Source organism: Erythrolamprus reginae, chromosome 1 (assembly GCF_031021105.1).
Source record: "Erythrolamprus reginae isolate rEryReg1 chromosome 1, rEryReg1.hap1, whole genome shotgun sequence".
NCBI classification, from domain to species: domain Eukaryota; kingdom Metazoa; phylum Chordata; class Lepidosauria; order Squamata; family Dipsadidae; genus Erythrolamprus; species Erythrolamprus reginae.
Genome location: NC_091950.1, coordinates 401,795,327 through 401,939,505, shown reverse-complemented (window position 1 = coordinate 401,939,505; position 144,179 = coordinate 401,795,327). Strand labels below are relative to the sequence as shown.

The 144,179-nt window shown below is 40.6% G+C and overlaps 2 protein-coding genes across 2 annotated transcripts in view; both read right to left on the bottom strand.

The window, feature by feature from the left end:
• HSPB1 (heat shock protein family B (small) member 1) overlaps positions 1-11,134 on the bottom strand; it is a 20,682-nt gene extending 9,548 nt beyond the window's left edge. Inside the window, 2 exon segments of the mRNA XM_070742363.1 lie at positions 9,359-10,069; positions 11,003-11,134. Of these exon segments, the coding sequence (XP_070598464.1) occupies positions 9,359-9,740 (382 nt within the window). The 5' untranslated portion in view covers positions 9,741-10,069; positions 11,003-11,134.
• Positions 11,135-50,103: 38,969 nt separating this feature from the next.
• On the bottom strand, positions 50,104-136,727 carry SRRM3 (serine/arginine repetitive matrix 3). The gene is made up of 14 exons (XM_070742349.1): positions 136,504-136,727; positions 105,362-105,463; positions 98,622-98,756; positions 92,388-92,468; positions 85,871-85,900; positions 84,166-84,234; positions 82,869-82,904; positions 81,214-81,264; positions 76,117-76,221; positions 74,856-75,033; positions 59,341-59,687; positions 55,180-55,395; positions 53,715-53,852; positions 50,104-50,537 (listed from the first exon to the last, which is right to left on the bottom strand). The coding sequence occupies exons 1-14, from the start codon at positions 136,725-136,727 to the stop codon at positions 50,342-50,344; spliced, it is 1,908 nt and encodes a 635-aa protein (XP_070598450.1). The 3' UTR covers positions 50,104-50,341.
• Positions 136,728-144,179: the final 7,452 nt, after the last annotated feature.

Here is a 144,179-nt window from a genome sequence, read left to right as displayed (position 1 = left end):
GAAAAAGGAGGAGGAGGAGAAGAAGAAGGAGGAGGAGGAGGAGGAGAAGAAGAAGAAGAAGAAGAAGAAGAAGAAGAAAAAGGAGGAGGAGGAGGAGGAGAAGAAGAAGAAAAAGGAGGAGGAGGAGGAGGAGGAGGAGAAGAAGTAGTAGTAGTAGTAGTAGTAGTAATAGTAGTAATAGTAGTAGTAGTAGTAGTAGTAGTAGTAGTAGTAGTAGTAGTATATCAGGTCTCTTGCTTGCGTCCCAGCTTGATTTTCCTTTATGAGGGGATGTGCACATGTGTGAAATTTCAGTGATTTTTTTTGCTTCTAAAACAAAAAAATACACCAAAATCTCATGTGCACATGTGTGTGATATTTTGCTTCCTGTGCATGCTCAAAAGCAAAAACATGCTAGGATGCACGCATGCAAGAGACCTGAAACTGCGTGTGCAGCGCAGCAATTGCTACCAGTGTGGCATCCTTTACTGCAGTGTTTCCCAATCTTTTTTGAGCCGCGGCACATTATTCATATTTTCAAAATTCTGGGGAACACTGAACGGGGGGGGGGGGGGGGGGGCTAAAGAAAAGTTTGGACAAAAAAAATATCTCTTCCTCCATTTCACTCTATTTCTCCCTCCCTCTTTCTCTCTCTTCCTTCCTTCCCTTCTTTCTCTTTCTCCATTCCTCTTTCTTTCTTCCTCTCTTTTTTGCTCTCTTTCTCTCTCCCTCCTTCCCTCCCTCTATGTCTTTCCCTCTCCCTCCTTCCCCCCTCTCTTTCTCTCTCTTGCTTTCTTTCCCTCTCTTTCTCTTGCTTTCTTTCTCTCTCATTCATTCTCTCTCCCCTTCTTTTTCTCTCTCTCTCTTTCTCTCTCGTTCACCATGCCAGCAACAGAGAGAAAAAGAAAGAGAGAGAGAGAGCCGGAGAGAGAATTGAGGGCGCCGTTGTCTTCGCCTCCGCCCGCCGGCTCTGCAACTAAGAGGCAGCAGCCATCAGCCCCTCGCCCTCCCAGACGTCCCCAGCGCCGGAGAAGCGAGCGATCCGGGAGTCCGGGACTGTGTGGCTTTGCGCCATGAAGAGAAAACGGCAGCAGGGAAAAGTCGGCCGGGCTAACGGGAGGCGGCGTGTGGCTGGGCGCTGGGGACGTCTGGGAGGGCGAGGGGGTTGATGGTTGCTGCCTCTTAGTTGCAGAGCCGGCGGGCGGAGGCGAAGACAACGGCGCCCTCCATTCTCTCTCCGGCGGCGGAGAGGGGGCAGATCGCGCCCCAAGACAGAAGGCGGCGGCGGCGAGTGGGCGGATTGGGTGGGCAATGGGGCAGGGCAGAGAAGCCAGGGGCGCGTTTGGCCGGAGGCACCGTGGGGAGGCAGGGGCGGCCGCAGCTCCCTTTACTCCTACTGCCACACCTCCCCGCCCCTGCCTCCTTTTTCCCGCCTTCCTTCTTTGGGGCCCAGCAGGAGAGCGCCGGAAACAGCTGCATCGGGCAGCAGCCGGGGGACAGCTGCGAGTGGGAGCTCCAGGTCGGAGGCACTGGCGGTCCGGCACTGGCAGCGCCCCGCCCAGCTGGAGCTTCCAAAGACTTCGCGGCACACCTGGCCGTGTCTCACGGCACACTAGTGTGCCGCGGCACACTGGTTGGGAAACGCTGCTTTACTGTATTGTAGCAACCCACGACTGGTTTGAATGTCAGGGTTCCCAGTAACACCCCAAACAAAAGAAAACTCTCAGGCTTGAGTTTCCTCAAAGTCCCATTTTATTCGAGATGTCATATTGGCCCACCGGAGGAAACCCCGAATCTGAAAGCCCCTGGGTTTTCCACACCCAAAAGAAAATCCCTGCCCAGCACCCACATGTTCATCACATGATCAAATCAAAGCACCATCCCAACTGGAGATGTCTTCCAGTCACACCACTCAAGGAGCAGGGCAAAGTGGCCTTGACTCTTGGAGAAACAAAACCTTAAAATGTTACTGTGCTCCTCAGCAAATAATGCTGTCTATCATTTGTCCTTTTTGTGGCTATTCAAATAGTGTGACTTAATCAACTGAAAAAGAGTCCAAGCACCTATTTGAAAACTTATCTTGGTCGGTAAGCCACTCCCACCCGGTCACATGAGCTTTAAGCAGTGGTGGGCTATTGCCTGGACAGAGGGGAACACAGTGGGGTAGCGAAAATGGAGCTCCACCCCAGAGCACCCAATTTGCACTGAAAGATGTTGAAAGAAAATGCAGGGCGTCCTGCATAAGCCACGCCCACAGTGTGATAGTAAAAATTTTGGTAGCCCTTTACTGCCTTTAAGCCACCCACAGTCACATGATTGTCAAGCCACTCCCACCCGGTCACATGACCATCAAGCCACATCCACACAATAAGCATGTTGGTAACATTTTTTGCACACATGTACATGTGTTCTGGTTTGGGTACTCGGTGCCAAAAAAGTTGGCCATCACTTCCTCAGTAGTTTATTAAATGTCTGCCGCACGAATCCCAGTGGCCAGTTAGGTCCCACAGAGTTGGCCTTGTCCGGGTCCCGTCAACGAAACAATGTCGTCTGGTGGGCCCTAGGGGAAGAGCCTTCTCTGGGGCGGCCCCGATCCTCTGGAACCAGCTCCCTCCAGGGATCAGGACTGCCCCCACCCTCCTTGCCTTTCGTAAACTTCTTAAAACCCACCTCTGCCGTCAGGCATGGGGGAACTGAGACATCCCCCCTTGCCTATGTAGCTGTATGTATGATATGTTTGTGTGTATGCTTTTTTATATACCGTACTGGGGTTTTTAGGCTTTTTAATGTAAAATTGTTATTTTAAACTTTAATATTAGATTTGTTACTGTATATTGTTTTTATCATTGCTGTGAGCTGCCCCGAGTCTGCGGAGAAGGGCGGCATATAAATCTAAATAATAATAATAATAATAATAATAATAATAATAATAATAATAATAAATGTGGCCTCCATGGGGACTCTCCCTGAAAATCCCTGCCAGAAGTTATCTTTAAAAAAAAAAAAAATTATTGGTTTTTTTATAATATAAACACACACACAACATAAAACAAACAATTCAATTCCTGCCAGAAGTTATCCAACATTTCTCTTCTCTTTCCTATATCTAAATACACCTTTAGTTGGGCATTTGCAAGGTAGGATTGTTGCTACAGTTAGTCCTTGATTTACCACAATTCCTTTAGTGACCATTCAAATCCACAACAGCACTGAAAAAAGGGACTTTTGACTGTTTTTTACACATAGAACCATTTCATTATCTCCATGTCACATGATCAAAATTCAGATGCTGGGCCACTGACTCCTATTTATGATGGTTGCGGTGTCTCGGAGTCACGTGGTCAACTTTTGAGATTTTCTTCTGGTTCCCTGATGGTGAGCCTATGGAACCTTTGCCACAGGTTCCACACGAAGCCATAGTGGAAGGCTGGCAAAACTTTGCTCTGTGTCAACTCCAGCTTACATGCGCATGTGATTTTCGGCCTTGGGAAAGGCTGTTTCCTGCTCCAGATGCTTTAGGGAAGCTTTCCTGAAGCCCCAGAAGCAAAAAAAAGAGAAAGCCCAATGGTGTTGTGGTTGACTCGGCCCAGCTCCTGCCCCAGGGAATGGGGAGGTGGATGCAGGGGAAAATTTAACATGTCACAGGCCTGTGTTATTGCCGACAGAATCAGTTCAGAGTTTAGTTTCCTCGGACGAAGAAGAAGGTGGGAGTGACTCGGCAGAGGAGGGCTTGGCACACAACCCAGGCAGTCAATCTCCCTTATCTTCCTTTGATTCAGATGATGACATATTGGACAGAATTATGCGTAGAAGAGACCAAGTAAGAACATATTACAGGAAATAAGGGAGGCCACCTGTGTTTGGGTGGGACTCCAGTAATGAGGGCTGCTGCTATAAATAGCAGCATGTGGGTTTGGCCATTGTGGAAGAATATCTGTTGCAGTTTCGTCAGGAATCTTGTGTGCTGGACTTTGTTGCTTTTTCACGCTTTTGAAACCAAAGCAGAGCAATGTGTGTGTGTGTCTCCCTTCGTTGAAAGAAGAAGGGGTGTGAAGTTTCTCCACAGCTGCTGGCTAAGTACTTAATCACTGCTTAAGGGAAATTGTACAGACTACCCGATTGTTTTGGGAAGAGTGCTCTTTGCTACACAAAAAGAGTGCTTAGTTTATTTTGACTTTTGTGATAAAGAACATTGTTTTGAATTTTCAAACGTGGGTGTGTCTGAAATTTGTACCCTTGAATTTTCGGGAGGCTCCTATCAGAGAGCCTGGCAGAACAAATGGACAAACCGGAAGTTCAGAAAAATGCACTTCCGGTTTGCCGTTGTGCTGTTTTTTTGCACTCTGGAAGGTTCAGGGAAGTTTCCTGAAGCTCCGGAATGCAAACAGCAGCACAACAACAAACCGTAAGTGCGTTTTTCCAAACTCCTGGTTTGCCCGTTTGGGCATTTTTTCCACCTATCAGGCTTATTTATTTATTTATTTATTTATTCATTTCGACTTCTACACTGCTATCATGACACCTGCCAGTCGCCCCTAGTCCTGGAATGTCCGAAGGTGGCTGAAGAAACAGTCTGAAGCAGCCGGGGGGAGAGAAGCAGCTTAACCTGCATCAGGGAATCACCCTTACCAGAAGTCCTCCATTTACGGCCATTCATTTAGCAACGATTCAAAGTTACGACGGCACTGGGAAGAAAGCGAATTACGACTAGTCCTCACACTTATGAAAGCAGCAGCGATCCAGATGCTTGGAAACGGCTCGGCTTGTACTTAAACAAGGGTTGCAACAAAGTCCTATAATCACATGATCACCTTTCGCGACCTTCCCAGCTAGCTTCTGCCAATCAAAAGTAAATGGGGAAGCTGACAAAGAAGGTTGAAAGTTGCAGTCACATGATGTCTCACTTAATTTATTATTATTTATTAATTAGATTTATAGGTCGCCCTTCTCCTCACAAACTCGGGGCGGTTTACAAAAATGAAATACAATATAACAATAAAGAAGTTTAGTATGAGCAATTGAAAAGAGTTAAGAACTCTTTTCTTTTCTCTCTTTTTGTCTCTCTGTCCATCTTTCTTGTTTCTCTTTCTTTGCTTTCACTAGGTTTTCCTTTTTTTTCTCTTCTCCCTACCATTTCTTTTCTTTCTCTTAATTACATGTTTGTAATAGTCGTTTATTATTCTTTTTGAATTGTATTGTTTTTCTATTTGTGAATAAAAACTTATTTAAAAAAAGAGTTAAGAACAATAAAAAACCCAATATAAAACAGTCAATTAAACAATCCTGGGCCTAGAAAGCCTAGAACTACGGCGCCTAAAACACGATCTGAGTATTGCCCACAAGATCATATGCTGCAACGTCCTACCGGTCAATGACTACTTCAGCTTCAACCGCAATAACACAAGAGCACGCAACAGATTCAAACTTAATACGAACCGCTCCAAACTTGACTGTAAAAAATATGATTTCAACAATCGAGTTATCTAAGTGTGGAACTCATTACCGGACTCAATTGTGTCAACCCCTAACCCCCAACACTTCTCTCTGAGACTCTCCACGATTGACCTCTCCAGGTTCCTAAGAGGCCAGTAAGGGGCATACATATGTGCACTGGTGTGCCTTTCATCCCCTGTCCAATTGTCTTTCCTTTCTTTCACCTATCTTATATATTCTCTTCCTTTCATATATCCTCTCCTCTAAGTTCACTTTCACCCTCTTTTATATTATCACATGTCTATCTTTCTTCCTATGTATTTGTGTATTGGACAAATGAATAAATAAAATAAATAAATAAACAGGCTCGCTGGCACAGGTGTGTTTCAATGCCTTTCGAAAGGCAAGGAGAGTGGGGGTGGTACGAATCTCTGGGGGGAGTTGGTTCTAGAGGACTGGGGCCACAACAGAGAAGGCCCTTCCCCACAGACCTGCCAGTCAGCCTTGTTTGGCTGACGGGACCCAGAGAAGGTCGACTCTGTGCCACCTAACCGGTCACTGGGATAATGGCTGCAATGAAACAGGCCATAAAATAAGTTATGGGCACATGACACTCATGTTTTTCAATGAAATAATGCATTAAAATTAACACGCCACCTTTTCCACAGGACAAGAACCCCTTGGAGCCAAAGAACAGTGTGTCTTTATGATGTCCTGTTAAAAGCACGCTGAGCACTCAAAGAGCCTTCTGTACAATCCAGTAATAAGCCTCTTGTAACCAGGGTAGTAAGAGCTGTTGACGAGGCTTTCTAAGGAAAAGGCTGCTGGTTTTAATTGACTAAAGCCTTAGACGAGTCCTCAAAAAAAGGCTCCCTGATTGATTGATTGATTGATTGATTCACTTATGGCTCATTTTTTCCCTGCTTGAAATGCATAGTCTGAAAACACATTTCTTTTGGCTTGGAGACTACCATGCTATTTCAAATATTAAAGATTTTTTTTTTGGATATATATATTTCGTGCAATTTTAGCATCCTGTATACTGATGGTCGAACTGAACCCGCACAATTCAGGTCCGTACCGAATTTTGTGGTGTTCGGTATGCCAAACCCAAACCCGAACTTTTTCCAAACTTCGGGCAAAGTTCGGGGTCGTGTTCGGCGTTTGGAGCTTTGAGGTCACCGGCAGGAATGCAGGAAATGATCACCTTGGCGTCCTTAGCAACCTGCCAGTGACGTCAAAGCTCTGCCCCTGGAATCTCTTTGTGGGAGGGATTCCCCGTTCGGGTTCGAGTTTGGGTTCGGTTCGGATTTGGCTGAATTTTGTGTAAAATTTGGCCAAACTTGCCGAACCCGAACACCGTTGGGTTCACCCATCACTATTCCTGTATTATTTTAAAAATAACACATCTTATTTCTCCAGGATGGGTCCCTACAAAGTCCTCTGATAAAGTTTATAAAGGGGGAAAAAAGCTAAGAGGAAGCGAAAACTTTAAAAGGATCGGATTAAATAAGTAATCAGGGGAAAGGAGTAACCCGTGCATGGTGTAAGGCAGCTGTATTCCTTCAGATTTCTTTCAGTATAAATTCAATAAGTAAAAAAAATAAACATATTGTCTTTAAGCACTTAATCCATTCCTTTAAAAAATATTTCTCCTTTGGTAGTGTGGGTATTAAAACCTCAATTATAAACACTAGTACATAACGGGGAATATTTGTAGCTCAGGAATGACAAGAGGGGTCCTTGGAACGTCAAATCTTTATGTATTGGTGTTTATAATTGAGATTTTAACAACCACACTATCAAAGGAGAAACATGGAATGGATTAAGTGCTTCAAGACAGATGATTAATCAGCCCGACATCTTCTCAGAGTTGACAATCCTTACAAACAAGGGGAACCTCCACTATGTCCGAGTCTGTGGAGGGGGGGCGGCATACAAATCTAATAAATAAATAAATATTGGGAGGCTGCAAATCTCAGCAATCATTTATGCAGCGTTTAATCTCTGAGCAGTCCTCCTTACCTACACCAAAGCATTGCAGCAACCATTAATGACCTTAGTGTTTGGGTCGAAGTCACTGGTCTTTGCCGCGAGAGCGGTTGAAGAACTAATTTGGAAATGAGAGATGTTTGAGAATAGAACAGTACACCCGGTTTTGGTCACCGCACTATAAACAAAAATGTGGAGACTCTAGAAAACGTTCAGAGAAGAGCAATCAGGATGATGAGGGGACTGGAGACTAAAACAAATCTATATTTTATTTTATGTACACTGAGAGCATACGCACCAAGACAAATTCCTTGTGTGTCCAATCACACTTGGCCAATAAAGAATTCTATTCTATTCTGTTCTATTCTATTCTATGGTGCAGAAAAGAGCAACCGAAACGATTAGGGGACTAGAAACCAAGACTTATGAAGAGAGATTGCTGGAACTGGGCATGGATAGCCTAGAGAAAAGAAGAGCCAGAGGGAACATGATAGCAGTCTACAGGTTCTTGAGGGGTTGCCACAGAGAAGAGGGGGTCACGCTGTTTTCCAGGGCACCAGAGGGCCAGACAAGGAACAACGGTTGGAAGCTGACCAAGGAGAGATTCAACCTGGAGATAAGGAAGAACTTCCTGATGGTCAGAGTGATCAACCAGTGGAACAGCCTGACAGCAGAGGTTGTGAACTCCCCAACTTTGGACATTTTCAAGACTGCCATTTGGCCAGAGTGCTGTAGGATTTCCTGCTTAAGCAGGGGGTTGGACTTGATGACCTGCAAGGGGCGAGAGAGAGGGCAAGGGGCGGAGAGGGGCGGCATACAAATCTAAGTAATAATAAATAAATAAATAAATAAATAAAGGTCCCTTTCAACTCTAATAATAAACAAACAAACAAACAATAAATAAATAAAATGAAGGAATAAATAATATTCTATTCTATTCTATTCTATTCTATTCTATTCTAATCTACTCTACTCTACTCTACTCTACTCTATTCTATTCTATATGAAGAATGGTTATAGGAACTGGACATGACTAGTCTAGAGAAGTGTAGAGAAGGACCAGGGGAGACATGAGAGCAGTCCTCCAATATTTGAGAGGCTGCCACAGAGAGGAAGGGGTCAAGCTATTTTTCCAAGGCAGCTGAAGTCCAGACAAAGAATAATGAATGGAAACTGATCAGGGAGAAATTCAACCTAGAAATAAGGAGGAACTTTCTGACAACCAAGAGAATTGGTTCCATTCAACCCATGCAACCGCTTGCCTTCGAAAATTGTGGGCGCTTCATCGCTGGAGGCTTTTAAGAAGATAGTAGACTGCCATCTGTCATAAATAGTATTGGGTCTCCTGCTTGGACAGGGGGTTTATTTATTTATTTATTTGTTAGATTTGTATGCCGCCCCTCTCCGGAGACTTGGGGTGGCTCACAGCAACAATAAAACAATGTACAACAAGTCTAATAATTTAAAAACACTAAAAAACCCATTATTAAAAGCAAACATACACACAAACATACCATGTATAAACTGTATAGGCCCGGGGGGAGGTCTCAATTCCCCCCATGCCTGATGGCAGAGGTGGGTTTTAAGGAGTTTACAAAAGGCAAGGAGGGTGGGGGCAATTCTAATCTCTGGGGGGAGCTGGTTCCAGAAGGTCGGGGCCACCACAGAGAAGGCTCTTCCCCATGGTCCCCCCAAACGACATTGTTTAGTCAACGGGACCCGGAGAAGGCCAACTCTGTGGGACCTAACCGGTCACTGGGATTTGTGCGGCAGAAGGTGGTCCCGGAGATATTCTGGTCCGATGCCATGAAGGGCTTTATAGGTCATAACCAACACTTTAAAATTGTGACCGGAAACTGATCGGCAACCAATGCAGGGTTGGATTAGATGACCTACAAGATCCCTTCCAACTCTGTTAATCTTAATCTGAGAGACCCCAAGAGAAGCTACTCACCAGTGATTTCTACTATGCCGTCCTTTGTCTTCACCACCAACTCTTCTGGTGAAAAGTGGTTGACATCCAACGCCACTTTCCAACTATCTGAAGTCTGCCGGATCTCCGAGACGCCGCTGCTCAACTGGCGGTTCAAAGCCCGGTTGAAGGCAGGGTTGGGCCCCGGCGCACTGACGACGGGGCTAGCGACCACTGGCTCTGGACTTGAGCTGACCAGGGGTCGTACGTAACCTGGCCAGCTGGTGGTCCCTGCAGGCCACTTGTACCAGTCCTCGGGAATCATCGGCATACCGAAGGACTGGTCCAAGAGCCTGCTGCCGCCCCGGTACCAGTCCCAGCTGGGGCTGCGTAGAAAAGTGAAGGGCACTTGGCGTTCTGACATTGTCTTGTTCCAGAGCCTCCTCAAAACTCTCTGCCCCGACCAGGAGTGTGTGTGAAGATCTACTCCCTCTAACTGGCCCTTATCAACACAACAGCTGGCTATTTTAGGACAAGAATCCCAGCTCTCTCTATTAATGGAAATTACGTTTGGCTAGAGGAAGTTGATGAATATTACACAGGTCTCAATGACATTCCCCCTGTGCATTTGTCATCCTCTGCTTTCTTTGCTGGGGAGGGGAGGGCAAGGAGGGAGAGGGAGGAGGAGAACAATCCCCCTTGCAGAACTTCAGGGCCCCAAATTCCTAATTGTGAGTTTTTGACCTCGGCAGCCTGAAAATAAAGTAAGACAAACTGAAAGGGTTTTTGAAGTACAGCAAAAATCACCCCATCTTTCTTGCAACACCAGAACTTTCATGACAGAGTGACACGGGTTGTTTATTTTCGCCCAGTCTTTCTTGGCTCCTGTTCTCCGTTTTAGTATAGGGTTGGGGTTTTTTTGTAAGCACATAAAATAAATCTCTGAGAGATGTGCATGCTAAAATGTGCATAAAACCAATCAAATGAATTCCCCCCCACACAATTTCAAAAAACTGAAAATCATTAGGGATAATTTTAGGGAAAGGGAAGGAGAGGAGAGGAGAGTAGAGGGGAGAGGAGGGGAGGAATGGTGGAAGGAAAGAAAGAGAAAGAAAGAAAGAAAGAAAGAGAAAGAAAGAAAGAAAGAAAGAAAGAGAAAGAAAGAAAGAAAGAAAGAAAGAAGGAAGGAAGGAAGGAGGAAGGAAGGAAAAAGGAAGGAAAAGAAAGGGGGAAGGAAAGGGAAAAAGAAAAAAGAAAAGAAAGAAAGAGAAAGAAAGAAAGAAAGAAGGAAGGAAGGAAGGAGGAAGGAAGGAAGGAAAAGAAAGGGGGAAGGAAAGAGAAAAAGAAAAAAGAAAAAAGAAAGGAAAAGAAAAGAAGAAAAGAAGGAAGGAAAGTAAGAAAGAAGAAAGGAAGGAAGGAAAGGAAAGGAGAAAGGAGAGGAGAGGAAAGGAAAGGAAAGGAGGAAAGGAAAGAAGGAAAGGAAAGGAAACATTTACATTAACAGGCTGGGACAATCACCAGAATGGCATTGGTTTACTTTTCATGACCAAACAAGCTTCCATTTAATATATAAATCTATAGTAGGAGATCTTTAGCTCCAGGAAAAGTGACCCGAGAGGATAGCCCATCCCCAGCAAGCTAAAAGCAGCAACTTTTAAAACTGTGTTAGTAAAGATTCATGCATACCCATTAGCTCCTAAATTTTGTTACTGAGTGCTTGGGCTTGTCTTTTCCTCCTGTTTTACATCTGTTGTTTGTCGGTCAGGCTTGTTTCCTTCTAATACAAGAGAGAGGTTAAAACATAACAGTAGATATTTCCCCACATTACTTAACATTCATTCTTCCAAGCCCTGCTGGTTCTGTGAACAACCCAGCATAACTTGGGACAGAATTCAATTCTCAGTTATTAACTCCTAGTTGATGGTCAGTGGTGCTCATGAATTATGACCTGGCTGAACATATTTTGGCACCTGGATTAGAACAGTCTGAATGTCACCCTCTTTTGATCTAATTAAAATTTGGGACATAATCCAGCAAATCTCTTCTACAAGCATCAAGGAAATGAATGGGAATCAGGGCCAGCCTTAACATTTGGCTGAAGAGAGCAACCTACACTGGGCCAGAAGGTCTTATGTGACTCACTAATTTATTATTGGGTTCTCTTTTTTTTAAAGCCAAAGTGCTCAGGGGGTCTTGTGGGATCTTGTGCTTCATGTACCCAAATGACTTGCTTGATTCTAGGTCAGGGATGGCGAACCTATGGCCATATCGGAAGGCACGTGAGGCATTGCCCTATGTCAGCTCCAGTGTTTCCCCAAACTTCTGCTTTGCCTGTTGTGCTGTTTTTCTCACTCACTGAAGCCTCTGGAGTGCAAAAAACAGCACAATGGGCAAACCGGAAGTCTGTTTTTCTGAATTTCCGGTTTGCTCGTTGTTGTGGTTAGCTCTGGCCCAGCTCCTGCCCCAAGGACTGTGGATGTGGGGGAGACAGCAACATGTTGCAGGCCTGTTTTGCCCCCGGTGGAATCTGATGATGAAGGCTCCTCTGACCAAGAAGAGATGAGTGACCGGGAGGAGGAGAGTGTGGCAGACAGCTCAGAAGGAGATCAATTATCTAGCTCCTCCTTGGATTCGGAACAAGAGTTAATGATACAGCCACGCATGCCGAGAGCAATGCATAGGCAACAACAACTGAGAGATTATTATCAAAGAAAATGAGGCCACCTGTGGTTGGGTGGGGCTGTGGTAATTAATGAGGCTGCTATAAAGAGCAGCCTGTGGGTTTGGTCATTGTGGAGGATTATCTGATCGTTGTGTTTCGTGACTGCTTTGCTGACTTTGAGCTTTTGTGTGCTGATTTTTCCCTGATTTGAAACTAAACCAGGGCAAAGTGTGTTTCACTTTGTGAAAGAAGAAGGACTGTGAATTGCCTCACAGCTGCAAGCTAAGTATCACAGAACTGATAAGGGACTTGTACAAATTACCAGTTTGTTTGGAGACCAGTGCTCTTGGCTATAATAAAAGAGGGCTTAGTTTAAGTGAATTTTCATTATAAAGAACATTGTTTTGAATTTTCAAACGTGTGTGTGTCCGAAATTTGTACCTGTGAATTTTTGGGAGGATTCTACCAGAGAGCCCGACAGAACACTCGTTGGGCAGTTTTTCACACATTTATTTTATATATTTATTTACTGTACTATTGTTGTTCGACTTCTTTTTATCATTGTATTATTGCATTGTTTTTTTATTGTTGTAAGCTGCCCCGAGTCCTACGGGATTGGGCGGCATAGAAGTCGAATACATGAAATTAAATAATTAAATTAAATTAAATTAAATTAAATTAAATTAAATTAAATTAAATTAAATTAAATTAAATTAAATTAAATTAAATTAAATTAAATTAAATTAAATTAAATTAAATTAAATTAAATTAAATTAAATTAAATTAAATTAAATTAAATTAAATTAAATTAAATTAAATTAAATTAAATTAAATTAAATTAAATTACCCTACCATTGGGAGCCAGTCTCTTATTGCTTGTCGCATTTGACCCATGACTTTAAAAAGCATCCCAACTGATAGCCCAATAATTCATTTCTTTCACATTGTGCCCTCTCTGCTATTTTTCATCAGGTTCCAAGCACACCATTTCAAGGATGTTCTTCAATACATTCATGAAGCATTGATAGATGCTAGGTAGAGTCAGATTTAAGTGAAGAGCGAATGACTGTTGAAGATGGGGCTGGCCTTTTGTAAGTAGCACAAAGCAGCTGTCTCAAGTAGCAGATACTCTGCTGGGATGTGAGATTTATTTATTTACTTATTATTAGAGTTGGAAGGGGCCTTGCAGGTCATCTAGTCCAATCTCCTGCTGGTGCAGGAGACCCTACATCACGCTAGTCCAATAGCAGTCCAGTCTTTTCTTGAAGGTCACTAGTGTTGGAGCGTTCACCACCTCTGCGGGCAAGCTGTCCCACTGGTTGATTGCTCTCACAGTCAGAAAGTTCCTCCTTATTTCCAGGTTGAATCTCTCCTTGAACAGCTTCCAACCGTTGCTCCTTGTCTGGCTCTCTGGTGCTTTGGAAAATAATGTGTTCCCCTCCTCCCTGTGGCAGCCTCTCAAGTATTTGTAGACTGCTATCATGTCCACCCTTTGCTAAACTATCCATGCCCAGTTCCTGCAATCTTTCCTCGTAGATATTTGACAATTGAGCTGGGGTGCCTAATAATAATAATAATAATAATAATAATAATAATAATAATAATAATAATAATAATAACAACAACAACAGCAACAGCAACAACAACAACTATTATTATTTATTTATTTATTTATTATTTAGATTTGTAATTGTAATAATGTATTATTGTAATAATAATAATAACAACAACAACAACAACAACAGCAATAATAATAATAATTTATTAGATTTGTATGCCGCCCCTCTCCAAAGACTCGGGGCGGCTCACAACAATAATAAAAACAATGTTACAGTGGAACAAATCTAATATTAAAAGGGAAAAAACATATAAAACCCCATCATTTTAAACCAAACAACACATACATACCAAACATAAAATATAAAAGCCTGGGGGAGATGTCTCAGTTCCCCCATGCCTGGCAATACAGGTGGGTCTTGAGTAATTTACAAAAGACAAGGAAGGTGGGGGCAGTTCTAATCTCCGGGGGGAGTTAATTCCAGAGGGCCGGGGCCGCCACAGAGAAGACTCTTCCCCTGGGGCCCGCCAAACGACATTGTTTAGTCGAAGGGACCTGGAGAAGGCCAACTCTGTGGGACCTTATCAGTCACTGGGATTTGTGTGGTAGCAGGCAGTTCCAGAGGCACTCTGGTCCAATGCCATGTAGGGCTTTAAAGGTCATAACCGACATTTTGAATTGTGACCGGAAACTGATCGGCAGCCAGAGCAGGCCACAGAGTGTTGTAGTAATGTGGGCAAATCTGGGAAGCCCCACGATAATATTATTATTATTATTTATTAGATTTGTATGCCGCCCCTCTTCGAAGACTTGAGGCGACTCACAGCAACAATAAACAATGTACAACAAATCCAATAATTAAAACTATGGCTTTATATAATTAAAAGATGACCCTGAATCTGCAGCTGGTCCACGTCTGGTCCTATTTAGTCAACATCTCTCCTGGTCAGATGTTGGACTACAGCAAGGGTCAACAACCTGCAGCTCTGGAGGCATCTGTGGCTCTTTCATCCTTCTGCTGTGGATCCCTGTCGCCAGTCTGCTCCACAATTGATAGAGCTTTCAGTCACGATAGGTAGAGGAAAAAGGACTCTGTCCTAGGAGGAGACTCTATGGTGGGGAAAACTGGGCTTCCGGTTGGCTCCAGAATTGAACAGGAGGCTTCCGGTTAGGGCCTTTGTGATTCTTTAGGTGTTTAAGGTTGCTGAACCTTGGACTAAGGAGTCAAGGGTGACGACTTGTCTTTCCCTGAGCAGTAAAAGTGTCAGGCCGAAGCCATCGTTTGATTTGGAGAGTCTGGCCTGCCACATATTAGAATGTAGAATGTGTTAGTGCTGTGGGAATTTGGGAGGGGCTGTTGCATGAGGGTGTAGAGTTGTAGCCATAACAAACATCATAACTCATGCTCTCATCACCTTGAGGATCGATTACTGCAATGCCCTCTACAGGGGGCTACTTTTAAAGAAGGTTCGGAGACTGCAGTTGGTGCAAAATATAGCCACGCAATCAATTGCGGGCCTTCCTAGGAGTGACGCACATTTCGCCATCACTCCGTGAGCTGCATTGGTTGCCTGTTGGTCTCCAGATGCAATTTAAAGTGTTGGTTATGACCTATAAAGCCCTACATGGCTTAGGACCAGGTTTCTTATGGGACCATTTTCCGCCTCATGAATCCCAGTGACCTGTCAGGTCCCACAGAGTTGGCCTTCTCCAGGTCCCAGCTTGGCAATGATGCATGGTGGGATCTAGGGGTAGAGCCTTCTCTGTGGCAGCCCCGGCCCTGTGGAATCAACTCCCCACCAGAGATTCGCACCGCCCCCACCTCCTGGCCTTCCGTAAGTCCTTAAAAACTCATCTTTGGCAGCAGGCCTGAGGCCGTTGAGTACTGGTACTCTGCTTCGGCCACATATATATGAATGTAAATGGAATGAATGTGAGTGATTGTTTTTTTAAATAATTATGGTTCTTAGATAAAATTTAAATTAGTTTTAATGAATTGGGTTTCTTATATGTTCTTTGTATTGCTCCCATTTTTTAAGCCACACTGAGTCTACGGAGAAGGGTGGCATATATATATAATAAATATTTATTTATTCATTCATTCATTCATTTATTTATATTTATATTTATATTTATATAAAGGCCAATATATATATGTCACGTGTTTTTGCTGAATTTGAAAATTAAGAGAGACTAGGATAGATCTATTTCGGCCTTATTTTGGCCTTTATATAAATATAAATATAAATATAAATAAATAAATAAATAAAAATTAAAATAAATACAGAAAGAAAGAAAGAAAGAAAGAAAGAAAGAAAGAAAGAAAGAAAGAAAGAAAGACCCTCTAGATTCTCAAGGTTATCCTTTGTTCAGCACCTGCCTGGAAGTTGATGGGAGGACCAGACACGTTGGCAGAACCAGACTGGGCCATGTGATGAACTTGTGGGTGTGGGGACAAGGGAATGGACTTTAAACTGGGTGAAGAAACCCTGGTAGTCTTAGTTTCAGCTTGTGCCAACATGGCTCTGCTAATAAATTGGAACTTTGAGGAACGCTATGCCTCAGACTCTGATTTAGTTTTGTATGTTATTTGGAACCCTGACGAAAAGGTCTTCAGGGGCCTGGAGGGAGCTGAAGATCCTTCACACCTTCCTAGTGGCCATGAGTCATCAAATGGAAAGCAGCCACCTCAGAAGGAAGAAGAGGACCTCTGAAGTCATCTGCCTCATCTAGCCAAGATGGATCCCTAGAGGATACAACGGCCTTTCTGGCACATTCTATAAGTTTGACTGCAAAGTAGGACTTAGCCTGGTAGCTAATAATATAGCCCATTTCCTCCAAAGGCTTAAAGGGAAGGACTTTCTACAGAAATAGACTTATTTTGAGATTGGGCGAGTGGGGGGGAGGGGTGTTGTAATTGAAGTAATTAGTATTTTATTGCAAGGAGGGAACAAAATACCGTGTGTGTGTGTGTTTCATCTGCCTTCAGATCAGAAATATCATAGCTGGCTACCTTTGGTGAGACAGAGAAGGCAGATAAAAATGTTGGGGCAACCCAACAATAATGGAATGTGCAGAACTATCCAAAATGATGATGGAACTACAAGACAAAAACGACTCAGAGTTCTACAAGGCCTGGGAGAAGTGGTACCGATGGTTATACAAAATTAACAACAACAAAATAAAAAATAATGGTCAAACTACTCACTCCTCATACAACACCTGACAACAAAATCCTAATCCTAAAATACACATCAAAAGAGAAAATCAATAATATTATTATACAATCGAAAATATTGAGATACACGCAGTGTCTGATTTCAATCCTGCTGATACTCATTCACAAATGCTAACCATTTAACTTCCACTTACCTCTAACTTATACACTCACCACACACGACAAAACAACGGATCGTCAAACAAACAATGCCTGCTAATTTGCAGGTATATTTATTGAATTTGTGTGCTATCTCCCCATCCCCCACCTGTCCCTTCCCATACACAAATCTCGTTCTATCTCTTCACTTATCTACCAAACAATATAGTACTCTACCAATTCTAATTGTAAATTAATATATGTATCAGATAAAAATATATAAACCTTAAATGTTGATAGCAATGTGATGAAGTATGATTTACTACTTTGAATAGACAATATTAAGTAATATACATTGTATATTATTGTTCTGTCGGGCTCTCTGGTAGAATCCTCCCCAAAATTCACAGGTACAAATTTCAAACACACACACGTTTGAAAATTCAAAACAATGTTCTTTATAATGAAAATTCACTTAAACTAAGCCCTCTTTTGGTATAGCAAAGAGCACTCTTCTCCAAACAAACTGGTAATTTATACAAGTCCCTTATCAGTTCTGTGATACTTAGCTTGCAGCTGTGAGGCAATTCACAGTCCTTCTTCTTTCACAAAGTGAAACACACTTTGCTCTGGTTTAGTTTCAAAGCGGGGAAAAATCAGTACGCAAAAGTCAGTAAAGCAGTCACGAAACACAATGATCAGATAATCCTCCACAATGGCCAAACCCACAGGCTGCTATTTATAGCAGCCTCACTAATTATCACAGCCCCACCCAACCACAGGTGGCCTCATTTTCTTTGATAATAATCTCTCAGTTGTTGTTGCCCATGCATCGCTCTCGGCATGCGTGGCTGTATCATTAACTCTTGTTCTGAATCCAAGGAGGAACTAGATCTTCTACTGAGCTCTCCTCCTCCCTGTCACTCATGTCTTCTTGGTCAGAGGAGCCTTCATCAGCAGATTCCACCGGGGGCAAAACAGGCCTGCAGCATGTGGATGTCTCCCCCACATCCACAGTCCTTGGGGCAGGAGCTGGGCCAGAGCTAACCACAACAATTATAGACATTGATTTTATATGGATATACAGTATGTCTTTTCTCAACATAATCGCAAATTTTGAATGTGATAGAATTATGTCTAATCCAATATCACGAACTGATATGTAACAAGTTCTACATGTTACAGATGCTAACAGGATTTGTGTACTCCTTTTTTTGTTTGTCCCTTTTAATACCCTTCTTATCTTTCTGTACCCCCTGTTCCATCTCCCCTTTTCAATAAATTAATAAACTGTTTATTTTTAAATGTTGGGACAACCCATTTCTAACCTCTACTGCCATGCTGGAACAAGGTTATGTGATTTTTTTTGTTTTTTAAAAAAGTGATTTGTTAGATTTATATTTGGTCTAGAACAGTGATGGAGAACCTATGGCACAGGAACCACAGGTGGCATGCGGAGCCATATCTGCTGGCACGTGAGCCATTGTCCTAGATCAGCTCCAACATGCAGGTCTGTTGACCAGCTGATTTTTGGCTCTCACAGAGGCTTTCGGAGGGCATTTTTGGCTTCCAGGGAGCCTCCAGGGGGATGGGAGAGGGCGTTTTTACTCTTTCCTGGCTCCAGGGAAGCCTTTGGCCACCTTTAAGCCAGTCACATGACCTTTAAACCAACCTCGGCCACATGATTGTCAAGCCACTCCCACCTGGTCACATGGCAGGTGTTCTGTCTGGGTGTCACTCCGGAAGCCAAGACCAACCCAAAAGAGTAGCCAGACACACCGGTAAAAGGCAAAGGCAGTTTATAAAATTCAAGAAAAACACAGGTAACAGAAAATGTCCTTACAAACAGGAAAACGCTGTATCTTCAGATATATCCACGAAGGCAAAAGTCCATGCAGCAATACAGAATTCTTGCTGCCAAGACGAGGCTGTAGATAGCAGACCTACCAATCCCACCGGTCTTCCAAACTGCTGGGCCACAAGCCAGGAACAGAGACGCCGAGAACAAAGCAGGACACCAGGACACCGTAACTCCAATTGATAACACTCCACATGGCTTCAAGGGCTTGCCTGCCTTTTAAACCCTGCTAAAGAGGATCACACCCAAGCCCAGCTGTTCCTAATTCAGTGCTGATAATACTTCTTTAATTGCTCCTTTCTCTGATCTGAACATCTCTGTCGCATGTCAATGACGGCTTGTGCGTCATCACCTAATGACTCCAAGCTACTAGCTGGGGAGAGCCCCCCCCCCCAGGGGCTCTCATGCTGTTCTCCTTCGTCCCATTCCTGACTTTCCTCTCCCCTGTCTGACTGTTCAGCCCCCTCCTCTTCGCTGTCATCCTCCTCCGGGCATGGAGCCAGCAGAGACACAGCCGGTCCCTGAGCAGCCTCAGGCTGAACCACAACAGCAGGCAAGCCACGTCCACTATGGGGTAGTAAAAATTTTTGCAGCCCTTCACTGCCCGTACAGGTAGCAACCCGCTATTGTATAGGCTGAGATTTTTCAGGGCTTCCCTACTTAAAAGTGTGCGATTTCTGTGGAAGTTAGTTTGACTCTCCTTCCCAGAGTATATTCCCACAACATCCATCCATTCAGACATCAGGAAGGAGGAGGAAGCATTATGCTGAGTTTGGGGGGATAACTCTTCTGCCATTCTACGTTGTTAGATTTGCTGCCCTAAATGGGGAAAAGAAATTAATTCAATGTTAAGGCTCAGGAGGTCAAGGGTCACCTTACAAGGCCATAATTGCTTAATTCCCATTGACAGCAGTTGCCTTTTTGTATCCTGTTCTCCCACCCCAGCTTCCCTTCCCCAACAATATTGCCTTGTGCAATTGCATAATTGCAACTTAAGCCCATCTAAATCCCTCATCCTACTTTTCCTTTATGCTCTTTTGGCAGGGCAGGGCAGGGCAAAAGAGCTTTTAAAGAGCTCATGTTTAATTAAGGATTGGTTACCTAGGATGTATAACCATCTAGCAACTTTATCTTTTTATCTACCCATCTTGATGCATTTATCTCTCCGTCTATCTATTTGGAAGCTGCATTAACATAATTCTAAAATATGCATCCATATATGCAAAAAAAGGAAATATATAAAATACAGAAAAAAATATGTGATATTGTAATGGGGAAAAATAAACTATAAACATTTTCTCCCTCCCTCCCTCCTTTCTTTCTTTCTCTCTCTCTCTCTCTTTCTTTCTTTTCCATCCTCCCTCCCTTCTTTCTTTCTTTCCCATCCTCCCTCCCTCCTTCGTTCCTTCGTTCCTTCGTTCCTTCCTTTCTCTCTTTGCTTTTCTCCCTCCCTCCCTATCTCTCTCTCTCTTTCCTTTCTTTCTTTCTTTCTTTCTTTCCCTCCCATCCTCCCTCCCTCCCTTCTTTCTTTCTTTCTCTCTTTGCTTTTCTCCCTCCCTCCCTCTCTGTCTCTTTCCTTTCTTTCTTTCTTTTCTTTTTTATTAGTAGCATGTATATGCCGCCCAGTTCCAAATGGACTCTGGGCAGCTAACAATAATAATAATTTCTTTTTCCTTCCTTCCTTTCTTCCTTCCTTCCTTCCTTCCTTCCTTCCTTCCTTCCTTCCTTCCTTATTATTTTATTATTTATTATTTAGATTTGTATGCCGCCCGTCTCCGAGGACTCCTTCCTTCCTTCCTCTTTCTTTCTTTCTCTCCCCTTTCCTTTTCTCCCTCCCCCTCCCTCCTTTCCTTTTCCCTCCCTCCCTCCCTCTCTTTCTCCTTCCCTCTTTTTTTCTTTCCCCTGCATGATGAAGGCTTGTGAGATGAGTCCTCTTGCATTAGAGATTATCCTGCAGCTGGATTGAACTGTGAGTCACTAGTGGACAGGCAGCCAATTTTCCGTGCTTGGTTGCTGATGGTGTTAATATATTCTGTGGAGCAGCTGCTGATGGGCATGCAAATGACATACTGATTTATAAATTCATTTTCCCTAAGCCGCTTTTTTGTTTGTTGAAAAAAAGTGGGCATGCTTGATCCCTCCAGGCCTAATGCAAAAATCAAATAGCCAGTTCCCAAGCAACTTTTTACAGATTATGATGGGACTAGTTGCCACAAAATATAACAAACGGTGGGTTTTTCTGTGGCCAGTTGAGACTTCTAATTAATTAAGTAGAGAGTTTGTTTCCTGGGTTCTCTAATCTTTCTGTTTCTTTTTCATGCAACAATCAGTATTTTCCATCCCATGAAAAATGTGTGTGCGTGCATCCGCGCATGCACACACACCAATGCAGATAACATGGGTAATTTGCATGTTTCCTTCTACAAATGACGTACAGTGATGCCTCATCTTACGAACTTAATTGGTTCCGGGACAAGGTTCGTAAGGTGAAAGATTTGTAAGACGAAACAATATTTCCCATAGGAATCAATGGAAAAGTGATTAATATGTGCAAGCCCAAAACTCACCCCTTTTGCCAGCCGAAGCGCCCGCTTTTGTGCTGTTGGGATTCCTCTGAGGCTCCCCTCCATGGGAAATCCCATGGGAATCCCAGCAGGGGAATCCCAGCAGTGCAAAAACGGGTGCTTCTCTGGCAACGGAAGTCCGGAGGTGGGGTTTCCCAGCGAGGGGAACCTCAGCAAAATTGCAGCATGTCCTTGAACCACTCGACAGAATGCTTTGTGGCTGCATCTGTTCCCTCATGAAAATCACCCCTCCCAGGTTCCCATAAACATCAGGCCTTCTACAGATAGTGTGGCAAGCCATTATTTTATCGCCAACTTCTGCATCAGTTTGACAGCTATTCAGTGAATTTTTTGAAGTCATATCACACCACTAACTCCCCTTCAGTTTGCCACCAATATTCCAAGGTGCTTTTCTACCATTATCATTACCAAACCCATTATTACTGATTCTATATTTATTTTATTTTATTTATTTATTTTGTCCAATACACAATGAGGGTTTTAGTGGATATATATCTATACACATAGTAAAATACATGATGAAGGTTATAGAGGAGATACTCATAGTAAAATATATCTATGAAATAATAGAAAAGAAGGTATAGTAATAGAACATATCAATGGAAGAATAGAAGAAGAGATATAGGAATAGAGGAAAGGTATAGGAGATATAGGAGAGCAATAGGACAGGGGACGGAAGGCACTCTAGTGCACTTGTACTTGCCCCTTACTGACCTCTTAGGAATCTGGATAACCGTAGATAATCAACCGTAGATAATCTAAGGGTAAAGTGTTGGGGGTTTGGGGATGACACTATGGAGTCCGGTAATGAGTTCCACGCTTCGACAACTCGGTTACTGAAGTCATATTTTTTACAGTCAAGTTTGGAGCGGTTAATATTAAGTTTAAATCTGTTGTGTGCTCTTGTGTTGTTGTGGTTATCTGTGCCTTTTGTTTTTCTTTTCTAAAGGTGGTGAACTTTGCATTTTACCCTGTTAAATTTCATTGTGTTATGCTGAGTCCATTTCTCTGGCATATTGATTGGCTTGAATTTTATTTCTGTCTTCTAAAATATGAGTTTTCCTTCCCCGTTTTGTGTTGTCTGCAGAATCGATTTGTATTCCTGCTGTTTCTTCATCCAAGTCAATTAATGACAACATTGAAGACTGCAGAAATTAAGCCCTAACCTTCTAGCACTCCAATCATTCTAGTTTGATGAGAAACCATTAATTAGCACTCACTGAATAGGATTCTCAAATCAGCTGTGTTTCCACTTAATTGTCATGCCATTCAGCTTATACATAACTAGCTTACTAAACAAAATGCTACAGGGCATTTTATCAAATATTTCGCTGAAATTGCATACCTTTTCCTAGTTATATTAAATCACAGGGAAGCAGGCCCTGATAATGTTTCCTGCTGTGCACCCATGTTGTTTTCACCCCATAAATGAGATAGTCTTAAGTGATCCAGTCCTGTGTTAAAATCCTTTATTTCCCTCCTTATTCCAGCATTGTCCAAAGACAGGCTTGAGGTGTGGAAATGCTGTTAAGGTTTGTCACCTGTAGAGATGGGCAAACCCAATGGTGTTCGGGTTTGGCATGTTTGGATGAACTTTACGCAAAATTCGGCCGAACCGAACTTGAACTCGAACCCGAATGGGGAATACCTCCCACGAAGAGATTCCGGGGGCGGAGCTTTGACGTCATGTATACTGGCAGGTTGCTAAGGACACCAAGATGATCACTTCCTGGATTCCATGGAATCCAGGAAGTGATCACCTTGGCGTCCTTAGCAACCTGCCGGTGACGTCAAAGCTCCGAACGCCGAACACAACCTCGAACTTTGCCCAAAGTTTGAAAAAAAATTGTGTTCGTGTTCGGCATACCAAACACTGCAAAATTCGGTATGGACCCGAATTGTGCGGGTTCGGTTCACCTATCACTAGTCACCTGTTACCTAAAAAGGTCAGAATGAATTCCCACACAATAAGTGAAAAAGAAGATAGTACTTCTGACCATTATAAAAATAGTGGATGTCTGGAGACAGACAGGTCAACTCAGAAGCAGAAACCAAATAGTCTTCTTCAGAAGTGTCAAACTCAAGACCTATGGGCCGGATCTGGCTTGTGTGGTGCTTAAATCTGGCCTGTAGGGTTAACCTAGAAATAGGAAAGGACCAGCCTGGTCTCTGGCAGCCAAAATGGTGTGTGTGTCTATGTATGCCTGGACAGCCTCCTTCAGCACTCTGCCAGCCAAAATGGGGTGCAGGGGGCCCTAAAGGCTGTGTCTGTGCAATAGCATGCCCATTTTTGCACTGGGATTCTCCTGAGGCTCCCCTCCATGGGAAACACCACCTCTGGACTTCCGTGTTTTTGTGATGCTGTTTATTTTTATGTGAAAGGACCGCCCTTTGCTTGCAGTGCCGCTGTGGCCTCCTTTTTCATAAAAATAACAATGTTTATTTTTACGTGAAGAACTCCCTTTGAAGCAGCTGGGGAATCCCTCCCATGAAGAGATTCCAGGGGTGGAGCTTTGATGTCACTGGCAGGTTGCTAAGGATGCCAAGGTGATTACTTCCTGGATTCCATGGAATCCAGGAAGCGATCACCTTGGTGTCCTTAGCAACCTGCTGGTGACGTCAAAGCTCCAAACGCTGAACACGATCCCGAACTTTGCCCGAAGTTTGAAAAAATTTCGGGTTCGTGTTTGGCATACCGAACACCGCAAAATTTGGTACGGACCCAAATTGTGCAGGTTCAGTTCCCCCATCACTACTAGTCACGTATCTCTGTGTCTAGCCAGGAGCTTTCAAACACAACTCGGACACAGACAACTGGCTGTCCAATCTCTTGTTAAAGATGTCTAGTGTTGGAACAACTTTGTTATTGAAATAATTCACTGATTATTTGCATTGTCCTAGGTTAAATCATATGGTTAATTGAATCTGGCTTCCCCCATTGACTTAGCTTGTTGGAAGCCAGTTGGAAAGGTCACATATGATGATATGACCCTGAAACCATGATAAATACATGCCAGCTGCCGAATGCCTGAATTAAGAACACATGACTGTGGGAGGTATCAAGAGGGCTGTAAACTTGGGGACTGATTGTAAGTACTTTTCATTTCATTTCATTTATTAGATTTGTATGCCGCCCCTCTCCATAGACTCGGGGCGGCTCACAACAACAATAAAACAATTCATGACTAATCTAATAATTTAAAAACATTAAAGCCCCATTATTAAAGCAGACATACATAGAAACATATAAACATAGAAGTCTGATGGCAGAAAAAGACCTCATGGTCCATCTAGTCTGCCCTTATACTATTTTCTGTATTTTATCTTAGGATGGATATATGTTTATCCCAGGCATGTTTAAATTCAGTTACTGCGGATTTATCTACCACGTCTGCTGGAAGTTTGTTCCAAGGATCTACTACTCTTTCAGTAAAATAATATTTTCTCATGTTGCTTTTGATCTTTCCCCCAACTAACTTCAGATTGTGTCCCCTTGTTCTTGTGTTCACTTTCCTATTAAAAACACTTCCCTCCTGGACCTTATTTAACCCTTTAATATATTTAAATGTTTCGATCATGTCCCCCCTTTTCCTTCTGTCCTCCAGACTATACAGATTGAGTTCATTGTCTTTCCTGATACGTTTTATGCTTAAGACCTTCACAAACATACACACAAACATACCATACATAAATTGCATAGGTCTGGGGGAGATGTCTCAATTCCCCCATGCCTGACGGCAGAGGTGGGTTTTAAGGAGTTTATGAAAGGCAAGGAGGGTGGGGGCAGTTCTAATCTCCGAGGGGAGCTGGTTCCAGAGAGTCGGGGCCACCACAGAGAAGGCTCTTCCCCTGGGACCCGCCAAATGACATTGTTTAGTTGACGGGACCCGGAGAAGGCCAACTCCGTGGGACCTAATCGGTCGCTGGGATTCGTGCAGCAGAAGGCGGTCCTGGAGATATTCTGGTCCGATGCCAAGAAGGGCTTTATAGGTCATAACCAACACTTTGAATTGTGACCGGAAATTGATCGGCAACCAATGCAGACTGCGGAGTGTTGGTGTAACATGGGCATACCCCATGTGCTGTTGTAGCTTCGAATAATTACTAAACTGAATTGAGAATGGAATCAAAGGCAATTAAACAAGGCTGTGATCCTAGGCAGCCCGTGTTCTTTAGCCTGAAGAAAGTGGACTTCAACTTGTAGAGCAATGCTAAGTTCAAAGCATCTTTGAAGATGGCAAATAGCATCCCTCTGATCTCACTAGGCAGATCCTATCTTCCATGCAGCACCATCTGATTCCCACTAGGCTTTAAAGCAGATTAGAAAGTCGATTGTGTCATGCACAGGCTAAGAGAAAGGAGAATGGTTTGAGGGAGAGGAAAATTAGATGCAGCAGCAACAACAGCTGCTTACATACAAAACAACTTCCAGCACATATGTGGAAAGCATAGACTTCATCTCCTCCTGCTGGCCAGATGTGCACACAGCAACAGAGTCGTATTTTTCAAAAGCCGATTGTCTATCCACAGGTCGGCAACCTTAAACACTCAGAGCCATTTGGACCCATTTCAGACAGAAAAAAAAAACACCTGGAGCCGCGAAAACTTTTTGACATCTAAAATGAAGATAAAATTGCATATATCATTTTTTACCTTTATGCTATGTATAAAAAAACCTGTAGTATGGTGCATTTAGAGTGTATGTAGAATTTATACATGGTATGCTTGTATGTATGAGTGGTTCTTTAAATTGGGGGTTTTTAGATTATTTTTAATATTAGATTTGTTTACATTGTCTTTTTATATTGTTGTTAGCCGCCCCGAGTTTTCGGAGAGGGACAGCATACAAATCAAATCAAATCAAATCAAATCAAATCAAATCAAATCAAATCAAATCAAATCAAATCAAATCAAATCAAATCAAATCAAATCAAATCAAATCAAATCAAATCAAATCAAATCAAATCAATAAAACCAATGGTGCATTTACAGTGTATGTAAGTGTATGTATGGTGTGTGTAATCAATGAACTGCTACATAGAGAACAAATTTTTATTTCTGCATGCAACAAAAACATTTTGAACTCTGAAAAAAAAGATGGGGTACTGTGTACAGTTCTGGTCACCGCTCCTCAAGAAGAATAAAATGGAACTGGAAAAGGTGTAAAAAAGGGCAACAAGAATGATCAAGGAAATGGAGCACCTCCCTTATGAAACCAGGTTGCAACGCCTTGGTCTCCTCAGCCTTGGAAGATGGCGTTTAAGGGGTGACTTGATCAAAGTGTATAAAATCATGCATGGGATAGAAAAGGTAGATAGAGAAAAATTATTTTCTCTATCACACAATGCTAGGATGCGGGGGCACTCCCTAAAGCTCATAGATAAGAAAGTGAGGACAAATAAATGGAAATATTTCTTTACCCAGAGGGTCGTTGGTTTATGGAATTCACTTCCAGAAGAGGTTGTGACAGCTGTCAGGCTGGATAGCTTCAAGGCAGGATTAGACAGATTCATGGATGCCAAGTGTATCGGTGATTATTAAAACGGATGTCCATGTGTCGCCTCTATGTTGGTTGAGGCAGGCAGGATTGTCTTGAGTACCATTTATTGGGGGTCAGGGGAAAGGGAGGGTTTTGCCTTCTCTTTCTGCTCAAGAAAAAAGAGAGGAAGGAAAAGAGAAAGAAAAAGAATGGGAATAAGGAAGAGAGAAAGAAAATCAAAATCTAGTTTGAAACTAGCTCAACTATTTAAGTGGCATTTTGATATTGATAGAGTTGCCCTATTATGAGCTCACTGTTATAGACACAGTACAGTATTTTATTTTGAAATTCTCTGAGGCAAAACAGGGTGGGTTTTTGGTTTGCTGGTTTGTTTGTTTGTTTGTTTGTTTGTTTGTTTGTTTATTTATTATTTCTGTGCCGCCCAGTCCCAAAGGGACTGCCGCTCAGACACTATACTTTTCCGCCCCCCCCCCCCAAAAAAAAATTAGAGGGAACACTGGTCCTCTGCACACTTTTTAAAAATTAAGGCCCCTAATATCAGACCAACTGCCCATTTAGTGCAACATTTTCTGTCAGTCAAGAATCAGCTGGTACAGCATATCCAAGAAACATCTCTGCAAGATGGGCAGGAGTACAATGTTTCTAATTTTTAAAAAAATCTTGCCCTAGTAGAAAAGTGACAAAGTAGTAATGACGTCACCACAGGCATGGGAGATATTTAGCCAAAACTATATTTAAAGATGTGTATGACCTATTGCAAAGTTATTTGATTTCCTTCTTGGCGACCAAATACAGTGTAAAAGTCCTTTTAAGATTTCAATCAACTTTGATTAAATCATCTCTCATTTATTTTATTATGCTTCCAACACTGATGTGCCAAAAACTCTCTTTTCTATGTGAATGAAATACTGTAGGAAATGTCATTTCAAGCCAGAACTCAATAGCAAATTGAGGACAGTTGGAAGAAAAGAATTTTCCATCCAATCCCACAATATATCAAACTAAGGGGCTACCTCTGAAGAGCGTTTGGAAACTGCAAATTGTGCAGAATGTAGCCGCGCGAGCAGTCATGTGCATATCTCTCCAACACTCCGCAGTCTGCATTGGTTGCCAATTGGTTTCAAGAGACAATTCAAAGTGTTAGTTATGACCTATAAAGCCCTACATGGCATCAGGCCAGAAGACCTACAGGACCACCTTCTGCCGCATGAATCCCAGCGAGTTGGCCATCTCCAGGTCCCATCAACTAGACAATGTCAGTTGGCGGGCCCTAGGGGAAGAGCCTTTGCTGTGTGGGCCCCGGCCCTCTGAAATCAGCTCCCCCGGGAGATTCGTACTGTCCCCACCCTCCTTGCCTTCTGCAAGAGTCTTAACACTCATTTATGCCACCAGGCACGGAGCTATTATATTCTTGCTCCCTGACCAATGAATGTGCTAAGAGAAAGTTGATTGAATGGGAATGACTGCTTTTTATGGCTTGGGTTTCTAGATTTTATATTTAATTAATTGGATCCAAAATGTTGTACATTGTTTTATTATATGTTGTAAGCCACCCCGAGTCCTCGGAGAGGGATGGCATAAAAGTCCAATCAATCAATCAATCAATCAATCAATCAATCAATAAATCAATAACAGCTGTAAGATGTATCAAGTATTGTATTAGTTAACTTTGAAATAGTAGTAGATAAATCAATAAAAGGTATTTGACAATTAGTGGCTATTTTCTATGTTGACCGAACCTTCTGCTGTGCTGTGCAAGTATGTTTGGGCTTCAAATGCTCCAACCCATTAGGCCTTCTCTGGCATCTTCAAAAACATCAGAATTGGCCACTGGACTCAGACCGAAGTGGACTTTTGCTCTGGTTTTATAGGAGCCTCTGTTCTTGTCCTGACCCTCTAGAATCAGCTAGCTCCAGAGATTAGAACTGCCCCCACCCTCCGTGCCTTTCGTAAACTCCTTAAAACCCACCTCTGTCGTCAAGCGTGGGGGAACTGAGACATGTCCCCCTGCCTATGTAGTTTTTGTGCATGATATGACTGTATGTATGTTTTTTATATTAGGGTTCCTTACTTTTTGATTTTTTAAATGTACAATTGTTATTTTAGATTTTAAATTATTAGATTTGTCATTATATATTGTTTTTATCACTGCTGTAAGCTGCCCCGAGTCTACGGAGAGGGGTGGCATACAAATCTAATAAATAATAATAATAATAATAATAATAATAATAATAATAATAAACACAGTGGAACTTCTGTCTTCCAGAAAGCATGTCACTGATGATCTCCTTGAAGACAACTGAATTGGTGGATATTTAAGGGGATTCATAAAGTTTTTTTCTTCACATTTTTGACACGGATACAGTGGTGCCTCTACTTAAGAACGTAATTCATTCCGTGACCAGGTTCTTAAGTAGAAACGTTCATAAGAAGAAGCAATTTTTCCCATAGGAATCAATGTAAAAGCAAATAATGCATGCAAAACCATTAGGAAAGAAATAAAAGCTCAGAATTTGGGTGGGGGGAGGAGGAGGAAGAAGAGGAGGAGGACAGTCGCTGCCGAAGGAAGAAAGTGAGGTGAGGGGAATCAAAAAAATCCAAAACTTTAAGGCTTTAAGAAAAAAAAGAGGGACTCTGAAACGGCGAGGAGGAGCACGCGCCTCCAATACGGGTCCCAGGGGAAGAGACTTCTCTGTGTCGGCCCCGACCCTCTGGAACCAGCCCCCCCGAGATTAGAACTGCCCCCACCTTCCTTGCCTTTCGTAAACTCCTTAAAACTCACCTCTGTCGTCAGGCATGGGGGAACTGATATAACTTCTCCAGGTCTATATTGTTTATGTATGGTATGTTGTGTGCATGTTTTTTAAATTATGGGTTTTTAGTTTTAATTATTAGATTTGTATTCTACATTGTTTTTTTTCTATTACTGTTGTGAGCCGCCCCGAGTCTACGGAGAGGGGCGGCATACAAATTAAACAAACAAACAAACAAATAAAATAAAATAAAATAAAATAAAATAATGAAATGAAATGAAATGAAATAAAATAAAATAAAATAAAATAATAAAATAAAATAAAATAAAATAAAATAAAATAAAATAAAATAAAATAAAATAAAATAAAATAAATAAAATAAAATAAAATAAAATAAAATAAAATAAAATAAAATAAAATAAAATAAAATAATAAATAAAAAAAATACATACACCCAGTGGGAGGCTGCCTCCCATACACTGGCTGCTCTCACTCGCTTTGTAGCTGGCACCTTTCCTTCGCTGTGGTGACTCCTCGGCTGCCCAGAGTGAAGGGAGCGTTTCTTTTCTGTGGACTCTGGCAGAGGTTTACTCCCTATCCAAGCACCCAGAGAAAGGAAAATGCGTTGTTCGCTCTGGACTACCAAAGCCTCCTTAAGCACCACCGAAAGGCTCCTCTGGCAGTCTAGAAAAGACCGAGATGGCCAGGATAAAAGGGGGAATGGCAGGAAACTGGCCAGGCCTTCATGCCGCTCTCAAATTTCCTGGGACATTTTTCCAGGCTTGGGTTCTTTAGTAGAAAATGGTTCTTAAGAAGAAGTAAAAAAATCTTGAACAGCCGGTTCTTATCTAGAAAAGTTCTTAAGTAGAGGTGTTCTTAAGTAGAGGTACCATTGTATAGCCAAATTCCTCTTTTGTGAAAAGAAGTGAAGTAGGATGATACATTCTTATGTGATTAGGTCTCCTTTTTCACTCTCTTTCCCTGAGTGAGGGCATAAAAGTAGAAGTCTTCTTTTAAAAAGCTTGTGGATTGCTCAGCAATGCCGCTGGCGACTCACCGCTGGCGAGGGTTGCGGCGTGGGCCGGGGAAGGAGGCTGCCATGTTGGGGTGGAGCCTGCGGCCCCCACGTCATCCCCGGGGGCCGCAGCGCGTCGTTTGGGTGTGTGGTCACCCAGTGATCCGGGCGGGAGGGAGGCAGCCCTATAAAGGGGGCTGCCTCGTGTCGTTGCGCCTCTTGCCCGCCGGCGTTGGACACCTTGTCTCCCGAGCTCGCGGCAGGCCGGATCAGCGTGGAAGGAGCAGCGCGCGTTTCTCCCCGTTGGGAGGACTGGAGCACGGTTTCTGAGGCCCCTGGGATCGAGGACGATCGCCAGGGGCAGCTCGGGTTACGGGAGGCAGGGGGCGGCGGCATCCAGCGCCCGTGCACAGGCCGTTGCCGGGCGCCTGTCTGGCTGGCGAGGTTGCTTCTCCTGCTGCGTTGCCGGCAGCGCGCAGGACGGCGCCGGCGGGGGGAAAATTACGGGATTCGCCCGTTTGCTTGCTGGGGAAAGGGAGGAGGGGGTCAGATGGCTACCGTGCCGGCGCCCCCCCCCCCACCTTAGCCTCAGGCATATGGCGGCAGGGCGCACGGGGCTTCAGCGGCTTGCCGGCCGGTTGAGGTTTCCGGGCCATGTGCTTCGCAGGGCGTTGGAGCAAGGGCTCTTACAGCCCTGCAGTTTTTTCGCGCCGGGAGCGCTGCGGTTCGGGGAGGCCCGGGCGAGCGCGAGGGAGTGGGACGACGGCAGCGGGGAGGCCGTTCGCCCTTCCTCCACGTGGTTTTGGTTTCCTTTTTGCCGCTGATGTTGCGGGGTCAGGACTCTGCGCGGCGGGGGGGGGGTTTCTGGCCTCCCGGCGGCCCCTCCCCCATTGGCACTACCCAGGCGGTCCCTGCTTGGGGCCCCCGTTTCCCCTGGCAGGGGAGGGATTTACATGTAGGTTGCCCATTGCTAGTGTACATTAGTACACAGCGTTGCTGTGAGCCGCCCCGAGTCTTGGAGAGGGGCGGCATACAAATCTAAAAAATTGAATTGAATTGAATTTACTAATAGAAGAATGTCTACATATCGATATCTGCATATCCACACTAATTCAAAATACAATCGCCTGACTTGGTTAATGATTTAGATTTCATTTTAGATCGAGTTATGATCCGTGAACTCAGTAAAGAATGACTAAACGAAAGTTGCATTGATATGATGTACAGACCAGTCTCAGAATAAAATAAAATGATGTATAGAAATAGTCCTACAGAATGAAGCACATTTATAGCAAAATAACCTGGAAAAAAGAAAATGTCTCATCTAAACTTTGATCAGTTTTTATCCAATAGTCACCTATAGTCAGATAATGGACCTCGGTGAAAACATGTTCTCATGCAATAAAAGCACCTTCTCAGGATGGTCCAGGTATAAAGTTAGTTGATCAAATATAAATATTGGCCATTCGACCCATAATTTTGTGAATCTGAGGAGAACAAAAAAGAATAGGAATTTTGCACATATATATTATACGAGTCAATAACACATCTAAAGCACATGTCTATTATGCAGATCAATAGCACATATTCATACTGCATATCCCCCATTTTCACTATTCTGAGACATTCATTGAATCTGGACGTTTTGAAGAAGTGGCAAAATACGTTGCGATATAAATTCCATCCTTAATTCCTGCTTGCCTTCTCATCGGTGTGCCCATAATTCACACTTGAAGACAATGCTAGTAGATTGGATTCAAAGTTTACCAATGTCACTGAAGTAGTTGGGTGAATTGAACCACTGGGTTCAGTGTTATTTGATATTATTAATTTATTCTATTAGTTTAATGCTAATAGTGGGTATAGGGTATACAAACTGAGAGAAACAAGGCCCGTGTATGCAAGCTAACGGTCTGGGATAGGCCAATGGCCGGGTTTTTTAGCTTGCTGGATGCATAAAGAGTTAAGCACTGCTACAAGGATATCTATATTGTCGGTAGAGGAGGGAGACATGCAAAACTAATGAATTGTTATTGTGGTTATTATTACTGTTATTATAAAGGGTATATTTTAATTTTATTTTATGATTTATGAGCTAGCCGCCAGTATTTTAGCTGGACAAGCAGCATTACTATGCCCTCATTGCGCGGAGGGGGATTGCCCACATGGCGGCACCCACCTTTCCCCAGTTAGGGCAAGGCCTGGGACACACACATACACGCTCTGGCAGTAAGCAGGACAGGCGCTGTCGCTCACCGTAAAGGATTACGTCTCTGGCAGATTGGAGGGTATCTGTGAGCACCGTCTGCTTGGGTACCTCGTGTGTTGTCGTTGTCATTGTTATTTATTAATTTATGGTTTTATTGCAGGAGTGGTTGATCCTTGGGACAAACTTACAGCGGACAGGGGCAGTGGATCTGCAGTAGCTGAATTTAAACATGCCTGGGATAACCATATCCATTGTACGGTAACGTACGGGAAAGAGTGTGGGAGCAGACTGGATAGACCATGAGGTCTTTTTTCCAGCCATCAATCCTCTATGTTTCTCTCATTGGCCACTTTGGCCAGGGCACATGGTCCATACGAGGTACCTGTTGACCTTATGACATGGCGAGAGAGTACAATTGGCAATGGCCGTGTAGGCGATGGGGGGCAAATAATTTAGGATACTCTGAACCTGTAGTATGCTATGGCAGTTCCATTTGGGACACGAACCATAAGGAGAACCAGACATTGGTAAGAGGGACATTACCCCAGTGTAGCATTTCTGCCTTTATAGGATGTTTGGGGGTTAAGGCACTAGTACTGCCCTCGACACAGGGGGGTGGGACTTTATCACCATGGGCCTGACTGTTGGTCGCTCCTCACTATTAATGTTCTGAGTTTTGTTACATTTCTAATGTCAATTTGTACTGGGGGCTATAATAGTACCGGTACAGTTGGTAGCAGGCCTTTTTCAGTACCAACAAATCGGAGAGATATTTAATATCATAACTACAGCCCGCAGATACCCAGGTCATTGCCATAGCGAAGTTTGGCAATTTCCTAATCCCTGGTTAATCCGCTTGGGAGCAAGCAAGGGGGAACCAGATTGTGGGGGCAATGGCCTGGCTCTGCTGGAAGAGTGCGGCGGCTGACATGTTGTGAGCCGCCATGGGTCTAGGGAAAAGGGCGGCATGATAATTGCATAGATGAATAAATATATGAATTAGTCTGTTTATCGCAGCCCCTTTAGTGGGTCAGTGAAGTGGTGTAGTCATTTCCTGGCATAAGGGGGGCTTGCACGAACGCTAAGTTTCGGTCATCGGAATTAAATTCACGATTAAGTTGATTTTCACTTGGGGTGAGTTATTAAGCTTTATATTAATGGTTTCAGGGACAAACAAGTTATAACATGTTATTATCGTCAGCTATATCGAAGTGGGGGTGTCAGGGGTTAACAATTTAGATTATGGTATATTGATTAAGTCATGTTAGTCAAGCTACTTCATGCGCTAACGGTACAGACGGCAGTTGCAGGGGCCTTTGCTTAGTCGCATAAACTTCTCGCAACCATTTTACCCCCTGGGGGAGCGAGCAGGGCCATGGTGTATTGGCTCGTCTCCCAGGCATTTTGAGGTGGGAGGTAGAGTATTGTGACGGCCCGAGAGGCGTACAGGAACATGGGGCTGCGACTGTGGCACGGCTGTTTCAGCGGCGGATCAGACACAGATGGGGGAGATATTGGTAAGCCGCTATATATTACCCAGTTTCAGGGGCAGCGGGCATTGTATGGGACCCAGCTCCTCACCCAACGAGGCAAGGCCGTTTCACTCGACAGCTAATAAAAAATAAAATAAAATAAAAAATATGGCCTTTGGGACATGGTAGGGATGCGAGGTGCTGTCATGGTCGCATAGTAGGGGATCATGTACGGTTCCCTGGGCCAGGAAACCGATGTTAAACCGGGGGGCTGCGGCAGCAGTGTTGGTTGTGCTCCGAGTCTCCAGTAACGCAGATGGTGGATTGATCACCGGCCAGGCGAATCAAACTGGATATAAGCCTGGGTGTGATGGACTCAGTCCAGATGCAGCGAGGAAGCCAGGGACTGGTCCACTTTGGACCATAAGACAGGCCTCCACCGAGCAAATAACAGTTAGGAGCCATTACAGGAGCATTGGCAGGATATAGGGTGGTATTCCCTCAGCGACACTGATTGCGGTTTTCAGCAAGTTCTCCGCAAAGTAAGGAATACGGTGGCGGACCGAAGTCAGTGGGTTTTCGGGGCGTTGATTCAGGCACCTGAGTACAAGCAATTTTGGGAGCGGGTGGATAACACTGTTTTGTTATTCTTATCGTTTCTTTAGGTCCTGGCCCTGCTCCACCGGTTATGCGCGAAGTGCCGAGGAGCTGCCCTTCTTTCGCCCACAGTAGCAAACTGCGGCCACAGCGTGGCATGTCGGCTGGTGGTACAGCGGCAACATTATCTTCAGGAATGTGGAGGTTGCTGAGTCACTGGGGCTTCGTGGAAAGGGCTGAGCTCGGAGGTCCCCGTTTGAGACGGGCCTCTCCCATTGGGAAAGTTGGGGAGCACTGAGGGGCTGGACCCAGATTGTTTGGTGTGGCACACTGGTGGCAACCACCTGTTGCTGGTGAAGTTGGAAAGGTGGCCTGACACACGCGTTTTGTGGTACCATATGTTACCACGGAGGTGCTGGAGGCATGGCATGCCAGGAACCCAGGGCAGTGGAGGACGACAGGTAGAGGGTCAACAGAGTAGTGAAGGAAGGGGTACTCCAGACAGGGGGTGGAGGGATAGATCACCCCAACATCTGAGCATCCCAATTAGCTTTATTCAGAGGGGTCGGGGTACATTTGATAGACAAGGGCACGGACAAATTCATAGCGGACCTGCAGAGGTGCCTGCACATTCATGTGCAGGGGGGGGAGCAGGGGGAATAAATTTATAATTTCACCCCCTGCTGTGGCCGAAAGGGGGCGGAAATGGGCGGAAGCAGCAACTGTGTGATCTCCTTTAGGGGCACCTCTACTGAGGTGAGGGGCGATCTCCTTCTCGGATTACAGGGCTCGACCGGCTTGGGTTCGGGGAGGGGGTCGCTCCTGTGGCTCGCTGCCTGTGGCGTATCAGAGACCAGTGGCGAGCCATCCCACACGCCGAGGGGGCGTGGCATTGGGCAGGGGGCAGGTGTAATTTTACCTGACCCTGCACCCGGGCAAGGAGCTTTCGCCCTAGAGTTGCTCAGTTGAGTTTGTTGGAAAGTTAACTCCGCCCCCATTTGATTTATGCACCTTTGCAGGTCACGTGGTTTAATTGGCTAAATAGTTAATTTGAATTTTGTTTAATAAAAGTGACCCTATTTATACCCACACCTGTGTGTCCGACTGTTACTCCGCCTGCGCCGCAATAGCGTGATTGCCTCTATTTCCAGCTAAACTCAGTATCTTTAATTTTGAGCTTGAGTATAAAGTATTGTCTACTTCTAAACTATTCTTAAAAAAAACAAAAACGGCTATTTTGTAATTCTTATTCTTGGTTTTTTTTTTTTAATTTGTTCAGGTTCCTTGAATGTAATCAATTTCCTCCTGGGTTTTTTTTTTTACAGTCATTCTGAAGAAAAGCAATTGCTTTCAATTATTATTGTTATTTTTTACCAAGGAGAAAGTATTAAAGAAATTTTTATGGACAGGATGTTACTTTTTGTACTTATTGTATAAGAATGAAACTCTCTGTAATTGCAAAATTATTGTTATCTTTGTGATGTGTCTCCTTCCTGTTTATGAAAAGCTCACTTGAGGCTTTTAAAATCAGATTAAGGCGGGTGTTTGGGAGACTTTGAAACAGCACCGATAGGGTCACTGAAAACAAATTTTCTGCTTTTACCTATTCCAATATAACTCAATAAAACAAGTTTTTAAAAAGAGGAAAGAAAAGTTTGGGAAGCAAAGAAGAATTTTTGGTATCGTTGCCATGAATATATTTAATAATTCCACCAATATTCAAAGCGGGGCCAGAAATATGTATTCAGAGCTGTATGAATTTAATGCAAACTGGGCTGATGGCTAGACAAGATATCACGCTATCAGGGGTTCAATTAGAAAAGAATAGTTATCTATGTGTTCCTTTGCCCAAAGAAGTATAATTTATCTGAAGAAGCTTTCCTTTAAAAGTGGAGGTATCATCACCATCTGAATTCATTTTGGAGTTGAAGCAGATATGTGGTATCTTAAAACTTTAGGGACTGAATCACACAAAATTATTCAACTTAAACATTCTGATAAATAATGTGCCAGAGATGTTGAAACAATGTTGGAAAATGTTCAAATGGAATGGCTTATTTATAGGTTCTGTTGTAGATATAATTTATATGTTTAAAGATTTCTTATAATCTGGGCGAATCGCAGTCTTTAAAGAGAAATATTTATGCAAAATATTTTAAAATAATTATACAGTAAGACCTCATCTTACGAACTTAATCGGTTCCGGAAGGAGGTTCGTAAGGCGAAAAGTTCGTAACACGAAACAATGTTTCCCATTGGAAACAATGTAAAAGCAATTAATTCGTGCAAGGGGGGAGGAAAATCCCAAAATGGTGCTCCACTGGGCGCCGCCACACAGCTGTCACCTTTTAAAACAGCCGGGGGGCTTCTCGGCATTCTCCCGAACCCAAAATTTTCGGGTTTGGGTTCGGGAGGCTGCCGAGAAGCGCCACCGCCCACCTGTCACCTTCTTAAACAGCAGGGGGCTTCTCGGCATTCTCCTGAACCCGAACCCGGAAGTTCGGGTTCGGGTTCGGGTTCCGGAGGCCGCCAAGAAGCGCCCGGCTGTTTCAGAAGGTTACAGCCGGACGCCGCCACTTGGCAGAGCGCTGTTTTTGCGATCGGTGGCGTTTTCGGGCGATCTGGAGGCCGGAAAGGAGGTGGGGAATCCCAATAGGGAATTCCATGGGCGGAGCTTTGACATCACGAAGATGTCCTTCCTGGTCGGCCGAAACATTCAGGTTCGGGAGAACGCCAAGAATCCCCCCGGCTGTTTTAAAAGGTGACAGCCGGGCAGCGGAGCCCAGCAGAGCGACATTTTGCGATCTGTGGTGGGTTCGTAAGGCGAAAAAAGTTTGTAAGAAGAGGCAAAAATTTTCTGAACACCGGGTTCGTATCTTGAAGTGTTCGTATCACGAGGGATTCGTATCACGAGGTACCACTGTAGTGGAAATGAAAATTTCTCATTATGGAGATTTCCTTTTTCATTCGGGATAATTCCCAAGTCCTATTGTAAAATGTTTAAAGTAGCCTACCTCTGCTCCATTCCTAAGAGGTCTGGAAGGAATGTGCAAAATTATAGTGCCTACCGTCCCTGTCCTATTGTCCAAATTTACCTTTATCTACTTTGCTGTTGTTTATGTTTATACTGTTGTGGTTAGCTCTGCCCCAGCTCCTGCCCCAAGGAATGTGGAGGTGGATGTGGGGGAAACATTCACATGCCACAGGCCTGTTATGCTTCCGATAGAATCTGCCAACGAAGTCTCCTCTGACCAAGGAAGCGTGAGTGACAGGGAAGAGGGGAGTTTGGCAGACAGCCCAGGGGGAGATCAATCTTCCTTATCATCCCTGGATTCTGAACAAGAACTTATGACAGACACACGCATGTGGAGAGTGATGCATAGAAGAGAACAACTGAAGGATTATTACAGGAGATAAATGAGGCCACCTGTGGTTGGGTGGGGCTACTGTACAAGTACAAGTCCCCTGTCATATTGCTCTCCTATATCTCCTATACCTTCTGGACTAATTACCCTGTAATTACGGGCGGTTGGGACACGCCGGCAGAACATATACCATACCTGTTATCTTGTACATGTTTTGACAAACAAACAAACAAACAATTAAAACCTTTATTTACATTTTTAAATGATGTTTTTATCTATCCTAGAACTCTGATGTAAACATTTTTTTAATGCAGAGGCTCCCGAGCAATTTATTAATTGGTTATTATTTGAAATGAAAAGCAGCATGCTTTTCCAATATTTAATCCCCCCCCCTACTTTTTAGAAATTCACTATCTGCTCGAGGTGTTTTAATTTTGATTATTGAATTTTCAAAATGTATAATGGAACAGAAATACAGTAAGTGATCCAGATGGAATTTTTTTTATTACTGGTAACTAATTTAATAGCTATACTGCTTTTATTAATTACTATGGTCCTATGTTGTGTACACGCTAGATGTTCCTGATGTTCTACATTGATTTTTTAAATATGTTTTTTAATTTAGCTGTGAATCAGAGATTTTAGAGATTTTGTTAGATTGTAATTCTATTCAAGCTAAATTTAATTCATGTATATACAGTGGGGGGGGAAGGTATTTAGTCAGACACCAGTTGTGCAAGTTCTCCCACTTAAAAAGATGAGAGAGGTCTGTAATTGACCTCATAAGTAGACCACAATCATGAGAGACAACATGAGAAAACACATCCAGAAAATTACATTGTCTAATTTTAACGAATTTATTTGCAAATTATGGTGGAAAATAAGTACTGTATTTGGTGAATAACAAAAGTTCATCTCATTTTGTTATACAGTGATCCCTCGAGTTTCGCGAGGGTTCCGTTCCAAGACCCCTCGCGAAACTCGATTTTTCGCGATATAGCGGTGCGGAAGTAAAAACACCATCTGCGCATGCGCGCCCTTTTTTTCATGGCCGCACATGCGCGGATGGTGGAGTTTGCGTGTGGGTGGCGGGGAAGACCCAGGGAAGGTTCCTTCGGCCGCCCAACAGCTGATCTGCTCCGCAGCGCGGCAGCAGCGAGGAGCCGAAGATGGGGTTTCCCCGTTGCCCAGGCAACCGGGAAACCCCATCTTCGGCTCCTCGCTGCTGCCGCGCTGCGGAGCAGATCAGCTGTTGGGCGGCCGAAGGAACCTTCCCTGGGTCTTCCCGCCGCCCAGGCAAAGGGGAAACCCCAAGATCGCTTGCCGCTTGCCCGTCACCCGGCCGCCCGGCCGCTCCGCTTGCCGCTGCCGCTTGCCTGTCACCCGGCCGCCCGGCCGCTCCGCTTGCCGCTGCCTCTTGCCCGTCACCCGCCCGCCCGGCCGCTCCGCTTGCCCGTTCGCCCGCCCGGCTGCTCGCTTGCCGCTTGCTCGTCACCCGCCCGGCCGACCGCTCCGCTTGCCGCTGCCGCTTGCCCGTCACCCGCCCGCCCGGCTTCCGCTTGCCGCTTGCCCGTTCACCCGCCCGCCCGGCTGCTCACTTGCCGCTCGAGAGCAAGAGGGGGAGAGATAGAGAAAGAGAGAGAAGGAAAGAAAGAGATGAGAGAGGGAGGAAGCGAGTGTGAGAGAGGAAGAAGCAAGATAGAGAAAGAGAGAGAGAAAGAAAGATGAGAAAGGAAGGAAGAGAGTGACGTCATCGGGTGGAAAAATCGCGATATAGCGTTTCGCAAAGATCGAGATCGCGAAACTCGAGGGATCACTGTATATCCTTTGTTGGCAATGTTTTAGTCTTTTTAGAATTGTTTTTTTTAGATTAGCTGTTTATATTAATTGGATTAGATATGTTATTGTATATTGTTTTTTATTGATATGTTGTGAGCTGCCCCGACTCCACGGAGAGGGGCTGAATACAAATCCAATAAATAAATAAATATTATCATCGTCTGTGATCTTGCCATCATTACAATAGAAATTTTTGTTCCAAATATGATGGTAAGTTGTTTATGGGTCACAGTTGTTTTATGTTCATTTTTATAATTAGTTTTATTTTAATGGTGTGATTTTTCCTATGATGACATACATAAAGTCTAGTTACATGGACTATAAGTAAATAAATATTTTACTTTGATTGGAAGTAAATATAAAAATGAATTTTGAATAATAATGAAAATAAATTTTGAATATTTTTTCCTAGCTTCTTCTAACAAGGTCTATGCAATTGGAATTTGATTGCAATTTCTTTGTTAAATACATTTTGCCAAAGTTTTTATTCTGAACCCAAACTACAGACAAAATTATCTTTGTTCAATATAATTTCATAAAATTCTAACACAACTCAAATAGAGCAATAGATATTTTAGATATATTTTATACTATATACATTATATTTTAGATATACTGTACTTTAGTTATACTTAAAAAATGGAATCTATAGTTAGTAGTCTAGTTGGACGTAACAAAAGTTATTTGATATTGTGCAGTGGAAATTTTTGCAGCTGATTTTGGCCCAATATGTATTTATTTATAAACATTATCAATTAAAAAGGGCATCAGTTATTAAAATAGCAAACAAGTGAAAGCTTTTCTTCCTTCACAAAATGGGGTTCAAGAAAGAATGAGAGGTAACCAACAAGCATTTTGTGTTTGAAAATTGCTTTTTATTGGTCTCTCATTTGAAAGTATAGTACTTGTTGGAGTTCCTATGTTGGAACTTTAATTTTCCTTCTAAAAACATGTATTTCATGTTCCAGTTTTTCAAAGCAGTCAGCTCTCAACTCTCTTGACAGTTCCTTCCATTGTAAAATATATGCGAGAATCATAAAAAGGTTTTACCACCAACTTGGATATATAGAGAAGTATCATTTGCAAGTAAAGTAGCTCTCATAGGAATTTGTGTGTTGTAAACTCAACCAATAAACATTAATAACCAAAGGGTAGGGGATTTCCTCTTTGGAGTAACTGGTTATTGCCTAGACTCCGGGCAATAATGTTAATTTTTTAAAAATAGGTTTTTTTAATTGTTATGTCTATTTCAGACTGCAATGAAGATGTCCTTTTTAAAATATAATGTGGTATTCCAATCCTTCATCCAGGATTATCACAAACAGAATTTTCCTCATTTTTTGTGTTTTGTTCTAATCTCATCAAGGATCAGAGGCATCCAAGAACTGGGGGAAAATGATGTAATGACTATTGTGATTCAAGCTTTGGTCCTTTTGTAAAAGCATGGTGACATCATACATAAATAAAATATGAGCAGATGTTGAATTATGATAGTGCAACACGCCATTCATCATTTTGATAAAAGAATTGGAACCTGCAATAAAGGATATACTTTTATTGAGGATGTGCCTTATCTCTATCTTCTTATATTTGATGTTGAGACTATTGTTCAGGCCATAGAAAAAAAGCCCTGGCAAAAAACCAGCTGAAATTAAACACCAATTATTACTCCATGCGGATATCTTATTATTATGAAAGTTGTGTAGTAGCATTCATTAATGCAGTTAAAAAGTTTGGAAAGTTAAGAAGTTACTCATTTAGCTGAATTAAGTATCATACATTTCCTGTAAATTCAAAGATATTTATGGAAATTTTACTTGGTGTTTGAACATGCTTAAATATTCAACAGATTAATATTGATGTAAAAAATTGGTGAAAATAAGCAAACATACCACCCTCACTGAATTTACCGGATGCTAAAATTGGGCAGCTGACAGACTCATTTGTCCAGTAGTAGATGGGATATTTCTGCACAAACACATACATATCTCATTGGCCATTAATGAATGCTAGATATTACTCAAGGTTGACTCAGCCTTCCATCCTCCCAAGGTCAGTAAAATGGGGACTCAGAATGTTAGGGGCAATATGCTGACTCTGGAAACCTCTTAGACGGGGTTGTAAAGCACTATGAAGTAGTCTGCGGAGAGGGGCGGCATACAAATCTAAATAATAAATATATGTCTAAGTGCTACTGCTATTACCACCTGTCACTTTTAGACATCATCCTCCCACTTAGGACTGTATGACTGTAACTTGTTGCTTGTATCCTAAGATTTTTATTAATATTGATTGTTTCTTCATTGCTTATTTGACCCCTATGACAATCATTAAGTGTTGTACCACATGATTCTTGACAAATGTATCTTTTTCTTTTATGTACGCTGAGAGCATATGCACCAAGACAAATTCCTTGTGTGTCCAATCACACTTGGCCAATAAAATTCTATTCTATTCTATTCTATTCTATTCTATTATCTACTAAGAAAGACTTGTGATGACTGCAAAGGACTTCTGGTTGCAAGTTCTCAGGTTCCACTCCAAATTCTTTATCTTTATGGATGCCCCCCAGGGTTTTTGAGAGGAATTCTTTGCATACGTATCTGGATATACATTCTAGTATACCTTTAAAATACTCTTTGGCAATGAGTCAGGCTATCAAATGTGGTTTTAACTATAGCAACTAGCAGCAGTTCTTCAATTTCAGATCAGATTTTCCCCCCTCTTTCTCCACCCATTGGTATTGAACCTTGGACTTTTTCATACAAAGCATGGTTTCTGCCACTGACTTATGCCTTTTCATTGACATTGTCCCATCCCCGAGCAAGGACTCTATTTCATCATGAAGATTCCATTACAATATAGATATTGTACATTTTATTATAATTGAACCAGATCATTGAATCTACAGCTTAACTCACAATCTAGAAAGAGAGAGAGAGAGAGAGAAAAGATTTTCTACAACATATTTTGTTCCTGTTTGCTATCTCTTGCAGAGACGCCCAATGAATGCTAGGAAGACTGAACATTTTCCCTGATAAACCATCTTTTTTTGTTCATTACTACTGGCTGGGTTTTGCTGTTACAGAAACTAGAAAGCCAGAGAGAATGCACTAGACCAATGGAGAGGATCTCTGTGGTTGCAGTCCTTGTTAACTTGGTTTGGAAACTGCTGGCCATTAATCAATGTTTAATATTGTTAAATTGACGATAGAAGGCCAATCCACACAAAGGCTGGGTGTGATTTAATGGGAGACGTTTTGACCAAACTCATTGCCTGCCCTCCTTCCCAAGCACTTAGAAAAACATTAAGAATATAAATTGTTGAATGCTAGACAGGGAATTGTTCTGCAAACAGAGAAACCTGAAGCCATATTTTTTTTAAAATGGAGCCTGTTATTCCTTTCATCTTGTCAACCAACCAGACTTTCTTTTAACTTATAATTGTGCCTGGTAGTGCTTGATCTCCACAATCCCAGAGGTACTTGGTGTGCCACTTAAAAACAAAGATAAACAGAAGTCTTTTTCCTTCAAAACATTTTCAGACTCAGACTAACTAAATAAGTTCAAAATGATAAAGGTTTCAGTGCCATTGGAAGAATGATTTGGTCAAAATATATTGTCCACTGTCAATCCATTAACTATACCTCATCCCTCAATATTTCTAAACTCAATTTCAAAATACTATTTTGGAGTCTAAAATTTGGCTATTAAAATTTGAGAACTCAGATTTGGTGACTGAGCCTTAAAAGCCTGGAGAATGGTAACATAATCATACATTTGTATGACAATTTTTTTTTCAAAATGTCTACCTTATTTTGGCTTTGGAATGGCTATAGGCCAGAATTAATTGTCCCAGTTTCTACAGGAACGATTTCTGCAGAGAAAGCTTAAAACTAAATGGGATGATTTGTAGATTTCATATCTATGGAATAAAGAAAACCTAACCAATACAGAAGTGTTGTAACTTTAAACTTTAAAGTGTATGGGCTTCAACTCCCTGAATTTCCAGCAGATTGGTTGGGGAATTCTGGGAGTCAAAGTTCACATATTTCAAAGTTTCTAGAGATTGAGAAGTGCTGCAATTTAAAAAGTGCTTCCAGAGATGTGATAGACACTTCATTTATTTTTATTATGCTAATATTTCTTTTCCTCTATCCTGCATGTCTTCAACTATTTTAATATTCAATTTGTCAGATTACTAGTCCCCATTATGTCTTGTTTTTTTATAAATATCCTTTGACTTTATTGAAAGGTTCTTAATAGACTTTAAAGGGTTGCCAAGGAAATCCTATAGATACATGTATAAAATATATAGGAAATGCTATAGATGCATGTTTCTTCCCTGCCCCCAGGGTAACTAATGCCCTACAGTATGGGCCCCCAACCTTTGGGCCTTTGCAACCAGGCCACTGAAACAGTGGGTGTGTATGTACGCTCCATTTCCATAAGTGGCAGGGGCGTGTGCACGCTGCTAGTGCAAATGGAGCTGCACACATGTATCCGCTTGCCGCTCATTTGTCTGGAACTATCCCCTACCCCCATATCTCATCTGGTCCACAAGGCTGGAAAGGTTGGGGAATTCTGTCCTACAGCTTGACATGATCAGGGACAGATTACCATATTTTTTGGTGTATAAGACGCACTTTTTTCCTCCCTAAGAGGCTGATAATTAGGGTGCATCTAATACTCTGAATGTAGCTTCCCCCCCCCCTCAGCCCTAACTAGCTGCTAACAATCTTCCCAGTTCTTACCTTGCAGACTTCTTTCATTGTTTCTCTCTGCGAAGAATGTTTTCCAGGCCCTAAATCTTTGCAGGGTTTTTTTCATTACTCTAACTTGCTCTGAGTAAGTTTCTTTCCAGCCCTAACCAAGTGCTAATGATGTTCCCATCTCTTATTGGCTTGCAAACTCTTTCATTGTTACTCTCTGCCGAGAATGTATTCCAAAGCCTGTCTTTGATTTTTTTTTTTTCATTATCTATTTGCTCCAAATGTTTCTAACCAGATGCTAGCAGTGTTCCCAGCTTTTACCGGTTTGCAAGCTCTTTCATTGTTATTCTCTGTCAAGAATGTATTCCAAACCTGTCTTTGTAGGGTTGTTTTGCTTTACTTGCTCCAGATATTTCTTTCCAGCCCTAGTCAGGTGCTATTAATGTATCCAAGCTCCTTCATTGTTTCTCTCTGTGAAAAATGTTTTCCAAGTCCTAAGTCTTTGCAAGTTCTTTTCCCCATTGGTCTAACTTGCTCCAAATGTTTCTTTCCAGCCCTAACCAGATGCTAACAATGTTCCCAGCTCTTACTGGCTCACAAGCTCTTTCATTGTTACTTTCTGCAAAGAAGAATGTTTTCCAAGCCCCAAGTCTTTGCAAGGTTTTTTCCATTGCTCTACTTGCTCAGACTGTTTCTTTCCAGGTGCTAATGTTCCCAGCTCTTACTGGCTTGCAAGCTCTTTCGTTGTTACTCTCTCAGAATATTTTTTAAGCCCTTAACCAGGGGATAACTTAATGTGCTGAAGCTGACCAGACTAAGGACGCTAGCCAGATGAATACCTGATAAGCAGATTCTTTTCTCTATTTTCCTCCCCAAAAACTAAGGTGCATCTTATACTCCGGTGTGTCTTATACTCCGAAAAATACAGTAATCATTTGGGAAGGCTGCACTTTATTTGGGCATTTAAAGCTATTATTTGTATACTGTAAACTTTATTGAGTTTTGACATGGTTTGCAAGGAAGATACCTGATTGTGCTCTAGATTACATCAGAGCCAATTTCAGACAGCTCACTTGTACGACTAGCAACTCTCAATCTCTCCCTCTCTCTTCTGGCTTTGTTTAGTTGATTGAAGAACTTGTCATTCAAGTTCAACAGCTCGAGGTGTGTAGATTAATATTCATACAAAGTGCATTTTTTATACTACATCATGCTGACAGTCCACCATTTCTAACAACCTTTGGGCTCTTCATCCAGCCTGCTGTCATGGGGCAGAGGATAGTATCACCTGTCAGTCCAGACTATTTGTCCAGCTAGCTCTTCATTGTTTGCTCTCAGCTGCAGTTCTCCAAAGTATTAGGAAGGGGGGGAAATCATGAAGTATCACTTGCACCTCTTCAACAAATACACCAATTGAAATCAAATTGGTTTCTGCAGGTGGCAGCATCTACCAGGAAGTGCTTGGCATCTGTTATTGGTGACCATATTCAATAATCTCAGGGTGTAGCAATTAGGCTGTGGCTAGTTTTAGGCCCACTCTTTTAAAAGATGAAAATCCAGTATTCACTTCTGCATACTTTTGAAGCCTTCCTTCCTTCCTTCCTTCCTTCCTTCCTTCCTTCCTTCCTTCCTTCCTTCCTTCCTTCTCCATACATCCATCTCAATTTTTGACAGCTATCAGAGCTTTTTCTCCCCTATGAACATGACAGAGTTTTGCCCATTCCCACCCATTTCCTTTCTGTCCAAATAAATTAAACCCCAAACTTCATTTGGTACCAAAATTGAAATAAATATCTGCAAGAAATAAATTAAAAAGTCAACCCCAAGGAAGAGTCTTCTGTGGCCTGTTTGATAAGAAAACAAAAACAAGAAATCCCCCACCCCTTTCTTCCTTTTCCGGCATCCAAAGTTCTTTGCTGGAATTGAAATTTGTTCATTTGTTCTACTTATTTTATGGAATCATAGGTGCATTATTCCCCCAGAGAATTCTTTCTACCTTTTATTGGTAGAAATTAAAGAATGAAATGACAGCAATGTGCCTCTCCTCCATGTAAGCAGCCATATATTTGAGTCCTCGCTGGGAAAGACTTGAGTCACACCAAAATGTCACATCCTGTTTTTCATCTTCTCTGCTGAGCTCATTTTCAAAGGTAGCTTCATGGTTTTCCCTGGAGCACATGAGTCCCACTTACAGAATTTCTGACTCCCAACTTAAGGTTTGGGCCCAAATTCATAAAGCCCTTGCCCACGGGACACATCTAGCATCTCCAGGAATGCCTGGATGAATCCCTGAAGGGACCAGAGAAATGACAGAGGCAAGCCCTGTTGGAGGAATTAAGTTGGGCCATGCCTGGAAAAAGGGGATGGAGACAAGGTTGGAGAGAAAGCTGGACCAGCTCATTCCTCAAAGTGGCTGGCAGGGGTTGCTCAAAATCCAGTACTCTCAGAACTGCTTCGGCTGTTGTAGCTTGGACTGCGGCTCTGGGTGCGAGTCCGGCTCCTGCTGCTGCTGTAGCTGTCATAGCTGCGACTGCGGCTGCGACTGTAGGAATAGCTGGTAAGTGAACTGGAAGAGGAAGGGCTGGGTCGATAGTAGGGGATTGGACGCTTCCGAGCACTGGGGGAAGAAAAAGAAAGCGTCTCATACCGTGGCAATAAAAATAATAATAATATAAATTGAATGGAACTGACAGGGGAGGGGGCGTCGGCTTTAGCACAGAGGACAGCTTTAAAAACTTGGAACAGGGGACAGCCTTGATGATCATGAATGTCACCATAGTAACTTTGAATTCTTAGAAATGTTTTGTCAAGTCTGCTCACTTCCCGTTCATTTTTTAAACTGAAATTTCTTTCCTAAAATAAAGTCAGGTGGAATATGCAGCTAATAAATATGATAATATGTAGAAGTCTTCTAAATGGTGTTTCAAATGTTCAGTTCTTAGTTTACTTATTTTTTAAATGCAAACAATGGAGAATAGAATTTGCAATTATTAAGATTTAACTACAAAGTTTCCAGATTTGCTCCTTTTTATGTAGTATGCTCAGACTAAGTGGACTTGTAACTCCTCCTCTTATTAAACTGGACTCTTCAGTGCTAGAGCTGCTGCCCCACCAGTAGTTAGTCCTGGATTAGCCAGCTAAAACAACCAAATGTGAAAGAATTAATGTTTGTGATTTGCTGGAGACACTGGAGGATTAAAGCTGTAAAAAACAGAGGTTAGATGTTAGTTAGAAGCAGACTTTCCTGGAAGCAGCACTGTTTCACTCTAAAGAAGCGTTATTTCCTGGCCAAAAGCTTCCCCATAATTGTCCAAAGAATTAAAGTTCCAGCAGATACAGTAGACTAACTGTATGCATTAACTACAGTCCCAAATCAGGATATACAGTATATAATTTAAGTATTATAATTTCAAGCCTATTAAATTGGCTGAAAGAATCACTGATCTAAATCACAGGATCTTGAATAAAGGCTCAGTACAAAGGCACAGTGGAAATATCCTGGATCAGGCATACCTTGATTGTATTGAATAAAGCAATTAAATGAATGAATAGACTATATACTGAATATACTGGGGATGGCATGAAATCAGTTAGATTGGTGGTGTGTATTTACACTTGCAACCCTTCTCTGGATATTGGTATGTGTAAAACTGCCCTCAGTAACTCCAGTTGCAGTCAGGCTTCCCATATACCTCAGCCCATTTGTTCTGCAGCCGGCAAGGCTTTCCTAAAGTAAAGTGACCATATTATAACCTCGGTAAGCAGGACACCATTGCGGGGGGGGGGGGGGACGGGACCCATGGACAGATGACTTATTTGTGTGTGTGTGAAGAAGCCTGCCAGCTATTTCCAGGGGGAAGAAATATAAGAAGGGACCGTTACAGCAGAAGCCACCTTGGGAACCCAGAAGCGCAGCGGAAGGAAAGGTCCAAAACAAACCAAAGAGAAAACCGAAGAAACAGGTTAAGGGGCATTTTGAAATCTGTAGGATTGCTTATCTTTTTAAACAACCCCAAAGTGAAGCCACTCCCAACTGCTGGAGCAGATGTGGGAAGGTGACTGCGGGGGAAGGGGGGACAAAAAAGAGGGACGGGCAATGACGTGGGTCACAGCGGTTACCATAGAAACTCACCAACGGGTGTGTTGACTTTGGCCACCATTTTGTCCACCCTGCCACGATCCCTGAAAGGGAGGTGGGAGGGAGTGACATCTGGGTAGTCTTCAAAGGATTCCAGTGCTTGCCTCTGAAGGGGCTGGGTCTACAAATCCCAGAATTCCTTGCTGAAGATGCTGAGGGGCCTCTTTGGGAAGCATAGATGTGGCCGGCACTGAGCTGGCAAGTAAGGTGACCAGACATCCTGTTTCTAAAAAATTGGGACTTTTTAAAAACGCTGCAGGATGCGAGACAAATTGCTCAAAAGCGGGACTGTCCCACCAAAAACAGGCTGAGATATGCAAGGCCTGGTTGCAACTATCTGAAGGTAAATACTGTAATAAGGCAGGTCCACTTCCGTTTTGTTTATGAATTTCCGATAGGCCCGTTGGGCCATTTTTCACTATCCCCAGGCTTCCGGAGGCTTTCCTAAACTCTGGGGAGAGTGAAAAACAGCCCAATGGGCCTACTGGAAGCTTCAGTGAGTCCTATGCACATGCATGTGGTGGGGGGAGCAGATGGGGAAGAGCATTGCATTATGGGCGTGGGCACACTATTGCGGGTGCGTGCTCCCAAGTCAAAAAAGGTTCGCCATCACTGACCTAGTACATGCACCTCAGACTCATTCTTAACTTTTTAGATTCCACTTGAGTTTCCATTACTTTTTTACATTGCAGGCCAGTTTAGAGATCTCTAAAGATGGTATACAAATAATATCTTTATTCTGAATGTATCAAAGATTTCCACTAAAGCTAGGCTTACAGTACTGTTATGATCCACAATGTTGAGAAATAATCTCTCTCTGTTGGGCTGGATCCAAATTAATGGCTAATCAATACTGCAAGGTGTGCCCAAATTGCTTAGACAGTCTGGACCTATATTAAATTGCCCCCAATTGCAGGGTGATGGGAAGTCGATTTAGTTGTTTTGCTCAACATAGATTTAAGCCTAAGGAACTCATTTAATGCTTTGAGAGTGTTTGGTATACAATAACGATTAAAGTATCTGTCTAGAAACCAGGAGACTGTGAGTTCTAGTCCCGCCTTAAACACAAAGCCAGGTGGGTGACTTTAGGCCAGTGATATCCTCCCAGCCCTGGGAAGAATGGCAAGCAACTTCTGAAATCTTTTCAAGAAAACTTCAGAAACATCCAGGCAGTCGCTTAATGTCAATACTGACTCAAAGGCGTCACTTTCAGAAATAGAGAGTTAGAGAGTAATTTTCGTATTAAAAAGGAGTGGAAGAGAAAATAATTCTTTATACCACTTCAAAACTTACCTCTGTTTGCAATGTTTTGCCCTTACTAACCATGAAAATAAATCAGTCAGAGATCATGGAATCGGCATTATGTCATAGTGGCAGATTTAATTTCGCATGTGATAAAATCACACAGGAGGACCACGTTTCCTGTTTTTTGAAATTCAAAACATTTCACCCTTTTGACAAATTGTCACTAAAGCATGGAGACAGAGAAATTTCCCAGGGGGCAGTTTTTAAAATATGTGAAAAAGGTAGCCCTCTTTTCATCCAGTCCTCTAATCTTAGAGGACAAGAAAAAGTCCCATTCTTCCCATCTGCAGCCAGATAAACTTCTCCTGAGGTCGAAACGTGAAGTTGAAGCAATACCCTGTGGAGAACATGAAATGTGTGAGGAAGATAGGAGAGTTTAGAAGGAAACCAACTTGTTTCATCAACACCAAACCCATCTTTAATTTTCTCAGCCATTAGATACCAATCAAAGCAACACTTGAACTATTAGATGTACTAATCTTCCTAGCTTCATTATTAATGAGACAAGAGAGAGAGAAACAGAAGTGGTAAAGCATAGCACTATAAAGCTTCACAAAGTGATGGATTCAAGGACACACAGCAGGTTTCTGATGGAAGGGAATGTTACCATGGTAACCCAGCCCTGCAGCTATGGGCTTCACTTGAAGTTTCTTCAGGAAGAACCTTGAAAGAGGAAGGGAAAGGAGAGATTTGCATCTTTAACCATTTGGGGAGCAAAGCAGAAGGCAGCAAAAAAAAAAGTGGGAAACTGGTAGGTGAAGGGAGTTACATTTGCATAAGAATAATGGACACAATAGAGCTCAGTTATCTTTTAGATTTGACTAAAGGTTTTTTTCATCAATCTATGAAATCGAACTTCTTCCAATAATGAGTTTGAGGGAGTAGTGATTATTAAGGAAATAACAAGGAAGCGGCTTTTAAAATATTTTGCATTGTAGGTGTCGTGTATGCAGTAAACTTGTGAAACAAAATATTTCATTTACTTATGTATAAGCTATATGTCACCCATCTGCCCAATAAGTGGCTTATATTATAGTATTTGATTAGAAAAACTCCCAAATTCCTTGATAATAACCTATGTGTTTATAAAGTGCTGGTGGCAACTTGAGAGAAAGAAGAGGCAGAGGGGAGTGAAGTTAATTTTAAGGCACACTTCTCCAGTCTGATTTCCTCCAACTATGCTGAAGCAAAAAATCCCATTTATCCTAGTCACTCTGACGGGTTAGTAGGATTTTCAGTTGGAGAGATGTGGAGTAGTCCAAGTTTGGAAAGGCAATTAAAAGAATTATAACACACCTCCCATTGTGAGTGAATGAATTAGCTTTACATTTAACTTTAGTTTGACTCATGATTTGCTTCTGGGTAACTTGGGGGGCAGGAACCTAGAAAGAAGAAGGAAAAGCAGACAGAATGACTCTCTGTAATAACCATCTCGGAAATTTGGGCCCCTGAATATGTTTCCTGTGTATATTCTATAGAGAAACACAACTGACAGGTTAATGCAAAAAATCAAGGTCTATTAGACATTTCAGACAGAAGCTTTTAAGACAGGGTTTTTCAACCTTAGATACTTGAAGATATGTGTACTTTTTCTTTTTCTTTTAAGGAATAGAGAACTTAGTACATTGCAGGTAGTCTTCAATTTACAATCAGGCATTTAGCCACTGTTCAAAGTTACAACAGCACTGAGAAAAGTAACATACAACTCATTCTCTCACTTATGATCATTACAGCATCCCCAAAATTACATCATCCAAATTCAGGTGCTTGGTGGCTATTATTTACAAGGGTTACAAGAGTTGTAGTGTGTTGGGGTCATATGATCACAATTTGTGACCTTACCAGCCAACTTCCAACAAGCAAAGTCAATGGGGGGAGCTGGATTTGCTTAACAACGGTGAGATTCTCTTAGCTGATGTGATTCACTTAACAGCTCTTGTAGAAAAGATCATATAATTGGGCATAATTAGGGGTGGGCGACTGCCCGGACAGGAGAAAACACAATGGGATAGTGAAAATGAACTTCTACCCCCATCGGTGGGCTATGAGACGGAACGCTAAATTGTGCTTGCCGCTGCGGCTTGTAAGTTCTTGCGGGAGCATCGTGATTTTACCCACTGTGGAGGTAGCAAAATCGGGCACGGAGCCGCAGGTAAAACCTTGCTGAAACACAGGCACAATTTTACTATCTCCATAGGTGCAGCAGCAAAATTGTGCTGGTCCCGCAAGAACTTCCAAGCTGCAGCGGCAAGCGCAGTTTAGTGTTCCGGCTTGTAGCCCACTGCTGCCCACCCCAGAGCACCCAGTTTGAAAGATGTGGAAAGAAAATGCAGGGAGTCCTGCATAAGCCATGCCCACAGTGTGGTAGTAAAACTTTTGGTAGCCCTTCACTGGGCATAACCCACTTAGCAACTGTCCTGTTTAACAAAAAAAAAAAAAAGTGGTTCCAATTGTGGTTATAAGTCGAAAACTATCTGTATGCCAGGCAAAGCAAAAGCTTTTCTAGGCAAAAAACTCAATAGACATGCAGGAACAACCCTTGGACTCAAATACACATACAAACTGTGAACATAACCAGGTTTGGGGCTGACTGCTCTATGGAGTTAGACAGTATACCAGAGGCAAGTTCTAGATAAAAGTGAAAAAAGATAAAACCTTTAGTTATCTCTTCTGCTGGAAACTCTAATCTCCTTTACCCCAATAGATGTCTGAATGTGTCTCAAGTCCCCAATGCCTCTTCTTCCCCTGTAGATGCCTATGTTTCCATGCTATCTTTCAGAGATGAAATTTTTTAAAATGCTAAATAATTTAAATAAAAATGTTTCCATCAATGCCAATATTATATGTAAGTGCAATACATTATGAAAATGTTATACAAATTTCTGAAATTATAAGATGGTAACATTCATTTCACAGGACTTCATCTTTACTTGTTTAGTCTCAATACTAGTTGAACTTTAATTCTGAAACCGCTCATAATGTTTATTTTCGGAACTCTTTCTATTTTATTTTATTTTATTATGTTATTATTTTATCAAATTTCTAAACGGCCCATCTCACCTAAGTGATTAGGCAGTTTTCAAACAATATTTTATTAATGCTGAGATAATGTTATCAATCTTTTAGAATATTTTTCCCTATGAAGCAGGTATGTAAATCTGTTTCCAGTGAAATCTGTGAGTGTTAGGCATATGTTGCATTATTACCTCTGGGAAGATAGATGTTTGGATAATACAGATCAAGACATTTTAAAATCGTTAGATAGGACCAGATTTCTGAAAATTTCAGAGAATGCCTTAATTTTTCTGAAATCAGTTTGCATTTGTACATTTTGCAAGTTCTCAGATCAGCAATTATCTGCCACGAACTCTACAAGCATTTTATTTTATTTTTCATTTTTTAAAATTCTACATTCTGTTTAAAAAAGAATTCTATGAAACCCAAAATTAACAAATTTTGGCCCACATGTTCAAGGGCTTGTCTGAGAATCTAATATGGAAAATCTAATATTTACCTAGTGATTCTTCTAGGCTCCATGAAACTTGGAGAATCACGCCTTCTCTTTCTGATGGGGGAGTAGCTGCGGGAACGTCGTCGGGCACGGTTTGGTTCTGTGTCACTATGACGTGTTCGTGGCTCATTGTCCTTCTCTCTAATTGTTAAAAAAAACAACCACATTTAAATGCTACTTCCATACAAAATTAAGATACTCTGTACTTGAGGAGTTCAGATTATGAGATTATGGTCATCCTGGGCTATGTGTTGAAGTAAAACAATCAAGTTCCCATCAGGCCTAGAAACGAACCCACACTGTAACCCACATATAATATTTATTTTACATACTTATGTATGGTCTGTGTCTAAATATCTCTCCTTGCTTATAAAATATTAATGTTAAAACTGCACTGCAGAAGGCAGATATTCTTCTATTACCTGAATTGAAAAAGCAATTTATTTCTGAAAAAAACAAAAAGAAAACCAATCTACCAACCTACCAATATCTTTAAAAAGCAGCATTTTAATAGATTTTAATCTTAAATAGACCCAATGAAAATGGTACAAGAGTGTGTAAATCAAGAACTCTTTCAACTCTTTACAGGTTCTGCAATGGCAGACTGCAGAAATAAAGAAACTGAGCAGATGCTTTGGTGTCGTAATAAAGTTTAATTTAATTATTGAATTTCATTAGATAAAAATTCATTGAGTTTTGGTAGACCACAATGTATTGAACTCGTCTCTAATTCACTCTAGAACCATTGTTCCCTTCCCCTGCATTGTGATGGAAAGTAATGGCCCAGTTCCCCAGGAAGGTCGGGGTGCATTCCAGAGGAATAAGACATAACTCAGTTAAGATAGCTTGTATGAGAGAAAAGGGGAATTAATTATTATTATTAGCTCCTTCCTAATAGTTTTCAGAGTATATGTGTGATGTAGACAGTAGGGTACTTCAGTTAGGCAAGATTTTGTGTATAGATATGGAACAATAACGAAATCTGTTCGGAAGAACCACCACATAACTTCCTTGGTTTTGAGGCCTGACACAGCTCTTAATTTACACCAGAACAGCAATAGGGTGTCTTCTTAATGGACCATAACCCACCGCAGATGAGAATGAAACTCACCGGAAGGGCTCTGTTAAAAACTGCAATTACCATTGTTTTTGCCATTCTGCAAATTGAGAGGAACAGAACAGAGTAGACCAGAATATTTATATTTTGAACCAAGTAATATGTGTACATGTATTAACCATGGCTTGGAAGAAGCATCATAAAGAGTCCTACATTTGTTCCTCAGTTTGTTGCATACACAAAATGCACAATTGTTAAAAGCAATGGTGACTTCCTCATCATTTTATATACTTTAAATCAAGAAATTTTAAAATCAATGAAAAGATATGTATTATAAATGTCCCTAAATTTCTCAGGCAAGAACTATCACTTTCCCCACCTTGCTAGAAGTAGGGACTGCAGCCCCCATACCTGCTGCCTGTTGTTTTTTTCTGTGATCCTGATCGAGTCCTGCTGCGTCCAGCTCTCTTCTCCCGAGATCGGGATCGGGATTTTGATGGAGACCGGCTGGAGCTCCAGGAACTACTTCGAGACAGACTCCTCTTTCGTTCAGAGTTGTGTCTGGAGTGTTTGGTTGAAGTCGGAGAACAACTATGTGGTCTTCCCCGGTGATGCCTCTCTTTTGCCCTAAAATATACAGTGGATTAAAATTTAAATGGCCTCAAGATCAGATCCATGCAAAGATGGACACAAAATATGCCAACTTTTAAGGACCTAGGAAAAGCTTGCTGGATTAGAATGCAGATCTATCTAATTCAGCTCCTACTTCCTGTAGTTGCCACAGCAGTTCTCCTGATTTGCAACCTTATAAGTTTTCATTTATTGAATCTGGAAGTTCAATTTTGTGATGGTCAAAAGCAGCTGATAATCTAAATTAGTTATTCCTTATATTACTCCAGCTCAATTACTCTTGCATATTTTCTCAGATGCTGAATGTGTCAGCAAAAAAGAGATTGCTCTTTAGATTTATCTATCCTCATCTGATGGTTTCATATATGTTGCGATGCAAATTTAAAATATTGGTTGTTGGAGCCTCAACACAACCTGGAAAGTACCAATGTGGAAAGTTTGCATTGGATTTGTTTTAGAAGAGATAAAAATTCAAGTACAGTAGTACCTCGTGATACGAACCCCTCGTCATACGAACTTTTCGAGATATGAACCTGGGGTTCGGAATATTTTTGCCTCTTCTTACAAACTTTTTTTGCCTTACGAACCCGCCATGGCGAATGCCGAACCTGGAAGTTCGGCAAAAGTTCGGGTTCGGGTTCAGGTTCAGGTTCGGGAGGCCGCTGAGAAGCGCCGCCGCCCAGCTGTCACCTTTTTAAACAGCTGGAGGACTTCTCGGCGTTCTCCTGAATGCCGAACCCAAATGCCCTGGAGCTGTCAGCCAGTCAGGAGGCTCAAACGGAGGTGGGGAATCCCAATAGGGAATTACAGGGGTGGAGCTTTGATGTTATGAAGATGTCCTTCCTGGCTGGCTGAAACGTGGACTCCAGGTAGGACGTCTTCGTGACGTCAAAGCTCCGCCCCTGGAATTTCCTATTGGGATTCCCCACCTCCATTTGAGCCTCCCGATTTTTTTGCCGATTTTTTTTTTGCTTGCACACATTAATCGGCTTTACATTGTTTCCTATGGGAAACATTGTTTCGGCTTACAAACTTTTCACCTTACGAACCTCCTCCCAGAACCAATTAAGTTCGTAAGACGAGGTATCACTGTACAGATATCTTATTATCTGTATATGCCGCTTGTTTCACTCATACTAAATGCTTTCCAAGGAACTTATATGAATTCTACTAACTTTGTGAACAAAATTGGACATCTTATTTAAATAAATCCTTAGGGTATTTATATGGTCATTAGAATGGTCACCCAATGGCCACTGAATTCCCATGAAAGGAAAAGCCAGTTGTGGCATTCTCTATTGATCTCTTCCATAGAAAGACATGGGTCATCGTGTCAGAACAGGTATGGAAAGAAGGTGGTCAACAGGACCTGTGAACAGCTATTTCCTCTTTCGATTCTGCCTGTTTCTTTGATTTATAGGTCTTTTGAATCTGATCAATGACCAAAGTAAAGCACATTGGTTTTGAATAGGCATCCTACAGATGGCTATAACGACTGTGGAAAAATTAATGGAAAAGAGACTTGTAGAAATCCTTTGCAGTGTTCTCAGGATGGAAGTGTCTGTAGGATATACTGTAAGCTATTGGTCATACAGTCAGACAACGGTTCAGACTGGATTTGACACTTTTGTCCACCTACTGAGTCCTTCCAAGAACTTGGTATAAGCAGATGTTGTTTGATGATGATGTAAATATTCTTAAAGGATGTAAACTTATTATTATTAATATTATTATTGATCATCACAGAGTCAGCCAAATGTTCAGTCTGGGTTTAGCATTTTTGTTACCTATCGAGTCCTTACGAAGGATCTGGGATAGGCAGATCTGGATGTTTGATGGTGTTACAGATATTGTGGCAGGATGGAAGCTGTTCCCAGCATTTGCAAATGACTGGTGGCAAATTTGTCAAGTTGTTTTGGGATTGTACCCAAGATGTCTCTTAGTATTGGTACTACCCTTGCTTGCCTTTGCCATAGTCATTCTATTTCTATTTTAGGTCTTTGTATTTTGTTAACTTCTTCACTTCTTTCTTGTCTACTTTTACTATTACTATTACTATTGCTATTAGTAGTAGTAGTAGTAGTAGTAGTAGTAGTAGTAGTAGTAGATTGAATGTTCAATTTGATTCACAGTCTGAGACTAGTAAATAACCAGATTCCTAAACAATGACCTAAGAGCTTATTATTATTATTTCAGAGAAGATGAGCCAATGAACATGTTGGATAGAGAGGATGGAGACAGTGAAGAAGCCTGTATCTTGTTTGTGGTCTTGATGGGAATTTCTCACTGGCAGCTGAAAACATAGGACAGTCAAAAATGTCAGCAGGTATGATAGCCACATACGTATCACCAAACAGGGAGACAAAGAACATACATATTTATATAAAAGTGCAAATGCTAATTTTTATGAATAGATTCAAATGTGGAAAGAATGAAGTCTGTCACACCATCACCCATTCCATTGTGCTACTGGAAAAGCCAAGTCACATCTCTCCATTGATCTCATGAATGTCTCTTTATAAAGGTATTTTATCGATGATGGGTTGCTACCAGTACGGGCCACACCATAGCTCCGGTAGTGAAAATGGAGCTGTACACGCAGCTCTTGGTGGCCGGCGGGCACAAATGCATGTGCAAGTGAGATTTTGTTTCTGCATATGCATAGGAAGCAAAATCTCGTGAGGGGACACGACGTACGTGAGATTTCTGTGATTTTTTGCTTCCACACATGTGTGGAAACAAACAAAGTTGCTAAAATCGTTCTCTTGTCCACGTCCCCTTGTGAGATTTTGCTTCCTGCACATGCACAGAAGCAAAATCTCACTCGGACACGCACGTCCACCGGCCACCCAGAGCTGCATGCAGAGCGCACCGGTTGCGGTGGTAAGTAGGAACCCCCGCCTGTATTTTATCATAGTGCCAGAATTAGGGAGAGATGGAACTAAAAGTCAAGAGAGCTCTAAAACGAATACTATGTAAGGACAACCAAAAAAAGCATACCTAATAAAAAACAGAGTGAGGAAAAGGCAGTCAAGCAATCTAACTTTGTATTGATAATTAAGCTGTTAACACATTTTCTAAATTTATGTTCAGCTTTCAAGTTGAAATTAAATTCTTAGAAAAATGGAAAATTCCTTTATAAAGCTATTCAAATTCAATGTTTGAGTGGATAGAGCTGTTTCCATCAGCAGGATGTGGAGCAGAATTTTATCATCTGGTTTGTGAAGAACAGGAAGAAAACACAATATTTCAGGATTTACAGGATACCTACTATGCTTTCTGGGGAACTTTTATCTTAGGATGGCTGAGATATATCCCAGTGTAGATGCAGGATATTATCCTGCAAGTGGTAGTACACAATTTTTATCTTTATAATAATATAAATTATTATAATTTAAATTTAAACCTATCTTACTGTGGTGATTGATCACGTGACCCATATATCTTGAAAATCTGCTGTCCAAAATGTCATTGTGGGAGGGACACTGAAAATCTCATCTCAGTTTCTATTATTCTTTATCTTTGAACCAAGCTTGTTCTGGCCATTGCTCCAAATAATCTGGTGGCTTTAAAACAGGATAGATGGTACTTTACATAAATTCCTTTCAAAGGGAATTTTTAAAAGTTTAAGAATTGTAATCAATCCTCACATTTTTTCAAAACAGATGGGTTTTTTATTTTTGGGGTCTAGATTACATCACATCTATTCTTTTGCAAATTTGTACTGAATCCAGGAATGTGACTTATGCAACAAACATTTGCTCAACTCAAAATATTGGCTGTCAAAAGCTACCCATTAGCTACTGAGATACAGCTAAACTCAATCCCAGATAGAATCTAATCCAAGGAAAGTATTTCTGACTACAGAGTTGGATGCTTGAATTCAACTATTCATTCATGCACTGAACTAGTCATACATGCACCACAATCTTTGGCTCTTACGTTTTCAGATGTACCCTGTGGTTCTTTTCTGCCCCGGTTGTTGCGTGGTATTGATGTGAATAGGTAGACCCTTCTGAGTCACTGCTATATCCTGTATGGCTGACCGACCAGGATGATTCCTTGCTTGCGGAGGTTTTGGCCCTGCGACGCCCTTTGCGCTTGTGTTTTGATGTGGATCTGGTGTGGCGCCTGTGGGAGGGTTTGTCTCCTCCAGAGCATCTCCCTGGGGACGTGGACCTCCGGGGGGTCTTGGCCCCATGTTTGTTCCCCCTGCTTTCTTTGGCGTGGAGCAATAGGGTTTCGGTCTTTATGTGCCCTTTGGCTGAAGGCGACAGGGAGCCCAACCTCTGGCAGAATGAAAAAAAGGGAGCAAGCAGGAGGGGGGAAAAGAAAGAAAAAGGAGAGGAGAGGTTTTTAAAAGACACCCCCCACCAACAAGGAAAGCTGCAGTTCACAACAGCAATGCACAATGATTGAATAAGGCAGGCTACACAGAAACTACTCTGCACCTCGATCCCCTGTTCAATCTCTCGTCCTTAAACAACGCAGCTCATGCAAATCTCTGGCATGCAAAACAGAAAATGAACCAAAACCAAATGTAAATAGGAGGGAAAGTTCAATCGGGAGGAAGGAATCACCTTGGAAAAATGAAATTACATGATATATAATTTTTGTAATGATTTTAAACGATATTTAAAAAGAGAGAAAGGGGAGGATATGGATGAGGGAATATTAAGGGATGAAGAAAGGATTAGAAGCAGGGGTCCAAGTGTGGGGTTGGATTAAAAAAATAAATTTATTTGTTGATAGCCAATTGAGGAGTAGAAGAGACGACAGAAGTATGGGGAGGAACATGGTGGTATAAATGATGGAAGGGGAAAGGGATGGTTGGGGGGGGGGGGGGAAACAAATTTTAAATTAAAAGGAAACTCCACAAATGTAATCAGTACTAAAAATAAACAAAGAAAAGTTTCTGAACTCTTCCTGGGTTTTGAACTTTGTGCAGAGTCTCCACCAGCGTTCTATTCTCTTTTATTTCTCTTTAAATTTCACTTTATAATACTTTTGTTAAATTACCACTTTTTTAAGTCCCTCTTGGTTAACGTCCACTTACCAAGAAAGTGGCATTTCCTCCTTTAGTAGGTAAGGTATGAAGAGAAGGGAAAAGTTGGGCAATATAAGTGAATCATTAGATTGACAAAAATGCAAGAGAGAAAGAGAGATAAAGAAAGAGAGAGAGAGAGAGAGAGAGATAAAGAGAGAAGAGAAATAAAAAAAACAAAACCACCCTTGTCTCCTAGGGCCTTGCAGCAAACAATTAGGGAAAGGAGGGAAATAATCTCTTTGTTCCTCTCTCTGGGTAAATTGTCAGAACTGGACTTCTGTTTGGCTCCTTAAAAAAAGAAACATCCACCAAGAATTGGACTTTGTGCCTTGACTTTCTTCCCATGGAGAAGCAATGACAACATGGGGGTAATGAGGATTTATTTATTGATTTGGAGAGTTGAATGTGATCAGTATGTTATTAGCACAACCCAACAAATTATGTGGTTTCCATCCAGATTTGGAATCTGAGAAATTTATAAACCCCAGACCTGAAGCAGGAAGCCCACCTTCATCTTTGTCTGCTGATGATTTGAAGCAATTTCTCTCCTTATCCTGATGTTTCATTCTGTCTCTGATCCTGAGCAACCAGGCCTCCTGATTCAGAATTCCTCTACTATCAACAGCCATGCAGACTGGGGATATTGAAAATTGTGCATTGAAAGGATACCATACTGGTGACATCCATTCAATTCTGCCATTAGCTTTGGCTAACACCAGGTGTCTTTTGAGAAATGTTTCAGAAGAACAGCAGTGTTCCTTCATTTCTCCCTTTCACCTACTCTAGTTCAATTATAGATTAATGGATTTTCCTTTCTTAACAGAAGAAAATCTTTCCCTTCACTGCTGCATTACCCCTTTTAAGTTTAGTCATTGGAAAATTAGCCATGGGATTAATATGAAAACATGTAGTTTAGGAGATGGGTTTTCCTCCCATAAACAAAAGGTATATAGCCATAACAGATATTTCTTGTTGTAAGAAATAACCATTGTGATACAGAAAAGCTTAACATGGATTCTCTGCTATTTCAGAATTCCATCACTGTATATAATGCATCAAGATAGAAGAAGTTAGGCTGACAGAGACAATTACCAAATCTATTATTATGGTAAACCAGCATAAACAGAGATCATTACATTCTCTGTTCTTCAAGCATTTATAAGCTTTTTTAAAAACTAGTATTAGCATAATAGGAAACCCTGATCATTGTAATTTCCTCTCCCATCACAGAACAGTTTCAAAAATCCCCCCATTAGAATCCGCCCCCCATAGAACCAATGTAAATTTTCCTTGAACAACCAAATGGCAGAATGCAACTGGATCAGATAACAATTTTTTTTTCCTAAAAAGTTTAATGGTTTGCTCAAATTCTTTCAACAAACATGGTAAGGTAGCCTTCAAATTTCTGAATCCCAGTTGTACTTTGCCTCAGTTGTGTTAAGCTGGGTGGGCCTACAAATACTGATTTGCTTCCTTATACTAATGAAATACACTGTGCAATGCCTTATTCCCACTAAAACAAAGCCTTGTTTTCCATGTTTCTGGTTAGTTTTTCCAGTCAGCGAAATGAAAACAGTAATAAGCTTACACATGGTGCTTTTCTTAATATGGTGCTTTCCAATGGTCCTGCTGGATGGGCAAAATGAAAGTTGCGTTCCAGCACATCTGGAGGGCATCAGGTTAGGCAAGGCTGACTTATACACATCATGATGCTGATAGGAACTCCTTATGGCTTCTCTTGGCCAGAAAAGGCCTTCGCATTATTATCAAGGTTATTTCAAATTGGAATTAAAAACAAGTATGGGCTTAGTAGTACTACAAATACACAACAGAGACTATCTGGAAATGTCTCTATTACTTGGCATTCTATGGAGATGTTCTACCTCTGAATTATTCTTACAGAAGATCAAAATAATAGGCACCAGTGAGCATTTTGATTCTGAAGAGTCTGGTGCTTTTGTTAAGGAGCTAGACCAGAAACAGGGAGACTGTGCATTCTAGTCCTGCCTTAAGCATGGGAATGGACTAAATAAAATTCTTTTTCAGCCCAACTCACCTATCAGGATAGTTGTACCTATCAGAATAATTCTTGCGAGCGAAATACAAAGATAGGTGGGATATATCTCAATGAATAAATACATTTCCCACTTCTGAAGTCTGCCAGATGCCCTTGGACAAGTATATTATTCGGCTAAATTTTATTAGTAAAGATGTTTACCAATATACCTTGTTCAGAAGTTATAGCTAGAAAATGACTCTTTAGTGGGCAATCAAAGGGAACCTTAAAGATGATTATAAGGTGGATAGTGAAGGAATGAGGCATTTTACAAAGATTGAAATTATTCACTATCTAGTAATCAATATAAACATAGACAACCAGCATTCTCTTGTTATTATTGCAGGTAAAAGAGTTATTACAAGGATATATAGTTTCCAAGATGTTTGGTATTTATCTTAAAAATGGATATTATATTTCCCAAGATACAAATTTGGGATATTATGTTATAGGGGCAAAGACTCTGGAAAGCAATGAGGCAGAGCTTCTGCGGTTTGTAGTACTGTCAAAGCATTATGACTTTGCATATCCATACACAAAAGCAGAAAATTATGAACTTAATGCTTTTTCATTTCTCTTACAGTAAGAGAACTAAAACAATAATGGGCAAAATGGCATTAAGCTTTGTGAAGTGCTACGTATTTACAACAAAAATGAGGAATGCTACCTACTAAGCTTCTACCTGCTATTTTTAGGGTCAAAAATATAATTATTTTTAACTCAAAAGAAGTTCTATTTTGCATCTGTTAGGCCAACTAAGAATTCCAGGATCAGGAAGTTGACAAAATATTTTGGAAAAAGCCATGGCAATCCATTTTTGTGATGCTGACAAGAAACTACATGTCACAAAGGTGTTTTTTCAGAAGGTTTCTTAAGCCCCGAAGAAGCTTCTTGGATAAGAAACGAAACTCTTTGAAAGAAAAAACAAGAAAGTCCAGTTGCCTCCTGAAAAAGCATCTTTGGGACAACCATGACTTGAATGACTGAGTATCGCTATAGATTTAAGAAACAGCATGCGTAGTATCAGCAGACATTGATCTTGACTCAAGGGCATCTTTTCTTTTCTATTTTTTCATCAAAAATGACTTGTTTTTTAAGGCTTCAGAAAGTTAAAGTTTGGGAAATAGCTTGAGAATATCACCTCTCCAAAAACAAAAAAATCCAGGCCACCAAATCTTTAGCTCTTTTGGCTAAGGATGTAGGTGCAATAGACTATGAGAAATACCTGGAGAAATCTCAGAGGCTGGATATGGGAAAGTGGAGAAACTCAGAAGAAAGGAAGGGACTTCTCCATGTGTTTCTGTGATAGGCATATGACCACTGCAACTTCTCCAGTAGAGAAAACTACTAACCTCAGTGAAATTCTGGGGATACATACAGAAAAATTCAGCACTTTTTGCCATATCTTCAAAAATATTAATGTCCAAGATCTGTGCTCATGTTCATCATACAGAACTCAAAACATTCTTGGCACAGGATTTGTAATGTTTGGTTTTTAAGTCACATTAAGTGTGAATGTATAAATTATATTTTAAAAGATATTTAAGGAATGAGGGCTCTCTAGATTCTTTCTTCATGTTCTACCAATATTATAATTCTATGTGATGCTAATATAACTGTGTAATCTCAGATAGTCTATCCTAGTCTGGTGAGATACAGAAAGATATGTTGATGAGGTACAATTCTGAACATGACTTGATAGCTCCATTTGATACAGGATGTAGTACAACATTTTTAGAAAATGCCAGGTTGGAAATTTTTAAGCCAAAAGATTATTTGTGTAGTCCTTCAACATTTCACTGATAGAAATAAGGAACCACATTCATGTATTTGAAATTCTTTCACAAAGAACATCCATACTCATAAAGCATTACTGCATTATTCTTGATATACCAATATTATCCATTTTTTCTTTCTCTCTTTCTTTTATTCTTGTTTAACTTTCAAGTGTAACATTTATATTTAACTCATAGTATATCTTTAACTGATGATTGCTAAAAATGTCCTTAAAGATCTTCAGCAAGGGAGAGTCCACATCCTCTGAATAATTGGTTCCATTTTCAATGATTTTATCTTCAATAGTTTCCTTTTACTGTAATTGAAATTTTCTTTCGCTAACTTAAACCCTCTCCTAAAATCTGCCTCAAGGAACATGTTTCTATTTTTTGGTGATAGTCCTTCAAAAATCTACTTAGCAGTACTTCTCAAGCTTGGCAACTTGAAAATGTGTGGACTTCAACTCCTAGAATTTCTCAGCTAGCCCATGTCAGCTGGGGAATTCTGAGACTTGAAGTCCACACATCTTCAAATTGTCAAGGTTGGAAAATACTGCAGTAGAGAGTTAACATATAGACAATTGCTGTTTTTTCTCCCTTTAATATTTACTTGTTTCCATATACTTAACTATCTGCTTTAAATCCTCCAAAAAAAGGAATTAAATAATAATTACTGGGGCAGCAAATGGATCTTAATAATTCTGAAGCATTATAAAATATATATACCATGGATCTCGCTGGAAGTAAAATAAAATATTTCACTGCCAGTTGATCTCTAATGGTACAAGTGCTGCTAATTATGATGGATTTCCATTAGTCCTTTCCTTGGGTGTGCGGGTGGGGAAACAGAGTAGGTAATGATATATTTGAAGGGTCTCTTCCACCTTTTTTAAAAAAAAATAAACTTGTAAACGAAACCTGTTTATGATATTCGGTGGTCTAAAACTGCTCCATTAAATAGCAGGAGTAATGCTTCTATTTTCTAAAATGTCCTGTCATAGACATGTCGGGCTTGTTGAAAATTAAAGGAAGATAGAAGACACTTTTCCCTACTTTTTCAGAGTTGACTTGTAAAAATCTGGGGAAAGGGAATGGAACTTTAAAAATAGTTATACAGTTTGCATGCATATATGAAGAGGAAAAATATCCTCTAACTAATCCCAAAAGAAAAATGATTTGAAAACTGGAACATTGGGAAAGGATTGGAAAGCCTTTAGCAAGCTTGTCAGGATATGAAAGGAATCTCTTTCTCTTGGGCTCTGTAAATTTCAATCATTTGAATTACTGTATATTCAGTTGGCAAAAACATGTATATCATGTCCCAAAGTCGGTTGCAGAGTTGGCTGTAAGATGGGCAGCTATATGAATGTTTTAAGGTCAAATCAAAAAGGTCAAAATGGCTTTGGCTGCAAAAGGACATGTCTAAACATTGCCCTTTGTTTTTGGGTTGCTGGATCTAAGGAGCTCCACTGGTTAACATCAGGGGGCTGGTCAATGGCAATCCTGCTGAGGGTTCGACCTGGGCTCAGCTAGTGGCCAATCTACCTCTTCCGAGCATGCCCAACTAAATCTCAAGAGAGTTAGCAATCCTTCTAAAATGTATATACCTACCAGTGAGGCACGCTATGGAGGCTTCAGCATGAACAAGAAAACAAAAGGAAATCAGTATATGTCATTCTGAAAAGTTAGCATTTCCACCACCAAACTAGCACCACCATGAGCTCAGGCAACAGTCTTTAACTCTTTCAAATTGTTAAGTACGTACTGGAATTGGGATGGTGATTGTGAAAACCATCTGATTCAGGCCAGAAAGGGCAGGAGGCACAGAGATGATATAGTTGTTTTCTACGTACCTATAAAGTATGCACTTTGACTATTTGGTCCCAATATTGGATCAAATATTATTTTTCCATGATGGATTTGTCTTGTATTCTGCTCCAGAAGGATTACATTTGTTAGATCATGATGGAAAAACCGACCAAGAAGTGGTGAGCAGATTGTTCTTTCTGTTCTATATGTAATTATTCTAATATGAGTTAATTAACTAGACAATTGGGGTAATATATCCATCCTTTCCAAGCCCTGTTTCATTATGCAGGGCTTTGGCCTCAAATTGTTTTTGTGCTCAGTTGTGACATTTCTGGATTTTCTCTGACATGCATGGGGGATCCCAATACCACAAGCAGTTCCAATCTTTCTGTGCTTTTTAACCTGAGTTGAAGTGCTGTTTTGATAGACTGCAAAATGCTTTAAGCTTAGTTGATAAAAAGAGCTTATTAAAAGGTTGTGCTTGTGTGTAGGATCATTTGAGAAATGGTCCCCATGTCAGTGACCTATTTTGCAGGAACCTCCAATAATCCTTAGCTTTCTGGACATTTCTTGATGCAAGTCAGACTTGCTTCATTACAAATGTCCCTTGCAATAAACAGCACAAGATGGAAAAGCAAGAGGGGGGGGTCTGATTTGAACCAGGAAAATAGGAGGCTTATAAGCATGCACTAAATGGAGCAAATTAATTTATCCCCAGAAAAATAATTGGAAGCATTATGGAATATGAAACTCAAAATCCATTAGTGTGTGTGTGCGCATTTTTGACCCAATTCAGATGTTTAGGTATTTCATATTAGGTCAATTGACTGCAGAAAGTCAATATCAGAAACAGATCTTGAAATCTACCACGTAGCTCAAGCTTTCTGGCATTCAAGATTTTCTATGATTAAGATTTGGGTGATAATGGTATTTGCTTTACTGTGCAGCAAATGCTTAATTTCTGCTGCTGCTTCCCAAAATATGGACCATGACAGCCTAGAAAAACTTGGCAAGAACCCTATAGGGTTACTGTTGATATACCTGAGGATAAGGGACTGAGGAATTCTTGTTCGGATATCAGGACAAAAAGGTATAGCAAAGAGGATGGAGGATTATTCTTTGGGATAGATTGAGGGCCAATCCCACTAGTTGCCTTACCTTAATCTTTCCCAATCCAGTACCCTCCAGATCCGTTGGGTTTCCACCAAAGCTAAATCCAGAGGACATTAGTTTGGGGAAGGCTGCTTTATCCCTAAGCAAAGCTAAGGAGGAGAAAAACCTGAGTATATGAAAGGATGACCAAGTAAACTTTACAGGAGAAGAAAAATGGATATAATTTTAGGTACCTTTTGAGGTAATTGGCTATGGAATGGATGTAGAAGCCTCCCCCTCTCAAAAAAAAATCCTTATTGATTATGGACCTTTATAACGTGTTGTTTTTCTGAATGAAAAGAGTTTAAAGTCCAGAGAAAAACACCTGATTTAGGTCAAGGACGTTTAGAGCTGGCTATCCTTTCCACTATTTTCAATGCTATTTTAAAACTCTGTATGTTTTAGAGCTAGTCATGTCCCTTTTCTTAAGATAATTCAAAATATATGGGACAAAATGGAGAGGAATTAGAGGGAAGGAGGGATGATTTCCTAGGCTGGCCATATAGGAATGAGTGAGAGAGCAAACCACCAGAGAAGTTGCTTTCCTACACTGTTTGACAATGACTTCCCAAGAAGAAAAAAGTAATCTAAAGGCTTATTTTGTTGTAAACATTTCTGAAAGTTGCATCAGAGTCACATCTAGTCAATGGAGTCACTCCAAAATAGTGTTATTCTAGTCATATGCTGACATTTATCTTATTCTTCTAGTTTATAACTTCTTTTAACTTTCCATGAAGTGATATCCTATGAAATCTAGCCCAACTTGGAACCTGATCAGGAGCCACCATTAAATACAAATAAATGTTTGTGGCAAACTAAAAATGTATACAGTCAGTCCTCATTTAGCAACTACCTTATTTAACAACCATCTGCAGTTATGATGGCGACAAGAGTAACTTTATGACCAATCCTCACATTTACAACCTTCCCAGTCTGTAGAACAAAGGAAAGCAGAAGTAACATACTCGAGATTTCATTTAGTGACTACTTCAGCTATTGTTGCCAATTGCGGTCCCAAACAAGGACTACCTGTATTGTAATTCATTATCAAATCCTGTCTAGGCAATATCTTAAGATTATTAAGGTTGTTAAAATTATTCTTGCTTCCCTTGGTTTTGGTATAAATAGAAACCTTTATGTTTCTGAATTGTGTACAGTATACAAAGTTGTGATTACTACTGTATATTTGGAATTATCTTTTTTTACAGTGTCTGTAAAAAAGTCAGTAACCACTAAATCAGTATATAAATACAATGGTGAGGATTCTATGGATAGTCCCTCTATTTAAGGATTCTTTAATGGGGATCATTAAATGACTTATGTTTAATCAGCCATATTAAAAATCATACTTAAACCACACAGAGGAAATCAAATCAGCTGACATAATTATACCATTTATGAAAACAAACACAAGATTGAAGAGCTGAAAACACACAGAAATGCATTCTAACAATATAACATTTTTTTAAAAAAAGAAAGAAAGAAAAAACACGGGGAAAAAGAAAAGCATGATTTTGTAGCTGTTTAAAAAAATACAATGAAAATTGTACAGAGCCACCAAAAAGAGACAAGCGTAAGGATAGAGAAAGAAGGAGAGAAAGAATGAAAGAGAGATACAGAGAGAGAAAGAAATAGAAAGACAGAAAAATAACATTTAATCAAACTACGGTGCTTTTCAACAGGCTGATCTGTAGAAGTGAACGTGCGGAGGGAGAAAAATACCTACCTTCTGTTTGATCAGGAATGCAATAATAAAAAAAGAAACAATAATCTCCACATTTGGAGGGCAGAATGGGAAAAAGACAATGACTCTTTAGTAATGCACTTCAGACCCCTTTGCTTTTCTATGAGTTTTCTTTTGACTCAGCTTTTTTTTTTTGATTCATCAAGGTAAACATATTTTTTGCTATGTATGTATTTACCAATTGTCTAAATAGCACAGCCATTGGGAAATAAAATTTTAAAAAGTTACTATGTAACATTTAAAAATTTTAATGGAAAGAAAAAGTCCCAATAGCATGCGAGAGAAGCAGCAGATGAAAGCAGAAAATATCAAGGTTTAAGGCTCTCTTTGTAATGAGGAATAGGCCAAAAGTGATTTTCCTCAAAAGATGGAGGCATTATATATGGTGACCATGAGGGAAAGATATAAAGGGGGTGGGGGAGGCGCAATGAGAAAGGGCAGGGCAGTGAATGGAGCGAAAGAAAGAGGTGTAATGGAGGCCCACTAGTGTAAAAAGTTTGCATGAACATTGAAAGGATTTGTTTATAAGGGGAGTCAACATCTCTTGGAGTTTAATAGAGTTTTAGTTCTGTATCTACCTCTCAAGATGTTCTAATTGGTGTTCCAGACCGAATTGGATGATTCTGGGATAGGTGAGCAGCTATATCTCATTTGTCTTTTCTTCCTTTCAAATATGTTCACCTATACTTTTATATCTTTTCTTCTATTCTTTTATTTACTTATATCATTACATATCTTTCTCTTCAATGTGTATTATGTATTGGACAAAATAAATAAATAAAAATAAATAATAATAAATAAATAATATTGCTCATTTTATTTTATAACTTGAAAACCTGCCAAAAACATCAGCTCAGAGAAGTTCTACCAAGGATGGATAAAGGGTGGCATTTATGTCATAATGCTGATTTTCATCACCTACCTCCCACCACCTTTTCTACTTAGGGCTACAGTCCTCCCCAAACTCCTATTCTCCAATAGCTGGTGTTTGGAGACATACTAATGTGGAGGTAGTAATTCAGGGCACAGGCAGCTTGCAATCTTTAATGGTATGTTGTGGGTTACATTTTATAAGGTGGGTTGGAGCCAGGATAAAGAGAGGGCTGGGTAGAACAAAAACTAAGTTTGATTTTGCTTAATGTTATCTAAATAAAAATTAAATTCAACATTGTTAATATGATTGTTTCGAACATCAATGTATGCCTCTCTGGTTTAGAGGCAAAAGAGTTCCTAATTTCTGTGTCTCTAAAACCAGAGATCAGGATAGGGAATCTTATAATTAGCCTAATGACCAGGTGAAAAAAGATAATTCAGATTCTGAATTTTCCTGATAATTTTATTGAAATATATTTGGATTCAAAAGTTTTTGATTTTATTCCAACTTTTAAAAATCTGCCTTTCATCTTAAAATAATCTCTGGAACAGCTTAACAGATCTTTCAATTTGGCAAAAGCTAAAATTTAAGTACAGTTTAATTGAACGTATTTTTTAACTACCGGTATATATATAATTGTCTTCCCTTTTAAACATGAAATCTAAGAGACCAAAATGTTTAAGAGACATAAACAAGTACAGAAATACATCTATGCATTTCTTAATTGTCTGATGGATCCTACAGTAACACACATATGTGTATACACACACACACGCACACACACATACATCTTCCCTTGATTCTCATTCGTGTGTGTGTATGTGTGTGTGTGTGTGTGAATGGTTTGCAATTCTGTACATTACAAAGTAATGCAAAACAGGACAAAAAGGCTTTATTTTGGAATCTTTAAAACTAGTTATTTTTAAAATCACTTTTAAATAAATATTTCCCAAATTTCAGAGATGTAAAGGATATTAATAGATTACCTATTAGGATTTAGGCCAGTTTCACTAACTTGGATTCATCCAACTATTGATTATTTCTTCTGAAATTAAGCCATTACTTTGGATCTCTGCATTAATAGTGAAGATTGCCCAATCACAGCTGATATTGGAGAAAAAAATTATCTGGTCCAATGAAACTGATGCTGGAATAGGGATTCAGGCAGATAGTAAAATCAGGTGGCCTCTACTGAGGTTTCCAAAGCCAGTTTTGTTCTCTAATTGATCCACATCTCAGGGGATACAAGTCACATTATGCTTTAAAGCAGTGATGGTGATTCTATGGCACAGGTGCCACAGGTGGCACACGGAGCCATATCTGCTGGCACACAAGCCGTTGCCCTAGCTTAGCTCCAGCATAAATGTGTGTGCCAACCAGCTGATTTTTGGCTTGCACAGAGGCTCTGGGAGGGCGTTTTTGGCTTCCAGAGAACCTAAGGGGGATGGAAGATGGCATTTTTACCCTCCCTTGGCTCCAGGGAAGCCTTTGGAGCCTGGGGTGGGTGAAACATGAGCCTACTGGACCGACCAGAAGTTGGGAAACAGGATCTTTCTGACCTCCAGAGGGCATCTGAAGGGCGGGAGAAGCTGTTTTTGTCCTCTTCAGGCATTTAATTATGGCAATAGCACGCACCCACGCTCTTTCGGCACCCGAGGAAAAAAAGGTTCGCCATCACTGCTTTAAAGCATTGTTTTAAAAGCAGAGCATAAAATTGAAATGTGTAATGGAATAAATACAGTACTGTGTATTTATGTGTACATGCACGTATGTTTTGTACATGGAAGAAGAAAAATAAAAATGATAAGAATAACAACAAGCAAATGTTGTTTTAGGACACAAAATGGGGGTAAGGCTTATGACCAAGAAAAAAGAATAGGTAAGCTGAGCAGAAATAGAGAGTCCTATTGAATTATCTGTGAAGATGACTTGCAGGAGCTTGCTTTAATAAATCATTAACAATTGGGAAGATCAGGAGCTATGTTTTTAGGTAATGGATTCCATACTGGAGCATGATGCACCAGTGGTTGTGATCAGCCCAAAGCCTGAACATCCCTCAGCCAGAACGGAGGTCTCAGTACATATGGCTCAACACAATTAAATGCCTCTTGAAAGACAGGCAATAGTAAATCATGTAATGCTTGACTCTGTCCCTAACGTCAGAGTCTCTGCTTCTTCAAATAGAGCAGTAGTGCCATCCAATGCAACAATCTCTTAGCCAGAGTTGGGTCAAAACAAGTTGCAAGTAAGAGATTGACAGTGAATAAAGAGCTTTTCATCTGAAATCATTTGAGCTAAGACATCTGAGGGAACACATATTTTAGCCTTCATTTGTAAAACATCTGAGGTCAACTGAGCTAAGACTTCTTCCAAGTGCTTTCTGACATTTTGAAAATGTGATGGCCTTTCCTTCCATCTCTATGATGCCTGAAATTTTACTGCCAGATCACTTCAACACTGGATCACTTCACTTAACTCATTGAGTTCTGCCATGAAACTCATTGGTGACTCTGGGCCTGTTATTGCCTCCCATTCTAATTTATATCAAAGGCTTGCTGAAAATATAATATGTTAGCATGTATGCAAACTCTGTCTTCTGTCATAAGATTCTTGGCAGGAAGCAAATAGCTGGGAATCTGTTGAGAATCCTTACCCCTGGTCATATTGGATAGGTCTGGTGGGATTGGAATTCAACAATAGTTGAAAGGCTGCAGATTTCCTATTCCTGTGGCAGATTATTTTCTTTCCCCCCAGAATGACAGATATGTTACAATATAAGGAATGAATAATCAGCAATGCTACTAATAGAGGCAAAAGGTAGTCTGCCAAATGGGATTTTTATATTTATTCATATTATTTTAAATGACTTATATATTCTCTTTCCATTACATATTTCCAATTGTTGAATAATTTTTTTTAAAAAGCATAACTAAAAACATCTAATTTCCTGTAACTATTTTTTTTTTTTTTGCAAAATTAGTTTTTAAAGTTTTCAGAGCATTTATGAAATATTTGGACCAGAGGCAACCATGAAGATGGAAAAAAAGTGGATATTATTTGACTATCAATTATTCTCTAATGTTCCTTTGAATTTTTTGATATGGGTCAGGAGCAAATTTATTAATAGTTTCCAACTATGTTTGGGTTGGATTTGGATCAGGGATAAATTCTGACTTACCTCGCTGCCCCTTCACTTCGTCATGTGCCACATGGGCACGTGTGCATGCGCAGTGCTAAAAACCAAGCTTCTGCACATGCACAGAAGTGAAAAACAACATGGTGGCACCTACGGTGCTGCTGACAGAGCTGGTACAGGGGCATGTCCAGCAAGCCCTCACTGCCAGTTCGGCAAGCGGGGGAAATTCCTGCTACTGGTTCTATAAAACCTGTCCAAACTGGCAGGAACCCACCTCTGGTTTGGATGATATTCTTATGACAGTGTAGGAGAAGAAATAGCAGGATCTGAGGGGGGAATTACATAACCATAAGTGAGCTAAGTCCAACCTCTTTTGAATTCCATTGAAAGATTAGATCCACTTCTGCTAGTTAATGACTGAAATGAAGTTATTTGAATTTGAGATTAGGTCCACATATGAAGATCCAATTAAACTGATTTATTGCTAATCACACTATTGCAGAAGAATCTTTTCAATTAATGGTTCACACCTGCTTGGGTTTAGATAAAAGTCAATAGAATTTAAGGGAAATTGGGGTTAGTTCACTTTTGGCTATATAGGGATTCTAGGCGTATCCTTTTTATTCCACCCCCAGATTCTGCCACTCTTGTTCCTTCAGAAAGGTCCACCAACAAACAATCAACTGTTCCAGGAAGCTGTGGGTGAAAGTGTCATGAAGAATTCTTCTTTTCATTGATTTTTTTAGAAAGAAAGGTATATGATCAAGAATGAATCATCTTCTATTCACAGTACAGATGATCATGCTCCTTATGTTTCCCAGTGACAATTCTTTAGTTTTTAATTTATTATTATTATTATTACTATTAAAATGCCACAATAGTGACAGGAACCATTGCCCTGTCACTAGATATTTTGATTACTACCCAGCTTCATTTGACATCAAAAAAACAAGCCAATGTGAACAATACCTTCAAAATAGGAAGGTGCCTTATACATCATTGAATTCAGCATTATCTGTCCTAAATGGACTTTTTTTCTCATCCTGCCACCATTCAAAGATGATGAATGACAACCACCTGTTTTTGGTCACTTAGCAATGGAATTTTATGAGTTGTAATTCATTACATTTAGAGGTTACAGAAGGATGATCTGTGGTTCCTGAGGATTTCTAGGAATTGAAATCCACATATCTTCAAGTGGCCAAGTTTGAGAAACATTGATCTATATTTAGTGGCTTTTGAGGGGTTCACACAGTTACAGATTGCCCCTGGGAATCTTCCGTAAACAAAGAATATGCTCTGTCCAACTGATTTATGGAATGCTCCTATCTGCGAAAGGGCTTGTGGATAATAGTTAACAATCTCTACAATTGGCAGAAATCATGAACAGGCCATGAAAGAGGGTGTTAAAGGTGTGTGTGCATTTTGTGTGTGTATTTGTGTGCACAAGAGAGAGAAAGAGAGAGAGAGAGAAAGAAAACTGGGATTTAGAATATTTTGCACTTACTACACCCCAGATTTTTGAACTGAAAAGATTTGCCAGCAAACTTTTCCCCTCATTCCTAATCTTAAGTAAAAATCTGAGAAACAGCTAATTTCCCCCCACGGATTCATATTTTTTTGTCTCTTCATATTGCACAGGTATATGAAGTTGTTTGGATGTAGATTGCTGGATTGTAATTGTCATAGCAGAATCATGGTAATGGGAATTTTCACTCTGAATCAAGGGAGCCTTTGCCATCCATCATATCCTGAGCAAAGTGTCCAAAAGAGAGCAAGGGAGGAGTGAAAGTAGGGGCAAGGCTGTTTTGGAAAGGAGGAATAGGTGAGGCTCAAATCATGGTAAAAACAGAAGCATCCATACCTCCTGTTTCTTCTCCGACACGGCACCATGGCTATGGCGACCATTCTGGGCACTGCCCTTGTGCCCATTTTGATGAGGCGTGGCTGCTCGGCTGTGGCCAGTGCAAGAGGAGGATGGGCTGTGGCTGGATCTGTGGCTGTTGGCCCTTTGACCATCCTCTCGGTATTTGGGGCTCAATCTGTAGACAAAAGGGAAGGCAGAGGAACTGTCTATCCTTGTAAGTCATACTGAATGCAGATAACAGAAGGGAAGGCTGCTATTTATCACAACAGGTCAGGATGCCAAATGTGGCATTTATGATTGGGCTGTGATTTTCCTTTTCCCTCTGAACACATATGTGTGAGGGGAGAGGTCTGAGAATTTGGGATTTAAAAAAATCCACTGAATTAATCATATTTTGGAGTATTTGGAGGAGTCTGCATGCAGCCTGGGTCTTCCATTGCCTACCCCTAAATCAGAGGAAGTCTACTTGTGAAAAAGCCGTACAGAAAATAGAACATTGTTGGCTTTACTATGGTATTTAAGGCCAGTTTCCCCAGTCTAATGTCTTCCTTACATGGGAATTATTGCATAAGGTATTATCTTCAATCAGCCACATTTACAACATTTGAATCCAGTGCTCTATCCTCTATTTGCTGACATATTTCTTACCAAATAATGTTAATACCACAGCTCAGTATGCTCACTGAACAGCAGCCATGTTTTAATTCAATGTTGCAAAACAATTTGTGTCAAATTCCATTTCAAGTTACTTAGACATATGTGTTCTTATACAGACGTAGTTAAAGTTTTGAAGAATTTTCAGAGGTTGCCTTGATTAAAATGAAATCTATTTAGTTGCATTCCTCTTTCATGCTCCTGCCCTTTAAAAGAAAACTGGGGGCAGACTTGGGACCAGGGGTGAGCTACTGCCCGGACGGGGGGGGGGGGGATGCAGTGGGGATTGAAAATGGAGCTGCATTCCAGAGCACCCAATTTGCACTGAAAGATGTTGAAAGAAAATGCAGGGCGTCCTGCATAAGCCACGCCCACAGTATGGTAGTAAAATTTTTGGTAGCCCTTCACTGCTTGGGACCATAGCAATTTGTGAACCTACTGGCATATTGAAATTTTGTATTCCCTGCTACCATTTTTAGTTTTTATTGTGCACCACTTTGAATTACTTAAGGATCAGGCAGCTTTAGAAACTGACTAAATGAAATCATAAATAATATTGCATCTCCACTAAAAATGTGCCAGATCAGACTCAACCACATCTTACCTGTCTGTGGATTTGCAGTCACTGTATTCCGAGGAAAGGGAAAGGCTCCGAGAACTACAGCTGCTATGTCTGTGGGAGCGACGAGGAGACAGTTCACTGTGAGATCTGTAAGAAGGCAGTGAGAAGCTGGAGCATAAGGTAGCTAAGCAGAAAACAGTGATCAGATACTCTCTCATGGGATTAGCATGGTTGCACTCGAAATTATGGATTGTTCTGCCCCTCAAGTGCTGCTGGCTAACTCTCTGGTTTTCACTGCAGTGGTGGGAAAGGAGGAAGGGAAGAAAAGAAGATGATGACCAGCAGCAAGTCCTTGGTTACAATGCTGTTGGGTGCAAAGATTCGAATGACCAGGACCAGATTAAGGATAGATTGTCATTGATAAAATCCAGTTATGCTGTGCTAGGAGTCATAAACAGCTTGGATTGTATATCCAACAAATCAAAGGATCGATCAATCAATCAATCAAACCTGCCCTGTCAAATGTTGCTGTTGATCTTATTGTTCTAGGCAAGCTATTTAAAATTGGATGGCACTGGGCAATCTCATTTTATGGTTAAAATATTGCAAGAGTTCTTACCACTCTCACCCTAAAATTACATATGATCTTATAGGAATGTCCTGAAATATTGGGAGATTTGGCAGGTGTGCAAGATTCAAATTGTTTTTCTTTCTTTCTTTCTTTTTTGTCTTTACTCATTTCAATCTGGGGATTCTCTGAATATTAAGTGGGGTGCTCCAATGCCAATTCTTGTCAACCTTTTTCACAGACATTTTAATGGAAAATATTTAAATGCTTGTAATGAAACTCTTATGAAAATATGGATCTTTAAATACTGGAACTTTAAATATGGATCTTTAAATACTGGAACAGAAAAGGAGGTACAAAGAAAACAGAATATGCAAGAGAAAAACCTTCAAAGGGATTGGACTTTTCAAATACTTCTGAACAAGAAGAGAGGGAAAAAAATTCAGAGTCAGATGCTTTTCAAGGTCTTCAGCTTCTAGAAAGCAGGAGGGACAACAGGCTGAGTCTCCTTATGACAGTGTCCCAAACCTGGATTTGAAAATTCATTTTTTATAACTATTTCTTTTAAAAAACCAATTTTTGCCCTTGCTTCTTCTGGAGACTTTGCTGCACTATCACGGATGCTTCTTGTCACCCTTAGAAGCTATGTACACACACACACACACACATGCACACACACACACACACAGAGAGAGAGAGAGAGACACGCCTGCCCCTGAATAGCATTTCAGAGGAAATGTCTTAATTGTATAATTAATTTACATTTATAAGCCTTCTGCACCATTTAGACACTCATGGCATTTTCTGCTTATGGGGCTGGCAGCAAATAGCATCTCATCCTACAAGAATGTGTTGGATATTCTCTAAAGCCAATTTCTTCTTCAATCTGAGCAATTTTAAGATTTTGCTTTAAAACCCTGTTTCTTCAAGCTCCACTGAGTACAGTGTTCTCAGAGTAGAATGTTTGAAGATGTTCATTTTCCTGCAGATTCCAGAGTTCCTCCTGGAACATTTGCATCTTTCCCCCTTATTAGTAATGAAGGAAACTCAGTTAGGAAAAATAATTTGAGATAGCTATGAGTATTTTTTTTTCTTGCACTGCATGTGTTTCCTCATCCACACCCAGCAAAATTATCATTCAAGAAGAATCTCAGTACACCAGTGTGCAAATGCAGCATAAATGCAGAGACTGGCCGTAAAGCTATTTTTTCATCACCATAATAACTGAACAGTTGTTAAAACAACACAGTCATTAGATGACAAGTACCTGTAGAACCAATGAGAGATGGGTGCCAGTTACCAAATTAAACCATTCCATGTATTTGCAGAATCCAGTGAACCATAAATTAACCAAACTTGCTGGATTCACACAGTAAGCTAAGTAATGTAAAAGGAATCCAACCAAAATGTGCAACTGACCTGATTAAGAATATTTCAAGAACCCAGACTGAATCTATTTTGAAAAAAAATGATTGTCTTGATACAGCCCATTATATTCTAAACAAGGTTTTTGTAAGTTATTGCCGTTACCTTAGAAAATATCTTCTCCTTGGCAATTCCGCAGGCCTCCACCCTTTTAGCCTTTGGTGTTTTACCCAGACCTGACTGTTTACCCAGGCACTGGGATAGAATAGAATACATAGAATGAAATGTTGGAGCTGGCTGTGCAACTTCCCAAAGGGATGATTATAGCACCAGAGTTTTATTTTGTTTGTTTAGATATTGGGTTTTACTGCTGTTGTGAGCCACCTGGACTTGTTTAACATGGGCAAGCATACAAATCTATTTTATTTATTTATTTATTTATTTTATTTATTTATTTTATTTATTTATTTTGTCCAATGCACAATACATATTGAAGAGGATAGACATGAGTTATTATATATAAAGAAAGGATATAAAAGTCCAATACACAATGAGGGTTTTAGTGGGTATATATCAATATACACATAGTAAAATACATGATGAAGGTTATAGAGGAGATACTCATAGTAAAATATATCTAAGAAATAATAGAAAAGAAGATATAGGAATAGAATATATCAATGAAAGAATAGAAGAAGAGATATAGGAATAGAGGAAAGGTATATAGGAGATATAGGAGAGCAATAGGACAGGGGACGGAAGGCACTCTAGTGCACTTGTACTCGCCCCTTACTGACCTCTTAGGAATCTGGATAGGTCAACCGTAGATAATCTAAGGGTAAAGTGTTGGGGGTTTGGGGATGACACTATGGAGTCCGGTAATGAGTTCCACGCTTCGACAACTCGGTTACTGAAGTCATATTTTTTACTGTCAAGTTTGGAGCGGTTAATATTAAGTTTAAATCTGTTGTGTGCTCTTGTGTTGTTGTGGTTGAAGCTGAAGTAATCACCGACAGGCAGGACGTTGCAGCATATGATCTTGTGGGCAATACTTAGATCTTGTTTAAGGCGTCTTAGTTCTAAACTTTCTACATGCTTCCCAGGTTGTAAAACTGAAATTATTTCTGATATTTAAAGGTTTCTACTTTAAATACAGGGAGAAAAGACAAGCATTTGGTAGACACAGGATTAAAAAGCAATGCCAATGCCCAAGAAATCATGCATTGCTATTCTGAATTAAAAACTTTCCCTTAGAGGTGTTAGGGGAGGGAGGGTATATCAGATTCAGATCTCTGGAAGAAAAAGCAAAATGTTCAAAATGATCTCTCAATCCCCAATTCAATTTTAATTTCTTTCAACCTCACACAAATATCAACATTCTTTATCTCAGTTATTCAGAAGTTATTACTTTAATCAGGGATAAGGCAACCTGGAGTTCATGTTGGTGCTTTTCAGGACTCCTGCTCTATTTGATCTTTTAAAAGAGAAATGGGAGAATTATGGTTGCAGATAATCCAGCTTTCCCCAATTTGCTCGTTCCAAATATATTAGAACTGTATTTCCCTATTTTTGTGGAAGCTTGTGCTTCTATTCATACATTTAAATTGTTTAACATTGTTTTCATTTTCCAGAGTTTCAGTGAACACAGGCAGCCTTGTACATTTAATAAATTAATAATCTCATGCTAGCAAATGAATTCTGAAGCATACTGAATTAGGAAATCCGATGATAAGCCACTAAGGAAAATCATCAAAACCATAAAAAAGCAAAAGTTAGTATATTTTGGACATGTGATGCGACACCTGGGAATATATGGCATAATTCACTTAATCCTCCAAGGAGGATTGAAGGCAAACGAGGTCCAGGTAGAAGAAGAACATCATGGCTTCAAAATCTAAGGGACTGGTTTGGACAAAACTCAGCAACACTTTTTTGTGTGGCTATTGATAAAAATAGAATCGCCAACATGATCGCCAACGTCTGATGACAGATGAGATATGATATATGAAGATGATTCTGTAAGCAACTTGGCAACTGCCTGGGCAAATGCCAGCAGTTTTCTTGGTAGGTTTTTCCCTTGCTTTCTTCTTCTTAGGGTTGAGAGTGACTGGTCCAAGGTCACCCATCTGGCTTCATGCCTAAGGCAGAACTAAAACTCACAGTTTCCCAGTTTTTAGTCTGATGTCATAGCCACTAGCCCCCATCTGGCTCTCCTTTAAGTAATGTAAACAATCCACAGGAATTCCCTTGTGGCCAAACTATGATGAATTCAGGCCTGGCCAACAAAGCAAGTGCCTCAGACTAATCACCTTCCCACTCCCCCCACGTAAAATCAAGTGATATAATCCACCTTCTGATGAATTCCTCCAACTTATATTTACAGTAGAACCTATGGTCATGAATGCTTCTGACCATGATCATATTGGATTCCGATCAAAAAATTCATAATTTTCCCCGGCAGCTGATTCCCCTTCTGCACCATTTTTTTTGTAAGTGCCAAATTTCCAAAATTAGGTTCAGGTGACATCCTAATCAGATTGGGACCAAAGTTATGGAACAAATTATGATCATGACCAGCGATTCCACAGTACTTCATAGATCACTGCCAATGGGATGTAACACATATCATAAGTAGATACTCTGCCAACTTTAGAAATATGCTTTCTAAAGCAATAGTTTGAAGCAGAGTCTGAAATGCTTAGGAAGAGACTTTTCAGCATTTTCTTGCCCTGTTACATGTGGTTGATCTCACTGCCTTTTGTGATCTGGCAACTTCCATTAAGCTCTATTCCAGTATCAATATTAGCCTTGCTACATCTTCTAATGCTATGTTCTTGGAGCAAATACAAGCAGCTAGCTAACAGAAAGAAAAAGAAATTATTGATGAATTAAAAGTATTTAAATCAGAGGTTTATTAAAAAAAACATTAAAGTTGCATGATTTTAAAGGCTGCCTTAAAAGAAGCATTTTCCTCCTTTCTGACAAATAGGAAAGAGTGCCTCTTCTTGGATGAAACACTTTCCTTGCATCAAAGACAATGCCTCTTCTTAAGCATTTCCACCTCCTTTTTCTTTCCACAAGAAGGAATGTTTTTAATAAATGGGGAAAAACACCACTTACCACCCAGATGCATTTTATAGACTCCAACATCTTCTCTCTAACTCCAGAAATGCATAAGCATTGCAGATTGACAATTGAAAACTCACCTTTTTCTGTCTTTAGTTTTTTCTTTCCTTTTGCTCTTGGGACTTCTGGATCTACAAAAGAGTAGAAAACAAAATATTCATGAGAAGGAGGAAGAAAGAAGAGAGAGCATGGGTGGGGTAAAGCAAACAGAAGGAACAGCCACTTGGCTGGGCCTATTGAGTAACTTGCAGATAGTCTCATCCCCTGACAACTCCTTTTTCTTCATTTATCAACCTCCGCTTCCCTTCCCACACATTATTTTTATCCTAACCCCAACCCTTGTGAAACCTCACTTCTCATTGCTCTGCATATGCAGACCTTTTATGTTGCTAAAATGAATAGGGATGCAGGAAGTGTTAGGGAAGGCTGTATGTGGCCACAATACGTAACATGCAATGGAAACTCTGTATTTTTATTGGGATATCAAGGTCAGGTTTCTTGATGAGTTGCTATCGCATCACCTGAAGATGCCTTTCTGCCAAGTGAAGCAATTTTCTCACTGCTACCAAGCTTTTGAATTTTGAATCTTTCACTCAAGATGGTAGATGACCTACAGCCAGTGGTGTGCTAGCCAATTATCAAATTTTGGAGAATTTTGTAAACTGGCTGAAAGTAGAGCTAAGCTATAACACCTAGTGAATCTCAGCATATCCACAAACGTGGAGGTGGCAGAACTGGTTGCTATACACTTATCCACACAGCACTGCTTAGAGCTCTAAAGCTATCTTTGCTATACTCCATAGCCCATTTCAAAAGAATCTGTATGAATATGCTAAGCTATTTTAAGCCCATCACAGGAAAAAGGGACAAATAACTGAGTTTAAATTAATACTGTCCTTAAGTGCAAGGCAATTTGTTGTTTATATTAGTAACAGGGTGCATTCCAAAAGTAATGCAATTATTTTTTAAAAGTAATTTATTGAACAGATTTGCACAAACACTTAAAATTCTTCAAAGTACTGTCCTTGGGCCTCTACACATTTTTTCCAGTGACTCTGTCATGACCGGTACGCACCCTGGAACGCGTCTTCAGGGACCTCTCGCAAGGTCTTCGTCACAGCTGATTTGGATCTCTTCTATGGACGAAAAACGGGTTCCTTTCAGAGCTGGGAACAAAAAGAAGTCTTCTGGGGTGACGTCAGGACTATGGGGATGTGGGGCAGTGTTGGCACCTGGTGTTTGCCAGAAACTGCGGACTCGTAGCATATCCAATCAGCCGTGACGAAGACCTTGTGAGAAGTCCCCGAAGATGCCTTCCAGAGTGCATACTGGTCATGGCAGAGTCACTGGAAAAAATGTGTAGAGGCCCAAGGACTGTACTTTGAAGAATTTTAAGTGTTTGTGCAAATCTGTTCGATAAATTACTTTAAAAAATAATTGCATTACTTTTGGAACGCACCCTGTATAAAGCAGACCTTGGCTAAATTCAAGAGCTTAAAAGAATTAGAACTGGTCAGCACTTGAACAGGACATCAGCAAAAAACAGAAGACGGCACTAACTAATCTTCCTGGTGTTATTGCCAATACATGACTCTTCCATGTAATCACCAGGAATCAGGCTTGATTAGGGCCAAAATTAATATCTATGGACTAAGAAAGGAAAGGGGTGCTAGTCCTGGAGTGCAAAGCAGTGAAAACCAGAAAAGTGGGGGGGAGCTATACCGGCCGCCCTCACCTGTGCCTCCTCTTCTTATGAGATCCAGATCCAGACCTGACGGGCAACCAACCAGAGGAAAACAAAGGGGAGGGAAAGGGAGAGGGATACATTGTTTGAAACAGAGGATTAATATCACAACCAAATATTAACTGGAATGTCTAAAAGTTTTTTTCTCTACACTGTATTCTATTATATGAAAATACTCTATGACAAAAATGGAATCCAAGATAGAGACAGTGTAAGTGTGGTATCATTGACTCTTTAATGGCTGAAATTTCTATAGGAAACTTTAGCCTTCACTCAGAAGGGTGTAACATTTAATTGTATTATATAACTATTTCTCTGTAGAGGGGGTCAGTGTGTGGGGGGTGAAAGAGAAAGAAAGAGAGAAGAAAGAAGAGAGGGAGGAATCTTGAAAGCTTTGGCTATCTTATAATGTTGTGTCCTCTGCACACAACATCAGGTGTGGTCACATGATGACCCAATGATCACAAGCCTTAGTGACTGAAGTTCCAGTGCCAATTGTGATCATAAGTCAAGGACTATTTGTACCATAATTTGAATGGGAGTGAATTTTGGTTTTTTACTGCTAAAGATCAGAAGTCATTTTATTTTCATATTAACAAATTTCATTAGAAGGCATAAATTTTCATGATTTACAGCATAATGCACCTCTGATGCATAGAGTGCTAAACTGCTGTAGGTTTCATGTTGGGTTGGTGGAGGAAGGAGAAGAGATGACTCTTGTGCAGATGCAGATTACACATTAGACAGTCAAGTTACCAATATATTATGTATATGGTAAGTTTAGCTGGCTTTTTAAAGTTTAAGAAAGAAGGTAAGAACTTTATTTGTAAGTTTTATAAAGTACAAACAATTTCATCTGTTTCCGAGCCTTACAAAGTTCTTTCAAACCAAGATGAATGCTTGCTAATTTGGATAAACTGGAAATCTGTTCTCAAAAGCACACAATTTAAATGGGACAGACTTTTTTGGCTGCTTTATCCCTAATGATATCATCTTGTGTCTGGAATAACTGGACACACTGATCCATTTAGCCCAGAGTTTCTCAATATCAGCAACTTTCCTATGTTTGTATTTTAATTTGCAGACCTCCAGCCAGCTGAGAAATTCTGGGAGTTGAAGTACATACTTAAAATAGCTGACATTAAAAATTCTAGGCTAGGCCAATGTTTCCTTTACTATCCTCAATCTTGCTTGGAAAACAAACTGTACCTATTGGCCACATTCCTTTTAACTGAAGATACATGAGAATGTGCTTAAGACACTCAATAATGATAGCCAAATAGATTACCTGTCTCTCCGGTGTTTTTTCCCACTTTTCTTCTTCTTCTCCTTTCGAACTGGGGAAGAACTACCCCCACTGTAAGTAATAACAAGTATCAGATGTTAGATAGCAAAAGGTAGGAAAGAAGAAACTCAGGCAGAGGGTGATTAAGTCTTATGTATCCCCAATATCCTGAGTGGGTGGGAAAACTAGCTTTGGAACCTGGGAAAATGGGGGGACAGAGTCACTCTTTCTCAGTCTGTGTCTCTTGTATGCCCAACACCCATTGCATCAATATTGGATTTTTTTGTTAGTTCTGAGCAGGATTTCTTAACCATGGCAACTTTAGGATATGTGGATTTCAACTCCCAGAATTCCCCAGCCAGCCGGTTCTGAGTATGAAGGATAAGAAATATATTCTATAAAGTGCTTCTTCCCTTTTTAAGAATATATTTTGGTATTCTACTGCCAGAATGTTCAGTCATCACGGGAGCTATAGTTCACAAAGCAAGAAGGGCACAAAGTTAAAGTAGATGAATGACCACACACAACATGAATACACTTCATAGATGCACACCTATGCAGGGGGGTTTCTTAATAAATTTCAGCTGTGGGTATCTGATATGAGCTACAAAATTTGGGATCAGTGGAGTCTAGGCTGGTGGGATGTCAAAAAGGCAAGATGGCAAGAACGTCACAATGCAAGTCCTACTTCTTTTGTACATGCTCATGTGCATGAAAAGCAGACAGGGTTTGCACTGCCATGCTCCTTCTATCATCTTGCCTTTTTAGACACGCACATGTCACCATGGTCTTGGAGAACCATTGGGTCACTGATGGTGAACCACAACATTTTGAGTGTCACATGAGCTTTCATCAATGCTCAACAACAACTATTCTCAAAAACACACAAGATTCTTGGGTGCTTTTTGGAGACTGTTGAAGCCTCACGAGAATGTGCTCTTGCATAGCCTATGGATTTTCTGCAAGTCATGCAAAATGGCTGTGCTCTTGCATGGGCCTCAGAGCCCCCAGAAATCTTGTGAGAGGGTCCGAGACCCTGTCAATAAAAAAAAAACATTGTCTGAAGGTAAGTCATATATAACAGATTCTGAGAGCACGGGACCCTGGGTGAAATCTCATGCATCTTGGGGAACAGCATTAGGTGGCCTTTTTGAGAGGCTATGATGGTGCTAGGACTGAAGTTGAGTTCCACACCATTCAAAGGATTTGGGGGAGGGGAAAAAGATTTGTTTTAGAGGTGGGAGAAGGTTTGTTTTAGAGACTCCAGTCCTAGTTCTAGCTGGATACCTAATCTGTAAGGGAAAATAACATATAATAATTTTTTGTAACCATCTCATTATAGGCCGTGCAATTCTAGGAAATGCTTTCCCCATTCAAGAGGAATAGGATTTGCACTTTCCTCTGAAAGTGTACTGCTTTTTGCAAAAGATAAATGGCTTCACAAAGGTTGAATGTATACATGTAGTTACATGTAGGTATGTTTTCCACAAGGACAAGAAAATGAAAGGGTACAAATGAAAGGATACCAACTTAAACCAAAAGGCCAGATTAATCAATAAAAGAATTCTCAGTTAGTTTAAAAACTTCTGAAACAGACAGGAGCAAAGAATTTGGGACAGGATTTTCACATCCAGGTTTCAGATTGCTGAGGGGAAAAAATGACATCAATTATGTTGCCCTCCCCTGCCCCCAAAAACCTGAGACTCACCTACGCTCTGATCCAGGTTTTCTTTTTTTGCTGAAGTTGCAAAACAGAAACAAACAAAGCAGATATTAAGGAAAATCTCTTCATAAATAGAATTTGGGTAAGGGACCAGCTTCTAAAATTGGATATATCATAAGACGGGAATTTCTCTTTCTCTCACCATCCCCACAGGTTCTATTTATAAACTTTCTGCAGATTCTATCATCTTGCAGGAGCTCTGAATAAATCCATGAGTATCTAAACAATATCATATTTCCTGAACAAGTTATTAGTTCACATTGATGTGAAAAAATAGGCTTCAAAAGCTGCGGATCTTTGAAAGAGACCCTAAGACAGTGGTCCCCAAACTACGGCCCGCGGGCCACATGCGGCCCACTGAGGCCATTTATCCGGCCCGCCAGTGAGTGACAAGAGCACAGGGAAAATAGAGAGAGAAAGAAAGAAAAGGGAAAGAGAGGGAGGGAAGGAGAAGTGGAGAGGAATGAAGGAGGGAAGGAAGGAAGGAAGGAAGGAAAAATGGAGGGAACAAGGAAGGAAGGAAGGAAGAATGAAATGGAGGGACAGAGGAAGGAAGGACTGTTTTGGGGGTGGGGGTAATTTTTTTAAAATTTTCTCTCAACATACATTCAAACAACACAGTGTACCATCTAATTTTCCATGAATAAAATGTGGTATTTTGTTAGTAACTAATATCAATCATCAAAAAAGTTGCAAAAGGGTTTTTTTCTAATTTTGTCATCCAGTTACATTCATTTTCTTTTAATTAAATTCCCTCCTTAATGTTCCTTCAAAAAGTGCAACACCAATTATATTTCTAACTTATTAACCATTATGCCAAAGTGTTTCCTTCTTTCTTTATACATTTTTCATAAGCCAAGAAAACCTTGTATAGCCAATCAGATGTTAACAAAATAAAATTAAAAACAAAACATAAACATATATGAATTTCAGATCTTCTCTCCCCTCTAAATAGTACGTTCCCATTTTGTTTCTTACTTTAAAACAAGGTATGTGCAGTGTGCATAGGGATTTGTTCATAGTTTTTTTTATAGTCCGGCCCTCCAGCAGCCTGAGGGACAGTGAACTGGCCCCCTGTGTAAAAAGTTTGGGGACCCCTGCCCTAAGAGATACATAAAGGTTTTACAGCATTGCTAGGTGACAAAGTATAAAACATTAATATGCCAATCATATTTTAGTCTAATTTTTGTATGAACCCAACCAATTATTCAGTTTTCAATACAGCATGTTGCGCAAATGCTAGAAATGGGTTTTAGTTATTCATGGGAAAGTTCAACATATAAACATAGCCAATCTAGAAGACTTTAGTTACTTAACTATTTAAATATCTTACACTTTTCTCCAAGTAGCTCAAGGAATTCTAACAACTGAAAACTACTTTATGAACATTAGGAATTAGATTGTATCTAATATTAATGGAAAGCTTAATGCCATCTAGTGCTGGAAGGGGAATGTAATAAGAAGCTACTCTGCCAAAATGTCTTCCTCTGGATTAATCAGGTCAGACCTATACTTCATCCAATTGAAGACCAGTCAGGTGCCTATGGTTCAAGGTAATTTCTTTTGAAATAAAAGTTATTTGTGAGTTACTTAATATTGCTTTTGTATGGTTAGCACTATGAGTAATCATTTACCAGATCATTCATTAGGAGGTTATAGTTTGAAGGATCATCTTGCAGCAGGTGTTGTAAGTGCTCAGAAGGAATTTTAAAAATGACTAAGAATGTAGGAATCAACTGTGAGTTACATTTTGCAAATCTTCCTGAAAAATGCTTTAATCTGCATTTGACTAGTTAATGTGTAGATTGGAACATGGTTGCCACATTTTATATTTCCCAACCATTGGAGGAAGAGATGATGGTTAAGTGGTTAAAATGGTTTAAATAGTTGTTCGAATGTGGGAGGGCAAAGAATGACAAATACATCACTGTTATAAATGCTCCAGGTCTTTTAAACATCCCTGGAGAGTTCTGAATGGAGAATTTTAATTGAAAACTGCTATTCCAGCCAACCTCCTTGCATTTCTTCACTTTTTCCTTGTTTCATGCTGGGTCAATATATTTTTTAATCCAATGTTTTTGTCCTTTGAAGCCAGTAATAATGGAATGTTTTTATTTATTTATTTTTTATTTATTTATTTATTTATTTATCCAATACACAATACATATCGAAGAGACTAGACATGTAGTAATATATATAAAGAAAAGGATAGAAGAAAAGATATAAAAATAGAGGAGAAGATATATGAAAGGAAGAAAAGATGTATGAGATAAAGTGGAGACAATTGGACAGGGGACGAAAGGCACACTAGTGCACTTATGTACGCCCCTTACTGACCTCTTAGGAACCTGGAGAGGACAATCATGTATATAGAAAGCCCACTAACCCGTGGTATTACACTCTTGCTATCCTGCCCAGAATGAAAAGTGTTCATCCGTTCAATCATTTTAAATTCTGAAACACTGTATTTCTGGACAGAGCTTCCCTGTGAGTATTGAGACCAGCAGGACTGAAGGCAAAAAGTTAAGATGATGGTTGCAACTATATAATCAAATCCATCAGCTTTTTTGTCACACTCTCTCCTGTGATATTCCTTTACTGAAGGCTGTTTGACTGATAGTGAAATTTAGATTTATACCCTGTTTCTCAGGCAGAAATTCAAGACTCTGGCTACTGAGTAGCATTTTTGCCTAAAGCTGATGACAGCAAGCTAGTTTAGGAGATAAAGGTTCAGTTCTCAGAAGGCAGAACAGTTTGGGAAGCTAAAGATAATCTAGACAGCTCATTCCTGTTGCCCCTAGCATTTATTTCTCAGGTGATTGCTTCCCTTTGCTTCTGTATAGCCACAAAAAATGGGTGAGGATGGACAGCCCAGGTAGGGCGAGGGAACCAATTACCTTTTAATGAGATCTAAACTTTTCACGAGATTCAGGCAGAAGTAGATCATGGCTTCAAAATCTAAGGGGTTGGTTTGGACAAAACACAGCAGCACTTTTTTGTGCGGCTGTTGATAAAAATAGAATCGCCAACATGATCGCCAACACCCGCTGAAGATATGGCACAAGAAGAAGTCCTTTACTACCTTCAGTCACCTGGTGGTCTTCCTACTCCAAAATATATCTTTTTAACTGAAAAAAGTTTATTTGGCATGTGGGGTTTGTGTGTTTGTCCTTTCAGTTTTGATACAGTTTCCAAGGTAGAGTTTTCTCAAGGAGTGGCATATAAAAGGGAAGGATTCAAAGTCTCATTTTGCTCCATTTTCTAGCAAATTATTTATGTGTGTTGTTAATACTAATGCTACCAGTTCCAGCTGCAGAAAACCAGATGAGCCCTTGATGGTAGTAAAATGGTACAGGACACTCTAATTCTATATTGCCACCTGTGATTATCTTGATTTACGCAGCCCAGATCTGATAACTCAATTAATGTGCATGCTCAAACAATGAACCATTTGACATCATATCTAGCTTGCCCACGAGATGGCGATCATGGAAGTCTATTTATATTCTCTAGATATGTGTGTGCGTGCGTGCGTGTGTGTGTGTGTTTGGTTGGTTGGTTTTTCTATAGCCATCTGTCTCAGCAAATGACTGGGCAGTTCACAATTCAAAACATACGATCCCCCGGGTATTGCGATCCCGATCATTGCGAAACGGCTATATGGCGATTTTGCAACCTGGAAGTAAAAACACCATCTGCGCATGTGTGCCCTTTTTTCTATGGGCACGCATGCGTAGATGGCGCCGGGCAGATCAGCTGCTGGGCGGCTTCCCTATGTCTTCCCCCTCTTGCTGGTGGGAGGGCGAGCGGCGGGCATCAGCGAGGAGTTTCCCCACCGCCCACGCAAACTCCTCGCTGCCGCTCGCCCGCCCTTCGCCCGCCCACGCCGTTCGCTCGCGCCGCTTCCCAGCTGAGTTCTGAAGCGAATTGGCTTCAGGACTCAGCTGGGAAGCGGCGCGAGCGAGCGGCGTGGGCGGGCGAAGGGCGGGCGAGCGGCAGCGAGGAGTTTGCGTGGGCGGTGGGGAAACCCCAGCGCCGCTTCCCAGCTGAGTCCCCTTCCCAGGAACCCCAATCTTCGGCTCCTCGCTAGCGCTGCGGAAGTAAAAACACCATCTGCGCATGCGCAGATGGTGTTTTTACTTCCGCAGCGCTACTTCGCGAAAACCCGATCATTGCTAGGGGTCCTGGAACGGAACCCTCGCAATGATCGGGGGATCACTGTATTACAATTAAAATTTTAAAATAATTAAAAACGGTAAATAATTAAAATAATTGAAATAATTAAAACAGTAAAAAGCATTAAAACAGTAAAAAAATTTAAAATGTCTAATTCAATTACATACAAAAGAAAAGTATCTACAGTAGCTTGTTAACAATATACACAGGAGGCAAGGCCCTTGACAAATGTTGTGCCCCTGACTCACGAGAATAGCCAGTTTTTAATGCTTTATGGAAGACTAAGAGCATTAGGGCCATTCTAGTCTCCAAAGGGACACTGTTCCACAGGACAGGGGCCACTGTAGAAAAAACTCATCTTCTAGTCCTTGTCCGCTAACATTCTTTGACTGATAGGGTCATGTAATGTGAGAATGACTTGAAGAGATGCTGCTTAAGGAATGGTCAGGTGAGAGAGGACAGAGCCTGGAGCTACATAATGAATGGAGTAAGAGGCTCAGATGCCTAACTTCTCAGGCTGTAAAGGAGATTGCAGGAGATTTGTACTTTCAGGCATGAAAGCTTTTGTAAATATAGTTTCACAATAAAGTAGAATTAGTTCATCTGGGAATGTTTCCAGTCTGATTTACCTGGGAAGGCTGATAAAATTATATTGAATCAGACATCAGCCAACTTTTCCAGCTAAGTGGGGAGTCTTTTTGCTAGATTTAGGCTCTAAAACCTCCCTATGTCATATTCTTAAAATGATTTAACCTTGGCAACTATGACTTCCCTAATGTCTAGATCATTAGAAAGGTGTAGCCCATTGCAGCTGGAGAGTATTAGGTCAGTAAAGGCTATCAAATCATTGATTCAACTAGCCTGGTGGTTCTCAACCTGTGGTCCATGGGCCCCAGGGGAGAGGGGACATGATGTCATCACAGGGTATATGTGAAAGCTTGAAGAAATTTATGATTTAAATCTTGAGTTAGGGGTTGGCCACAAAAGGGGGGGGAATGTGTGGTGAAGAAAATTGGTGATCTAGCCTATTCTACTATATAGTGCAGCGGTCCCCAAACTACGGCCCGGGGGCCGGATGCGGCCCGCTGAGGCAATTTATCCGGCCCGCAGCAGCACACGAGATTTTACATGCAGCCGGGCGTTGGAGTTGGGGGCGGAGAGCGACGAAAGTGCGAAGCCGGCTAAAGTTTTTCTTTTTTTGAATGGCAAAGGTATTTCTTATTCTGAACCCCATCCCCTTGTGGGCTGGCAGGGGGATGGGGACGCGGCTCCCTTTCCTTCTCCCGCTGGCAGCCATCGCTGCAGGTTCCTTGGGTGGGAGCTGCCACTCCCTCTGAACAGCCCAGCCAGGCGGCCGTAGAAAGTGCAGAGATTATTAGAAAGTGGCAGAACCTGCCCGAGGAACTTGCAGCGACTGCTGCCGGCTTGGCTGGAGGGATGGCAGTGGGTGAAAGAAAGAGCCGCGCTCGCACGCCGCGAATGCCAGTGAGGGAGAATGAGAGAGAGAGAGAGAGAGAAAGGAGAGGAAGGAAGAGAGAGAGAAAGAAAGAGAAAACTCGGCAAGGAGTTGGGGACTTGCTCCACTTCACCTCCTCCTCCTCCCTCAAGGCAGCGGCATTAAGAAAACCGCAGGGTTTTTTTTATAGTCCGGCCCTCCAACAGTCTGAGGGACAGTGAACTGGCCCCCTGTGTAAAATGTTTGGGGACCCCTGATATAGTGTATTCAGTAGACTGTTTTTGATGCAAAATGCAAACAAGCAATAGATGGTAGTACAGAGATACAGGAAAGAGAAGGACCAAGGGAGACATGATAGCAGTCTTCCAATACTTGAGGAGCTGCCACAGAGAGGAGGGGGGCAGGCTGTTTTCCAAAGCATCAAAAAGCCAGACAAGGAACAACAGATGGAAGCTGACCAAAGAGAGATTCAACCTAGAAATAAGGAGGAACTTTCTGATGGTGAGAGCGATCAACCAGTGAAACAGCTGGCCTGCGGAGGTTGTGAGAGCCACAATGCTTGAGACTTTCAAGAGGAGATTGAACTTCTATTTGTCTGGGGTGGTGTAGGGTCTCCTGTTTGAGCAGAGGGTTGGACTAGATGACCTACAAATGTCCCTTCCAACTCAAATAAAAAAAAACCCTCTCTTTCCTGCCATCTAAGGGTCATTCTGACTTTTTAAGCCTAGATCTGGAGGCCCTCAATATAGATCTAATTAGAGAATTCCTCATCAGGAATCAGAATTTTCTGCATAAATACATGAATGAAGCAGCTCAATTGGATAGCCACTGATTCAAGCCATAGACATCAGTTCCATTGAAGAGACTCACCGGTTTCGCCGGTGACCTGATTTTTTTTTCTTTTTCTTCTTTGGTGGTGGAGAGGTGGAGCTACTAGATTGTCTCTTCAACCTAAGGAAGAAGTAAATAGAAGGTATTCAGTCATATCTTTAATGATTTCTCACAGCAAAAGATATACAGTGATACCTCGTCTTACAAACGCCTCGTCATACAAACTTTTCGAGATACAAACCCGGGTTTTAAGATTTTTTTGCCTCTTCCTACAAACTATTTTCACCTTACAAACCCACAGCTGCCGCTTCCGTTGCCAGCGAAGCACCCATTTTTGCACTGCTGGGATTCCTCTGAGTCTCCCCTCCATGGGGAACCCCACCTCCGGACCTCCGTGTTTTTGTGATGCTGCAGGGGGATCCCAGCAGCGCAATCCCAGCAGCGCAATTCCAGCAGCGCAAAAATGGGCGCTTCGCTGACAACGGAAGTCTGGAGGTGGGGTTTCCCAGCGAGGGGAGCCTCAGTGAAATCACAGCATTGCAAAAACACAGAGGTCCAGAGGTGGGGTTTCAAGGACTTCAGTGTTTTTGCAATGCTGCGATTTCACTGAGGCTCCCTTCGCTGGGAAACCCCAACTCCGGACTTCCGTTGCCAGCAAAGCGCTCGTTTTTGCGCTGCTGGGATTCCCCTACTGGGATTCCCATTGCAGCATCGCAAAAACACAGAAGTCCAGAGGTGGGGGTTCCCATGGAGGGGAGCCTCAGGGGAATCACAGTAGCGCAAAAATGGGCGCTTCGGCTGGCAAAAGGGGTGAATTTTGGGCTTGCACACATTAATCACTTTTCCATTGATTCCTATGGGAAACATTGTTTCGTCTTACAAACTTTTCACCTTAAGAACCTCGGCCTGGAACCAATTAAGTTTGTAAGACAAGGTATCACTGTATCTGAATCTGAACTGCACCACTTTACAGTGTCAAGTGGTACCATTAATGACTACATACTCATCTATATAACCACCAATTCATTTCTTGACAGGCTTATTGGTTTTATTTTCATTTCCAAGTCTATCACTTATGTGATCCTTTCTCCACACTACAACTGTAATTGCAGGAATCTATTGTTGTAACTTGAGGACTACATGTAGTATAAGTCAGTGTCCAATGGTTGAATCAAGGCAAAAGGGAGCTCCAGCAATCCCAGAAGAGTAAAAAAAAGAGTTCACCAAAATTTTAAAAGCAAAGACAAATTTATAGTACAGTATCTGTTTTAAAATAAACTTTAAAACAGCTGCATAAACAGACAATGCATTTCTTGATTTTAGAAATATATGTTTGCAATGGTTGAAAATATGCCTTTATTTGTGAGCCGTGGCAGCGCAATGATTAGAATGCAGTATTATAAGGTAACTCAGCCCATAATCAGGAGTTTGATCCTGATCTCTTCAAGGTTGACTCAAACTTCCGTCCTTCTACGATCAATAAAATGAAGACCCAGATCATTGGGGGCAAAATGCTGACTCTGTAAACCATTCACAGAGTGCTATAAATAACTAAGTATATCAGTCTAAATGATATTGTTATTGCTATCTTTGCCACTATTGTTTCAAGCCAGAGGAGATGTTTGTACACTTGAAGACCCTCAGTTGATGAATTTAAGGAATCCTAGGAAATTCTAGGAAAGGTCTTCCCTCATAGATTTCCTCAGCTGCCTGCCTTCACTTAGGGAATAGTCGCTTGAAAGAGCTACATAATATAGTTAGTTTTAGCATTTATCATTGTTTCATATATATATAAGCTTAATTATTTCTTAATTATTCCTTGTTTGCTGCTCCAAATGATGCATCAGAAGGGAAGCAAAACAGAACTGTTTAACATAACACACACACCCTTTGTGTGTGTGTGTGTGTGTGTGTGTGTGTGATATATATATATATATATATATATATATATATATATATATATATATATATATATATCACATGTTTTTGCTAAATTTTTAAAATTAAGGGAGACTAGGATAGCGCTATTTCAGCCTTATTCTGGCCTCATCAGCTAGCCATACCCTTACTGGGATTTGATTATATATATCAGTGACAACAGCATTTTTATACTATTCTCTCTGGGTGATATAAACAGAAATTAAAACCATAAAATAGAGAAATGGAAAATGAAAGTAAGATTAAAAGCAAATTAAAAGAGCAGTGAAACTAAGCCAGCAACAGTAGAGCCAAGGTATCTATACCACTTAATAAATAAAAGTAGGTCCCTTTACAGGGAATACAGATATGATGATTTCATTTATTTCACAATAAGTGTACCTATTGCTTCATATCACCATGAGGGATAAATCAGAAAATGACCTGAATTAAATGGAAAGCTCAGAATTGTCAGGGTATTTTCTATACAGAATTAACTGTCGAATATAATTATTGGTCCTTAAAATTGCTGAACGCAGAATCCTAAAATTATACATTGGATTCATGCAACACTCTATAGTACATCCTAAAGGGAAACAAAACACAAGTGCAGTGTTCACAGCATAATTTTATCCAAAATCCCATTTATAACTTTAATTGCATAAAGTTATAAATGGGATTTTGTTTTGCACAACTACAGTGATGACTGAGTTGCCGTAATATCCTGAATCACAAAATTTCATTTTAGCATAATTTGACTTAGAAAGACCTTCTAAGATTATATGTTCCATCTATTATATCAGTGATGGCGAACCTATAGCCCGCTATGGAAGGCTCCAGCATGCATGTGCGTGCTAACCAGTTGATTTTCAGCCTTGGGAAAGTCTGTTTTGCCCTCTGGAGGCTTCAGGGAAGCTTCCTGAAGCTCCAGAATGCAAAAAACTGCCCAACAGGCAAACTGGAAAGAAGTTTGGAAAAACAGATTTCCAATTTGTCCATTTGGCCATTTTTTTCACCTTCTCAGGCTTCAGTAAGGCCTGTGTGTGGGGAATGGGGGGGGGGGGTTCTACACAATTACTAACCAATCACTGCAGCGTCCTTGGGATTATTTGATCACCCAGCATGAAGGCTCCATAGCAAAGGTGAGGCTGGGGCCATATCATGTGTTGGAAAGTTAAACTATTTTGTCTTGTAATTTGCTTTGGTATGTTTGGGAGCAAAAAGTGGTGAATTGATGGTGTAAGCAATTCTTTTTTCTTACTAGAAATGGAGAAGGGGAAAGATCCAAGGAAGGAAAAAGGTTGGTATTTGGGAGAAGAGGGGGAGGAGGGAGAAGAAAAAGAAAAAAAAAGAAAAAAAGAAAAAAGAAAATCAGATGTAGTGTTGATGAAATTCCAGAAGCATCTGTACGGTTGGTCAAAAATTGTGTAGTGATCATAATAGTGGGATGCAAACAGATAGATAGAGAGATGATAAATACACAGACAGACAGGTGGCAGAACTTCAATTGCACCATAATCTTGATTTTTTTTTACCACACCCTGCAGACATCCATAATGAATTCTCTGAATTTCATTAGTTTGCAGTAATGAAAATAAGTCTTACATAATAGTATAGAAAGTAGATATAAACTAGGCAATGTCTGGAGATTCTCAGTCACCTAGGTCAGTGTTTGGCCACTTGAAGATATTTGGACTTCAACTCCCAGAATTTGGCCACTTGAAGATATTTGGACTTGAAGATATTTGGACTTGGCCACTTGAAGATATTTGGACTTCAACTCCCAGATATTGGCCACTTGAAGATATTTGGACTTCAACTCTTGGCCACTTGAAGATATTTGGTCTTCAACTCCCAGAATTTCCCAGCCAGCAAATGCTGGCTGGGGAATTCTGGGAGTTGAAGTCCAGATACCTTCAAGTGGCCAAAGTTGGGAAACACTGATCTAGGTCATGGTTCTCCCGAAGGTGCTTTTTCAGGAAGCAACTGGACTTTCTAGTTTTTTCATTTGAAGATGTTTCGTTTCTCATCCAAGAAGCTTCTTCAGCTCTGACAGGACCTGTGACGACAGCTTATAATAGGCTACTAACTTCTCACTTTATGCACCTATCGGTAGCTGAGTTGCTAGCCAATCACACCGTTAGTGTCTTATCTCGTGCCATGAGCGCTGTTGAGGATTTTTTCTTACTCTGTCCAAAGTTCATGGCTATTCTATGAGTCACTGTCTCTGGGCAAATTTTCACCATGCTCTATTCAGATAACTGTTTTTTGTATATCCTAGAGCATAGCTAATATTTGGCTTACACAATCCCTACAGACCTGCACTTCCATTCCCCACTATCCTGTGAAAGCTGAAGTAGCTTCTTGGATGAGAAGCAAAATGTCTTCAAAAGAAAAAAAAAAGCAAGGAAGTCCAGTTGCCTCCTGAAAAAGCACCTTTGGGAAAACCAGACTGTGGCTTGAAATTATATTTTTGGTTACATTTGTTCAATTTTTTTCCCCATTCAAGTTCTTTGGCATTGGGAGCCTAATGCATAGCAGGGTTGTATAAATATTATTCCTTTTAGCTGCGTTCAACATGTGGATCTGACCTGGTTAAAAGTCTAGCAGCCACTTTGTTTCTTTTGGGTGTCAGCATGTTGTGCAAACCCAGCTTGTTTAGTTCATTTATCTTCCACGTTGTATAATCAGGTTATTCATAAAGTGTGGAGCCACCTGCAGTATGTAAATTAATGTGGCCTTTGGGGTATTAATCAGCCCATTGCACTCTAGTCCTCTGAGTGCTGTCAACTTTGACATAGATCTGACAATACAAAATATTATTTGTTTTGGTCAGGGAAGAAGATTTTCTACTCCAGTTTAAAATAAGCAGCGGTACCTTACCAGAGAGATGCATAAAAAAGACACATCTGAAATTGATTGTCAATCAGTGTTGTTTCCTAAAGGGACAGTTTGATTTCACAGACGTTTGATTTACTTGAAGTTATATTGTGTTGTTTAAGTGTTCCCTTTATTTTTTTTTGAGCATATAATTGAGAATTTAGAGGGTTTTATCTTGACATACGGGGCATCTATTGCAGGGGATTTAAAAATCAACATGGCAGCTATCGTGTGAGGGTATGGTGCAGCAAATGTCCAAATGAAGTCAGAGATGCTGAGAAGAACTTGTAGTTTTATAGAAATAAATATGCTACATCTATATTTACAGTGAACAAGATAGCCAGGCTAGCAGGAGCATCATGAGGTAAATTACGGAGCATTTAGAGTACACATAAGAAAAAGGCGGGAAAAAAGGGAAACTCCCCCTTCATACCCACAGCAACCAATCAGAGTGCAGATTGCCTCCACTTCAATCAATCAACTACAATGGTATTTTGGCTCACTGCACAATCCACTATTCCAGCTACTAAATTTAAATATCTTAACATATAAGTCACCCAAAGACCATCAATGTACATAGAAAAGGGATGGGGTTTTAACTGGCTGTCATCTTGATTTTTTTTGACATTCCTCTTACTGCTACAGCTATCATCTTGTCTTTTTATGGCTTTTACTTCAAACCAAATATATCCAGTTCCTTTTACCTTTCATCCTAGAAAATAAATAACCAGCAAATCTGGTCACATGAAATTGCAAAGAAGTCTGGCCCCAAACAAGGGCAAGGAAATAAATAAGCAATTTTATCACTTCCAAAATTAGTTTTTTTGTTTGTTTATTAATAGACTCGGGGCAGCTTACAAAAGAGGGATAAATTACAAAAAGAAATGTATAATGTAGAAGAAATCCAACAATCACAAGTCTAAAATCTAATTACAAAAAACTTTGTCTCAAAAATTTCCAACTGACAGCTGAAATCTAAGCTTTTATCTTAGCTAGAATTGTGATGTCATTAGTGGATGTGTGGGCTTATCCTAGGAACAGTAGAAGAATCTGAGATTTTTCTACCAGTATTTGCTATAATAAGATTTTCTGCATTTGTCAGGAAGTTAGTATTTTATTTCAAATGAATTTATTTCCCTGAAAAACCTCTCTTCCTAGGCATTAGAAAATTGGCCCAGCTGCTCCATCTGTTTCCTTGACTTGCTCATTTTAACATCTATGTAATCATTTGTTCATGGCATAGGAACTGTGTTTTTTTAAAAAATCTATTTGGGTGTTATTATTTGGCAGATGAAAATCCATAGTTGCCATTTGAAATGAACTAACAATAAAGCTCTTATCTGTAAGATTAAGCTTCATGTAATAAAAGAGCACTGATTAAACTTCATAGAATACTAAAATCTTGCTAGAAAAGCAGTGCAACTAACTCACAATAGAGTTTCCCTTAGAACCATAGCTGATATCTGTGACACTTACCTGTATTCTTGGTGACTGCTGTCGTACTGGTAACAGTCAGCTGCACAGTCACACTGCAATGGGCAACCTTCTTCATATTCTGCATATTGTATGGCGTATTCTTCTCCATCTACCATATGATGATTTTCTATCACTCTGTCCAAGAAAAAAAAGGGGAAAATCGTCCTTTAGAGTTTACCCAATATATGTAGTATTATGTGGAAAGCCCCACTGTGAATATGATTTTATTCATGCTTGCACCAGGATTCTTTGTGTCTCTAACAGCACATTGTAAAACAACTGACAAAACAAATCTCATTGTTACTATAGGCCACAATCACATTTAAACTTCTTTTCTGTAATGTTTTGTCAGTGTGTGTGTAGGCGTGTACAGTATATATGGATGATATAGATGTACAGTACGTATGTACATATCCATTCTAATTATAAGGGAAAATGGAGTGATTGAGTAAAATGTCAATCTTCAGCAAATTTGCAGGAGTTAATATATTCCTAGTTCATATATATATTCCTAGTTCAGATTAATTCCTCAAATCCTCAATTTGGAACTACAATTGAGAACAAAATTTCTGTTGCTAAGTGAGACGGTTGTTAGGTGAATTTTGCCCCATTTTTTGGCATGGTTGTTATGTTAATCACTACATTCATTAAGTTAGTAACATGGTTGTTAAGTGAACCAATTGACTTTGCTTGTGAGATACAAAAGGTGATCACATCACTCCAGGACACTGCAACTGTCATTAATGTGAGTTAGTTTCCAAGCTTCTGAATTTTGACCTGACTATGGGGATACTGCAGATATGAAAAACAGTCATAAGTGATTTTTTTTTCAGTGCCTTTATAACTTACAATGGTCTCTAGACGAACTGTTGTAAGTTGAACACTATCTGTACTTATAAGGCTGTCCACCCCATTTTTACACATGTTGAGTGGTGTTTCTAAAATTCATTTGACAAGTTGTTTTAAAGTAAGTTTTTGAATAAATTATCTTTCAAAATATATTTAGGTATGTACACGTTGTCTAAAGATATGTTTTAAAATACAGCTAGTTCTCAACTTACAACCACAATTGAGCCAACATTTCTGTTCTGAGACATAACAGCAATGTTTCTGTTGTTAAGTGACTCTGGCTTCCCCATTGACTTTGCTTGTCAGAAAGTATGAATTAGTTGCCAAGCATTTGAATTTTGATCACATGATCATGGGATGCTACAAAGGTTGTAACTGAAAAATGGTCATTAATCACTTTTTTCAGTACTGTTGTAACTTGGAACAATCACTAAACCAGTGTTTTTCAACCAGTGTGCCGCGAGACATGGTCAGGTGTGCCGCGAAGCTCAGAGAGAGAAAGAAAAAGCAAGAGAGAGAAAGAAAACAAGAGAGAAAGAGAATGAGGGAAAGAAAGCAAGAGAGAGCAAGCAAGAGAAAGAAAGCAAGAGAGAAAGAGAACGAGAGAAAGAAAGAAAGAAAGAGAGAGAGCAAGAGAGAGAAAGAAAGCAACACAGAGAGAGAGAGAAACAGAGGGAGGGAAGGTGGGAGAGAAAGACATAGAGGGAACTAAGGAGGGAGAGAGAAAGAGAGCAAAAAAGAGGAAAGAAGGAAGAGAGAAAGAAAGAAGGATGGAGAGAGAGAGAAAAAAAGAGGGAGAGAAAGAGGGAGAGAGAAATAGAGCGAAAGGGAGGGAGATAATTTTTTTGTCCAAACTTTTTTTAGCCGCCCCCCCCCTCAATGTGCCCCATGGTTTTGTAAATGTAAAAAATGTGCCGCAGCTCAAAAAAGGTTGAAAATCACTGCACTAAACAAACGTCTATGTCAAAGATTACCTGTATTTTAATGCATCTGAGTATTATATCACAAAATATGGGAAAAGGCTTCACCCAAAGAATAATTCTACTATAAACTCACATTGAAATGTATAAAAACTCAGTTTTGGCATTGTACATGCCCATGCACCCATATGCGCCCACACAGCATGGGAGGAGGCAAACCGGTGGCGAGGTAAGTCCTGCTGCATTACTATTATTCTTCTCATCCTTCCTAGTACCTATCTCTTCCCAGTTATGACTATAATAATGTTTCTTGTATCTTTACAATTTGTATTGTTTTATTTGTTTTCTAGTATGATATGATTGCTTATTAGTAACCTATGACTATAACCAAGTGTTGAATCTTATGATTCTTGATTAATATATTTTATTTTCCTTTATGTACACTGAGAGCATATGCACCAAAAACAAATTCCTTGTGTTTTCAATCACACTTGGCCAATAAAAAATTCTATTCTATCACAAAAAATGACTTGGGTGCTGCATCTTGGATCGAATCCACAACTGCCAAAGCCCTCATGACATCTCTGTAAATACTATTTATGATCCAGATAATATTTTAAATCTAGGAATTTGCCTGTCGTTTCCTACATTATTTCTTGGATTAGGTAGAATGGGAATAGGAATCCCTTCAATTGTATTTATTTATTAAAAAATAATCCATGTGTTGTCGATAAAAACCAATTTTTTTACTGAGAGCTGTCTGTCTTTAAAATTCCAAAAAGTATTGTATCAGCATCAAAGCAATGCCTCCCCGTCACCACCAACAACAACAAAAAATCCAGCATGGACAGAAATAAGAGAGAATCACTATAACATTTGGAAATGTCAACCCCCTCTGCCTTTGTCTCTGCTTTTTCAGAAAAAGCATATAATTACAATATTATGGCTGACTAATGTTTTTTGGAGGTGGAATTCTCCAGCCTTCTCTTGGAAAGAAATCAGGAGGGGAAAATTGCAGCAAGAGTAGTATATCCCAGCAGATACTGCCTGGGAGACATTAATCTCTGCTGTTCAAGAAATTTAACCCGATTATAAGCCAAGTGAATAATTGGCTGTTGTAAAGGAAATGAACCCCAGGATGTTTGAGGGAGCGATATCGGGCTGGAGAAATGAAAAAAGGGAGCATAGCTTTCGGATGGGTAAAAGGCCTACTCATAAAAAGCCTACTCCAGGATAAAAGATAAAGTATCCTTTGAGTCAAAAGTTTGGCCTTTGGTAAGTTCATGGACATATCCATGAATTCTTCTGGTTAACATTGCAGACTTTTTTTCCTGTTGTTATTGGAGAGTAAACGGAGGAAAATTCTTACAAACAGTACTCATGAGCTTCAGTTCATGATTGCCTTGTGACAGAGGACTGAGAAGGGGATTGTATCACCTGTGTGTCCAGTTTAGGTTTTGTTTTTGTTTTTTTGCAATAATTTGTGGGCTGGAGAACAATCAAACAAAATACAAATATTCTTCCATTGAAAGAAAAGTTGAATCTCATTGTTCCCTATTAGATCTGACTTCATGATACTGCCATGTATTCATAGCTGATATGGTAGATTGCAAGCTACAGAACAGCATCATAAAGCAGGCTGTACATCCTTCACTAGTTGGCAACAAAGGTCCGGAGGCGGGGCATCCCAGTGGCGGCGGCTTGGGTTTGTAAGGTGAAAATAGTTTGGAAGAAGAGGCAAAAAAATCTTAAACCCCGGGTTTGTATCTCAAAATGTTTGTATGATGAGGGGTTTGTAAGACGTATCACTGTACTCTCTCTTCTATTCTTTCTCTAATTCTGTTTCCTCGAAGGTGTCCTCTATTACCTTCATTGTGTATTATTATGAATTGGACAAAATAAATAAATAAATAATTATATCACAAGATCAACCAAAAGAAAATTATGTTGGGTCAGGCCAAAAGCCTAACTAATCCAGCCCAGGCAAGCCAAAGGGTTGGACATCCATGATCTAGACCCCTGATTCCCAACGTGGGCCCCACACCCCACAGGGAGGGAGGGCAATTTGAATTTTTTAATGGGGGCGATTGGAACCGTGTTTAAACCAAATTAATGGCCTTTTAGGCTTCCTCTGCATGTGTAGAGTTCACTTTTTGAATAGTAAGAATTATATATCATGGGGGGGGGCATCAGGATTATAGAGATGCTTGGGTGGGACATGTCCAAAAAAAGGTTGGGAACCACTGATCTAGACCAAAAGATGGAAACTCTTCAGAATCGGGCATCCCTAAAAGCCATTTAGTTTTGCAATGTTGAGTTTCCCATCCAAACCCCCTCAGCCTCCAGACACAAAGACAGAACCTCTCCAGAATCGTTTTGATGGGCAGGGTGGAGATATAAAATTACTTTGTAACATTATTACATAAAGTTATTATATCATATTGATGATAGTTCACTTCTTGTTGCCAGACGACCTTATCTAGAAATGCCATAGGTAAGGACATAAACAAGAGTGGATGCTGAACGGAATGCTACCTATTCCCTAATCTGATCCAGAAGTATACGATGCTCGGTGGTGTGCTGAAAGCTACTAGGAGGTCAAAAGAAGAGATGACTATTATCCACTTTTGCCACCTACAACCACGATCAATGCTATTTCAGTCCTCTGCTTAACTCTTGGGTGTGAGAACAAGCATATCCCTAATTTTCATCTCTAAAATGATGGCGGATACAACATAGTCATGAAGAAAAAGACTTCTTTGGTTGGGATGATGAATTTAGCCTGAATTGAATGAGTCTTGACATGATCCATCCACAGTTTAGGAAGAATACTTCAAAAACCAAGGGTTAGAATAACAAAAAGCAATCTCTTTGCAGGCTTGCCCAGCCAATTAACCTTTTCTAGTGATCAAGATTAATAATGAACTTAATGAACTATCTGTTGAATGCTCAGTCAAGTACATTTACAGGAGTACCCAGGTGCATGGGAAAAAAATTGGATAAAATAAAACAATGATGTACCAAAGATCAGGGGAAGATCAAAATACAACTGCTGGAAAAAAGAGCTGGCCAGGACATGAATTTTGATGATGAAGAACAGCCAAATCCCTTTCTAATAGTCTTCTCCATTAGTCTTTTGTAACAATATTCCAGGCTAAAAACCAGCTGGTCAGAATCAACACATAATAGATTATAAAACAGGAGACAAAAAGAAACTCTGCTTGCCTATCTCTAGGTGTGCTTGTATGAGAAGTATAAAAGCATAAAAGTATACAAATACTATGTACTGATTATATCACTTAAATTTTCTTTATTGCCTTTAGCTATGATGCCCTTTATAATGTACTATATGTCTATCTCTTTTTTTGTTATACATGTTTAGTATTATGTTTGCCATTGTTTTGTTCTTTCTTTTTTTCATTAGTTGTTTTTATTTCTTTTTAAATGTGTATAACTAATAGACTATTTTTTTTTAAAGAGAGAGAGACGTATAAAAGCTTCTTCGATCCATACATTGTAATTTTATTAGCTCTTTTCTGTCTGCTACTTCTCTGCTATCTCCTCAACTCAGCAATCCTTCTAGAGTTACAAGATAACTTTTTCCAACTATCTGACGACTAATTTAGATAATTCTCCTCCTAATATTAGTTGGGAAAATTGTGTTCATCAGCAATGAGTGCCTCTAATTAGTAGTGCTGGAAGTGAGGAATGCACTTAAGGGATAACTATATTCAAGCTGTGATTCAATAAACCTGTTCAATAATTGTACTATACTGAGAAACTCTTACGTTCTGGAGTGATTGAACCAGCTAAGGACAAAGTTCCCGAGAAAGAGGAAAAGGATTGTCTATGATTTTTTCCTTAAGATGCATTTCCCCAGAATTGAAATTATTGTGGAGTAAAGTCCAGACCCCCATCTGAACTGGACCATCAAAGAGGCTACAGAACCATCAAAGAGGCTACTGTGTTTCCTAATAAATATTTATAGACAGGAGAGGTTCTTACAACATCTTCCTCTGCCTCTACTATGGTTTCATGGATAAAAATTTAAATATCTTTAATCCAGCATTTTGCAATATGGTTCCTTTCCAGTAGCCATATTGGATTATAATTGAGAATAATCACCAGTAGTGATGGGCGAACCCAACAGACAAACTTTACACAAAATTTGGATGAACCCGAACGGGGAATCTCTCCCACAAAGACATTCCGGGGGCGGAGCTTTGACGTCACTGGCAGGTTGCTAAGGACGCCAAGGTGATCACTTCCTGGATTCCATGGAATCCAGGAAGTGATCACCTTGGCGTCCTTAGCAACCTGCCGGTGACATCAAAGCTCCGAACACCGAACACAACCCCGAACTTTGCCCGAAGTTTGAAAACATTTCGGGTTTGGGTTCGGCATACTGAACACCGCAAAATTCGGCATGGACCCGAATTGTGCGGGTTCGGTTCGCCCATCACTAATCACCAGCACTCTAATTATCTGATATTTGGGGCACACTGCTCCTACTATTTTTATGGCATTGGTGGCAGTTATATCTTAAATAAACTGGGTAGAATGATGGACAGGTGATGTGTGAGCACCAGAAGGCTTGTATTAATTGTATCAGAGCATGGGCGTCAAATTCATGGCGTCACATTGTCATCACATGATGTATCATTATATTTTCCCCCTTCGTAGAGCTGGGGTTGGTGTGGCCTGCGTGTGACGCATCCAGTTTGGCACCCTGTATCAGAGCAACACTAAGTGATGAAATTTTAACTGACTGCCATGGGATTTGCTTCTTTTCTTCAGCGGGTGGGAAAAAAAGAATACCAAATGGAAAGTCCAGCTCTTCCTTCTTGCTGGCATGCTGAGTTTCTACATGCAAGGATTTGTGGGCAACTAGACTCTTCTGAGTCTGCTCCACAGAGCTGGAGAAAGAGAAGCCAAACTGATGTGATTGCATAGCAGCCTCTCCATACTCACATGTGCCGTCCGTGTTGGTCCTCACGGGTGAGAACACCCTCCTTTTCCATCAACATTTGCCGGAAGGTGCCAACCTTCTGCCGGATATCCTCTTCAGAATACCTGTTAGGAAGGAAGGAAGGAAGGAAGGAAGGAAGGAAGGAAGGAAGGAAGGAAGGAAGATGGGAAGCACATCAGTCATGATCAGAGTTCGCTCTCCTACAGATATCCATCTTTTCTTTTCTTTTTTTAAAGTAATTTTTATTAATTTGTTTTTTAAAAAGCATAATCAAGAAAATATATACATTGACATATTTGCAATATTTGCAATACACAAAAAAGAAAATAGAAAAACATACATACACTTCTAAACCAACAAAAAACACCTGGACAATTACAAAATTACAAATAACATAGAAATATCATCAATTTCCTCTTGACAGAAGGAGAGTTACAGTCTTGTTGCATATTAAATTATTTTCTGGTGAATAGAAATCATCGGCATTCACTGTTGTTCTTTTTGGTTATCAATGTCTTCTCTATTATTATTATAATTATTATTATTATTATTAAACCGCCTTCCGTACCCTTTTTTATTAATTAATTTAGTTACATAAAGATTTGTTTTCACAAGAAAATTGTTGTAATTGCATCATATTTCATCTTTCTGTCAATAAATACATATCTTAAAGCATCATTATTATCGTAATTCAATTTGAACTTCTATTTCTCCTCTTAAACCAATCATAAAATATGTTCCATGTTTTATAATAACCGGAGTCTTCTTTGTTTTTTAATTTTAATGTTAAGGCATCTAGTTCTGCACAGTCAAGAATTTTCTTTAATATTAATGAGTCTTCTGGAGGGTTAGTTTTTTTCCAGCATTGGGCTATTGCCATTCTAGTTGCAGTCAGTATGTGTATCAGCAGATAATATTTATTTTTGTCTAATTTTTTATTTATTATTCCTAGTATTATTTTTTATTTATTATTCCTTCCGGTCTTCTGTTTATTTTGATTTGGAGTATATCTGTTAGCCAATCTTGTATTTTAATCCAAAATTTCTTTATTTTTGGGCAGGTCCACCAGATGTGGTATCCATCTTTTCTTTATTAAAGGAACCTCCTCCAAATACAAATCAACCATCTTTTGACACCTCCTTTTCCCCCAAGAACACCCTGCTAAGGATCTTTAGAATCTGGGGCTACTGGCTATCTCTTTCCATTTCCCCATATTACCATATTTTTGGAGTATAAGACACACCAGAGTAGAAGATGCACTTAGTTTGGGCAGAGGAAACTAGGGGGGAAATAATCTACCTACCAGGTATGCATCTGCCTAGCATCCTTAGTCTGGTCAGCTTCAGCACATAATTTTATCCGGGTTAAGTGTGGGAAAAACCTTTTTTGGAGGCAACAGCAATGAAAACAAGCCTGCAAAGACTTAGGGCTGGGGAAAAAACTTCAGAGTAGCAATAAAAAAAATCCTGAAAACACACCCAAATTTCCATGCTTCTTTAAGGAAAAAGATGCGTCTTATACTCCAAATAAATATGGTAATTTAGTAACAGAAGACTTTGTGTTGCCTTGCTGAAGGGACAGCACCAACAAGAAACTGCACTGTTGGTCTCATTCTGCTTGGTCTACTACAGCATCTCATCCTTGATGCTATAAGGTGCTGAGCATATCATCTGCCTTTGGTCTCCGTGGCAGAGCTTTTGGGATTCAGTTGTGCACACAGAGTCCAGGAATTAAGATATCAAAAATTCTTATTCATCTCACTTCAAAGAATATAAAGCAACGCATTTGGGAGTCCCGTAGTGACTCAACAACGTGGAATAGACCTCACAGGCATACAAGGAGGAAATTAGGAAGGGATGGATACTGAAAGAACTGATGTATGCTTTCACACAAGTTTGAAAATGGGCCTTATTTCAAAGTGCAGCTTTGCCTTTGGAATGGTACTGGTACTTATTATCTTATACAGACAGCTCAGATCAAATAATGTGTTGTTATTGTGGGAGGGATGACACCTATATTAACAGAATAACAGAGTTGGAAGAGACTTGGAGGTCTTCTAGTTCAACCAACAAATGCTCTATCCTCCACATTGGCAAAAAGAATCCTAATCCGCACATACGAACTGAATAAACAATGTCTCACTGCCAACCCACATTCTGTAAAGGACCTTGGAATACTAATATCGAATGACCTAAGTGCTAAAGCCCACTGCAACAATATCGCCAAAAAAGCCTCTAGAGTTGTCAACCTGATCCTACGCAGCTTCTGCTCAGGCAACCTCACCCTACTCACAAGAGCCTACAGAACTTTTGCCAGACCCATCCTAGACTACTGCTCATCTGTCTGGAACCCATACCACATCTCAGACATCAACACCCTTGAAAATGTCCAAAGATATTTCACCAGAAGAGCCCTTCACTCCTCCACTCGAAACAGAATATCCTACGAAAATAGACTAACAATCCTAGGCCTAGAAAGCCTACAACTACGACGCCTAAAACACGATCTGAGCATTGCCCACAAGATCATATGCTGCAATGTCTTACCAGTCAATGACTACTTCAGCTTCAACCGCAATAACACAAGAGCACGCAACAGATTCAAACTTAATACGAACCGCGCCAAACTTGACTGAAAAAAATATGATTTCAACAATCGAGTTATCGAAGCTTGGACCTCACTACCGGACTCACTTCTCCCTTAGACTCTCCATGATTGACCTCTCCAGGTTCCTAAGAGGCCAGTAAGGGGCGTGCATAAGTGCACTGGTGTGCCTTTCGTCCCCTGTCCAATTGTCTTTCCTTTCTTTCACCTATCTTATATATTCTCTTCCTTTCATATATCCTCTCCTCTAAGTTCACCTTCACCCTCTTTTATATTATCACATGTCTATTTTCTTCCTATGTATTTATGTATTGGACAAATGAATAAATAAATTAAATAAATAAATAAACTTCCTGCTCTGGCAGGAAAGCCTGTACCATTTCAGACAAATGATTGTCCAATCTCTTCTTTAAAATTTCCAGTGTTGGAGCACCCACAACTCCTGGAGGCAAGCCGTTCCACTGATTAATTGTTAATTTCTCCATAGTTCTAGTTTGATTCTCTGTTTGATTAGATTTAGATTTAATTGGATTTGTGTGCCGCTCCTCTCCGAGGACTTGGGGCGGCTCACAGCTTGTACAAAAAACCAGAAAAACAGTAATAACAATCCAATTAATAGTACGTTAAAACAATCTTTAAAATTCCAATTAAAAAACTATCTGCATAGTTCAGGAGGGAAGTGTTTTTAATAGGAAAGTGAACACAAGAACAAGGGGACACAATCTGAAGTTATTTATTATTATTTTATTATTTATTAGATTTGTATGCCGCCCCTCTCCAAAGACTCGGGGCGGTTGAGGGAAAGTTGGGGTAAAGATCAAAAGCAACATGAGAAAATATTATTTTACTGAAAGAGTAGTAGATCCCTGGAACAAACTTCCAGCAGACGTGGTTGGTAAATCCACAGTAACTGAATTTAAACATGGGATAAACATATATCCATCCTAAGATGAAATACAGGAAATAATATAAGGGCAGACTAGATGGACCATGAGGTCTTTTTCTGCCGTCAATCTTCTATGTTTCTATGTTTCTACCATTACCATTCATTCAACAATCATACTAAACATTCATTGGTCAGGGGGGAAGATCCAAAACCCCCAGGCCTGGTAGCCAAGATGAGTTTTTAAATTCTTTCGGAAGGTGAGGTGGGGCAGTGCGAATCTCTGGGGGGAGCTGATTCCAGAGGACCGGGGCCCCCACAGAGAAGGCTCTTCCCATAGGTCCCACCAGCCAGCATTGTTTGGTCGTCGGGACCCTAAGGAGACCAACTTTGTGGGACCTCCCACAAGATTGGTCTCCTTAGGGTTCCGTCGACCAAATCCCACCGGTCGCTGTGATTTGTGCGGCAGAAGGCAGTCTCGGAGATAATCTGGTCCTATGCCATGTAGGGCTTTATAGGTCATAATGAACACTTTGAATGAGTTTCCATCCATTACTTCTTTTTTTGTATTCATGTGCTTTGAGAATAGGTTGATTCCTTCTTTTTTGTAGCAGCCCCTTAGTTGGAACACATATTAACAATAGCCACCCAAATCTTCTTAGCATTGATGGCTATCAGGCAATATACTGTACACAGTGGCCACCCCTAGCAGCTTTCCCTCTATTCAACTGCTAAACTTACTGCCCCCATCTTGTATTTGTATTTATTGGATTTGTATGCCGCCCCTCTCCAAAGACTTAGGGCGGCTAACAGCAATAATAAGAGAGCATACAATAATAATCCAATACTAAAAACAATTAAAAACCCATTATTATAAAAAAACCAAACATACATAGAGACATACCATGTATAAAATTGTAAAGGCCTAGGGGGAGGTGGGTTTTGAGTAGCTTATGAAAGGCAAGGTGGGTGGGGGCAATTCTAATCTCTGTGGGGAGTTGGTTCCAGAGGGCCGGGGCTGCCACAGAGAAGGCTTTTCCCCTGGGTCCCGCCAAGTGGCATTGTTTAGTTGACGGGACCCGGAGAAGACCCACTCTGTGGGACCTAACTGGTCACTGGGATTCGTGCAGCGAGTCTTCAATTACCATATATGTTTTTCAGCAATTATAAAAAAAATATTGAATGCTTTCTTCAATTTAGCACAGAATTTAGCAAAAAGATGAGATGTAACTTAGAGAAACAATTAACAAATCAAACTTCTTAATGCCTCTATGCTTAACTTACTCCAGTGAATGGAATCAGCCATAAATCAGACATTTCCCTCTTCAAAATTTCATTTACTTTCCCCTATTTTCAGAGGCCAGTATCCACCTGGCTAATCACTGACTGTCTTCACACTTTACTCTCAGCCTTAACGTGCTTTGTTCAGTTTTCACTTAGTGTGATGTGTGAAGCCAGTCACCATGCCTTATTTAACAAATCCTATTTAAATTAAATCAGGATTCTAAGCCATGTATGCAGCCAGCCACTGACCTGATTTCTGGGTACATCAATGCTTCAGAATGTCCACGGAAGGCTGATTCCTAAACTGGGGTGAGGAGGGTAATTACCCTCAAGGTGGTAATTTGAGCATGTCCTAATTGTACAAACAAAACAATTTGTAATTGCTTGATTGTGAATTGAGGGTCAAATTTAGGACTGCCACTGTTAAGATAACGTTAAAATAAGAGATTCTGCGATTTTTATTGGGTTAATGTCATTATTTGAGACTGAGAAAAGGGTAATTGGGTCAGAAAGTTTAAGAACCACTCCCCTTGAAGTTTAACAAATTAACAGAGTTGGAAGGGACCTTGCAGGCATAGTTCCCTGTAAGGTGCGCAGCGCGCTGGAGCGCCGACAAATCCTAAGGACACCCCAGAGTTTTCCAAGCTGGCGCACCGACCGAGAGCTTATCCGCTCCTCCCAAGCTTTCGGCGGGGGGAAAAGCCCCTGCTCCCTCGGCTCTGCCATTGGCCGCGGCCATCTCCTCCCACGCCCTTCCACTTCCCTGGAGCTGGGGGCCCCCACTGCCACTTCCTCGCCTCGCCTCTGTCCCCATTCTGTTCGCCTCCACTTCATCCGCCAGCCTTCACGCTTTTCTTTCGGTGGAGGAGCTAAGCGGCTGGAGACCTTAAAACAAAGGAATCAATGTAAAAGCGCCGCTGGGCTTGCAATGTCTCCGTCCGCTTAGCTTTTCTTGTCCAGCCCGAAGTATATGGTAAAAGCCCTTAAATAATAACAGAGAAAAAAAACCCCAGCCCTCACCTGTTTTTATTAATAGTTATGTTTTTGGATTTGCTGGTTGTTTTTGTTTTAATAGTAATAGAGTTTGGTTTTATTTTATTATTAATTTCTTTTAATAAAAAGAAGGGATTGATTGATTGATTGATTGATTTACTTACTTACTTACTTACTTACTTATTTATTTATACTTCTATGCCATCCAGTCCCAAGGGGACTGCCGCTCAGACACTATACTTTTCTGCCCACCCCGAAAAAAAATTAGAGGGAACATTGCTTGCAGGTCAATTAAATTTAAAGTAATTTAAAGTAAATTTAAATTACATTTAATTTACTTTAAATTAAATTTAAATCAATTAAAATTAAATTAAATATTTAAATTGAAATAAAGTTAAATCCCCAAATAAGGAGTGAGTTTACTTCTCTATCCTCTACAACAGAGGTATTATGCATGTTTCTACTGCTTTGTTAAATTATTCACGTATGTGGGGTGGGTGGAGTATTTTCCATGTAGCTCAGCCACCCAGAGTCACTTAGCAAGTAGGCAGCCATAAATACTGAATAAATATGGTTTTTTTTAAAGTATGAATAATTAAATATGGCATAAGCTCTAGATTCCATGCAGGTCAAAGGGTCTTTCCCCATGACTGAATTAAAAAGCTTCTTACTCTTGAATGAGCAAAAGGCAATCCCAGCATTAAATTTGCTATTCCCCTTACCAAGTCCGTATCTCGCTTCTATTGTTCTTCTCCCCAGTCAGAGCAAATCTTGACCCTGAAGACTCTTCTTCACTTAATAGTTAGGAATTGAATCCCTGTATTCAGGGGGCCGGGATGTCTTTATCTCCTTCTCTGAAGCATTCATCTATTTTAAGTTGAAAAGAGTTCTTCTCTCCAAAGTAAATGCTAATAACGTTTAAGAGATTTTATAGTGTGCACACAAGGCTGTTGTTAGACATTGTTCAAACAAGTGAGGAAATGCTCTTTTTATATTGTCACAGCTTCTAACACTTTATCTCACTCATGGGCTAAAGACAAGAGGAAAGTCATATGAAAGGAGGGGAAAATAAGAACGATTGCAGAATTATTTGGGCTTGTACATAATTAATGCCCAGATTCGCCTGGTGCACCAGTTGCGGCCCTATTTGGACAGGGAGTCACTGCTCACAGTCACTCATGCCCTCATCACCTCGAGGTTCGATTACTGCAACACTCTCTACATGGGGCTACCTTTGAAAAGTGTTCGGAAACTTCAGATCGTGCAGAATGCGGCTGCCTGAGCCATCATGGGGCTTCCTAGATTCGCCCATGTTTCTGCAACACTCCGCGGCCTGCACTGGCTACCGATCAGTTTCCGGTCACAATTCAAAGTGTTGGTAATGACCTTTAAAGCCCTACATGGCATTGGGCCAGAATACATCCGGAACTGCCTTCTACCTCACGAATCCCAGCGGCCGATAAGGTCCCACAGAGTTGGCCTTCTCCAGGTCCTGTCGACCAAACAGCCTTCTCTGTGGCGGCCCCAGCCCTCTGGAACCAACTCCCCCCAGAGATTAGAATGGCCCCCACCCTCCTTGTCTTTCACAAATTACTTAAGACCCACCTTTGTCGCCAGGCATGGGGGAGTTAAGTTATCCTTTCCCCCTAGGATACTACAAGTTATGCATGGTATGTTTGTGTGTATGTTTGGGTTTTTTTTTTTTTAATAATAAGGGTTTTTTAGTTGTTTTTATTAATTGGATTGTTCATGTTGTTTTACCACTATTGTTAGCCGCCCTGAGTCTGCAGAGAGGGGCGGCATACAAATCCAATTAATAATAATAATAATAATAATAATAATAATAATAATAATAATAATAATAATAACTGTACAGTACAGTGTTCCCTCGATTTTCGCGGGTTCGAACTTTGCAAAAAGTCTATACCACGGTTTTTCAAAAATATTAATTAAAAAATTCTTTGCGGTTTCCCGCCCTATACCACGGTTTTTCCTGCCCAATGACATCATATATCTTCACCAAACTTTCATCCATCTTTAATAAATATTTTTTAAAATAAACTTTAATAAAGAAACATGGTGAGTAATAATCTAAATGGTTGCTAAGGGAATGGGAAATTGCAATTTAGGGGTTTAAAGTGTTAAGGGAAGGCTTGTGGTTCTGTTCATAGCCAAAAATAGTGTATTTACTTCCCCATCTCTACTTCGCGGAAATTCGACTTTCGCGGGCGGTCTCGGAACGCATCCCCTGCGAAAATCGAGGGAACACTGTAATGTAAGATGCTTTTTGCTCTGCTATTGTATAAAGACACCCCTCTCTTTAGCCAAGACAGGAAAATGAAAATGAAAGCAGATGAAAAGTAATATCCCTACATCACATTTAACCAGGTGTGATGAAGATCTGGCATAGTGTTTCTCAACCTTGTCCACTTTAGGCTGGCTGGGGGATTCTGGGAGTTGAAGTCCACACAACTTAACATTGCCAAGGTTCAGAAACACTGATGTAGCAGCTGGTTTTGTACACTCCCCTGTTGATGTTGCTTAGTGTAATCCTTGATTTTGTTTGTTTAATGTGTTCGGTGAAGTTAACTCAAGTTGTTATTTAATTGTATGCCGTAGTGTGTGAACCCAGAAAATAGATTAATTCAGAAATCAGGTTAATTGTTATCAACCAATCAGTTAATCAGAATATAGCTGCTCAAGCAGCAGACCCTAATCTAGAAGAAAAAAAATAGATCCATCATAAACTGATTGGATTGAATTGAATTTGGATTTGATTCCAGAATTGCCAAACTCCAGACCAACTTATGTGGCTTTCTCTCTCTCTCTCTCTCTCTCTGTTTCTCTCTCTGTCTCTCTCTCTCTGTCTCTCTCTCTCTCTCTCTCTCTCTCTCTGTCTCTCTCTGTCTCTCTCTGTCTCTGTCTCTCTCTGTCTCTCTGTCTCTGTCTCTGTCTCTCTCTCTCTCTCTCTCCCTGTGTATGTGTATGTATATGTATGTAGGTCTTGGCATTTTCAGGTCTTTTCCCATGTAAGGTTGATGGAATCCTGGTGACGTTTCAACGAGGTCCCACTTGTCATCTTTAGGCTGGTGCTTTCAGTTTTGTGTTCAGACGAACAAAAATGTATATGTATGTATATATGTATGTACCATGTTTCCCCAAAAATACGACCCTGGTTTTTGTTGTTGTTTTTTTGAACCCTGAAATAAGAGGTTGGCCTTATTGCCATGCACTCAAAAGCCTGATTGGGCTTATTATCAGGGGATGTCTTATTTAGGGGGAAACAGGGTATATATGTATGTATGTATGTATGTATGTATGTATGTATGTATGTGTGTGTGTGTGTACATATGTATGTACATGCATACATGTTTCCCCCAAATAAAAGATCCCCTGGCAATAGGCTTTTGAGTGCATGGCAATAAGGCCAAGTCAGCGGTGGGCTACAAGCCGGAACGCTAAATTGCGCTCGCCATCGTGGCTCGTAAGTTCTTGCAGGACCAGTGTGATTTTGCTGCACCTGTGGAGGTAGCAAAATTGCGCCCATATTTCGGTGAGGTTTTACCTGCGGCTTTGTGCACGATCTTGCTACCTCCACGGGTGCAGCAGCAAAATCTTGCTGGTCCCACAAGAACTTACAAGCTGTGGCGGCAAGCGCAATTTAGTGCTCTAGCTCGTAGCCTACCACTGGGTCAAGTGCTTATTCCAGGTTTAAAAAAAAAAAAAAAAAATAAGACAGGGTCTTATTTTTGGGGAAACACCCTACATAAATAAAACCAGGTAAATCAAAATACATTGAAGGAACCAAGATAGGAAATGATGCTTCAGATATTCTACCAATTGGGAAATGAGGAAATGAAACCAAATCAAGCAGCTTGTTTCTGCTATTAAGATGGAAAGAAGAAGCTTGTGTGGGCTCTTACAGATGGCTCAGCTGCCATCAAAGCCCCGATGAATATTTCATGGCTTCCTTGCATGCTTAGCTTTTCAATAATAGAACAGTTGACTTTGGGTTGGCGTTCAAATACACAGAAGGGGCTCTCAGCTTCTCCCTACCTCTGTCAGCCTTCTCTCTGCCTTGCATATGTTTATTGCGGTCTCCCCTTTCCTCTCTTCATGAAACAGTAAGGAGCAAAACAGCTCCCTCTCTTTTTCCACATAGTTCTTACTCTCTATACATAGGTGAGACACAGGTGCCAAACTAGATGTAAGAGATCATTGCAGTGCAGATGATGGCGGTGATACTGGGTGTATTGTAATTCATGTTCGTATCTATATAAAACTACATCGTATCTTTATGTATTTTGATATTTTTCTGGTGGGGGTTTTAATTTCTCTGCTATGGTTTTTCAATTCTTATTCCCCAGACGCAGGTAAGACAGCTGTGCCAAACCAGATATAAGGGATCATTGTAGTGCAGATGATGATGATTACAATACTGGATATATTCTACAGGTAGTCCTTGAGTTACAACAGTTCATTTAGTGACCGTTCAAAGTGACAAGTGCACTGAAAAATGTGACTTGTGGCCGGAGTGGCGCAGCAGGTAGAGTGCTGTACTGCAGGCCACTGAAGCTCACTGTAGATCTGTAGGTCAGTGGTTCAAATCTCATCACCGGCTCAATGTTGACTCAACCTTCCAGCCTTCCGAGGTGGGTAAAATGGGGACCCGGATTGTGGGGGCAATATGCTGGCTCTGTTAAAAAGTGCTATGTTGTAAGCCACCCAGAGTCTAAGGAGAAGGGCGGCATAAAAATCGAACGAATGAATGAATGAATGAATGAATAAATAAATAAATAAATTTAGAAAAGAATTTTTACGGTTATGGCCTATGCAGCAGCCTTATGATGATGTGATCAAAATTCAGATGCTTGCTAACTGGTCCATATTTATGACTGTTGCTCTGCAAAGTGAATAGGGTAGTCAGATTCACTTCACAACTTAATATTGATTGTTTTTTCATTGCTCATTTGACCCGTATGACAATCCCAGCGACCGATTAGGTCCCACAGAGTGGGCCTTCTCCGGGTCCCGTCAACTAAACAATGTCGGTTGGCGGGCCCCAGGGGAAGAGCCTTCTCTGTGGCGGCCCCGACTCTCTGGAACCAACTCCCCCCAGAGATTAGGACTGCCCCTACTCTCTCTGCCTTCCGTAAACTCCTTAAAACCCACCTTTGCCGTCAGGCATGGGGGAACTGAAACACCTCCCCCGGGCATGTTTAATTTATACATGGTATGTTTGTGTGTGTGTTTGCTAGTAAAAGGGGTTCCTTTTAAATATTTCTAAATGTTTTTAAAGCTATTTGGATTTGTTATGATGCGCTGTATTTTGTTGTGAGCCGCCCCGAGTCTGCGGAGAGGGGTGGCATACAAATCTAAATAATAAATAAATAAATAAATAAATAAATAAATAAATAAATAAATAAATAAATAAATAAATAAATAAATAAATAAATAAATAAATAAATAAATAAAGTGTTGTACCACACGATTCTTGACACATGGATCTTTTTCTTTTAGGTACGCTGAGAGCATATGCACCAAGACAAATTCCTTGTGTGTCCAATCACACTTGGCCAATAAAGAATTCTATTCTGTTCTATTCTATTCTATTCTATTCTATTCTTCTATTCTATTCTACTAACTGGAATTTGGTCTTCGAAGAATCATACTTTGTGGAGCCATACTCGGTTGGGCTTTATTTTGTTTATTATAGAGCAATGTTTCTGAACCTTGGCTACTTTAAGATGTGTGGCCCTCACCTCACAGAATTCTGGCAGGTTTTGGGGGAAAAAACCCCACTGTTCTAAAGTAAAACCTGTGAACTCAGCTTCAAGCTAATTGTCTCTTTTGTTTTCTTCCCAGAAAGTAATTGGAATAGCCTCCATACAGAAGCTTCCAATTAACTGTTGTAGTGAATAAAACTGTAAAAGTTTTCTTGGCAAACAAATGAAGGTTATCCTAATTCTTCTGTGAGCATCAACAAGATACACCCGGTGTCAACTGATGCCACAGTTCTCGGCTGCATTAGCAGAGGGATAGAATCAAGATCACGTGAAGTGTTAAGGGGCGTGCATAAGTGCACCAGTGTCCCCTGTCCAATTGTCTCTCCTTATCTCATTTATCTTTTCCTCCTTTCAAATATGTTCACCTATACTTTTATATGTTTTCTTCTATTTTATTTATTTATATTATTACATATCTATTCTCTTCAATGTGTATTATGTATTGGACAAAATAAATAAAATAAAATAAAATAAAATATAAAATAAAATAAAATAAAATAATAAAGTAAAATAAAATAAAATAAAATAAAATAAAATAATAAAATAAAATAAAATAAAATAAAATAAAATAAAATAAAATAAAATAAAATAAAATAAAATAAAATAAAATAAAATAAAATAAAATAAAATAAAATAAAATAAATACCACTTTATAAAGCCACACTTGGAATACTGCATTAAGTTTTGGTTGCCACAATGCAAAAAGGATGTTGAGACTCTAGTAAGACAAGCACAACAAAGATGATTAGGGGACTGGAGGATAAAACATATGAAGAATGGTTGCTGGAAATGGATATGTCTAGTTTAGTGAAAAGGAAGGCTAGGGGAGACATGATAGCAGGAGCAGTGTGCCCCATATATCAGATAATTAGTGTGCTGGTGATTATTCTCAATCTCAGGGGTTGCCACAAAGAAAAGGGGGTCAAACTATTATCCAAAGCACCCAAGGGTAAAACAAGAAGCAATGAATGGAAACTAATCAAGGAGAGAAGCAACTTAGAATTAAGGAGAAATTTCCTGACAGTTAGAACAATAAATCAGTGGAACAGTTTGCCTCCAGAAGTTGTGAATGATCCAACAGTGGAAGTTTTTAAGAAGATGTTAGATAACATTTATCTGAAATGGTGTAGAGTTTCTTGCCTAAGCAGGGGATTGGACTAGAAGACCTCCAGAATCCCTTCCAACTCTGTTGTTCTATTCTATTCTATTCCATTCCATTCCACTCCACTCCACTCATTCCACTCCGTTCCATTCACCTGCTGAGGCAGTGGGAAAGTTAGATAAGGAGTGGAAAAGAACACAGAACACACCTATAAACAATCAAGAAAGAGAACCAAATCAGTTAACAGATGATCTCATGAATGGGTGTCAGGTTTTAACATTGTTGTTATTGTTGTTTATTAAATGGTAACTTAGCTGTAGTGACCAGAAACCTGGGAAGAAGCTTTCCAAATCCTTCTGAAACATTTCCTGCACTAATGATATTACCTAGTTTGGTCAATTAAATGTCTGCAAAAAACAACAACAACCAAGCTCAGAGAAGACCAAGAATCTTTCAGACTCTTCCTTATTGTCAGCCTTACAAGACAGACCAGATGAAAAAACCAGTATCAGGACCAAGTCGGCAAATGTTGTATTGCCTCTGTACAAATCGATGGTGAGACCACACTTGGAGTACTGTGTACAGTTCTGGTCACCACATCTCAAGAAGGATATAATGGAACTGGAAAAGGTGCAAAAAAGGGCAACAAGAATGATCAAGGAAATGGAGCACCTCCCTTATGAAACCAGGTTGCAACGCCTTGGTCTCCTTAGCCTTGAAAGTTGGCGTTTAAGGGGTTACCTGATCAAAGTGTATAAAATCATGCCTGGGATAGAAAAGGTGGATAGCAAAAAAATATTTTCTCTATCACACAATACTAGGACGAGGGGGCACTCCTTAAAACCCATAGGCAAGAAAGTGAGGACAAATCAAGGGAAATATTTCTTCACCCAGAGGGTCGTTGGTTTATGGAATTCACTTCCAGAAGAGGTCATGACAGCTGTCAACCTTGATAGCTTCAAGGCAGGATTAGACAGATTCATGGATGCCAAAGGTATCGGTGGTTATTGAAATTGATGTCCATGTGCTGCCTCTATGTTGGTTGAGGCAGGCAGGATTCCCTTGGGTACCATTTGTTGGGGGTCAAGGGAAAGGGAGGGTTTTGCCTTCTCTTTCTGCTCAAGATCCCCATGGACAATTGGTGGGCCACTGTGTGACATAGAATGCTGGACTTGATGGGCTTTGGCCTGATTCAGCATAGCTCTTCTTAAGTTCTTATGTTCTTAATTTTATGGTAACAATAAAAGTAAAATAACCTCCCAAATCCATTGCCAAGAAAACTTTAGAGTCTTGTTCAAGATGTCACCATGGGTCATTACTGACTTAGGCAAAGGACAAACAGATTAACAGAATCTTGCAAATATGAATAAGTTCCCCTTTTCCCTTCATTTGAACTAAGGAGGGGCTTATCTGAGATATTTTCTTAAGTTATTTTCTTGGCCTCTTTTATCTGATTGTTGACTTCGATAGTCTCTTTTCCTCCTGTCCTTTAAAGCCATTCTCTATGTCCTCCACACTTTCTGAACTCATTATAAATGAGGGTGAGATTTTTTAAAATTATTATTATTATTTCCAAGATTCTCTAAATATTGTAGGGGACTGGAAACCAAGACATACAAAGAGAGGTTGCTGGAACTGGGCATGGATAGTCTAGCAAAAAGGAGGGCCAGAGGGGACATGATAGCAGTATACAGATATTTGAGGGTTTGCTACAGAGAGGAGGGGGTCACATTATTTTCCAGGGCACCAGAGGGCCAGACCAGGAGCAACGGATGGAAACTGACCAAGGAGATATTCAACCTAGAAATAAAGAAGAACTTTCTGATGGTGAGAGCGATCAACCAGTGGAATAGCCTGCCAACAGAGGTTGTGAACGCCCCATCACTTGACACATTCAAAAGGAAACTGGACTGCCATCTGGCTGGGGTGGTGTAGGGTCTCCTGCTTGAGAAAGGGGTTGGACCTGATGACCTGCAAGGTCATTTTCAACTCTAATAATAAATAAAAATAAATATCTCTGTTTTTCAACCTTGGCAATTTTACAATATGTGGACTTCAACTTTTATAATTCTCCAGGCGGCATGCTGACTGAGGAATTCTGGAGTTGAAAGTCCACTCAAAGTTGGCAAGGTTGAAAAATGATTATTTATCTCTTGCAGTAAAGGTATCTTCCTGATATCAGTCCTGCTTATTTTTCCTCGCTCTCATCCCAGCTACATGGGGCTTGACAACCAGTTACAGAGCACATGGCAAGGTAGGTATATCATCATAAAAATGCAATGCTTAAATCCTAAAAGGAATAGCTTTTTCCTTTTTCCTGCCTCCAATCCCTAATTCAGTGGTAATCTACCTCTAGATAGAGAGGTTCAATTTAAGAATCATTATTATTATTATTATGTCAGTACAACACAGCCAACGAGATCACTATGCTGGATTTCGTATTTCATCACCAGTCGGGCGCTTCCCAAGCTCCTAGGACTGTGTGATGTAGCGACAAATTATGTTTGCTGATCCCAGTAAAATGGCCTTTTGCAATTGACAGATGGAGATTTTGTCAATTCCGATGGTTTCCAAATGTCCGCTGAGATCCTTTGGTACTGCGCCCAGTGTGCCAAGTACCACTGGGACCACTTTCTCTGGCTTATGCCAGAGTTGTTGCAGCTCGATTTTTAGATCTTCGTATTTCACTAATTTCTCTAGCTGCTTCTCCTCAATTCTGCTGTCTCCTGGGATTGTGATGTCAATGATCCATACTTTCTTTTTCTCCACAATCACAATGTCTGGTGTGTTATGCTTCAGAATTCGGTCAGTCGGAAGTCAGAAGTCCCACAGTAATTTTGCTTGCTCATTTTCGACCTCTTTTTTGGGCTTATGATCCCACCAGTTCTTTGCCACTGGTAAATGGTAGTTCCGGCACAAGTTCCAGTGGATCATCTGTGCCACAGCATCATGTCTATGCTTGTAGTCAGTCTGTGCAATCTTTTTGCAGCAGCTGAGTATGTGATCGATTGTTTCATCTGTTTCTTTACAGAATCTGCACTTTGGATCGTCTGTTGATTTTTCAATTCTGGCTTTGACAGCATTTGTTCTAATGGCCTGTTCTTGTGCCGCCAGTATTAGTCCTTCTGTCTCCTTTTTGAGTGTTCCACTTGTAAGCCATGACCAGGTCTTTTCTTTATCCACTTTGCATTATTATTATTATTATTATTATTATTATTATTATTATTATTTAGATTTGTATGCCGCTCCTCTCCGAATCGCGGCTCTAGTAACCATTGAGAAGTGCAAGCTTGATGAATCAGTTCTCTTGACTTATTTCTCTCTTTCAGGATGGTTTTGATGACAGAGTGGGAGAGGAAAAATCCATTATTCACAGCACATGATTAGAATAAATAGCAGTTCTGCCTACCACTGGTCTTTCTTCCCCATGATTACCCTATCTATTCCCACTGTGACCATGCCAGCTCTCTGAAGTAGCTCACTGGGAAGATACCCACAACATAAAAACTGTCTCCTGGGTTTGCGATATTACAAAAGAATTGTCAGATGAAAGGGAGCTGGTGAGGCAAGCAGGAGATAGAGAAAAAAGCAAGAAATAACTGGCTCATTAAATCATTGCCTTTGAAATATACATTAAAATTCAGCAGCTTAAAAGGGGGTGGGGGAGGAGAAAGAAAGCAGCTATGAACCAAGATATCCATCCCTATGAATTCCTAAACTTCATAACAGATGAGGGTATTTTGAAATAGCCTGCTTTTAAAGTTGATGCGGGGAGTGTAACTTTGCTGTAAGAAGTGAGGAAGACAACCTTGATGGAGTTATGCAGGCTTTGCTATCTGGTCAAAAGAGATTGAAACATTTTTTAAAGTCCAGATCAACGAGGTAACAGACAGAAGCTGCCCACGAAGACATTTCTTTAATTCACTGGAGTATAAAGAGGAAGGAGGAAGTACAGTGAGCCTTGGTGGCGTTGTGGTTAGAGTACAGTACTGCAAGCTGCTTCTGCTGACTGCTGGCTGTAGTTCACCAGTTCAAATCTCACCAGGCTCAAGGTTGACTAGGCCTTCTATCCTGTTCTGCCGGTTTCTAGTACAAGTCTCCAATGAAAAGGAAATTGGTTCAAAACAGACACACACACGCAGTAGAATTCCAGTAAATGTTTTTTATCTCAACAAAAGAGAAGCAAAACTCCCTTTTAGAATTCAAAGGGATTTCTTGTACAAACAAGGCAGTAATGGATTACAGTCCGATAACAAGGCAAGCAATAAATCAGCAATACTCCCTCCGGAGATACGTACCGCCCCCTCCCTCCTGGTCTTTCGTAAAGCTCTGAAGACCCACCTTTGCCAATGGGCATGGGGGCCATGAGTGATGAGATTGTCACCACCAATATTATGAATGACTAATTGGATGAATGTGCATGATTGTATATGGGTTTTTTTAACACTTTTAGTAATTTGTATAATTCTTTTAATTTAGATTCCGTTTATATATTGTTGCATTTATAATATTGTACACCACCCTGAGTCACTTCGAGAAGGGCGGCATAGAAATCTAATTAAGAAAGAGAGAGAGAGAGAGAGAGAAAGAAAGGAAAGAAAGAAAGAAAGAAAGAAAGAAAGAAAGAAACTACTTGGTTATAAAAGTTATATTTCCTGCAGTCGAGTTTGGAGTGATTTTCTTTAAGTTTCTATCTGTTGTGTGCTCATGTGTTGTTGTGGTTGAAGCTGAAGTAGTCCTTGACAGGAAGGATGTTGTAGCAGATGATTTTATGGGCTATGCTTAGGTCGTGTTTAAAGCGACCTAGTACTTGACTTACAACTGGTTGCTTAGCAACCATTTGAAGCTCCGACAGGTGGGGGGGGGTTGCTTGTGAACCAGATTTGGAGTTTTGGTGGACAGATTCCCTTCATGTCATGTGACTGCACTCGACAACTGACCTGCAGATGGTTTTCAAATGATCCGGTAACAACCTCAACTTCAGTCCCTTATGTACTTCCCCCTTTTAGAAGGTCAAAGTTCCTCTCTAACATTCTTTTGTTGGCATATTATTTATTCATTCATTTATTTAATTTGTATAGCACCCATTTCACTTTGAAAAGCCAGTCTGGGTAGCTTACAATATTTAAAATGATTAAAAAGCATACACAGTGTATGAAGACAGCAGAAGTGGGCAAAACTGCCATTGTCAGGTCCGCCAAAGGAGGACAATTTCCATCTCTGCTGTTGCTAGGCAAAATGCCAAGTCCGTTTCCTTGAAGAATGCCATAACTATGGCAACAGTCTCACCCCTTTGCCTATGGAGGTTATAATATAAATATTATATTAAGTGTTGAGTATGGGGGCAAATTTTCCCACTGTCCAGAAGGAAGATGAAATGGAGTGATGCCAATATTCCAGCACTATGTAGCAGGAGAGGTTAGCCAGAAAACAATTAACTTTTTCCCCTCAGGAACTAAAGAGCTGATTTAGAATTGAGTAAGATTCCTCCCTCACCGTTGTTATTTGCTTTTGAGATCAGCAGTGTTTTCATTCCTGATCTCCGTCCTAATGTCCTCTTCAAAATCAAATTATTATTTTTTAATTTAAATTCTGTCTTATTATATATAGTACACAGAGTCACTATGTGTTCCGCCGGCGTGTCTCAACCACCCGTAATTACAGGGTAATTAGTCCAAAAAGACACACACCACATGACAGAAGGAAAACCAAAAGTCTTTATCAACAGAAAAGCAGAAAAAACTCCCTTTTTAAATGTCAAAGGGATTTTCTGGTACACACAAGGCACAGGTTAAATGCAATCCAATTTCTCACCCAGTAACTGGGAAATTGAGTCCAATTCCAAAGTCCAGAAAGGCCACACACAGTCTTGAACAGGGAAACAGCAAAACCACGATCTTGACGAAACAATGAATCAGATAAACTTCCAAAAGGCTAAACCAGCACACTGCTCTTTTTATCTGTAGCACTAATTACAGCAGCCCCACTCAACCACAGGTGGCCTCACTTGTCTCCTGTAATAATCCTTCAGTTGTTCTCTCCTATGCATCACTCTACGCATGCGTGGATCTGTCATACGTTCTTGTTCAGAATGCAGGTGATTGATCTCCTCCTGGGCTGCCTGCCAAACTCCCCTCTTCCCTGCTACTCACACTTCCTTCGTCAGAGGAGCCTTCGTCAGGAGATTCTATCAGGAGTAAAACAGGCCTGTGACATGTGGATGTTTCCCCCACATCCACCTCCACATTCCTTGGGGCAGGAGCTGGGCCAGAGCCAATCACAACCCTATGCGAGATGGGTGACTATAGAAATGTAATGAAATAAATAATTTGAATTTTGGTACAAGAACACTTACATTTTATGAAATTGTGATGTACCTCTCATGAGGTCTCAAAAAGATGTGGTGGTTCCCGTGAGTGATCTACAGTCATTTCTCCATAGTGTGGGAGACCACAACAATCTGACACAAATTGCCATTGGCTACAGTGGAGCTAACTCTGACATCTACTTTCTTGAGTGATGGCCCTCTTCCTGAATAGAATCCTATCCATTATCTTTCCCCTGCTGATACCAGCCTCAGATCAACCTAGGGCAACTTTACGATTCTTGAGGAAAATTTGATATTCTGTTCTGCAGAGACTCGGGCAGAAAAAGGTTAAGAACCCAGAACTTTTTACATTGGCCAATCCGTGCTTCTATTTTAATGACACTTTTCACTGCAAAAGAATTTCTTTTTCTTACCTAGGTATAGGATTTTATTTTTCTTTGCATTTGAATTTCATTTTATTTGTTTGGGCCCAGTGTACAAGTCTGTCAAGATCCATCTCGATCTTGATGACTAAGACTTCCATTTAACAAAGCTACCAACTCCACTATCCCTCATTAAAACTCCTGTCCTTGACTTTTAGCGAAGGGATCAATTTTAAAAAAGCAAAACAGGCCTTTTTTTAGGTAAAGAATAGTGATGAACGAACTGAACCTGTACAATTCGGGTCCGTACCGAATTTTGCGGTGTTCGGTATGCCAAACACGAACCCGAAATTTTTTGAAACTTTGGGCAAAGTTCGGGGTCGTGTTCAGCATTTGGAGTTTTGACGTCACCGGCAGGTTGCTAAGGACGCCAAGGTGATCACTTCCTGTTTATTTTTATGTGAAAGGACCACCCTTTGCTTGCAGCGCCGCTTTGGCGTCCTTTTTCGTAAAAATAACAATGTTTATTTTTACGTGAAGACCTCCCTTTGAAGGAGCTGGGGAATCCCTCCCACGAACAGATTCCGGGGGAGGAGCCTTGACATCACCGGCAGGTTGCTAAGGATGCCAAGGTGATCACTTCCTGGATTCCATGGAATCCAGGAAGTGATCACCTTGGCGTCCTTAGCAACCTGCCAGTATACGTGACGTCAAAGCTCCACCCCCGGAATCTCTTGGTGGGATTCCCCGTTCGGGTTCAGGTTCGGTTCGGTTCGGTTCGGACGAATTTTGCGTAAAGTTCATCCGAACTTGCTGAACCCGAACACCGTTGGGTTCGCCCATCACTAGTAAAAAACCTCACACCTATGACCAATTTAATAGACTGTGTTATTCCGATTAATCCAGCCTTAGTTGGAGACTCTGCTGCCTTCCCCATTGCATTCAGCCCCAAATCTACACTGGTAGCTTGTGCTTAGTAAACAAAGTGACTAATCCAGCCTCAGATGGAGCTCTATAAAGAGTCAGGCCAGAGAGATTAAAAATAACCCACAGTTACCCACTGGATGGTGAAAGATCCAGCTGAACGAGGTAAATATTTGCCATTGCACATTATTCATACCAACAATGTACTTGGTGACAGGATGTCAAAAGATTGTGGCATATGGGAAGCAACAGATGGCCACTCTTCTTATTAGCCCCTTTATGTTTTATTTATTTATTTGCAGATGGAGCTGATCCGGAAAAAAGAAACCTGGAGAGGACAGCTTTGAAGTGTAAACAAAGGGAGAGAATCTGGGTCTCTCAGTAGGAAGGAGACACCGAGCATTACCAATTAAACAAACTGTGTCTGATTCTTGGATACAAGCATATTCATCAGGGAAGTCCTTCAGAGTTCCTTCTTTAGCGCTCTGGGATGTCACCTGATTAATTCTGAATTGCTCTGATCACAATGTCCTGTTGAAAATAGGCCATTTTTTTTCAGTAGATACATGAACAGCTGTAACTTCCCACTTCTGACACAATTACAAGTAGTCCTCAATTTAAAATGGGTTGCTTAGAGACCATTTGAGGTTACAACAGACAATAAAGGTACTTTCAACCTGATTTGAGGTCCTGACAATCCGGCACCCCTTGCAGTCATATGACTTTATTTTAGGTGCTTAGTAACTAGATTGTATTCACAGCTGTTTCAAGAATCATGTAGTTTATGTTTTTGCTGAAAAGCAGCAATTTTTTTTTTTTTGGTTTTTCATATGACCGCAATTGACAACATTTTTGCTGGAAACCAGCTTTTATTTCCAGTTACCAGCAAACGCCTCCGCTTCTTGTAGTGAACAATGGGTGGACCTAATACTGCAGTATTCACAACTATGGTGTTCACAACTCGAGGTTCGACCACTGCAATGCTCTCTACATGGGGCTACCCTTGAATAATGTTCGGAGACTTCAGATGGTGCAAAATAAAGGGAAATATTTCTTCACCCAGAGGGTCATTGGTTTATGGAATTCACTTCCAGAAGAGGTTGTGACAGCTGTCAGTCTTGATAGCTTCAAGGGAGGATTAAACAGATTCATGGATGCCAAGTGTATCGGTGGTTATTGAAACGGATGTCCATGTGCCGCCTCTATGTTGGTTGAGGCAGGCAGAGTTCCCTTGGGTACCATTTGTTGGGGGTCAAGGGAAAGGGAGGGCTCTGTCTTCTCTTTCTGCTCAAGATCCCCATGGACAATTGGTAGGCCACTGTGATACACAGAATGCTGGACTCGATGGGCTTTGGCCTGATTCAGCATGGCTCTTCTTATGCAGCCGCGGGAGCAGTCATGGGCCTCCCGAGGTACGCCTATGTCTTTCTATCACTCCGTGAGCTACATTGGCTGCCGATTGGTCTCCAAATGCAATTCAAAGGGTTGGTAATATGACCTATAAAGCCCTATATGGCATTGGACCAGATTACTTGTGGGACCGCCTTCTGCCTCATGCATTCCAGCGGCTGGTCACATCCCACAGAGTTGGCCTTCTTCAGGTCCCGTCAGCCAGAATGCCGTCTGGTGGCACCTAGGGGAAGAGCCTTCTCTGTGGCAGCCCCAGCCCTTTGGAATCAACTCCCCCCGGAGATTCGTACTGCCCCCACTCTCCCAGCCTTTCGTAAAGCCTTAAAAAATGCACCTCTGCCGACAGGCTTGGGGTCATTGAATTTTAACAGCTACCCCAGCCTATGAGTGAATGGAACATGGATGATTGTTTTTTTTTTTTAATGAATTAGGGGTTTTAGAACATAACTCTTGTTAGATTTTTATATAATTTTAGATTTGATGTTTTTTAGTATTTTAAATGTTAGATTTCTTACATATTTTGTATTTATCTTTTTGTAAGCCGCCCTGAGTCTCAGGAGAAGGGTGACATAGAAATCTAATAAATAAATAAACTGCTGCAAAAAATATTATGAAATTGCACATGGTCATATGATAACTAGCTAAACAACTGTCATGATTGAAAACCATCACTCTGAGTTCATTTAGGGTCGTAAATCAAGGACTATCTTCAGATCAATAGAAACAGCCATCCAGAGGTAGGACCTTTTTTTTTTTTGCAAAAGTATACAGAAGAAAATATTTTCTCGCATTCCATCTATTTGTGAAAGATATGTAGGACAATGATCTATACTATAGGAATATATCCAGGCCAAAAACCCTGCAGTGTTTCAGACAAACAGACATAAGGAGCATCCTTCACTTTTGCTAAAAGAATATTTGTATCAATATTTCTACCCAGGGGACACGGTAGAGATGCCACTAAATAAATAACATATGTTTATTTACTTATTTATTTATTAGACTTTTATGCCACCCCTCTCCAAGGACTTGGGGTGGCTTACAACATATAAAATCAACATTATATTCTTTCCCCCATGTGCATCCTTTCCCCTGTATAGATTCTTTCATGATTGATAAGAGTGCTTTTCACAGTAAACACTTTTCCATACTGTATGCATTTATATGGTATCTCCCCAGTGTGATGAGTAATTTAATTTAAAAGTCTAAAACCCCAAAAAAACATAAAAACAGTCATTACATTCTCTCAACACATTGGTTGGCCAAGGGGCAAGAGTCTAATGGCTCCAAGCCTAGTGGAATAAATGAGTCTTAAGGCTCTTTCAGAAGGCAAGGAGGATGGGGCAGTATGAATCTCCTGGGGGAGCTGATTCCAGAGGGCTGGGGCCCCCACAGAGAAGGTTCTCCCCAAGTGACATTATCTAGTTGACGGAACCTGGAGAAGGCCAACTCTGTGGGACCTGACCGGTGACTGGGATTCATTTGGCCGAAGGCGGTCCCACAGATATTCTGACCCGATGCCATGTGTTGTGGTTGGCTCTGGGCCAGCTCCTATTCCGAGGACTGTGGATGTTGGTTTGGGAGAATCCTCAAGTTCTCAGAGACTGGTTTTACTGCCAACAGCTTCGGACAGTGAAGATTCTGTGTCAAGGGCAGACTCTGGGGGTGAAGCAGGATTGGACAGTGAGGGCAGGCAGCCCATTAGCTAATTACCCCATTAGTGAGTCGTCATCATCAGACTCATAGGAAGATGGATTAATAGATGCTCGTAGGAGCAGGTTTATGACGAGAAGGGAACAACTGTGTAAGTATTATAGAAGATAAGGGAGAACACCAGTGGCTGGGGCAATTAGGCTAATGGGCCTGCTGATAAATTGCCAGCGAGGCTGAGAATGTGCGTGGGAGATTATCCGTTTGGAGAAGGACGAGTGTTGTTTGATTTGGGGCTGTTTCAGGATTTACAATGACTTTTTGGATATTTCACAGTTAAGTACATTTTGTGGACTCTTGAAGGGGGGTGGCTGTGACGCCTTCACAGCTGCCTTTATCTGCTCTGTGTTGTTTTTGTTTTTCGCAGCATTCAAGGCTTGTGGTTTGAGGGAGAGCACTTTGGCTGTTTTAAAGTGCGTGTGTACAATACTTTTGTTTTGATAAACCGACTCTCTGATTTACTTTACAACAGTGTGTGTGTTTGAATTTACATTTCTGACTTAATTGGGGCTCGTAATGTGAAGCCCGGCATAACACCATGTAGGGCTTTATAGGTCATGACCAACACTTAGACACATATAGAATGTCATACAGAGCATTGGGGCGAAGGAATTATGGCATCAGAGATGCTTCAAGGGCTGCAAAAAAAAGTTAGATGATGGGCACAGCCATGTGAGTAAAATCACATAATGAGATGCACCTAAAATCAGGGGGCTTTGAAAGCATTGCTATGGCTATCGTGTACACTTTTCACATCCCCTTGCAGACAGCCATGGGTGGAATTAGGATGAACAGAAAGCAGTTAACACAACATGTCAGATTCCTTTTATGTTGTACTTGAAAGAAACTAGAAAAGGTGAAGGGAGAAATGAAAAAGAAAGCCTCCATAAGCAATAATCTTATAAGGGACTTGAGAAACACTATCTATAAGCTTCTCTCCTGTATTCCTTGGTTCTCTTTGCCTTCCCTTTATTCATTTGTTATTCCCTTTATTCAGATGGGTGCCCAACTCGCATAATCATGTCCAAGCTGAATAATTATAGTTAATAGAATAGAATAGAATTTTATTGGCCAACTGTGATTGGACGCACAAGGAATTTGTCTTGGTGCATATGCTCTAAGTGTACATAAAAGAAAAAGATACATTTGTCAAGAATCATGTGGGACAACACTTAACGATTGTCCTAGGGGTCAAATAAGCAATGAAGAAACAATTAATATTAATAGAAATCTTAGGATACAAGCAACAAGTTACAGTCATACAGTCCTAAGTGGGAGGAAAAGGATGATAGGAATGATGAGAAAAACTAGTAGAAATAGAAGTGCAGATTTAGTAAAAAGTCTGACAGTGTTGAGGGAATTATTTGTTTAGTAGAGTGATGACGTTCAGGGAAAAAACTGTTCTTGTGTCTAGTTGTCTTTGTGTGCAGTGCTCTATAGCGACGTTTTGAGGGTAGGAGTTGAAACAGTTTGTGTCCAGTTTGGTTAACAAATCAAACAAGAACAAAAACATAAATCAGTGACTAAATGAATCACTGCAGGTGTTAAGTTAGTAACTTGGTTGTTAAGTGAATCTGCTTCTCCATTGGCTATGCTTGGGGATCACATGACTTTAGGATACTGAAACCATCATATATATGAATCAGTTGCCAAGCATCTGAATTTGGTTTGTGTGACCATGGGGATGCTGCAATGGTCATAAATCTGAAAAAATAGTCATGAGTGACTTTTTTCAGTGCAGCTGTAGCTTTGAACGGTAAGTGAACGAGCTCTTGTAAGATTATCTGTATTTTGGATTTTCCCCATTGATCTATTTACTGCCCAATTATATTGGTGGTTGAAAAAAGCATTAGGAGAAAAATATAGATATAGAATGCACTGGAAAGGGGAGGTTCTGCAAATGACTGTCCTATCTATAGGCTTCTTGGAGTCTTGAAAATATGCAGGAAACATTTAGGTGTCTCATGTACTAACATTACACCAATATTATACTAACACTCCACAGTCTGCATTGGTTGCCAATCAATTTCTGGTCACAATTCAAAGTGTTGGTTATGACCTATAAAGCACTTCATGGCATCGGACCAGATTATCTCCGGGACCGCCTTCTGCCGCATGAATCCCAGCGAACTGTTAGGTCCCACAGAGTTGGCCTTCTCCGGGTCCCGTCGACTAAGCAATGCCGTTTGGCAGGACCCAGGAGAAAAGCCTTCTCTGTGGCGGCCCCGACCCTCTGGAACCTGCTCCCTCCAGATATCAGAGTTGCCCCCACCCTCCTTGCCTTTCACAAGCTCCTTAAAACCCACCTCTGTTGTCAGGCATGGGGGAATTGAAATTTTCCTTCCCCCTAGGCTTATAGAATTTATACATGGTATGTTTGTATGTATGAGTGGTTCTTTAAATTGGGGTTTTTTAGATTGTTTTTAATATCAGATTTGTTTACATTGTCTTTTTATATTGTTGTTAGCCGCCCCGAGTCTTCGGAGAGGGGTGGCCAACAAATCTAATAGATAGATAGATAGATAGATAGATAGATAGATAGATAGATAGATAGATAGATAGATAGATAGACAGACAGACAGACAAATAGACAGACAGACAGACAGACAAACAAACAAACAAACAAACAAATAAATAAATAAACATACATTATTTTATTCCAATTCTTTTGCAAATTGTAGTTAGAAAAAAATCTTTTTATGCATCGGTTTGCCTAAGAAGCACAATCTTGCTTAGCGAAGCTTTTACTTCAGTTACTATTAGTATGTTTTAGTTTTCAGTAATATTCTCTGGGTTTTTTTTTTCATAGTTTCCTTTTAATATCTTGTTCCATAGAATGAAGAATAAAGCAACGAAGAATAAAGGATCCTGGCAGATATGTACATTATTGCCACTTGGACCGTGATGAAATTTGCATTTTGCATTGTTCACTAAGCAATTAACTTAAAATGGGAAAATCTCGGACAGATATTGCCAGTGATAATGCCATATCCAGATATAAAGGGTCTATTCTGCTAGGCTAATGACTTTCTGAATGTATCGCTAATCTGTTTAAAAAATCCCAGTCAATTAGTTGATTAGTTAGAAGCTTATAATCAAATATATGTCATTTGGGGTATGCATCTTCTCTTTTCTTATAATGCTGTCTTTCTTCTGAGAGCAATAGAGGGTGGGCTTTCTGCTGGGCTTCTGCCAATGACAAGGAAGTGGATCTAACAGCCTTGACTTCTTAAGACAATTGCTACTGCTAGTTAAATCTGAGTCACAAACCAGCTGGCTTGAAGTAGAAACAGCTGCTTCCCTTAGAAAGGTAAAGGTTCCCCTTGCACATATGTGCTAGTTGTTCCTGACTCTAGAGGGCAGTGCTCATCTCCGTTTCAAAGCCGAAGAGCCAGTGCTGTCCGGAGATGCTTCCTTGGTCATTTGGCCAGCATGACTAAATGACAAAGGCGCACGGAGCGCTATTACCTTCCCACCAAAGGCGGTCCCTGTTTTTCTACTTGCATTTTTATATGCTTTCTAACTGCTAAGTTGGCAGAAGCCGAAACAAGTAATGGGAGCTCACCTCAATTATGCGGTGCGAGGGATTCGAACTGCCGAACTGCTGACCTTTCTGATCGACAAACTCAACATCTTAGCCACTAAGCCACCGCATCCCCTTTTAGGAGGACAGAAAAACTCATGTCATGCCTTCCTGTTCCTGCTGTTGTGGCCTAGAGTGGAACTCTTGCTTCACAATCAGGGAATAGTGAGCTAATCCTAGGTAGAAGCAGATGTAAGGTCTCCCTGCTTGGGCCGGGGGTTGGACTAGATGACCTGCAAGGTCCCTTCCAACTCTGTTGATCTCTGTTAACCTTCCCAGTGGCCTTCTGCTCTCTTCCTCCCTGTGAAGCCTCGATCACTTGGTGCACCAGTAGTTTAAAAAACCCAGAAAAGCTAAGAAGGATTGAAATGGAAGACAGCACTGCCTGGGGACCTCTCTTTCCAACATTAAGAGCAAAACACCTCTCTTCCCCTAACTGGTTTTTCTTCTCAAAGATGCAGGAAACCCGTCACTCAAGCGAATGATGCCCTGCAGCAAATCTGAACTATACAGATTCACGTTCAGGTTGATTTAACCTGAATTGTGGATTAGTCAGTAATCAGAGCATACTTTTTCCCTACAATTTTGGGGATTATGCAAGTCTGTGGTAGATTAGCAGGTGAATCATAACATTTGAGACTACCTGTGTTTCACCGAAAATAAGACCCTGTCTTATATATATCAATATCAATATCAATATATATTCAACACAAAAATATGTAACCCTTCCCTGGTGCAGAGCTGTAGGGATTGGATACTGTAGGCTAGAGGATAATTCTCTGCCTTACAAGGCAAAGGTTGCAGGTTCAAGTCCCAGTGGGTATGGCTAGCTGATGAGGCCAAAATAAGCCCGAAATAGATCTATCCTAGTATCCCTTAATTTTCAAATTCAGCAAAAAAAATAATAATAATGTGACACATACAGATAGAATTTTCGACTATCAATAAAATTAACTGCCTTGGAAATGGCCCTGAGTTGGGCCGAGAGGCAAATAAAGAGCTGTGATGTTCCTTCAATACACCAGGGTGATTCCACACAAAAGTATGTAACCCTTCCCTAGTGCAGAGCTGTAGGGATTGGATACTGTAGGCCAGAGGATAATTCTCTGCCTTACAAGGCAAAGGTTGCAGGTTCAAGTCCCAGTGGGTATGGCTAGCTGATGAGGCCAAAATAAGCCCGAAATAGATCTATCCTAGTATCCCTTAATTTTCAAATTCAGCAAAAAAAATAATAATAATGTGACACATACAGATAGAATTTTCGACTATCAATAAAATTAACTGCCTTGGAAATGGCCCTGAGTTGGGCCGAGAGGCAAATAAAGAGCTGTGATGTTCCTTCAATACACCAGGGTGATTCCACACAAAAGTATGTAACCCTTCCCTAGTGCAGAGCTGTAGGGATTGGATACTGTAGCCTAGAGGATAATTCTCTGCCTTACAAGGCAAAGGTTGCAGGTTCAAGTCCCAGTGGGTATGGCTAGCTGATGAGGCCAAAATAAGGCCGAAATAGATCTATCCTAGTCTCCCTTAATTTTCAAATTCAGCAAAAAAAAAAAAACATGTGACAAATATATATATTTGTTTTCGTAGATTTTCATGGGTACAGGTATGACGGTCTTGGCATATTTGGGTTTCTTCCCATGTAGGATTTGGAAATTTCTGGTGACGTTTCGACGAGGTCCCACTCGTCATCTTCAGGCTGGTGCTTCTGTCCTTGTTCTGTTTGCCCTAGAACAAGGACAGAAGCACCAGCCTGAAGATGACGAGTGGGACCTCGTCGAAACGTCACCAGAAATTTCCAAATCCTACACGGTAAGAAACCCGGATATGCCAAGACCGTTATATATACACACACACACACACACACACACACACACACACACACATATATATATATATATATATATATATATATATAATATACAGTATATATGTGTGTGTGTGTGTGTGTGTGTGTGTGTGTCATATATATGATGAGGCCAGAACAAGGCCGAAATGGTACCATCCTAGTCTCCCTTAATTTTAAAATTTCAGCTAAAAACATTTGATACATACATACATACATACATACATACATACATACATACATACATAATGTCACACACTGATGCTGAGGAATTAGATGTTCTATTCCCTCTTCCCACCTGAAACTGCCAATGGGCATAGCCATTGCATGACTTATCCTGCCCATGGGCTGGGAGACCTTCTATTCCATGCTAAGGAGTTCAATATAAAGCACAGGTATCCAGCTATTACCTTGTTTCACCCAAAATAAGACATCCCCTGATGTCGGGCTTTTGAATGCATGCCAATAAGACCAAACCCTTATTTCAGTGTTCAATATATATGATATATTGATGCCAGTGACATCAAAGCTCCACCCCCGGAATCTCTTCATGGGAGGGATTCCCCATTTGGGTTCGGGTTTGGTTTGGGTTCGTCCGAATTTTGCGTAAAGTTCGTCCGAACTTGCCGAACCCGAACACCGTGGGGTTCGCCCATCACTACACAGCAATTATTGCAATTCTTCCACAATATCAATATCAATAACATATACTGCTTCACAGTGCTTTAGAGCCCTCAGTTTAGAGTCAGCCTATTGCCCCCAACCCCAATCTAGGTTCTCATTTTACCCACCTCGGAAGGATGGGAGACCAAGTCAACCTTGAGCCGGTGAAAATCGAACTGCTGTCAGTCTGCAGAATTCGCTTGCAATGATGAATTCTAACCACTGCACCACCACGGCTATTCACAATAGTTCTGCTACTTTTTCTTCAGTATATCTATGCATTAGAAGTTCTTGAATCTGTTTTTCTGGTTTGTCATGAGAAGCCAGACAGGATAGATCTGTCAGAAAAATTGGGGTAGCTATTTGGACTGGGACTCACTGCTCACAGTCACTCATGCCCTCATCACCTCGAGGCTCGGCTACTGTAACGCTCTCTACATGGGGCTACCTTTGAAGAGTGTTTGGAAACTTCAGATCGTGCAGAATGCAGCTGCGAGAGCAATCATCGGCTTTCCCAGATATGCCCATGTTACACCAACACTCCGCAGTCTGCATTGGTTGCCGATCAGTTTCCGGTCACAATTCAAAGTGTTGATCATCACCTATAAAGCCCTTCATGGCACTGGACCAGGGTATCTACAAGACCGCCTTCTGCCGCACGAATCCCAGCGACCGGTTAGGTCCCGCAGAGTTGGTCTCCTCCTGGTCCCGTCAACTAAACAATGTTGTTTGGCGGGACCCAGAGGAAGAGCCTTCTCTGTGGCGGCTCCGACCCTCTGGAACCAGCTCCCTCCAGAGATTAGAACTGCCCCCACCCTCCTTGCCTTTCTTAAACTCCTTAAAACCCACCTCTGTCGTCAAGCGTGGGGGAATTGAAACCCCTGGCTATGTAGTTTTCTGTGTATGATATGACTGTATGTATGTTTTTTATATTGGGGTTTCTTGTTTATTAGACTTTTTAAATGTATTATTGTTATTTTAGAGTTTAACTATTAGATTTGTCATTATGTATTGTTTTTATCATTGCTGTGAGCCGCCCCGAGTCTACGGAGAGGGGCGGCATACAAATCTGGAGGACAGAAGGAAAAGGGGGGACATGATCAAAACATTTAAATATATTAAAGGGTTAAATAAGGTCCAGGAGGGAAGTATTTTTAATAGGAAAGTGAACACAATAACAAGGGGACACAATCTGAGGTTAGTTGGGGGAAAGATCAAAAGCAACATGAGAAAATATTATTTCACTGAAAGAGTAGTAGATCCTGGGAACAAACTTCCAGCAGACGTGGTTGGTAAATCCACAGTAACTGAATTTAAACATGACTGGGATAAACATATATCCATCCTAAGATAAAATACAGGAAATAGTATAAGGGCAGACTAGATGGACCATGAGGTCTTTTTCTGCTGTCAGACTTCTATGTTTCTATGTTTCTAAATCTAAATAATAATAATGATGATGATAATAATAATAATAATAATAATAATAATAATAATAATAATAATAATAATATTGTGCGAACTTCAGTACTAGGTCAAACAAGCATCCACTCAACCAATAAAACTGATGATGTTATCGAGTTTGGGTAATGAGATGTCTTCCAGGAAGCAACCAAGCTCAGGGAGGCCCCAAAGACACCTCACTCCCTCAACTCTCACTTACCCTTGCTCTTCCATCATCTCCTGCAGCTCCATGCATTTCAGCTCCACCCGCCGCTTCCTCTCATGGTCCAGGATTTCTCGGTGTGCCTTCTTCACCAAGCCAGATTCTACCATTCGCACGTCCTCTTCTGGTTTGTGCCACGTGCCTGAGGCACTGGGCTGGGGGAAGCCATTGGATGCCTCCTGCGGTGAAGGCATCTTGGTGCCGTTGTTATAGACAGACATGTAAACTGGGTGGTTCTTTGGTGGTACAGGCTGAAAACTAAGCAGAGAAGGAAAGCACATGCTTATTTTTTTCATTCTGGAGGTGGGGGAATCTTCTCACATCTTACAATTAAAATTAACATCAGCAGATAATCACACTCTGGTTGTGTTCACTCAACACATTTAATTGATGAATGGCTGACTTCATTTCCAAATATTAAAAATACGTTGAAGCATGAAGAAGTTAGTTTTGTACGACATGCTAAGCAACCATGATCTAAGTATTGCCCACAAGATCATATGCTGCAACATCCTGCCTGTCAACAACTACTTCAGCTTCAACCGCAATAACACAAGAGCACGCAACAGATTCAAACTTAATACGAACCGCTCCAAACTTGACAATAAAAATATGACTTTAACAGTCGAGTTGTTGAAGCATGGAACTCATTACCAAACTCCTTGGTGTCAACCCCCAACCCCCAACATTTTTCCCTTAGACTTTCCACGGTTGACTTCTCCAGATTCCTTAGAGGTCAGTAAGGGGCGAGCATAAGTGCACTAGTGTGCCTTCCGTCCCATGTCCAATTGTCTCTCCTATATTTTATATACCTTTTCTCCCATCCATATATCCTTCCTCTACTCTTCATTGATGTATTCTATTCTCATATCTCTTCTTCTATCCCTTCCCTGATATTTACTACTACACGTTTTTATTCTCCTTAACTTTCAATTTGTATTGGACAAAATAAATAAATAAACAAACAAACAAACAACACAAGCATAGTATGAAGATTCAGCAACAACTTTTAACTAACCTGGTTATGTTGAATTCACATGGTCAAATTGCTTTTAAAGTGCAAAAGAGAAGCAATAATAATGATGAGTTGAAGTCATGTATCTTAAAGCTACCAAGATTGGGAAATACTGACCTAGGGTGTATTTCCTATGAATAAATATCTATTATAGGGATAAAATGTGCTTCACTAATTATTCACAGCAATCAATACAATAAAACATGTTCAAAAGATGCTTAAAAATAACATTTGAGAATCAGTTATTATTGAAACATTAAGTGATCGAGTGTCTACTTAAAATATCTGATTAGGGAACACTTGCCATATTTTGAAGGCCACCGTGGAAATGGTCCATGGAGTCTCATACGTTTACAACTACAGAGATTCCAAAAAAGGGCTCCCAATGCCACATTCAACCCTTGGAGAGCTTGATATCCAAGTGGTCCGTATATTATTTTGTTCTCGAACCATTAAAACTGCTTTTCTCACACTAATGCCCTCCAGTATATTACCCTTTAATCTCTATACTGGCTAGCAGATAATGGAATCCCAAATATAACATATGAAAGTCACCATGTTAAGGAAGGCTGCATTTAGTAGACTTTAAAGTGAAAGCATGGCACTCTGATCCTGATACCAACACTGAGAAACCATCGCTAACAAAAGAACTTGGCATAAATTGCATGAGATAAAGCAGAGTGTTTGAATTTCAGAATCAGAATTTGATTTCATTGTGGAGAATAATACTGAATGGGGAGAAGCAAGCAGAGCGAGATTTTTCTGATTAGAATTACTCAGTGTTATTTCAAGTCATCAAACAGAAACTCACATCTTCAAAACTGCTACGTATCAGTAACCAAAAACAGGCAATGCCGATTGCTATATATCGCATTTTGTCAAAATCCGATTGCCAGAATCCCGCTATTGTCAGTTTGAACAGTTGCAAAAGCTTCGCAAGACAAAAGAGGAGAGATAAAAAGACACATCTACTTTTTAAAATTAATTTATTCCAGCTCCTACCTTCTCTTATCTTATCCAGTCAAGAAGTTTATTTTCAGCTTAATAAAAATCAGCAACAGCTGAAGGGAGGGAGGAGTATGGCACCCAAGAACCACTGAGAAAGTATTTGCAATATCATGAGGCATACGGTGCTGTGAATTTATTTAAACAACGTCGTTTTAAACAGGTTTCAGCCATGCATTGAGGAACTGTGGGCCTCATGAACTGCTATTCTCACAATTTGGATTTAATTGGATATAATGACTGTTTTATAATGGGTTTTTATAATTGTTTTTAATATTAGATTTGTGCTTTGTATTTTGTTGTGAGCTGCTCCGAGTCTTTGGAGAGGGGCATATACAAGTCTAATGAATAAGAATAAGAATAAGAATTATTAGAATTATTAGAATTATTAGAATTATTAGAATTATTAGAATTATTAGAATTATTAGAATTATTAGAATTATTAGAATTATTAGAATTATTAGAATTATTATTAGAATTATTATTAGAATTATTATTAGAATTATTATTAGAATTATTATTATTATTATTATTATTTTCTAAACCAGCTGAAGGTCAGTGGAAGATCCAAAAACTTGAAGCCACATCTGTAAACCAACCTGAAGTTAGTTGGGGGAAAGATCAAAAGCAACATGAGAAAATATTATTTTACTGAAAGAGTAGTAGATCCTTGGAACAAACTTCCAGCAGACGTGATAGATAAATCCACAGTAACATAATTTAAACATGCCTGGGATAAACATATATCCATCCTAAAATAAAATACCGAAAATAGTATAAGGGCAGACTAGATGGACCATGAGGTCTTTTTCTGCCATCAGACTTCTATGTTTCTATGTTTCTATGTTTCTAACCGAGATACCAGATTGGGAAAGATGATGGTTCTTTCTCTATGTAGAGGTGTGGGTTCCTAGCAGTGATGGGCTCCTACGGGTATGGTCAGGTACGCAGAACCAGTAGAAAATGTTTGAATTTTTTTCTTTTTTTCCCCTTCTGGGCTCTAGGTATGTTTTTCCTACCGCAGTAAATGAGGTTGAATGTGTATAATTTTAGAAGAGCTGTGTGTGTGTATGTGTGTGTACATACACATACAGTTTATAGATAATGTATATTTTTGTGTGCCTCTGTGTAATATGTATGTACACCTATGGTAGATATACATAGAAATAAAAAGTATATTTTGGATGTTCAGTATTATTATTATTTATTATTATTATTTATTGGATTTGTATGCCGCCCCTCTCCGCAGACTCGGGGCAGCTAACAACAGTGATAAAAAACAGCATGTAACAATCCAATACTAAACAACTAAAAAAACCCTTATAAAACCAAACATACATACAAACATACCATGCGTAAATTGTAAGGCCTAGGGGGAAAGAATATCTCAGTTCCTCCATGCCTGACAGCAGAGGTGGGTTTTAAGAAGCTTACGAAAGGCAAGGAGGTTGGGGGCAATTCTAATCTCTGGGGGGAGTTGGTTCTAAAGGGTCGGGGCTGCCACAGAGAAGGCTTTTCCCCTGGGTCCCGCCAAACGACATTGTTTAGTTGACGGGACCCGGAGAAGGCCTACTCTGTGGGACCTAACTGGTTGCTGGGATTCGTAATAGTAAATAGGTAGGGAAATTGTATCTCTTTGAGGCGAGGAGAGGCCTGGCACCCTAACCTAACCCTAACCCAAGCCCTTGATGCGAGTGACGTCAAGTTGGCCACCTTTAAGCCAGTCACATGACCTTTAAGCCACCCCCGGGCACATCTCCGAGTCTGCGGAGAGGGGCGGCATACAAATCTAAATAACAAACAAACAAACAAACAAACAAATAAATAAATAAATAAATGATCATCAAGCCACTCCCACCTGGTCATATGGCTGACAAGCCACACCCACAAAATAAGCCACACCCACAGTGTGGTAATAAAAATTTTTGCAGCCCTTCACTGGTTCCTAGAATACCCACATCAAGAATACCAGCTTCACTTGTCGGGATGATCGTAGTGGGTTATCTTGGTATCTTCTCTCAATAGAGCAGAACTTGTGAGATTGGAATCCAAGCATTATTTTTCCCCAGCTTGTCGCAATTCACTACTTCAGATCTTTGTCTGCAATCCCTTTGTTGCCCAAGAGCAGAGCCATGCTGATACGAAGATGTGCTTTCCTAATGCACTTGGTGTGGGACTCAAAAGATTTCCTTCTTCCATTTTCGTTTTCCTCTGCAACCCATTAAACATCACAACTTTCCTGCTGGCTGATATTCAATGGGAACAAACGAAGAATGGGACCCTTTCCATTATGGGCTCATCGCCGTACGGTTTCTGATATCACACCAATATCTTGGCTGCTTCAAAGAAACCCAGGGACACCATGCCGAAGATTGTGTGTTCTATGTTATCACATATTTGCAGTTAGCTCGCTTTTTCTTTGAGCAAAAGAATGGAGGTGAGAAGATTTCAAAAGCTGGGATTCAAAGGAAGGATTTTCTCATTCAGCAATCTTGGAGCCGCGGCTAGCGGTTGTTTTGCGTCTGTAGCAGCTGTGACAAGATTTAGAATGTTCTGTACAGAGTAGAACCGTGCACCAATGTACTCTAATCTGCTTCAAGCCAAGGGCTAGTGCCGGCTGTGTTAATGAAGGAACCCGAGCAAGGAAAACAAAGGCCGAGCAGAAGGAAATTAAACTGGGAAGGCTGCCTTTTGTCTCCGAGCTTTATAAACAGCAGTCAGAAACCGTGACTGGGATTCTGTTTTGGAAGAACAGGCGGTTGAGAATCCTTCTGGGAATTTTGCTTGCATGTTTTATGGGCTTTTTATGATGGGAGTTGTAATGGCTTGCATTGTCTGCATACACAATCCTCCCCAATTCCTAATCTTTGCTTCCGACTTGTGGAAGACAGGATGCTTCCTTTTCCTTGCTTCCGCAGAAGAAAAGATGCTTATTTGAGTGTAAAAACTTGACTGTAAAAAATATGACTTTAGTAATCGAGTTGTTGAAGCCTGGAATTCACTACCAGACTCCGTAGTGTCATCCCCTAAACCCCAACACTTTACCCTTAGACTATCTACAGTTGATCTTACCAGGTTCCTAAGAGGTCAGTATGGGGCATATATAAGTGTACCAGAGTGCCTTCCATCCCCTGTCCTATAGTCTCTCCTATATCTCCTATATCTTCTCTTCTATCCCTTTTATCTCTTCTATCTCTTCTATCTCTTCTATCTTTTCTGCTATTCTCTCTAGTTATATTTTACTCCTATATTTTCTCTTCTCTTCTTTCTTTAATACATTCTACTTGAATATATCCTCTATAACCTTCATTGTGTATTATTGTGTATTGGAGAAAACAAACAAATAAATAAATTTGCCGGTTCAGTCATTTCCCTTGCAATGGACAAGAACAAAGATTCAGTAAGAGAGGACTGCAGAGCAAGAGAAAGGACATTGGAATATGAATGAATGACCAAATGAATGAATGAATGGACACTGCAGCAAAAGATACAGTACATTGTTGTTAGCCGCCCCGAGTCTTCGGAGGGGGCAGCATACAAATCTAATAAATAAATAAATAAATAAATAAATAAACAGTGGTACCTCTACTTACGAACTTAATTCATTCCGTGACCAGGTTCTTCAGTAGAAATGTTTGTAGGAAGAAGCAATTTTTCCCATAGGAATCAATGTAAAAGCAAAAAATGTGTGCGATTGGGGAAACCACAGGGTGGGTGGAGGCCCTGTTTCCTCCCAGGAGATTCCTAGAGAGGCCCCATGGAGGCTTCTTCCCACCTTTTCTGGCCCTGTTTCCTCCCAGGAAATTCCTAGAGAGGCCCAATGGAGGCTTCCCCCCGCCTTTTCTGGCCTTGTTTCCTCCCAGAAGATTCCTAGAGAGGCCCCATGGAGGCTTCTCACCAACTTTTTCAGCCCGGTTTCCTCCCAGGAGATTCCTAGAGAGGCCCCACAGAGGCTTCTCCCTGCCTTTTCCGGTTACAGTTTCGGAGGCTCAGGTTTGTAAGTGAAAAATGGTTCTTGAGAAGAGGCAAAAAAATCTTGAACACCCAGTTCTTATCTAGAAAAGTTCGTAAGTAGAGGCGTTTGTAGGTAGAGGTACCACTGTACTTGGTTTCCAAAGGAAAAACCCCAATTAGGGAGAACTTAAAATAACAGAGTTGGAAGGGACCTTGAAGATCTTCTAACACCCTGCACTGCTTCTGTGCATGTGCACAATTCCACCCCCCCCCCATTCCTGCACATCCACACAGGCCTCACTGAAGCTGGGACAGTGAAAAAACAGAGAACCACCAAACGGGAAGTTTGGAAAAATGGACTTCCGGTTTGCCCGTTGTGCTGTTTTTTGCACTCCGGAGCTTTCAGATGAAACTGCGGAGTGCAAAAAACAGCACAATAAGTTACATCACTGGTGTGTGAGCTGCACTGGCTCCCAGTTGCTTTCTGAGTGCCATTCAGTGGAGGTATACCAAAAATTTTACTACCACACTGTGGGCGTGGCTTATGCAGGACGCCCTGCATTTTCCTTCAACACCTTTCAGTGCAAATTGGGTGTTCTGGGGTGGAGCTCCATTTTTGCTACCCCACTGTGTTCCCCCCCCCCAAATCTGGGCAGTAGCCCACCCCTGGTGCCATCCATAGTGCTGACTATCACTTTTGAGTCACTACATGGCACAGGGTTAGGTTGACTGACTACCTCTCCTGAAGGTGTCTGCACATCTTACTAAGTTAAATAAAGTGGGCACACTCCAAGTCCCTTTTCTAAAGAACGTTGTCACCTGATGGGATCTCAAAGGCCCATTTTCTTGGTGAGCATGCCAGCCACGAAATTTGTAGAATCCATATCCTTTTAGCCTTCTACAAGGGCTTGAAAATCTGGCTCTTCCTAAAGCAGTGATGGCGAACCTATGGCACGGGTGCTACAGGTGGTACGCAGAGCCATATCTGCTGGCACGCGAGCTGTTGCCCTAACTCAGCTCCAACATTATTATTATTATTAATATTATTATTAATTATTAATATTATAATATTAATATAATAATATTATTAATATTATTATTATTAATATTATTATTATTATTATTAATATTATTATTATTATTATTATTATTATTATTATTATATTATTATTATTATATGCCGCCCCTCTTCATAGACTCAGGGCAGCTCACAACAAGAACAAGAACAATGTAAGAACAAATCTAATAATTTAAAAAACACTAAAAACCCCATTATTAAAACCAAACATACACACAAACATACCATCTATAAATTGTATAGGCCCAGGGGAGATGTCTCAGTTCCCCCATGCCTGACGGCAGAGATAGCTTTTAAGAACTTTGCGAAAGGCAAGTAGGGTGGGGGCAGTTCTAATCTCCGGGGGGAGCTGGTTCCAGAGGGTCGGGGCCGCCACAGAGAAGGCTCTTCCCCTGGGACCCGCCAAACGACATTGTTTAGTCGACGGGATCCGGAGAAGGCCAACTCTGTGGGACCTAACCGGTCGCTGGGATTCGTGCAGCAGAAGGCGGTCCCGGAGGTATTCTGGTCCGATGCCATGAAGGGCTTTATAGGTCATAACCAACACTTTGAATTGTGACCGGAAATTGATTGGCAACCAATGCAGACTGCGGAGTGTTGGTGTAACATGGGCATGCCTAG

Bases quoted from the DNA above. Each gene is read 5' to 3' on its own strand.
- SRRM3 (XM_070742349.1), bottom strand. From the start codon at position 136,727: ATGTCTGTCTATAACAACGGCACCAAGATGCCTTCACCGCAGGAGGCA. The intron at 84,235-85,870 runs GTGAGTCTCAGG...TATTACTTACAG, and splicing joins AAACCTGGATCAGAGCGTAG to TGGGGGTAGTTCTTCCCCAG. The intron at 50,538-53,714 runs GTAAATATTAGA...TGTTCTCCACAG, and splicing joins GAGCCTAGAAGAATCACTAG to GGTATTGCTTCAACTTCACG.